The sequence below is a fragment of the Macaca mulatta genome, chromosome 1 (assembly GCF_049350105.2).
Source record: "Macaca mulatta isolate MMU2019108-1 chromosome 1, T2T-MMU8v2.0, whole genome shotgun sequence".
NCBI lineage: Eukaryota > Metazoa > Chordata > Mammalia > Primates > Cercopithecidae > Macaca > Macaca mulatta.
Window position 1 is genome coordinate 175385524 of NC_133406.1, and position 140509 is coordinate 175526032.

The following is a 140509-nucleotide window of genomic DNA, read 5'->3' on the forward strand; positions in this document are numbered from 1 at the left end:
AGAACATGTTTCTCGGCCGGGCGCGGTGGCTCAAGCCTGTAATCCCAGCACTTTGGGAGGCCGAGACGGGCGGATCACGAGGTCAGGAGATCGAGACCATCCTGGCTAACACCGTGAAACCCCGTCTCTACTAAAAATACAAAAAACTAGCCGGGTGAGGTGGCGGGCGCTTGTAGTCCCAGCTACTCCGGAGGCTGAGGCAGGAGAATGGCCTAAACCCAGGAGGCGGAGCTTGCAGTGAGCTGAGATCCGGCCACTGCACTCCAGCCCGGGCTACAGAGCAAGACTCCGTCTCAAAAAAAAAAAAAAAAAAAAAAAAAAGAACATGTTTCTCAGCCTCCTATGTCAGCTGGCTTCTGGCTGGGTTCAGCTAAGGGAAGCTGCCCCACAGACAGAAGAGTGTGAGGCTGGGAAATGCCAGAGTATTTTTCCCCATCCCTCACTATCTCAGGGAGTTTCGCCTACAGCAGCTCTATTTTCTTCATGGTTCTAGCTCCCATGTGATAGACCTGCTATAGTTTCTGCTTCTGCTGAGTAATCCCAGATGCTACAATCTTAGAGTCGCATAATCCGATCGAATTTCCTAATGTGTAAAACAGGGAGAGAATCTGCTCACATTATCTAATTGTTTCAAGAAAAAAAAAAAAGATCCCTGGTTGTCTAGAGGTTAGGGGAAAAAAAACAACAAAGGATGTACATTAAAATTGTAAACAATAAAGTGCTGGACAAACAGGAATTTAAGGGTATATGAATAAGGCAATATGGTGTAGCAGAAAAGAAAACAGGACTGGGGATAATAATTCTTGGTTCAGGATCTTGCTTTTCTGCAAATTGGAGACAACATTGTTGGTAATGTAGTAGTTGCAGAGTGGCATCAATGAAAGTATTTGTGAAATTTTATATTATCAAGTATAAAAAGCTATACAAACATTAAATGAATTCACTAGTTATAAGCAGAAAAAAACTTTATTTCTATCAAATTCAAAAGTATGAACCTTCAAGCAAGATAATCAAAATAATCAATACAATTAACAGGATAGCATATACAGATCAGACTGGAGGTTTAGATACTTTGAAGCACATACACCAAAATTAAGAGAGCCAGCAACTGTCCCACCGAGGAAAAGCACTCTGACTCATCATAAACACACAACTTCTGGGAAACTTGAGCTGACATTTCACAGGACAGTAAACCGAACAGACAGGTCGTCATTGGGTTACAGAACTGATGTGAGCTTGAGAGGGATCACAGTGAAATGCCATTGTAACTCAACAATTTCCCCAGAGATCTGTTCATCTCAAAAACAAGAATATATAAAAATCAGTAGTACAAATTCTCATAAAACTAGAAAAGCCCTCTAAGCCCTAATATCCTTGGAGCTTACATAAAGACTGAGTTTCCTTCCCTTTACTCTTCTCTAAATTAAATACAAAACAGTTTGTTATTTAGGACATTTCTGACTATAGCCAAAGCTTTAAAATGAAGACAAGAAGGATTTTATAAAATGAATTAGATACATATCAACGCTAGGGGAAATCTTCAAGATGGTCTGCTCCTTTGAAAAGCTTTAAACAGGAAAGCTTTTATTTAAAGAATGACACTGTGCTTCCGGGAATAACCTAATTATTACCAGAGGAAGGTATCTATGCCATACAAGAGCTTTCACCCTTTAGAAGTGTTTTACTGCAGCTCTCTCTCTCTCACACACACACATGCGCGCGCGCACACACACACACACACACACAGATCAAATTGGGAAATTCCCTGAAGCATACAGATAATGGCATTTATTCTGGCAAAAACTGTGCATATTGTTACAAGAAAGATAAGGGATGGCAAGTATGAACAATTATATTTCAACAGATGCAGGAAGCAGATTTTTTTCACAGTTGAAATACGGCGTCTCAACATCTGGGGCTTGCACACTTCTCATTTGGAAACCAGACTGGGTCAGTTACATGTGGAAAGGAGTAACTTACTACCAGACCACATTTCCATATTAAAAGAAGTCTCCATTACCAGGTTATTTTTTTTTTAAAGACACCAAATAGACCAGGGAGTTACTAAAAATTGAAGGGGATAGTGAGAAAGCAAGTCTACCATGAACAGGACTTCACCTTATGAATTGCCTCTCTAGCAAAACCAACTGCAGAAAGGAAGACACTGTTAAATGAAAGGCAATAAACGGAATTTTCAGGTGGACACAAATACCTCCTGAAATCCTGTAACCCAGCAGAGTACAGATGAGACACGCCCTCTGTAGATACAGTGTGCAACTACCAGTGTGACTCTGAGTGCCCATTTCCTGTCTCTGCACCAAAGCACCAAAAACAAAGAATCCAGGCTGAAGCAAATATGTTGTTTTATCCGTTAAAGAGAACAGGGAGCTCAAACTAGGAAAAGGGATAAAAAAGGCCCTTTGAATTTCCTGACTAATCCCTATAGGTACATGAAAACCCATTTAAAATAAACAGGATTATTTCCATTTATAATACCAGGAGGCAAATTGAGATTATTACATAGGTAATTGATGAGGATTTGATTAGCCAATGCATGTAATGTACCTAACATGGAGTAAACAGACAGTACCTAGTGCCTATACCTGAACACATTTGGAAATATGCAGTATTTATTATTTGAGCAAAGACCTCCAGCAGGCTTCAATTCTTTGGACAAAAAGCTAATGTCAAATACTGAACTCAGGTTTTATAAAGTTTTATAAACTTTATAAAAGCACTATTTATGGGTTTGTGCAGGCATTTTTCTAAAGTTATCCGGTCTCAACATCTTAAATAGCAGGAAAAACCACAGCGGCCCCTCCCTCCAAGAATCCTTCCTCATTCATGGCTATTCTTACCTTTCTCTTCCCCACCAAAGAGATGGGCACACCTAGAGTAACAATGGAGCTCATCTGAGCTTGGCTGCTAGAGTGCAGCAGGGGAGTGATCCCTGGGGAAGGACAAGACAGGAAGTGAATCTCCCCTGGTTACTGCCTCAACTGTTGCACAACAAGCAGATGGTGGGCAAAGGTTTGGATGTGGCACTCAGAGTCATGTTAATGTGTAATGGAACACAGACACATTGGTACAAAAGTCAGGAGCTAACCTGTGTTCGATGCTTCATCATCGCTTGTTTATCTACCAGCATTTTAAGGATTACTTTATCATCAAGACCTTGTTTGGAGTGGAAGGGGTTGATTTGTTCTAATCTCAGGAAGGAAAAGTGAACAGGGTCTGGATAGCTCCAAGGAGCTCAAAAGCCTATGTGTGGGCACCATGGGCTGGGGATGGCTCAAGGGCAAAGGTCACTTCCGGGGCACAACCCAATGGACACCGAAAGGGTAGTTAAGGGATGTGAGCTTGCTTCCTTCATAGTTTAGCCTGGGCCCAAGCCCAGCCTACTCTGACAGTCGTTTATTCTATTCATAAAGGAGGTCTTATGCAGGAAAACTAAGACTCTCTTCTAGCAGCTTTCTTTGCTTAAGCAAAGGAAAAAAGGAACATCATAAAAAGGTGAACATCACTTTGGTGAGCTCTGCAATTTTTTATTTTTTTAAGAAACAGGGTCTCGCTGTGTTGCCCAGACTTGGGTGCAGAGGTGCAATCATAGCTCACTGCAGCCTCGAACTCCTAGGATCAAGCAATCCTCCTGCCTCAGTCTCCTGAGTAACTAGGACCACAAGTGTACACCACCATGGCTGGCTAATTTTTTATTTTTCTGTAGAGATGGAGTCTTGTGATATTGCCCAGCCTGGTCTTGAACTTTTGGCCTCTGACAATCTTCCTATCAAGGATTCCCAAAGCACTGGGACTACAGGCATGGACCAGCTCCACCATACCTAGACTAGCTCTATTATTCTTGATGTGAGGCCATAAGCAGAACCAAGTAGACTCAAGGCCCTTGGTTGCTTGGACACAAGTAGCTATTAATAACATCGAGGAACAAGCTCAGTCTTCTGAGTCAGGAAAACCTGAGCTGGAGTTCCAGCTACACTGGTCACCAGCAGCAGAAGCCTGGGCAAAATGCTTCACATCCCTGGGACCCCTGTCTTCTTTGTTTATCAACATGAAATCATGGCTGTTTCACAGGATGCTAGAAAGATTAAATGAGATGCTTATAAAGGTCCTAAAACCGCACATTTCACTCAGTAGATTTTCAATAAACAGTATCTATCTTAAGTCTGCGTTAGTGTTGGAGAGTATTAAATATAGCAGCCTTTCCAAGTTCTAAGTCAGTAAGAAGCCTGTTAGGATAATGGAAGCAAACTGAACTAAGAGCTGGGTAGAATGACAGAATGCAAGGTCAGGTTGGCATCTTAGAAACCAGCTGAACCACTCTCTTTGCTTAAAGGTGAAGGAACAGCCATGTGTGGCAACAGAAAAAAAAAAAAAAAAAAAAAAAAAAGATGTCCCTTTAATTTTACTTTTGCCAAAACATTTTCAGGATAACTTTAAATTTTACAAAATCATTTAAGGGAAAACTAGTGAGTTTGTTGAAGAAAACCAGAAATAGATTTTTTAAAAGCCACTGACCACGAAATAAGCATTATGTTTCTAAGACCATGAAAAAGGTATTTGTCTCTTTTTGGTCTCAGCTAGCGAGGGAGGTGAGACCAAACTGCTCAACTGCTGGACAATCTCAGCAAACACACCCACTGCTGAGACTTAAGAGTGACTCAGTGTTGGCTAGAATTGTCCATTTAGCTGGAGGGGAAGGATGGATGGATGGAGGAGTGAAGTATGGAAGCAGGGATCAGGCCACTTCCCATACCTCTCCCAAACTCTAAAAGCAATGATCACATTGGAGGGTCAGCTAAACACAAAGGGAAGTGAAGAAAGAAGTTTGAAGATTTTCCTCTTTCCAAAAAGCAGTCTTTACTCTTTCTAGTATTCTATAGAATAACTCTCTACATTTCCTATTTTGTGGAAATTTTATCTATAGCAGAACTACTCTAAGTTGTGCAATTTTCCTTGTATCAGACTTATTTTTCTCTATACCTGGTTCCCCAGCAAACCTGAGTTTTATCTACATATCTGATATGCACCCCATCTCCACAGCTGGCATTCAATTGCAACTCTACATTCTAAAGTGCTCAGAGTCAATATAATGCACTGACGATTCATAGACCTGACTGGGCATTTTCACTGCATACATCTAAAAAATAAACAATCTCATTATGTTTGAGAGGATGGATGGGGAGAAGACTGGTCTATATTTCCACTAAGGTAGCCAAAAAATAATCACATGAAGGGACAATGGGAGAGGAGCTGGCAAGAGTTTGGGCAGTACTTAGAAGGAAGATGCATTCGTTATCATATAGATGACATACGGCAGCGAACTGACAGAGCATTCACTGGGACATCTTCACAAAGTAAGTAATGTGTTTCAACATCACTAAAGTGTTACAATAGGCTTCTTTTCTTCTCACCAGTATGAAAAGTCAGACAGGAGTCACTCCCAGGAATAGTAAAGGATACTCGCTGGGGACAGTCATGATGCATGAAGAAGGGATACATATTTTTAAGGCAGCAGGAATAAATTTCATCATCCTTCCCAGAGGATAGGAAGAATTATTCAAGGTGGCCACCAAGTCTGGAAACCAGGCAAATCTTTTAACAAATGGTTTATTGATACTATGTTATAACGAATGACAAAATATTAGTATCTAATTCTAGACTTTATGGCCACCCCACAGGATGAATCTTTGGAACAGAAAAAAAAAAAAATAAAGATTTTGTTTTCCCATAATCATAAAGCTGTTATACTTAGTCCAAGCACAGTTAGTACAACATTCTGCTCAACCCCACAGTCTCCACTCCCTTTACCACCTATTTATAATATGTTTGGGTCACTCATAGGAGTGAAACACTGTCAGCATCAATAGTTAGCAGCACTTTCAAAATACATTTTATTGTACTGAATAGAAACCGTAACTATTCAATTAGTCTAGTAATTCCAAACGGTCTTATTACTTCTATACATAAGATATGATCTTACAACATTTATGTAGCTAAATACTTGTATTTCCCATGCTTTTTGAGGATTCCCAAAAGACTTTAGGGGGTCCCCAAGACTTTTAGGGGTTTTTTTTTTTCACAATAAAAGAAAGGAACAGTGTCAATCCATGAGTCAGACCAGCAGTTTAATAAGATCCTCTTCATAGCTCAGTTCCCGGTGCATACAGAAATTCAATACAACCCCATCACTCTCAGCTCTTAGAAGAATTTGAGAGGGGTAAGAGCAATAACTATCAGTTTTGTTTAACGGCCAAAGAGTGAAACAGATGTAAAAAAAAAAAAGCCAAATTCTTTCATCCCAGGATGTCTGAAAAGGAGAGACTCCATGGAGTGCGGATACAGAAAAGGAGTTATTCCTACGGAAGAAAATGATCTGTGGACACAGTCACTCAAGACCAGAGAAACAACCACTGTGAGGAAGCAGCTTCAATTTCACTGTTACCAGGGGGGCACACACCAGAAAGCCTGGGACGAAGTCTGGGCTGGAGCCCTTAGGATTCATTCTCAGGCTTCCTGGTGCTGTAGTTCAACAGCCTTTGTGGGGATGGGGAGAACCAGAAACTATCACCATCATGTGTAAAAAAGAATACCACAGCAACAGCTGTCAAAAACCAGCTGGAGCTGAAGTTACACACCACTTGAAATCCACACTGTACTTGCTTTCTTGTGAAGGGCTTGAGACACGTGCAGAGACACCTTAAACATGTGCAGGTGACCTTCCTTTTCAAAGGCAGAGGAGAGCCTCTTGTGAACTCTTTCTACTCATTTGTTTTCCTATCAGTTCACCATTTCAACTAGAAAAGATGCTGCAAGCTACCTCAGCTAGCTTCTAATTTGGACACAGCACCAATACTACACACACAATTGAATGAATGACCACATCTTCCTGGTTCTTCCATTGGGCAGGGTCAATATGCTTCTTTGGACTGAATAGGTGTGATCTTGTTCGAGAAAAGTGTGTAAACGTAGGGCCAGATTTTGTTCGTCTCCGTCCCGGAAAATTGGTGGAGCACTCCTCGGCTCCTGAAAAACAAAGTCCAACATACAATGGCTTTTTTGGTTTCTTCTCCACATATTAGTGCAGAAGATCCTAGATATAAAACAAGCATGATCTTATGGTCTATATCATATATCACACTAAGTGCTAAACCAGCCCCTTTCAAAGGTATCAACACTTCCACTGGGTGTACCTAAATAAGGTCATAGCTTTTGCAATTCTAGTATGCTTGTCATGATGCCACCTCTTTTCTCCCCTTTAAAACATATCAAAGAATAGCATTATAGGCACCATTCCAAATGTGCCTCAATATACAATTTTCAAAAGCAAACCACTGAAAAGCTTTGGTATATTAAAACCCTTATTGGCCGGGCGCGGTGGCTCAAGCCTGTAATCCCAGCACTTTGGGAGGCCGAGACGGGTGGATCACGAGGTCAGGAGATCAAGACCATCCTGGCTAACACGGTGAAACCCCGTCTCTACTAAAAAATACAAAAAACTAGCCGGGCGAGGTGGCGGGCGCCTATAGTCCCAGCTACTCGGGAGGCTGAGGCAGGAGAATGGCGTGAACCCAGGAGGCGGAGCTTGCAGTGAGCTGAGATCCGGCCACTGCACTCCAGCCTGGGTGACAGAGCAAGACTCCGTCTCAAAAAAAAATAAAAATAAAAAAAAATAAAACCCTTATTACTTAATGAATCATGGAACACATGATTGCTGTATCATAATAATATGATCATAAAACTCTCATCTAAAGGTTTGCTAAATTTCCTGGGGACTACAAAGCCAGAAAGTGATTGTAACAGAGAGTATAAACTGCTGTTTTGAATGCACTCAGCATAGAGATTTGTTTGACTTGCATGTTATTTAAAAAATGTAAATATGTTGCCAATATGAAAACTGAGATTTCCCCCAAAACACACACACAGAAAGCCAGACTTCTGCTCTTCCTGAAAAATGGGAATCTTTGGCCTGTGTGCCCTAGAATGCTAACTGGCTGGAGCAGCCACCCTGTCCAGTTCAACTGTCATTCAGCTGCCTAGCTTGACATATCCCTCACCATGTTTGAGACTCATTTCCAATACCTGCCCTAGCCCCTGCAGCCATTTGAATTTTTAATCTCTGCTTTATGGTTTTAGCCTTTCTTTGTTAAACTCCCTACAGACACTTCAAGAAGGGACACACCAAAAGTCTCTTCTAATCTTCTATCCGAACCAGATATTTGTATGTGGGAGTATCAACATATGTGGGACCACTATCTCAGTCACTTAAAATTTTAAGAAAATGAAAATAAATCTCAATGTTGTTTTACATCCAGAACAGATAGAGATGATCAGGTTTGAGGTCCTTATGTTCTAACAGTTTCAGGATAAAAGTACGGAAATTTATCTTTCATGTACAGCTCCAGCATTTCATCTGACTTCTGGGAAGGTTTTGGGTTGTTAGTGTTTATCTGTCTTAAAGAAACACTACTCTGCCTCAGCCCAGTGTTCTTCCCCGTAGGCTCCACACCTTTCCAGTCTGTCCTTTGTCATGAAAATATCGACGCACACTCACTTGTATAATTCAATGACTGGCTTTGCCACGTCTTTGTACTGTCTTAGCCTGGCAGCAACTGCTTCAGGTTTATCATCCTCCTGCTGGACTAATGGCTCACCAGTGACGTCATCAATACCCTACAAATACCAAAGAAAACAATTAATATAGACAACAGTTGGGCCATTTCACAGGTAAAAACTTTTCTGTGCAAAACCGTGTATTCACCTTTGACTCCTACCACATGAAGAATTAGGCCTTGGTGACAGTGTTAATTGTAAGAGTAGTAGAAAAAGAAATAGCACACTTAACAGTATGTTAACCTTATTTCCTGGGAGCTGACATTAAATCTTTATTAACAGTTCAGATCTTTTCGAACATGTTCCAGTGCTGTTGATAAATGCTACTTTCAATTCGGCCTAAAATTCCATGCAACCTCCCCCAACAACAAACCTTTAGACAATGTCATCTTGGTTCTCTAAATATCCCTAAAACTACCTTGTCTTCTAAAATAAAGCCTGAGTTCTTAATGCAGAAAACAAAATCTCAAAAAACCAACTTGGTTTACTTAGGAAAAATACTAATCTAGGAGAATACAGTTCAGTACCATCTCTGCCAGCTTTCCAATTCTATCCTGGCGCTTCTATGAAATTTCCCTTATTCAGGTTATTTTACTAGATCGAATAATGACATACGCTGTAGGAACGTACAGAAGGAAAAAAAAAAACTGAAGTGACTGTGTCCTCACCTAAATTATATTACTCAAAAGGGAAGCTGGTGTTGATTTGTTAAAACACTTTAGCTTTTCTTATGTGTTGCTGCTTTCTCAATGTAAAATAAACAAAAAATATACCTTAACTGCTAGTTCTGATTAATACAGCTTTTATTTTATTTATTTATTTATTTATTTATTTATTTATTTTATTATTTTTTTTGAGATGGAGTCTCACTCTGTTGTCCAGGCTGGAGTGCAATGGCTCTATCTCGGCTCACTGCAACCTCTGCCTCCTGGGTTCAAGTGATTCTCCTGCCTCAGCCTCCCGAGTAGGTGGGATTACAGGTGCCTGCCACCATGCCCAGTTAATCTTTGTATTTTTAGTAGAGACGGGGTTTCACCACGTTGGTCAGGCTGGTCTTGAACTCCTGACCTGAGGTGATCCACCCGCCTCGGCCTCCCAAAGTGCTGGGATTACAGGCATGAGCCATTGCACCTGGCTGGTCTTATGTATTTGATTTGAAAATGTATATGATTTTCTGCAGTGTGTTTGTCTAATTATTTTGCTAGCCTTCTATTCTCCCCAAAAAAATCTCATGAAGCACATTATAATAAAGTTATAGCTGACATCATACATAGGGTTAAATATTGAACACACTATAAATTTGGGAAAAAAGGCAAGAACTCCCCACTCTCATCATATGTAACAACATTCATCAGTTGGGTGGGGCACAGTGGCTCATGCCTATAATCTCAGCACTTTGGGAGGCCAAGGTGGGCGGATCACTTAAGGTCAGGAGTTCAAGACCAGTCTGGCCAACAAGGCAAAACCCCGTCTCTACTAAAAATACAATTAGCCAGGCGTGGTGGTGGGTGCCTGTAATCCTAGCTACTCAAGAGTCTGAGGCAGGAGAATCGTTTGAACCCAGGAGGCAGAGGCTGCAGTGAAATCATGTCACTGCACTCCAGCCTGGGTGACAGAGCAAGACTCTGTCTCAAAAAAAATTTTTTTAATAATAAAAAATGACATTTATTTTAGTGAAACTCTTAACCACAAAAATTAAGGAAAAGAGAAATAGAAGGCATGAATTAGAATATTTTTTAAAATGACATATTTAAAGGTGTATTAAAATAGGAATTATTAAATGACCCATGACAATCAGGGACGAACGTTCTGAGAATGGTAAATTTATAAAAAAAAAAAAAAAAAAAAAAAAAACCTTGATTTTCAATTTGTTTTAATCTCCCCAGGAATCTAGCTCCTTACAAATTGCAGAATGGACACGTTTTGAATTTTGCCTCCCATGTCCATGACTATTACTCACCAGGGGAGATAGTCACAAGAAATAAATCTGTCAGAAGGTAGGCCAGAACAGAACCGAGAGGCACAGGCAACTCAACTGGATAATCAGGAACTGGCTATAAATGTGAAATGCACTAAAATTCCATTACAGCTCAGGGCCTCGGGTATATGACTTATTCTTATGATTTATGAGTGAGCCATGTAATTATCACATGTGTATTCCATGGTTGTTAACCCAACATGACAGGAGAGATGGGGATGGGAGAAGGCTGTATATTACCTCTACTGCCACGTTCTTTATTTTACTTACAGTCACAAGGCTCAGAAAGTCATTTCCAGAATTTCAGAGCATCAGCAAATACAACCCTGTTTCCAGAAAGCAGAATGATGCTAGAGCAACGGCGCCCCTCCTTCCCAGGGAACCCGGCCACCACTGACATAGGAGTTAAGAAGAAATCACTTAGGTAGCTAGTAAGGGGATGGAAGTCCTCAGTAAAGCTTTTCTCTTTAATGAAAAGCAACCCAAATCATTTTCTAACAAAGAGCAGCCTGTAAAGTCGAGCTGCAGACATAGACAAGCAAGCTGGGAGCTTGCACGGGAGAATGCTGGCAGCAACAACGGACCAGACGTGTTCAAGATGGTGGCTCCATCTTCCCTTCTCTTTGTCAGCCCGTGTACAGTAAGAAGCAGACAAAAGTCGGCAGGCCAGGGAGAGTTCATTTGCATAATAAGATTAGGGTGGGGCCACCAGCCTTCCCTGAGCACTATGTAAACGTCGTGCCTGATCCAACCAATCTGTAAGCCCTATGTAAATCAGACACCATCTCCTCACCCTGGACTATAAAATCCAGGGCATCCACCACCAGCTGGTCTTTTCCACTTGGAGCGCACTCTTCTCCAGAGAGACAGCCGTTTCTTTCTCTTCTCTTCTGCCTATTGTAAACCTCCGCTCCTAAACTCCTCGTGTCCATGTCCTAAATTTTCCTGGCGCCAGATGACGAACCCCAGGGTATATACCCCAGACAACATAGCCACTTCACCACAGCTGGTAGAGTTGATCTAGGTTAGCACTTTCACTAAGGTCTTCAAAAGCAGCATGGTAATTGCAGATGTTCTTTGAGAGAAACCCAGGCTTTGAAAAGCAACTCAGTGGTAAGGCTTTTCAAATTTTATGAGAATCTCTGCATCAGCAGGTCTGGACAAAGCCAAAATGTAAAGCTTCTGTGTTGGACTTCAGTGTTCCCATCTGTATTGTCAGAACTTCTTTTTTACTCCCACCCATTTTTCCCCCATCATAGCTTCTTGAGACAGATATCAGGAAGGGATCTAATAAAATAATTACAGAACTTTTACCTTTTTTGGAGGTGGGAGGGAGGCTAGGTATTACTCTGTCGCCCAGGCTGAAGTGCAGTGGCACAATCATAGCTCACTACAGCCTTGATCCCCCCACCAGGCCAATAGGCCTGGCCCACTTTTACATTTTTAAAAGACTTCAAAAGGAGTGCTTAACTCAAGTGAAAAAGTCTCATTGGGACTTTACTGACACAATGGCACCCAGGAGTTGGGAAGCCATTCTTAGCCCCTTGAAGTAATTTTCTTTTTTTTTTTTTTTTTTTTTTTTTTTTGAGACGGAGTCTTGCTCTGTCACCCAGGCTGGAGTGCAGTGGCCGGATCTCAGCTCACTGCAAGCTCCTCCTCTCGGGTTCACGCCATTCTCCTGCCTCAGCCTCCCGAGTAGCTGGGACTACAGGCACCCGCCACTTCGCCCGGCTAGTTTTTTGTATTTTTTAGTAGAGACGGGGTTTCACCGTATTAGCCAGGATGGTCTCGATCTCCTGACCTCATGATCCGCCTGTCTAGGCCTCCCAAAGTGCTGGGATTACAGGCTTGAGCCACCGCGCCCGGCCAATTTTCTATAGTAATTACTGACTCCATCTATATTCAAGTGTAATAATGTTTCCATAAAGATTAACCTAATAAAGCACAATGCCATGCATTCCACATTTGAATGATAACAAGTAATAGTACCTACCACCCGTTTAAAACTGGAGTTCACTATTGTAAAGACAACTCAATCTGTCTTTATCAGATAAATAGTCTTTATCATAAAGATAAACCAAAAAGTCTTTATCAAAAAGAACAATAATTATTTAAGTAAATTTGTTAAAATATCTGTATACATATACCTTTACACATGTCTAATTTGAGCTAACTGTATCAATATTATACTTTGAACCTTTTAAGGGTAATCTTTTTATTCCTTTAGCCTTCCCTAGTCACTTAACCACCTGCCCACTCTGCACATCAACTATGATTCCTTTCCCTCATCCAGTTCCAGCTCAGGATACAGCCCTCGTGACTTTCTCCCTGATCTTATAAAGCTAGAGATCACACACTCAACACACCAACAGATACACATATAAAGAGGTGTAGTCACTGTTTTACAAAAATGGGATAATTCTGCTGTTTGTACTTCTCATTGAAAAATACTTTCAGGGCCGTGCGCGGTGGCTCATACCTGTTATCCCAGCACTTTGGGAGGCCAAGGCAGGTAGATCACTTGAGGTCAGGGGTTCGAGACCAGTCTGGTCAGCATGGTGAAACCCCGTCTCTACTAAAAATACAAAAACTAGCCAGGCATGGTGGCACATGCCTGTAATCCCAGCTACTCAGGAGGCTGAGGCAGAAGAATCACTTGAACCCAGGAGGCAGAGGCTGCAATGAGCCGAGATCACACCACTGCACTCCAGCCTAGGTGATGGAGCAAGACTCCATCTCAAAAAAGAAGAGAAAAAAACTTTTAGAAGATTTCTCCATGTCAAAAAACTATAATGCTTACCTAGTAGAATGGCTGAAATCTAAAACACTGACTACACTAAATATTGGTGACAATGTGGAGAAACAGAAACATTTACTGCTGGTGGAAATGCAAAATCAAATAACCAGTTTGGAAGACAATTTTTGCCAGTTTCTCACAAAGCTAAATATATACTTACAATCCAGCAATTACACTCCTTGGTTTTTACTCAAAATAGGTGAAAACTTACATTTGCACAAAACTGTGCACATGAATATTTGGAGCAACTTTATTCATAAATGCCAAGACATGGAACCAAGATGTTCTTCAAAATGAATAAACTGTGGTACATCCATACAATGGAACATTATTCACTTACAAAAATAAATCAGCTACCAAGCCTCCAAAAAACACAGAATGTGTAAGTGCATATCACTAACTGAAAGGAGCAAGTCTGACAAGCAGACATACTATATGATTCCAATGATACGACATTCTATAGAAGGCAAAATTATAAGGACAGCAAAAAGATCTGTAGTTTTCAGAAGTTTGGGGAAAATCAGGGAGGAATTAATAGGTAGGGCACAGGAAATATTATAAGACCATGAAGCGATTCTGTATAAGGCAGTAATGATGGACAAATGTCATGTCATTGTGCATTTATCAAAATCCAGACTATAAAAGAGAAAATGAGAACGCCAATGCAAACTATGAATTTTAGTTAATAACTTTTCTATTATTAGTTTATTAACTGTAACAAATGTACCACACTAATGCAAAATGCTAATAATGGAGAAGCGTGAGTGAGGGAGGGGATTTTCCATTTAATTTTTATGTAAACCTAAAGCTTATCTAAAAATAAGGTGTATTAAGTTTTAAGTAGTGCTAATTCATTCTTTTTACTGACTATATTATATTCCAAGATGGTGTAAATATTCTCCAATTCATTTAACCATTTCCCTATAGATGAACATTCATTTGCTTTTTTGAGATTTTTTTGGTTTTGTTTTTTGGCCACTACAGCAACATTGAAACAAACATCAATGTATACATGACCTAATCTACTAATGCTTCCATTTCCACAGCTATTCTCCTAAAAGTAGCCTGAATTAAATATTTACTTAAAATTCATAATATACATTGCTATGTTGCTTTAAAAAGAGGCTACAAATACTTTAGCTAACAAAAATGAGAGTACTATTTTCCCCAGATCCCACCAGCAATAGACTTTGTTTTATTTTTTAAATAAATATAATTATATACATTATATACCTATATTTATCGGTAATAAATATAAAATTAAAATTTTTATATTTTGATTTTGCGAGTCTAATGGATCCAAAGAGATATCCTATTTAAATACCTAAATGTCCCTTCCCTGACTACTACATTTGAACATTCAAAAAATGTTTTTTAGTCATGTAGATTTATTCTTTTTTCAATGGTCTACCTTATATCCTTTTCTCCACTTTTCAATGGAAATTGTTTGTCTTTTTCTTGTCGGGTTGTGAAAGCACTTTGTATATTCTTACATGTACATGAGGTGGATTGAAGTCCAGGTTATATACCCTTCCGCTAGGAGGGTGAATCCAACGGCGGCTGAGACGATCTTTAAGTGTTTCAAATGGAATGTTCAAACTGATCACTAGATCCACTTCACAGATTTTGTCGAGGGCTTCGGCTTGTCCTAATGTCCTAGGAAAACCTAAATGCCAAAAACAATACAAGTCAAATGCGCAAGATATTGCCCAATTCCAATTAGTTCTTGAAACATTTTCAGCGACAGAATTAAATCTGCATATACCATTCTAAAAGGAGCTTTACACTATCTGCGTGATGGGATAATTTGCATCCCAAACCTTAGCACCACATAATAAACCCATACCACAAACCTGCACATGTATCTTCTGAATCTAAAAGTTGAAATTATTTTTTAAAAAAGAGCTTTAACCAAGAACGTCTACCTCCATAAATGTAATATTAAAATAAAATATGCTATTCTATAACCTAGCTTCTGCATTTGGAAGACTCAAAGATTAAGGAATCACATGATAAAAATTTAAAATGTGCTAAACTAAAAATCACTAAGCCAGTCCTGGCTCTAGTCCTTTCTCTGCTCTTAAGTACCTGTGTGACCTCAGGCAAGTTACATCACCTTCATTTCCACTTTCTGTTAAAGAAGTGAAGGGAAAATATCATATCTTATATCCTTTGAACACTAGCTGTTTATGAGTAGGTTCTTAGGTTAGCAAAACTAACTATATACATTTATATTAGAGTCTAAATCAATTAAAGTATGATCCTCCACCCAGACCTTCACCTGACTCTGCACTTTAACCAAAGTAGGCAATCTGATTAATAACATGGTGACTATCATAAATACTGTATTGTATACTTGAAATGTGCTGAGAGCTGATTTTAAGGATTCTCGCCACACACATAAGACATCATACCTGTATGAGGTGATGGATATGTTAATTATTAAACCTGACTGTGGTAATCATGTCACACTGCATGTATCAAAGCATCACATTGTACACCTTAAATATATACACTTATTTGTCAAGTATACTGTGATAAAGCCGGAAAAAAATTTTAAATTAAGTCTATTTAAAAGATTTTAAAGGGAACTAGAGTTTTTAAATCTATTGGGATACTGCAAAACTTATTCTTCCTACTTTTCTAAATGTGTGGAAATAACAAAATTAAAATGTGGGCTCATGGGCATCTCTTCCTTTTCTGATTTAAGTATAAGCTCTGGGTGACCTCAGGAGTTAGGTCATATGAGCCCAAATTACACTTTTCTTCAGAGACTGACCTCTTTAAATGTAACTCCAGGTTTGGCTTGGGTGGGGCTGCATAGTGGTAACTTTTTCCTAAATAAATCACTCCAGTTTATCTGCTCTGACAAAAATCTTGCTGGATCTAATATCACTTTTTAAAAAATGTCTTTATATCCTAGTTAGGTAAAAGAACCAGGTGGATGAAGAGCTGAAAGTATAATAAAAGATGGAATATCCAGAAGAGAAACTTTAAATCCATTCAGATAAGAATACCAGCCCATCTCTACCCTTCCAAATTGGAAGTATCAAGATGACAACTTAAAAATGGGTATTCATGGCCCTGCAGCACTTACAATTCAAAGAACTCCTTTCCTTACTGTAGAAAGTTGGTGGCTCAAACATGAATGTGCAGCACTGCATTGAAACCCCTAAGTCTGTGTGAATGCCAATCTGATTTCTGAGTGCTCACTGAGTTGAATGTGACAAAATCCACCCACACTACTGCTTCAGATACCTATTGCTTGTAAACTCTCCAATATTCCCTCCAAAGCCTGCCTTACTGCCTGTGAGTCATCCACATAAAATCCCCTCTCAATGCCCGTCAGGTTCTGCCTTTCCCTGGACAACCCACTCTTCACTAAAATGTCAAGATGACAACTGGAATAAAAAGTTGCCTGCAAGGGGAGGGGGGAGGGGGGAGGGATTGCATTGGGAGTTATACCTGATGTAAATGACGAGTTGATGGGTGCTGACGAGTCAATGGGTGCAGCACACCAACATGGCACAAGTATACATACGTAACAAACCTGCACGTTATGCACATGTACCTTAGAACTTAAAGTATTAAAAAAAAAAAAAAAAAAAAGTTGCCTGCAAGGCCAGGCACAGTTGCTCACGCCTGTAATCTCAACACTTTAGGAGGCCGAGGCAGTGGGATCACTTAAGGTCAGGAATTCAAGGCCGGCCTGGGCAATGTAGAGAGAACGCATCTCTACCAAAAATAAAAATTAAAAAAGTAGCTGTTACTGGTGATGCACACCTGTAGTCCCAGGTACTTGGGAAGCTGAGGTGGGAGGATCACTTGAGCCCACGGAGTTCAAGGCTGCAGTGAGCTACAATCACACTATTGCACTCCGGCCTGGGTGACAGAGTGAGATAGTAAGCTCCTGTCTCCAAAAAAAAACAAAAGAAAAAAGAAAGAAAAGAAGACAGAGAAACAGAGAGAAAGAGAAAGAGAAAAGGAAAAAAAGGTACCTACAGCCCAAACAACCTCAAAATCATCTATAAACTCTTTCCCCCCAAACCTCTGCTGCACCAATGAAAAGCATTTTCTAAAGCAGTGGCTTCCAAAGTTATCTTCATTGGAGTATAGAAAGAAAATATTTGAACCTTGGGGAAGGGGGAGGTCCGTTCTTTTAAAAGAATGTCGCATTAGTGGACGGGCATGATGGCTCATGCATGTAATCCCAGCACTTTGGGAAGCCCAGGCCGGTGGATCACTTGAGGCCAGCAGTTTGAGACTAGCCTGGTCAACATGGCAAAACTGCATGTCTACTAAAAATACAAAAATTAGCCGGGCGTGGTGGCACATGCCTGTAATCCCAGCCACTAGGGAGGCTGGGGCATGAGAATTGCTTGAACCTGGGAGGCAGAAGTTGCAGTGAGCTGAGTTCACAGCACTGCACTCCAGCCTGGGTGACAGAGTAAGACTGTTGGGGGAAAAAAAAAGGTATCACATTAGTGAAATTGCATGGGTAAATAAATAATTTATACATAATTATCCATATATTGAAGATGTAAATTCAATATTTTCACTGATAAATGTAAACAAAGAATTTTAGAGATCCCTCTTCTAAAGACCTGAAATCTTAGCGACAGTCCCTGCCTTGTGTTCTAGCTTCTGTGACCTTGACAAGAAAACAGTCTTTATATCCTTCAGATAGAGGATGACAGCTTGGGGTGGGGTAGGGGGTGGGGTAGGGGGTGGCGGGGGGTAACCACTAGAAAAGAATAGGAAGCTCTAAAAGATAATGTAACGTTAGTTCCTCCAACAAATAAAAGCTCGAATCTTATTGGCTAGTTTCCTTGTCTAATGAGGGTACAAGCCAGTCTGCTCAGCTGAGCTCTGGAGCCCTCTGGAGGAGTAAAACGCAAAGTGTACAACATAGGTTGAACTCAGCAAGACAAATTTCAAAAACATGTTGGATAGCACCTGCTACCTACTGGACTCTCACATTCAGACCTGCTAATGACCACAGATGATAATGAATTTCCAGTGGTTTAGACTACAAGCAACAGGTACCTGAAGCTGGTTTAGAAGGAACAACTACAGAAATAAATCATTCCACAACTTCAAGCATTCTCCATTTGATGAGACACATCAAAATCATCAAGGAAGACTCAAAAGAAAAAATCAGGGCCGAGTGCGGTGGCTCAGGCCTGTAATCCCAGCACTTTGGGAGGCCGAGGCAGGTGGATGACCTGAGGTCAAGAGATCAAGACCATCCTGGCCAACTTGGTGAAACCCCATCTCTTACTAAAAATACAAAAATTAGCCGGGCATGGGCAGGCACCTGTAATCCCAGCTAATCAGGAGGCTAAGGCAGGAGAATCACTGAAACCCGGGAGGCGGAGGTTGCAGTGAGCCAAGATCGCGCCACTGCACTCCAGCCTGGTGACAGAGCAAGACTCTTCCTCAAAAAGAAAAGAAAAAAATCAGTGATGATGGATGCTCAGATCCTGTCCCAGACTTCCTAGAGTAGAACATCTAGGAGTGAGAGCAGGACTTGGGTATTTCTAATATTTACCCCTGATTCATGACAAACCACCAAACTTCTCAGTGACAGCAACAGTGCAAGTATAATACCAAACACTCATCCGCCCCATTTTTCTGTCAGGCTTAACTCTACTTCTAAGCAGGTAACAAACCACTTTGAAGAACAAGTTGCCTCTATCTCATTTCATCAGAAGACAGCTGGGAAGGAAAGTCCTAAACACATGCAAATCTTTCCAGATTTATGAAGTCCCTAACTTAGTCACCTGTTTGAGCAGTTCTTCTCCAGAGGCGCTCATGTACTTGTCCAGTATCTTACCTCTAAGGGAAGTAGTGGCAGGGGAGCAAGCATGGTATATTAGTAAGAACAATGTACCAGACATAAGTCAAAGATCTGGGTGCCACTCACTATTTCAAAAGTGAGGAGAAACACCCTTAAGGTAGACACTCTCAAGACTCAATATAACACATTAGTTATTAGCACATGCTTTGAAAACAGACACACCTGGATTTAATCCCTGGCCTTTACCTAGCCGTAACTATGAGAACTTTGGCAAGTTTCATATACTCTCAGATCCTTAGTTTCCTCAGATATGAAAAAAGGGGCCAGGCACAGTGGCTCATGCCTGTAATCCTAGCACTCTGGGAAGTCAAGAAGGATGGATCTCTTGAGGTCAGGAGTTCAAGACCAGCCTGGCCAATATGGCGAAACCCCATCTCTACTAAAAATACAAAAATAACCCAGGCATGGTGGCCCACGCCTGTAATCCCAGCTACTCAGGAGGCGGAGGCAAGAGAATCGCTTGAACCCGGGAGGTAGAGGTTGTAGTGAGCTGAGATCGTGCCACTACACTCCAGCCTGGGCGACAGAGAGGGACTCCATCTCAAAACAAACAAACAACCACCACCACCACCACAAAAAAAAAAAAAAAAAAAGGCAAGGGCACATTAGTTTTCTAGGGCTGCCACAGACTGGGTAGCTTAAACAATCCTGGAAGCTATAAGTCCAAGACCAAGGTATCAGCAGGGTTTGTTCCTTCAGAGGCCTCTGATTCATAGATGGCTATCTCTCCTGCTACCTTCACATGGTCTTTACTCTATGTATCCATGTCCAAATGTCCTTTTCTTATAAGGACACCAGTCAGAATGGATTGGGGTCCACTCTAATGACCTCATTTTAACTTAATCACCTCTTTACAGACCTTATCTCTAAATATAGTCACAATCTGAGGTATTGCAGGGGCGGGGGGAGGGGGCATGGTCAGGGCTTCAACACACGAATTCCGGGTCAGAGGACACATCCGCAACTCAGCCCATGACAAAGGGTAATGCCTACTGCACAGGGCAGTTTGAGGATTAAAAGTGACAATCCCTGCCGGGCACGGTGGCTCACGCCTGTAATCCTAGCACTTTGAGAGGCCGAGACGGGCGGATCACGAGGTCAGGAGATCGAGACCATCCTGGCTAACACGGTGGAACCCTGTCTCCACTAAAAATACAAAAATTAGCCAGGCATAGTGGTGGCTGTAGTCCCAGCTACACGGGAGGCTGAGGCGGGAGAATGGCGTGAATCCAGGAGGCGGAGCTTGCAGTGAGTGGAGATCGCGCCACTGCACTCCAGTCTGGGCGACAGAGCGAGACTCCGTCTCAAAAAAAGGTGACAATCCCTGTAAAATGTATAAGATGCAAAGTGCTGGGCACGTGGAGAGCGTGCTGGTTAATAAACAGTCGCCGCTGCTTTTGGTAGAGCTCACCTAGAAGCTCAGCTCATTTCCCAATTCAATACAAAAGCAGCAGCAGCAAAGAAAGGCCCTCATCCACCCACATTTAATTGCCCACATTTAATTCCTTTTCTGGGTTTTTTCTAAGAGTTTGGGAAGTCCCTGGTGCTCTCTGTGGCAGTTACAGCTCGGCACGGGTAGTCATTAGTCACAGGGAGCTCAACCCCAGCACAGCACAGAACCTGGGCACAACACAGCCACTACTTCCATAAGCCTCCTTCCCTTGGTTTCTCAGTTTGCCCCTTTCACCACCTACCTGACTCTTTAATAGTAAAGCTCCTTAATCTACTTTCCTGATCCAGTTCAACACCTTATCATGGTGGGGTTTCATTTGGGTTACAGATGGAGTCAACACAAAGACTCACTCTTAAGCTGTTGATAGTACAAGTGTACCTTGAGGCAGCAACACGGCACAACTTCTAAGGAACCAGTGCACGTGCAGGCTGTTAACTGTAACTAAGGATCCAAATCAAGAAAAGTGGCAAATTTGTGGTATTTTCTGTAGTGAGTGCCCTCTTCTAGAAGCATTCACAAAGACAAGACAACTATGCCTTCGAAGGAGCTGGACTACATGGCTTCCAAGTCTGCAGCTCAGCAAACATAGCCTTTATGCTTCACATATACGAAACTGTTCACAAAGCATTTCTATAAATTTACTTATCTCTTATTCTTCTCATTAACCCTATGAGGTGGACAGAGAAGTTATTACCGTCAGTTTAATTAAGTTTGGATTCAGTGAAAGCCAACAGCACAATGCATATGACATCAGGTCCTTAGATTTCTGCTAAAGTGCTCTCTCTTTCTATTCAATGATGCTGCTGTATCAGGCATATAAAAAGTAATCGTTAAAAAGAATCCTCCAGCCTGGGCAACATAGTGAGACCTCATCTCTACAAAAAGTACAAAAATTAGGTGGGCATGGTGGTGCCCGTTTGTAGTCCCAGCTACTTGGGAGGCTGAGGTAGGAGGAACGCTTAAGCCCAGCAAGTCGAGGCTGCAGTGAGCTGTGATTGTGCCACTGTACTACAGCCTAGGTGAGAGGCCAAGATCCTGTCTCAAAAAAAGAGTTGGGGGGAGGATCCTAGGCTGAGCACAGTGGCTCATCCCAGCACTTTGGGATGCTAAGGTGGGAACATCACTTGAGCCCAGGAGGCAGAGGGTGCAGTGCACTGAGATCATGCCCACAATGTTGCCCCATCTATCTTTCTTCTACCTACCTAAAGAGCAGAGCATCACGGTGGCATCTTTATCATCACAGTTACCACTTGTAGAGCATCCCTGATGTGCCAGATATATTATATGCAGAGGAAAAGCCAAAACTGTACAGGCTTGCAGAGGCCTACCCACCTGGGCCCCTGGCCTGCCACCTCTCTCACCTCATTTCTCTGTCCATGTTTCCATGCCAGCCATACTGGCGTCCTTGCAGCTCTCAAGCAGGCACGCATGTGCCCACCTTGGACATTCACAGTTCATGTCCCCTCCACTTTTGCTCCAGACTCCCATGTATATCCTCAGCTCCTCCAAATCTTGGCTCCAGTGGTGCCTTGTTAAGACTTCTCTAACTGCACTCTACCACATGCCAACAATCCTATTCACCCTTTATTTTCCTTTTGTTTTCCTTCAGAGTATATATCACCATTTGCCATATACGATTTACTTTATAAGTGCTTCTATTCCCACCAGAAGTAAGCTAAATCAGAGTAGAACATTTTAAGTTATTGTTTACTGCTATATCCTTAGTGCTGTAAGAGTGCTTTGCACACAGTAGGTGCTGAATAAAAATATTTGTTGAATGAGCAAATATTATCTCAAAAGTCACAATAATTCTGTCAGGTAGGCCTTATCCCCATTTGAAAACTGTAAAAACCAAGGCTGGGAAAAGTGAAACGACTTGCTCAAGATCACAAGATAAGTGATGAACCTAGATTTAAATGAAGTGCTATTTGTCTCTACAATCACATGCCATGTACCACACCATGCTGTCTTCCTCCTGAACAGAAAACGGCAGACTGTGAGAAGCAAATTCTCAGACAGGGAGAAATGCCTGATCCTGATGTCTGTGACGGGCAGCTTACAAAACGACTTGAGGAATCCAAATCTTGTATGGCTTCAGGAACCGCCTGATCCAGCACTGCACGTACAGATGATTTTCTTCCCACATACACAACAAGAAATGTTCTGCACCTTGCTTTTTCTCTTTGGAGATTTTTTTTCTGCATAATACATATTACTGTCTCATTCTCTTCTGCAGACACAGGGTCTTGGTTTGCTCGCTGGGCTGGTCTTGAACTCCTGGCCTCAAGCAATCCTGTTGCCTCAGCTTCCCAAAGTGCTGGGAATCATGCTCTTTAATAACTGCAGACTACAGCATGGTTTGGATAAAGCATAATTTAACCAATCCCCTAATGATGGACATCCAAGTTGTTTCCAGTCAAACTGCAATGAGCGTCTTTGCACATGACCTGAAACACATGACTAAGGAAAAGTTGATTCACAGTTAGGAATATAGATCCAGAGGCAAGCTGCCTGTGTTTGAGGTCCAGCTAAGCCCCTTACTTGTGACCCTGGTTACTTTACTTCTCTATGCCTATGAAAATAATAATACCTAATTCATAAAGTCATTATGAGAAATAAGTAAATTACTATATGTAAATTCCAGAATAGTGGCTAGCTCAGGATAAACTGCATGGCAGGGGGTGGGCAGTACTTGGAAAAAATGAAGGCAATGTGGGACGGGAGGTAAAAAGACAAACAGCAGGTTTGGGAACAAGAAAGACATGAAGGATAAAGATAGATTTGAGCTTTCAGCAAAGGATGAAAGACACACTAGGAGGCAGAATAATAATACCACCACCACCATCACCATCACCCAACATGAGATTTTCACATAGGATAAAGTCCTCGGTAACAGAAAAGACAAGAAAGAAAGTCGCATCCTAAGGGGAAATCTAGGTTCTCTTTATTACAGAAAGTGGAGACTTCTGCAAATAGCATGGGTCTGTGGCGAGGAGGGTGGGGGAAACTGTCAGGAAAAAGGATTCCAGAGGGTAAGGTGAGGAGGGGAATCAATATTAGAGAAACCGAAGCAGATATAAAAGAAAGGAGAATAAGAGGATGGCTTACCTTCCTCTCAGAAGTGAAAGGCAGAGTTGGAAGTGACTGGCCTCGAAGAGTGCCATTTTCAGGGCAAGTGTGGGGAACTAGATAGACCCAGCAGTGGTCACAAAGGCCCTGGGGATAGGCTAAGGCTGCCTCCAAAGTTTGGGGTGCTATTTCACAGGTGTGGTGTCACAGGTCCTGAAGAGGGGCTTTCTCTCACTCTGGTTAGACATAAGGGCAAGGGCTCTACAAAGTGAGTAGCAGCATTTATTCGTCTACAAGACTTTTAAAATATGGATACTCAGCCGAGAAGAATGGCTAACACCTACAGTCCCAGCATTTTGGGAGGATTTCACTTGAGCCCAGGATTTTGGGACCAGCCTGGGCAACGAAGTGAGATCCTGTCTCTACAAAATAATTTAAAATTAACCAGGCATGGTGGTGTGTGCCTTTAGTCCCAGCTACTCAGGAGGCTGAGGCAGGAGGATCACTTGAGTCCAGGAGGGTGAGACTGCAGTGAGCCATGTTCATGCCACTGCACTCCAGCCTGGGTGACTGAGCAAGACTCTATCTCAAAAAAAAAAAAAAGAAAAGAAAAAGAAAAACATACTTTTCAGCCACAGATCCTAACTTTAAGGCTTCAGGGCATACAATATGAAATGGTGCCTTAAAATGGTGGAGTCTATAAAGTAGCCTGGGAGCTTCAGCATTCTTTAAATTGATCTACATCCGTGTCACAAGTTGGGCTGAACAAATCAAAGCAATTCAGGTGTAATTCTCACACCAATCAGCTGCCAAGAACAGAACGTCAGATAAGGTACAGTCAGACCAGCACATTTTAAAGCATTTTTAGTGAGGGTCATTATCCAGCCAGTAAGATCCCCTGTGGGCGGGGATCACTGACCAAGTGGAGTAGAATGCACACTCAAATTCTGTCAACAGGTGGCAGCATTTATAATTTTTCCATTTAGAGAGAATTACAAGTTGAAGTATGCTTTTACATTTACTAAAAGTAACACTCCAAGAAAGGCTTTCTAAATGACTGACTAGCGTTATTCTAGGTTCCTTAATTAGCCCATTCCAAATGTGAATATATTCCATTAATTGTTGAAGAAGGAGAAATGCCAATAGCTAACGTAAAATAAAGATCATGTTTAAGCATGGACTGCTTGCTTTCCTCCCGTTAGCTCCTCAGAGGGGACTGTTCCACCGCATGTTTCCACACCAGACTATCCCTATTCCTCATCCCCTAACCAAACCTAGAAAAGCTGCTCACTCTTTTCATTCAAACAGCCAATCCAGACTGAAAGCTGAAATTTTATATTTTTAAATTACTTCCAGAATCTGTCTTGTTATATATCACTAATTGTGACATCTACAGGTTGTTTTTTTTAAGACCCCCCAAGATATGTACTAAGTGCAGTGAGATATCATTAAATTCCTGACTGGTATTGCGTTCCCAGCAGTGCTGACCACTGGGCCTTGGCACCTGCTCCTCCCAGCCATGCCAAGAGCCCAAGGAAGGGCAGCTGAAGCAGGAGGTGCCGCAGCAACAAGCTGAGGCAGTGGTGGGGAATAGAAAGTAGGACACTTCTGTTTTTCTAATTTGGAGTGCATTCACTCTGCAGGAAGGGTGCAGAGCCAGAGTCCACCACCACATTCCCAGGCAGCAAAGCAAGCCCTCCGCCTGATGGAAATGAAAGGGCAGTTCGGAAGGGCAACTTCCAACATCCGCCTGGGGTTGGCAGCTTGTGAAAAGGCTGTGCGACATCAGCCCCCTTCCTACCTCCATTAAGATCTGGAGCTAACATAGTTGCTTCAGACCACCGATCTCTTCCCAGTTGTTGAGTAAGTAAGAACCAAGTTACAAATGCAAGCCATTGTTCATGACACTCAATCACTGAATGATTAGCTTAAAGTTGAAAGCAGGTGTTTGGTTATTCTTCCACAGCCTTCCCTAGCCCAGGATTTCAAATCATTCACACCACCAACTGAAAGCCTTAGTAGCAAATTAATCACCACCAAAACCTGCTTCATAAAGGCCTTTTCTCTCTCCTATCTTATACTTTCCTTATCTATTTACACAATGTTTACTTGTACATTTGTATCAAAGACCTCCAGATTCCATGTCATCCAGTTATTATTAAAAGATGGTGAAAAGCAGCAGCAGCTGTCCTACTATTAAAAAGTCAAAAAACAACAAATGCCAGCAAGGTTGCAGAGAAACAGGAACACTTATACACTGCTAGTGGGAATGTAAATTAGTTCAGTCACTGTGGAAAGCAGTGTGGAGATTTCCCAAAGAACTTACAACTACCAGCAAAACCATTATTGGGTATATATCCAAAGAAAAATAAATTGTCCTACCAAAAAGACACATGTATTTGTATGTTCATAATAGTTACTATTCACCATAACAAAAACATGGAATCAACAGAGATGCCCATCAATGGTGGACTGGATAAAGAAAATGTGGTATATATATACCATGGAATACTACACAGCCATAAGAACGAGATCATGTCCTTTGTAGCAACATGGATGCAGCTGAAGGCCATTAGCCTAAGAGCACTAGCACAGGACCAGAAAACCAAATACCATGTGTTCTCACTTACAAGGGGTAGCTAATTGAATACACATGGACACAAAGATGGGCACAACAGACAACAGGGACTGCCTGAACCAGGACCAGGGTGCAGAGGTTGGAAAGCTACCTGTCAGGTACTATGCTACCTTGGTGACAGGATCATCCGTACACGAAATTTACCCATGTAGCCGGGCACGGTGGCTCACGCCTATAATCCCAGCACTTTGGGAGGCTGAGGCGGGCAGATCACGAGGTCAGGAGATCGAGACCAGCCTGGCTAACATGGTGAAACACCATCTCTACCACCAACATAAAAAAATTAGCCGGGCGTGGTGGCGGGGGCCTGTAGTCCGTGTAACAAACCTGCACAAGTTATCCCCTAAACCTAAAATGAAAGTAGAAGTAAAAAAAAAAAAAAAAAGAAAAGAAAAGCAGCAGCTGTGCTCCAGATGTTGGCAACTGAAGTTTATGCTCCCTCCTGTCACTCTGTGAGCCCCATACTCCCCACCGTGCTGAGCGCTCTAGAACCCACTTCCTGCTCATGGAAGCTTCCTGGGACACTAGTTATAGATCCCAGGGTTTGAGAAATTTGAAATAAGTGGGTCCTGCCCTCAGGAAGCTTATAGGTTAATAGAAAAAGACCCCCAAAGCTGAGGTGGGAGGATTCCTTGAGCCCAAGGGACTGAAGATGCAGTGAGCTGTGATCGTGACACTGCACTCCAGCCTGGGTGACAGGGCAAGATAGAGGCAGGAAAGGAGGTAAGGAGGAAGGGAGGAGGAAGGAAAAAGAAAGAAAGAAAAAAAGACTTTAAAAACCTAGATATGCTACAATCACTACTGGGTGATCCACTAACAAGCAGAAGATAAGTACTCCAGAAAATTTGGTTTTAAACCACAAGTGTGCATCTTCAAAGAGGCTTAGGGAAATAAAAGATGAATTCCTTTCAGGTAGGAATTCTTGGGGAAATTCCCAAATGGCTTCACTGAGATCCTCTGGGATCATCGCAATGATTTTTCCTGAATAAAGACACAGATAAAACTGTTACCTTATAACCCTCATTCTTAAATAAGTTACACTAAAATCACTGAGCCCTTTCCCCATAAGGGCAAATGCATATTCCATTGAGGAAGGAGCTGTCATCTGCAAACCCCCTGCTTAAAGGCTCTTCCGTTTAAGAATTCTGCTCGGTTTGTTTGTTGTTTTGTTTTGTTTGAGACAGGGTCTCGCTGTCACCCAGGATGGAGGGCAGTGATGTGATCATAGCTCACTGCAACCTCTAACTCCTGGGCTCAAGGGTTCCTCTTGCCTCAGCCACCCCCCACCCAAGTAGCTGGACTACAAGCAAACATCACCACACCTGGATTTTGTGTGTGTGTGTGCACGTGCGTGCACACAGATGGGGTCTGGCTTTGTTAACCAGGCTGGACTCAAGCAATTCTCCTCTTTGGCCTCCCAAAGTGCTAGGATTATAGGCATGAGCCACCGCGTCTGGCCTGCTTGCTTGTTCTTTGAATATAAGTCCCCATATACAAATTAGGGGAAAACTGGTCCCACTGTATTGCAATTAAGACTAAAGAAATTTGTAAATGATTTCACCATAGGCCTGTATTTCTATCCCCAGAAAAGTAACAGAATCCAAGTATACCTTCTAAAGGCTCAGCTACAGATTGCAGGCATGACCTGTCTACAACTGGACGTATAAGTCTTTACCATATGCCAAGCACTGTTATAGGTACTGGTAATACAGCCATGAACAAAATGGACATAACCTGTGCTTTCTGGGGCCTGCACTGGTGGTAGAGGGATAGGGGAGGAATGGAAAATCAAATATGCTGATAAATACATAATGTCACATTATAATAATGTAAGAAGAGTGACGTGGGTAGACAGAATGGTACAAGACAGACCTTCTGAGGAATGGTTATCTGTGTAGGGATCCGTATCCAGCAATCCACCCAGATATCTGGAGACAGGGCACTGCTGGTAGAGGGAACAGTAAGTGTCAGGGCCCACAGCACAGGTGCACGGCACGTACAGGTTGAAAAATCAAACAGTTACGGAATATAAACAAAGTTTCATTCTCTCCTGCCTCAAAATAAAAGATACGAGTGTGGCTGGGCGGGGTGGCTCAAGCCTGTAATCCCAGCACTTTGGGAGGCGGGCGGATCACGAGGTCAGGAAATCGAGACCATCCTGGCTAACACGGTGAAACCCCGTCTCTACTAAAAAATACAAAAAACTAGCCAGGCGAGGTGGCGGGCGCCTGTAATCCCAGCTACTCGGGAGGCTGAGGCAGGAGAATGGCAGGAACCTGGTAGGCGGAGCTTACAGTGAGCTGAGATCTGGCCACTGCACTCCAGCCTGGGCGACAGAGCGAGACTCCATCTCAAAAAATTAAAAAAAATTAAAAAAAAGATACGAGTGTGCCTGAAAGTAGAAGGAAACACAGAAGCAAGAAAAAATTAAAGTATAAAGACAAAAAATAGTCAATAGAATATCCAATAAAAACAACATCAAGTTATTCTATTGACTTCAAGTATGAAGAAATAACCGGGGTGAAAAAAAATCACCTTGAAACAGGTGGAAAAGGGTTGTGCACAGTGGCTCACACCTGTAAATCCAAGTACTTTGGAGAGCTCAAGCAGGAAGTTTGCTTGAACCTAAGAGTTCGAGACCAGCCTGGGCAACATAGCAAGACCCTGTCTAAACAAAAAATAAAAAACTAGCTGGGCATGGCAGCATATGCCTGTAGTCCTAGCTACATGGGAGGCTGAGGCGGGAGGATCCAGGAGTTTGAGAGTGCAGTGAGTTATTAATACGATTGCACCATTGTACTCTTGCCTGAGTGCCAGAGTAAGACCCTGTCTCTATTTAACAAATAAAAATAAAATAAAATGGGGAACAAGGCCAGAAGACAATGAAACAATGGTTGCAATGTTTTGAAAGACAAAAGAACAACTCAAAAATATCACAGTTAGCTAACTATAGAAAAATTAGACATTCCCAAACATATTATGAGCTGTTCTGCAGAGAGGGGAGAAGAGGGAGGGACGAAAAAAAATATCCAACAAAATCCAGTCAACCCAGTGTTGAATGAAAAAGCTGTGTTAAACAGCAGTGCACTTTTACTCAGATATAATTCACATACCATACAATTAATTCATTTAAAGTGTACATTTCAATGATTTCTAGTATATTCACAGATATAACCAAGAGATTAATCAAAATAAAATGAGTAGAGGTGGGTAAAAGAACCAGTGCACAGAATTCATCTAAATTTTTTTAATGTAAGAAAAAAACTGAGGCATTACATTCGCAGAAGAAAACTGTAATAAATTTTTAATGACAAAAGCCAAAAAAATTGAGAGAGACGAAGGGTGAGAGGAGGTTAAAGGAAGTATAAATTCCCTCATGGTTCACTGTAGAGAGACAATGCCTCCTGTCTAAATTTGAAATGTGAGTTTAAAACAAAACAAAACAAATGTCAGTCTAGTGGCTTTTATAATGTTGAAGAGCTCTCATAGGAATTAATATCCTTGGTGATGAAAAAAGATTTATCTGAAGCTCAGTAATAATTCCTTCAGGTTCACGTTAGTTTTGTTATTGTTAAATTTGAATAAAATTAAGGATGAGCACAGTGGCTCACACCTGTAATTCCAGCACTTTGGGAGGCCAAGGCGGGTGGGTTACTTGAGGTCAGAAGTTTGAGACCAGCCTACCCAACATGGTGATAGCCTGTCTCTATCAAAAATATAAAAAATTAGCCAGTCATGGTGGTGCATGCCTGTAATCCCAACTACTTGGGAGGTTGAGGTAGGAGAATCGCTTGAACCTGGGAGGTGGAGATTGCAGTTAGCCGAGATTGTGCCACTGCACTCCAGCCTCGGTGACAGGGTGAGACTCCATCTTAAAAAAAAAAAAAAAAAAAAAAAATTCAGTAAAATTAAATACTTTTTTAAAGCACAGAAAGTCTGATGCCTTCTTACACATTTCTATCTACATATGTGCACAGGGAGGTATCTAGAATGATGGTTTTCAACTGTTCACCCTGGTTGTTTGTGGCTGGTGGAATTTCAGGTGATTTGTTGTTTTCTGTTGCAATTCTCCATATGGCCTGGATGTTTTATAGTGATCATGTATTACAGAAAAAGATAAAATTAAATTCTCTGCAGTTTTCCACACCTCATTCTCCCTTTATCCCTAATCAACCTGTCCATCTCTCCAAAATCTGGGTTCTCTTATTGGTGACAGGACAATCAAGAGTTTTATATTGTTTTGTTTTACATTACTACACAAGGTTTAACGGACGAGGGGTGATTTTTTTTTCGAGACAGAATTTCGCTCTTCGCCCAGGCTGGAGTGCAGTGGCACGACCTTGGCTCACTGCAAGCTCCGTCTCCCGGGTTTACGCCATTCTCCTGCCTCAGCCTCCCGAGTAGCTGGGACTATAGGCGCTTGCAACCGCGCCCAGCTAATTTTTTGTATTTTAAGTAGAGACGGGGTTTCACCGTGTTAGCCAGGACGGTCTCGATCTCCTGACCTCGTGATCCGCCCACCTCGGCCTCCCAAAGGGCTGGGATTACAGGCGTGAGCCACCGTGCCCGGTCAATCCAGTTAACTTTTAAATGTTGGAAATAAAGTTAAAAAATATGTTGTTCACACTTTTAAACTCAAAGTTTTAAATTTTACTTTTAACTCCCCCAACTCATTTTTAATATTAACTTTGACGCTTATTCAACTCCCTGATTCTAAATTTCATGAAAGGTTTAACCTTTGCCCCTGTCCACTTGTCCAGCCTCATCTGCTCATATTTTCAGCTCCAGGGTTACCCAACTACTTGTGGTTTCCAGAACACACCACATTGTTTCATAACTCTAGAGCTTTTCCACGTGATCTTCCCTCCCTCTAAAATGTGCTTCATTCCCACCTTGCAAATATGATTCTGGGTGTCCGCTTCTCCAGGAAGCCTTCCTAATACCTGCCTCCCTCACCTTCAAAAGAGGGTCTTCCCTCTCTGCACCAGCCGTCACCTTTCACTCCCTCTTCACTGGTGCTCCTAAGACCCTACCTATTCTGCAACCATTTGTGCAGCACTCCTGGACTATGAGGTCAGGAAGCATGCTACTCCCTCTTGGGAATGACGGATGCCTAGCTTATCAAGACACAAAAAATGTCTATTCAATTTGTTTATTGATCCATGAACCAAGCTTTTCTAAGGTCTAGTCAAATATGTGTATACATATGTTTTTCACATTGTCCCCTTAATGTTCTTTAATGTTAAAATCTAGTCAATCTCTGAGACACACATAAAATAAACCACCATTGTCTACTATACTATGGTACAATTGTTCCTCACCCCAAAGCAGCAGTCAGATCAATCAGAAGAAAAACACTGGAAATGGACATGGAGGACAGGAACGCAGGACAGAATCTATATCAAATGAGAAAGAGAAAAGATCCAAGGCTTTATCATGTTTTTCAGTCAGCTACTCTGAGCTCATATTGACATCAAGGGTGCAGAACGTAGGAAAAGTCACTAAGAGAAAAAGTGAGTTACCAGGGTTTTTTGATTTAAATTAAAGAAATTAAAGATAACCCTCACTGCCTAGGGTAGCAGAAAAGCTAAAAACTGGCTGGGCGTGGCGGCTCACACCTGCAATCCCGGCACTTTGGGAGGCCCAGGCAGGCAGATCACCAGGTCAAGACATGGAGACTATCCTGGCCAACATGGCGAAACCCCATTTCTACTAAACATACAAAAATTGGCTGGGTGTGGTGGCACTGCCCGTAGTCCCAGCTACTTGGGAGGCTGAGGCAGAAGAATCGCTTGAACCTGGGAGGCGGAGGTTGCAGTGAGCCGAGATCGCGCCACTGCACTGAGCCTGGCGACGGAGCAAGACTCTGTCAAAAAAAAAAACAAAAAACAGCTGAAAACACTACTGGAGTATCAGGAGAACCAGGCCCCACGTAGTCTCTTTGTTGCTCTACTGTGGTGTCTGGCACACAGCTGCTGATCAATAAGTACTTTTCGAAAATTATGAATGCTTAGCACCAGAAGAAATTCATGCAATCACCTAGGAGCATTAACAAAGGAGTAGCAATAGCTTCAGTGGAATCAGCAGCTAGATACAAAGTCTGATCACGCTGTGTACTTTGGATAAAGTGTGTAAGAAGATGGCAGTGTGCTAAAATTTCAGGTCACATGTCACCCAAATGTCTCTTCATAACCCCACTGAATAGTGGTATTTCCTGTGTAACTCAACCAGTATTACTCTGTTTAGAAAACTGTTACCTAGACCAGGCACGGTGGCTCACACCCGTAATCACAGCACTTTGGGAGGCGGAGGTGGGCAGATCACCTGAGGTCAGGAGTTTGAGACCAGCCTGGCCAACACAGTGAAACCCCATCTCTACTAAAAATACAAAAAATTAGCCAGGCACAGTGGCAGACGCCTGTAATCCCAGCTACTCAGGAGGCTGAGGCAGGAGCCAAGATTGCACCATCGCACTCCAGCCTGGGCAGCAAGAGCAAAATTCCATCAAAAAAAAAAAACAAAAAACCTGTTACCTAGTCTTTCTTAAGTGAAGCAGATACACTCTTTCTTCTTATTGCCTATCTTTTTCCAGCAAAGTCATTTGATCTTAGTGCACTATTTAACTTGAAATTAATTATATGTCTACAAATTATTTTATTTGAGAATATCCAAATACTTATGTTAGAAAGTACGAGTATCCCTAATAGGAAAATCTGAACTCTGAAATGCCCCAAAATCAAAAATTTTGAGTGCCAACATGATCCTCAAGGAAAATGCCTATTGAAGAATCTCAGATTTTGCTTTTTTTTTTTTTTTTTGGATTAGAGATACCCAACCAGTAAGTATAAGGCAGATACTCTAAAATCCAAAAAATCTGAAATCCAAAATACTTCTGGTTCCAAGCATTTTGGATAAGAGATAGTCAAGCTTTATAATCAAACACAGGTCTTGGGTTTTACAATTCCTTCTTCTAACATGATAAAAATTGTCAAACCTGCTTTACAACACAAACTTAATGACACAGCATTCTAGGGAACACTGTTACAGTTATCTGGTTACTTTTTTTTTTTTTTTTTTCCCTGAGATGGAGTCGCCTAGGCTACTGCACTGTCGCCTGGGCTAAAGTGCAGTAGCATGATCTCGACTCACTGCAACCTCTGCCTCCCTGGTTCAAGCGATTCTCCTGCCTTAGCCTCCCGCGTAGCTGGGATTACAGGCACCCACCACCACGCACAGCTAATTTTTTGTATTTTTAGTAAAGACGGGGTTTCACCATGTTGGCCAGCCTGGTCTCGAGCTCCTGACCTCGTGATTCGCCCACCTCAGCCTCCCAAAGTGCTGGGATTACAGGCGTGAGTCACCGCACCCAGCCCAAAAATAATTGTTTATGCAAACCAAACTCCAAATAACTGCTGATCCTTCATGTAAACCAAACACACAATAAAGAAATGCCTTGATCAAACTCTATGTTCAAAGTCCAGGGGAAAAACGCCCACAAAGAAAATAACATTCATCTAAGGGTCACTGTCCAAATTCTTTTCATTTTTATTCTTTTTGAGGTGGAATCTCGCTCTGTGGCCCAGGCTGGAGTGCAGTGGCGTGATCTCAGCTCACTGCAGCCTTGACCTCCCCAGGCTGGGGTGATCCTCCCACCTCAGCCTCTGACTAGCTGTGAGTATAGACAGGCGTGCACCACCATGCCCAGGTAATTTTTCTATATTTTTGTTGAGAGGGGCTTTCATCGTGTTGCCCAGGCTGGTCTCAAACTCCTGGGCTCAAGTGATCCTCCTGCCTCTGTCTCCCAAACTGCTGGGATTACAAGCATGAGCCACCACACCCAACTGTCTCCTCAAATCAGAATTTTGGATGATGGGAAAAAAAAAAAAAAACTGTCAGGCATATTTACATTGTCTTGGGTCATGGATAGAGTTTCCAGAAATGTAGCACTAAGACTAGTCTAAACACCCATCTTTTTTCATGCAATCATTTTGACCAAAAATGCCACTCCTTACTTGCAAAACTCATTCCACTTACCTCTTGGAACACCTCACCTGTACCACGTGTGACTGAATATATGTCTCTGAACCCTCCTACATCAGGAGCTCCTTGACAAGCTTAGTCTACCTCTATTCCCTCTTTTCCACACATTCTTCTTTACTGTCACCAGCCCAGTGCAAAGTTAGTTATACTTGTACTTTATTCACTTTAGAAATATCCAGGACCTATTAGATATTATAATGCTTACTGAATGAACAGAGCTACAATGGTGAGGAACCAAATATTTTAATTGTGCAATCCACGTTTGACAGGCATAGATGGTCACGGCACCCTAGTAGAGTTCCACAAATTTTACAACTGTTCTTCGTTCTTTAGAAACCACCAGAATTGCTTTAAGCTTTCCATTCAAGATACCAGAATACACATCACTGCCTTAGTAACAACCTGAGATAGAAGGGTTATGTGGCAATGATTTTTCAGGGCTAAATACTTAAAGATAAATGACTAAGATAAACTACTGCCCTCCTAGACGTGAACACACACACGCAGGAAGAAAAAGTTGATTTTTTTTATTATTAAAGCAGAATTCTTCAGTGACCTTCTAAACAAATCTATTATACATTTTATTCTTGAAACATACCCTAGATTCACAAGGACAACAGAAAAAAAACTACCCTTGGCATTTCCTAAAAGATGTGATTCAGAAGATACTGTTGGCTTTTTTCTACAGACATATGTTGCCCAGTGGGATGTGACACTCCTCAGAGGTCTGAATCAGAAGGAAAAATGTGGAGAGGATAAGGTCAAAGCTGTTATGTACTAGCCTCGTATGGTAAAACATTCGCAAAATCAGGGCAAAATACTCTGGCTCTAGCATCTACAGTCTAGTTTCTGAACATACACCTACACCAAGGGCTCTGAGTGACTGCATAGCCAGGAACATCTCAAGTCTGAAATCATTTAGCTCTAAGGGAAAACAGACACACACAAAAACACCGCACACATTCAAACTACTCTGACTTATGTTAAAAACAGAATTACCTTCAGAAAACACTTGTTAGTGTTCAGCATTGCTCAGAATGAAACAAACAAACCAGGGTTCAAATATAACCATGGACCAAATGATGACTCTTGCGCTAAAGGTTATCATTATTACCAATGAAAAGGATTAAATTACATTTCATTTACAATTCCAAAATTTAAGGCTGTTTTTCTACAAAACCAAACTTTGAAATACCGATTTAAAATATTTTGATAGCTACCCCTAAAATAATATGGCAGATAATTCTACTACATCTTGGTACATAAAGATAAATTAGAACTGATTTGGGGAAACTTCTGGATTGCTATTTTAAGGCACAGGTAAGCAGGCAAGTTTAGAAATGGAAAAAAAAAAACAAAAAAAAACAAAACAAAAAAAACCAGTTACTAATACATCTCTCTCTATGGCTATACCTCACTGCTGGCCTGATGTGGTTTGGCTGTGTCTTCACCCAAGTCTCATCTTGAGCTGTAGCTCCCACAATTCCCACGTGTCATGGGATCAACCAGGTAGAAGGCAACTTAATTATGGGGGCAGGTCTTTTCCATGCTGTTTCATGATAGTGAGTAAGTTTCATGAGATCTGTTTTAAAAACAGGAGTTTCCCTGCCAAGCTCACTGTCTTTGCCTGCTGCCATCCATGTATGATGTGATTTGCTCCTCCTTGCCTTCTGCCATGATTGTGAGGCCTCCCAAGCCACATGGAACTGTAAGTCCATTAAACCCTTTTTCTTGTATAAATTACCCAGTCTGGGGTATGTCTTTATCAGCAATGTGAAAACGGACTAATAGACGACCCTTTTTTTAAAAAGTGAAAAATTAGCCGTGTGCGGTGCCTCACACCTGTAATCCCAGCACTTTGGGAAGCCGAGGCGGGCGGATCACTTGAGGCCAGTAGTTCAAGACAAGCCTGGCCAACATGGTGCAACCCCATCTCTACTAAAAATACAAAAAATTAGCCAGGCATGGTGGTGTGCACCTGTAATCCCAGCTACTGAGGAGGCTGAGGAAGGAGAATCGCTTGAACCCAGGAGGCAGAGATTGCAGTGAACCAAGATACGCCACTGCACTCCAGCCTGGATGACAGAAAGAGACTCCATCTCAAAAAAACAAAACAAAACAAGAATATTTCTTACCCAACTGGAAAGCACAGTGAAGGGAAGGTAGTGCTGAACGTTTTTTTTTAGCAAGAGCAAAGCTGACCAAACCACAGAGCACTCACCCTCCCTCCCCTCCCCACATCCCCACTTGGGGTTCCCCTGGCTTGGATCCACTCTACTCATTTCCACCCACCATTTGCAGGATGCCTCTCTAGAGCCATATGGACCAAGATGATGAGTCATCTGTCATCAGAATGCCTTTCTCGACCTTTCCACATTCAATCACCTTTAGCACGCTCAACAGGCACATCCTCCGCAGAGCATGTGCCTGTGTAACATAAGGAGTCTAAAGCTGAACATAGGAACCAGGCATCCCTCGCACTCCACACCTTGCCAAATGGATTTATTCCAGAGCTTTAAAGAAAAGTCGCAACTGAAAAAGTGACCAGATGGGTTTTCAAGGAGAGAAATACTAACCAAATCACTTGGGAGGCTGACGTACTTTACTAAAACAGGCCTATGATGTCAAAGAACTTCAGTTATTCAACCCTGAGAGGAAGTCATGGCAAAAACAAGCACTGAAAAGATACAGAAAACATTCCATAACTGAAACTGACTTTTATTCTGCCTGGCTAAATACTTTTAGAGCTATTTTTGAAGTGGATACTTCAAAAAGTCACCCCCACCCAAAAAACTTCAGGACCTGTACACTAGTCACAACAAATAATGACAAACACTCATATAGTACTTATACAGGGCAAGCACTCTTCTAAGCACTTTACATATATTTGCTCACTTTGCCACTCTTTGCTAATTTGTGTTCCATGAGCAACCAGAGGCCCAAGGTCACACAGGCTGCCAGAAAGTGGCAGAGCGGGGATTCAAGTCAGGCAGTCTGACAGCACCGGGGTCCATGCTCTCAATTATTACACTAACCCTCTTTCCAGGGGAGTTTAACACAGACGATCCTTTTTAAACACAGATTTTTAAGTTCCCTAAAACTACACAAATTCATTTTGCAAGGTGAGAAGACTTACAATTTAAAAATTTAAACTAGAGAAATTACTGTTAGGTGGTGGCAAAGTCAAAGTTTATCAGTCATGATAAATATCTACACAAAAAGCATTGGGGGGGTGCTACAGTTTGAATGTTCACTCCAAAACTCATGTTCAAATTTAATTGCCAATTTAAAGGTATTGGGAGGTGGGGCCTTTAAGAGATTATCAGGTCATGAGAGCTCTACCCTCATGAATGAATTAATGGGTTGGTTATCGCAGGAGTGGGCTCCTGATAAAAGCATAAGTTTAACCCCTTATTCCCTCTCTTATGTGAGCCTTCTTATCATGTGTTGCCTTCCAACAACACAGCAAGAAGACTCTCAACAGTTGTGAGCATCATGGTCTTAGTCTTCCCTGCCTCCAGAACTGTGAGAAATAAATTTCTTTTCTTTATATTACCCAACCTGAGGTATTCTGTTATAGCAGCACAAAACAGACTAAGACAAAAAATAGATACCAAGGAGTGGGGTTGCTTCCATAACAAATATCTAAAAATGTGGCCATAGCTTTGGAACTAGGTAATGGGTAGAGGCTGGAAGAATTTGAAGGAAGCGGCTAGTAACACCCTAGATTGCCATGAATGATGCATCAAGGGCAATTCTGGCAAGGGCTCAAAAGAAGAGGGGAGCTGTAGGGAAGGTCTGAATCTTCTCAGAAATTACTCAATGGGCCAGGCACAGTGGCTCACACCTGTGATCCCAGCACTTTGAGAGGCTGAGGCAGGCAGATCACCTGAGGTCAGGAGTTCAAGACCAGCCTGGCCAACATGGCAAAACCCTGTCTCTATTAAAAATACAAAAATTAGTTGGGCGTGGTGGCACATGCCTATAGTCCCAGCTACTTGGGAGGCTGAGGCAAGAGAATTGCTTGAACCTGGGAGGTGGAGGTTGCAGTGAGCTGAGATCATGCCATGGCACACCAGCCTGGGCGACAGTCTTCATCTCTCAAAAAAAAAAAAAATTTCTAAGTGGTCATGACCAGAATATTGGCAGCAATTAGACAGTAAAGGCCATTCTGATGAGGTCTTAGACAGAAACAGAAAAGAAGGTATTAGAAACTGGAGTAAAAGTTATTCTTGTTATACAGTTGCAAAGACCTTGGCAAATTTTGTCCGTGCCCTAGGGATTTATGGAGTGCAAAACTTAAGAGCAATGAACTAGGATATGTGGTAGAAGAAATATCAAAGCAGTAAAGCTTTCAAGCTGCTGTGTGGTTACTTTAATTGCATAAAATGAGATGTGAGAGCAAAGAGACGATCAAATACAGTTGACCACTGAACCATACGGGTTTGAACTCTGAGGGCACACTTTATACGAACATTTTTTCTTTTCTTTTGAAACAGGGTCTCACTCTGTCATCCAGGCTGGAGTGCAGTGGTGTGACCATGCCTCACTGCTGCCTCAACCTCTCAGGCTAAAGTGATCCTCCTACCTCAGCTCCCAGGTAGCTGGGATTATAGGCACATGCCACCACACATGGCTAATTTTTGTAGAGATGAGGTTTTGCAATGTTGCCCAGGCTGGTCTCCTGGGCTCAAGTGATCTGCCTGCCTCAGCTTCCCACAGTGTTGGAATTCCAAACACTTTGTAATTTCCAACACAAAGTGTTGGAATTCCCAAAGTGTTGGAATTACAGGTGTGAGCCACAACATCTGGCCAAATACAGTATATGCAGTACGCAAAACCCTTGCACATGGAGGACTGACTTTTCGTACCCATGGGTTCCACAGGGCCGACCATGGAGCTTCAGTATGCGTGGATTTTGGTATGAGGGAGTGGTCCTGGAACCAATCCCTTCCCACACCCCTTACCCTCAGCAGATACGGAGAGATAACCATATAGTTAAAAGAGAAGCAAAACAGAAGAATTTGGAAAATTCTTGGCATGGCCATGTTCAGAGTGGAAAAGCATGTTCAAGAGGGAATATTAAGTGTGTGGTCAAACAACCTATTGCTAAACAGATTGGCATGGCTAGAAGAAAGCCAGGTGCCATCAATCAGGACAATGGAAGAAAGACCTAAAAGGCATTTCAGAGATCTTCCAGACTGCTCCTCCCATCACAGACCCAGAGTTCTAGGAGGGTAGAATGTTTCAGGAGATGGATAGCATTCCTTGGCCTCCTCAGCCATAATTCAAACAGCTTCAGGTATGGCTCGACCTGCTCGGAAAGGGATAAGCCTTGGTGGCATCTCACAAAATGCAAGACCTACAGGTCATGGCTTCCTCCACCTAGATTTCAAAGAATGCCAGGCACTCTTTGAATGCAGAGCCACTGCAGACAACCCCCATTAGGACAAAGCCCAGTGGAACTGTGAGGTCAAGGCTTCCACAGAGTCCTCACTAGGGCAATGTCTAGTGGAGCCATGGGAGTGGGCCACTGTCAACACCCCCCAGAACTGTAAATCCACCAGTATACAACTCCAACCCATGAGAGCTGCTGAGTGGATTGAGCCCAGCAAAGCCATAGCGGGTGGGGTTTCTGAGGCCCTGGGAGCCCAACTCCCATCCCAGTGTGCCCAGGAGGCAGAATATGGAGTCAACAGAAATTATTCTCCATCTTTAAGACTTAATGTCTCCCCTGCTGGATTTTGGACTTATTGGGGACCACCTGTCCCTTCTTGCCTATTTCTTCCTTTGGAATGGGAATGTCCATCATACACCTTCCTACCATAGCAAGTAAATGACTTGCTCTGATTGCACAGGCTCACAGCTGAAGGAAATTTGTCTCAGGATTAATTGTACTTTATAAGTCTCACCTATGTCTGATTCAGCTTGGACTTTTGAGTTGATGCTAGACCAAGTTAAGACTTTGGGGACTAATGGGATAGAATGAATGTATTTTGTATGTGAGCAGGACATGAGTTGTTTTTGGTGGGGAGGTGGGTAGAGGCAGAATGCTAAGGTTTGAATGCCCCCTCCAAAATTCACGTTGAAATTTAATTGGCAATGTAATAGGCCGGGCGTGGTGGCTCACGCCTGTAATCCCAGCACTTTGGGAGGCCGAGGCAGGCGGATCACAAGGTCAGGAGATCGAGACCACGGTGAAACCCCGTCTCTACTAAAAATACAAAAAAAATTAGCCAGGCTCAGTGGCGGGTGCCTGTAGTCCCAGCTACTCAGGAGGCTGAGGCAAGAGAATGGTGCGAACCCAGGAAGTGGAGCCAAGATCGCACCACTGCACTCCAGCCTAGGGGATAGAGCGAGACTCTGTCTCAAAAAAAAAAAAAAAAAAATTTAATTGGCAATGTAATGTTATGGGAAATGGAGCCTTTAAGACGTAATTAGGTCATAATGGCTCTGCCCTCATGAATGAGTTAATGCGCTTATCACACAAGTGGGTTCTAGATAAAACAATGGGCTCCTAATACAAGGATAAGTTCAGCTCCCATTCCCTCTCAGAGGTATGCACTTCTTCCCCATTTGATGCCTTCTGACATGGGATGATGCAGCAAGAAGGCCCTCATCAGATGCTGACACCATGCTCTTGGACTTTCCAGCCTCTAGAACCATGAGAAATAAATTTCTTTTCTTTATAAATTGCCCAGCCCAAAGTACTTTGTTGTAGCAGCAGAAAACAGACTAAGAAAAGGGCTAACTTTTGTGAGTTAAAAGTAGAGTCTAGAGAAATTAACATGCCTAGGTAAGTGTAGAGAGGGTCTTTCTTAGATGAAAGCTAAGAAACTCAAAAAGCCTGGAAGGCAATAAAAGAAAACCCTGGGGCTGTAGTACCTAACATCAGCCACAGCTCCTATCAATTCTTTCTCCTCAACCCACTCTCTTATGAACGGTGCCTCCCTTCCATCCCACTGCTATTATTGCTTAAATTCAGGCCTTTGACATCCCTTAGTCCAGTTATTCCAATGATCTTTTAAGTTTGTAGTCACAACTCTCCTCCATGCCCCAGCACCTAACCTCTCCTGTGCTGCTAACAGAATAGTCTTTCTGAGACAAATATGATCATATTACACCCCTACTTAACAACTCTTCAGTGCTCCCTAAAGCCAACAAAATCCAGTTCCATCACCTTTATGCAAAATCAAAGGCTATCTACCCCAGGATTTCCTCTGCCAATCTCTGCTTGCTGGCTCGGAAAAAATACTAAGACAACTCATTCCCCTTTCACCCTGTTCACATTGTCCCTCTGCTGAAAAAAAAAAAAAAAAAAAAAAAAGACCTCCCTATCCCCACTCATCTATGTGAGGACCATCTATCTATTCATCACTTTCCATACAGTTGTTCCAACCCCTCCTCCCACCAACAGAATAATTTTTTTCTTTGTGTCCTCAGAATACCACATATATAATGATTATTTTATAGTGTCAGTAACAGTGTCTTCCTATTTACCAATAATGCTAAAATAAACCTCCTTGCATCTTTAGGCAGAAATCCAGAATGGAACTGCTGGATCAGAAAGTATATATAACGCTCATTGCTCTACAAAGGTTGCTCATTTTATACTTTCAACAACATTTGTTTCCTATACACTCAATAAAGGATTTTCCAATGTTTTATCTCTGTTAATCTGACAGGTGAAAAACAATAACTCATAATTGTATTTTGTGTGTCTTATGGGGAATGAAAGAACCTCTGTTTGAAGAGGAGTTATACTCAGGATGACTTATGGAAACAAAAGGGCTGAAGCAATAACAGAAATTTAGTGAAGGTTTGCTTCAAGTCAGTGGTTCTCATGATGGTGATCTGGAGACAGAAGAAATAAAAGGCTTCACCACAATGGGTTCCTATCATGTTGCCAAACTGCAATATTAAATAACGGACAGAAAGTTTAGAAAATAAGGCATTTTCCATTCAGTAAGAAATTAAGAGAGTGTGCAAGACCTTAACTGACTATTCCCAGAAATTCGGTTTACCCACAGTTTCAACTCACCATCAAGGAGCCAGTGCTGGCCACGCCTATTCTCCAACTCAGACATCATTAGGCGTGTGATCACATGGTCTGGAACCAAAAGACTTCTCTCTATATACTGCTTTGCCATCTCACCAACTTCTATTAAAAAGACAAGAAAAAAAAGATTTTCAAAAAAACTTCCCAAACACAAAGCTTACCAACTCTTTTCTGACAGTTTTGCCTTCTCTCCATCCTTCCTGATATGCGAGGAAATTTCTAGGTAGTTGTAGGTATGTTTTAAGTTTTTAAAACATTCACATCAATAAGGTGGGACTGCTGCTTATTTAACACATTTATCTCCCAAAAAAGTATAAAAGCAGCTCTTTGAGATACCATAGCCCGCCCCCCACCCCCCAGAAGAAAAGGAAGAAAGAGTGACCAGGTGTGGTGGCTCACGCCTGTAATTCCAATACTCTGGGAGGATGAGGTGGGAGGATCACTTGAGCCCAGGAGTTTGCACTTGCAGTGAGCTCAAACTCACTGACTGCATCACTGACTGCACTACTGCATGCCAGCCTGGGCAACAGGAAAAAAAACAAAACAAAAAAGAAAGAAAGAAAAATATACAAATTGGGCAAAAAAAAAATAAGAGTAGAAAATAAAGTCAAGAAGCAGGATGGTACATAAAAAGGCTGATAGAGAGGATACTTCCTAGAGGCAGGCCACAAATTGGGCACTGAGCCTCTCAACAGTTTGTGGTAACAAGGAACGTGATCAACCACACAATGTACAGAAGACTAAAGGAAGGTGAGAAGCACAACCATTCCTTACAGAGACCAAAGGAAAAAAGTTCCAGTGGTCTAGCAAGAATGCCACGTAATACAAACAGCAGCAGCTTTACTTCTTTTCATCAACCTCAATATCAATCAGCACATGGCACCTTGCCGACACAGTTGTAAAAGCAACTCAGTGTTATTAGTGGAATGCCAAGTTCATAAAAGGATGTGAAGTTTTAAGAAAATGATATAAATACTTTCAGGGGAAAACTGTTTCTATCTTCATTTAAAATATTAATTTCCTACATGTAGAAATTGTGGTTAGGTTCAGCAGAACAAACTATCAGTTTAAATCTGTACATTTCTAAGAACTAAATTTGTGTTTTATTGTTTTTTGTTGTTTGATTTTTTTAACCACAAATGAAATCCTCTGCTCTCTGGGGAACTGATAATGAATGCTTAAGAATCACATTCTCGGCTGGGCGCAGTGGCTCACGCCTGTAATCCCAACACTGTGGGAGGCCAAAGCAGGCAGATCACCTGAGGTCGGGAGTTTGAGACCAGTCTGACCAACATGGAGAATCCCTGTCTCTACTAAAAATACAAAATTAGCCGGGTGTGGTGGTACATGCCTGTAATCCCAGCTACTCGGGAGGCTGAGGCAGGAGAATCACTTGAACCCGGGAGGTGGAGGTTGCGGTAAGCCGAGATCGCGCCATTACACTCCAGCCTGGGCAACAACTCTATCTCAAAAAAAAAAAAAAAAAAGAGAGAAAGAGAGAGAGAGAGAGAATCACATTCTCAACAGACCAATTCAGTTTTTTTAAAAAACACAAAGAGCCAGGTGTGGTGGCTCATGCCTGTAATCCCAGCATTTTGGGAGGTCAAGGCAGGCGGATCACCTGAGGTCAGGAGTTCGAGACCAGCCTGGCCAACATGGTGAAACCCCATCTCTACTAAAAACACAAAAATTAGCCGAGTGTGGTAGTGGGTGCCTGTAATCCCAGCTACTTGGCAGGCTGACACAGGAGAATCGCTTGATCCAGTAGGCAGAGGTTGCAATGAGCCAAGATTGCACCACTGCACTGGGTAACAGAGCAAGACTCCATCTCAAAAAAAAAATTAGTTGGGTGTGGTGGCGGACACCTGTAATCCCAGCTACTAGGGAGGCTAAGGCAGGAGAATCACTTGAACCTGGGAGACAGAGGCTGCAGTGAGCTGAGGTCATGCCACTGCACTTCAGCCCGGGTGACAGCGAGACTCCGTCTCAAAAAAAATAAATAAGTAGGCCAGGCATGGTGGCTCACGCCTGTAATCCCAGCACTTTGGGAGGCCAAGGCGGGCGGATCATGAGGTCAGGAGATCAAGACCATCCTGGCTAACACAGTGAAACCCCATTTCTACTAAAAACACAAAGAATTAGCCATGCGTGGTGGCGAGCGCCTGTAGTCCCAGCTACTCGGGAGGCTGAGGCAGGAGAATGGCATGAACCCAGGAGGCAGAGCTTGCAGTGAGCTGAGATTGCACCACTGCACTCCAACCTGGGCGACAGAGCAAGACTCCATCTCAAAAAAATAAAATAAAATAAGCAGAATTATATTACTAGAAAAAGGCTCAAGAATCATTTGACCCCCATTTTTTTTTTTTTTATTTTTGCTATGGAGTCTCACCCAGGCTGGAGTGCAGTGGCACAATCTCTGCTCACCGCAACCTCTGCCTCCTGGGTTCAAGCGATTCTCCTGCCCCAGCCTCCCAAGTAGCTGGGATTATAGGTGTGCACCACCATGCCCCACTAATTTCTGTATTTTTAGTAGAGACAGGGTTTCACCATGTTGGCCAGGCTGGTCACCAATTCCTGACCTCAAGTGATCCGCCCACCTCTGCCTCCCAGAGTGCTGGGATTACAGACGTGAGTCACCATGCCTGGCCTCCCCACTTTCACCTTTAATTCAGGTAGAGCCCTTGCCTCCCCAGACTGCGTCTATACCCCCCCAACCCCAACTTAAGCACTGAAAGATGGGCTGTGAAGAGCTCCATACCTCTTGAGTACTACCAGCAGACAAGAAGCTCAAAACACAGGCCCACTTGATGCAGTCTCCCTAACATACTGCAAGAGGCGGAACAAGAAAGACAGTCCCATTGGTGAATGTGACTAAACATGAATGTGAGCAAGCCACATTCATTCGACAAGTATTATATTTATTGACTGCACACCCCATAACAGGTCATATTCTGGAGATGTAGCAGTGAATAAATAAAAGTTCCAGTTTAGAGATATTTAAACAGTATTACTTTAGGAGCGACAACAACCACCATTAGTTGAGTGCACACTATGTCCCAGGCACTGGGCTTTAAGTGCTTTATGTTATTTCATTTCATTTAATCTTCATAAGATCCTCACCTTCAAATAGAAGGTAATCCCAAGTATTTTTTATGACAGCTTTATTGTGATAATTCACACACTATAACATCTGCCATTTTTATATCTAGGACTCAGCAGCTTTCAGTATATTCTCAGTGCTGGGCAACCATCACCACTCCCTAATTTCAGAACACTTTCATTACTTCAGAAAGAAACCCTGCCCCATTAGCAGTCACTCCTTCTTCTCATCTCCCTCCAGCCCCCGGCAACTACTAATCTTTCTGGTCTCTGTAGATTTGCCTACCCTGGACACTTCTTATAAATGGAATCATAGTTTTCTGTGACTGTTTTCTTTCACTTAGCATAATGTTTTCCATGTACCACATATCCATATTTCACTCCTTTTTATAGCTAAATAACATTTCATTGTATGGTTATACCACATTTTATTCATACATATAATGGATATTTGGGTTGTTTCTACTTTTTGGCTATTATGAATAACAATGCAGTGAATGTTCATATACATCGTGTGAGTGTATGTTTTCAGTTCTCTTGGGTAATACCTGGGTGGTATCTATGTTCTATGTCTAAACAATCACTATCAGAAAAGATGCATGGAGTAACTGGCAACTTGGGTGCTGTCCCACTCTGCAATAGTCACGCTAGGCCGAGAGCCCCATTCTTAGTCTCATCCACCAAACTTTAAGGTAGATAAACAATATACATCTTCCAAGGTGAAAGACCAAAATGTGTATTCTGCATTGTTTTCTAGAACTCCAGATCTAATTACATATTGAGGTATTTTTTCATTCACTTTCTGCCCCCTCTACTAGAAATTATGAGCTCAATGAAGGAAAAGTTAAAATAGTTTGTTCAATGCCACATCCTCAGTGCTTAAAATATAGTCTGGCATATATTAGATGCCCCATAAAAATGTGTTGCATGGGCCAGGATGATGGCTCATGCCTGTAAACCCAGCGCTTTGGGAGGCCAAGGGGGCGCGGATCACTTGCGGCCAGGAGTTTGAGACCAGCCTGGGCAACACAGTCGCCCAACTAAAAATACAAAAAAGTAGCTGCATGGTGATGCATGCCTGTAATCTCAGCTACTTGGGAGGCTAAGGCACAAGAATAGTTTGAACCCAAGAGGCAGAGGTTGCAGTGAGCTGAGACTGCACCACTGTACTACAGCCTGGGCGACAGAGTGAGACTCTGTCTCAAACAATTAAATCAAAATTTAAAAAATTTAAAAAATAAGTTGCATGAATGAACACCTGAAGATAAGAGAATTTTCTTTTACCTTGCAAAAATCAATCTGATCATCTTGGAGAGTTACCATAGAATCATTATCCCAAAATCAAATATGGCCCAACCTCACCAGATAGCAACCTTTAGAAAAGAGGTATAATACAAGCAAAGTGTGATCATGACTAGTTAAGATGGTCATATTAGGCCAGGCACAGTAGCTCATACCTGTAATCCCAGCACTTTGGGAGGCCGAGGTGGGCGGATTACCTGAGGTCAGGAGTTTGAGACTAGCCTGACCAACATGGAGAAACCCTGTCTCTACTAAAAATATAAAAATTCACCGGCCACAGTGGCGTATGCCTGTCTGTAATCCCAGCTACTCGGGAGGCTGAGGCAGAAAAGCTTGAGTCCAAGAGGCGAAGGTTACAGTGAGCCAAGATCACACCAGCCTGGGTGACAGAGCAAGACTCCATCTCAAAAAAAAAAAAAGAAGGTCATATTAGGTTTCACAACCCAGTCTCATTTCTTCAGCATTTCAAAACATGAATAGGAATAGAAGTGAACTAGTTGGGGTAGGGGAAATGAGAAGAAGGAAACAGCAACAGCAAATGTTACACAGGTGTGGGGCCATTTGGTACACCTGGAAGAACGTCTTCAAGCACTAACAGTCAAAGAAAAGTGCACCACTAAGAGATGGTGCTGGATGGGCAGGATACGGAGCGTGAACTTTGAGGAATTTTAAGTAGGTAGTTTTAGAAATGCTATTCGTAGAGCCAAGACCAGCTACTGAAATTGTAGGGCCTAGTACAAATTGAAAATGTTCCTCTTGTTGGAAAATGAAGAATTTCAAGGTGACAACAGCATAGCACTAAACTAAGCACAGGGCCTTACATGTCTACACAGGTCGCAGGCCCATGGCAATGTGACATTTGGATGTAGGTGGCATGGTAGAAGAAAAGGGGCTGCAATAATAATCCAAGCACAAGATGAAGGCCTGAACTAAATAAAGCAGAAGCAGTGGAGGAAAATCTTTATGTGCCCCTTGAGAGAGAACCTTGAGTTAATCCAACACAAGCAGTATGACCCCAAGTTTAAAATAACTCTGTGGAAGACTTCCAAAGGCATCTTACTCCAATTTACTAATTGAATGATCTAAGTGCAGCATACTTTTGCAGCCATTCCTGCCAGCTTTGGCTCTTCTCTGAAGCAGGGCAAGCAACATGTCCTCTAACCTGAGAGAAGATCAAACTTGTCCCACATATCTCAATCTCCACCATGAAAACCCAGAAAGATCCCCAGACAAAGCAAAATGACCTTAACATATCCGCATCTGAATGAAGACCTCATGACAACAGCAAACTGCAGTAAAACATCCTGTCAGAAGACTGAGGCCCATTTCGGAAAACTGGACCTTCATCTGCCCTTGTCAGTTTGCTTGGAAGAGAAAGCAGCATCATTAAATACGGATGATAGCATGCATGGACATACCTGCTCTAATTTCTGAAGCAGTATTCCAAAGAAGGGCTGTGGACACACATACGTGGTCCCACGCAGCTTCTGAATCCTGAGTGTGTTCACAAACACACACATCACACACACAAATAATTCAGAAAGCACTAGAAAGGTTTCAAATAAGTGTAATAAATACAAGGTGTCCCAAATAGGCCACTATCTTTGCCTTTTTCTTAAGTTTCACAACAAAACCAACAAATAAATCCATCATGTGTTTATGAGATTAAACAAAACACCATTGATTAAGGTGACAAATAAAAGAATTTTTTCAGAAAGGGAAAGATGAAGTGTCAGATTATAAACATTACATATAACAAAATTATGTGTTCATATAGAGAGAAAGATAGATGGATGGTATCATCCACAATGTGAAGTATAGTAGAAGAAAATCAATGTTCCACCTATCTTACAACAATATGAATTTTGTGGCAATTCATCTTAACAATCTATTTCATTCAATCACTGCTAAATTCAAATAGATACAATCTTGGTAACCTTGGGAAATATACATTTTCAATTTCTAACTAGATCAGATAATATACAAATTTTCAGAATTTAAGACTATCTATTAAACTGTGCATTTTAAGATAATACTGCATTTAAAATTATACGATAACACAAAACTTAAGACTATCTATTAAGTTGGTCATCTCTCCAAAATTCATGCTTCCAGGATATGGAAAGACATTTTGTTAGCCTCAATTCCTACACATTAAAACGGTCCACATTTACATCAACAGACTGAAATAAATCACTGTATTCAGGGCAGCACATATGCCAAAACACTGTCAACTGCTGAAGGAGTAGGATGTTGGACTTACATTCTGCATCATCTTAAGGCTGGTTAAAAAGAAAATACCTCTAAGTTGAAGAGCCAATAAGCAGATGACATTTCTTTAGAAAAACCATGAGAACACACACACACACACACACACGGATATTTATATAGCACAAAATCACACACACACACACACACACACACACACACACACGGATATTTATATAGCACAAAATCCACTCTACAGCAACCCTAAATACTCAGGACAGTCAGCACAAACACTGCATGGACTGAATGACTCTCAAAAAGAAATAAATATTGGCGGGGCACGGTGGCTCACGCCTGTAATCCCAGCACCTTGGGAGGCCAAGGTTGGGTGGGTTGCCTGAGCTCAGGAGTTCATGACCAGACTGGCCAACATGGCAAAACCTCCAAAAATACAAAAAATTAGCTGGACGTGATGGTGTGCACCTGCAGTCCCAGCTACTCTGGAGGCTGAGGCATGAGAATCGCTGGAAGCCAGGACGTGAAGGTTGCAATGAGCCGAGATAACGCCACTTCACTCTAGCTTGGGCAACAAAGCAAGACTCTGACTCAAAACAAAACAAAACAAAACAAAGGAAAGAAAAAATAAATAAAGATCCAAAATAGAAAAGGTTGATTTTGGTCCTGAAATAGGAAGGAAAAAAAAAAAAGGTACACTGTTCCCTCTGATAATATAGGGTATGGTTAGTTTTGTGGTTTGAATACTCTTTAAATCCACTAAATACTCATTCAGCTGATATTTATTAAGCATCTATGTGCCAGGCCCTATATCAATCTAGCATGAGGTCTGTTCCAGAGCTTAGAATCCCAATCACTGGGATTGGGTGCTAATCCACCAAAAGCTTTCAATAGCAAAAGTTTATGGAATTTTACTCTGTGTCAGGCAGAAAAATTAAACAGCCAGTAGTTACCACAATTAAGGTACAGAGGCTCTTACACTGCCAATACAGTTCTACATAAATACATTATGAAATAGGAATAGGCTGTAGGTCAGAAGCTAAATGAAAGCATTTAGTCAAACATTGAATCTGCCAGCCAATTCACCTTTCACTACTGAAGAGATTATCTCTAAAATACTAGTCCAGGGTTACAGAAAGTCAACTAGGTTACCTTAGTTTCTTGATACTGGAGACAAAAAGATTTGTTTTAATAAAAGTGGTGATTAACACCTCAAAATAATTGACTTTAGTTAGGTAAAATCCATCAACTGGAATGAAAGCATCTCAGGATCAAATCTCAACTACTAATGCTTTAAGCAAAGGCAAATGAGGTCTTTTTTTTTCTTTTTTTTTTTTATCTGAATGTCTTATTTCTCTCTTTGTCATATACTTTTTTCAATAAGTAATGCAGGCAAGGCCAGCAAAAGGACAATGACAAGTGTGTTTTGTGACTCAGGAAAGGAAAAGTCAGCCATGCAATGACCTATGAGAGAGCTACTCCTGTTTCACCCCAGATCATCACCTCGATTCCAAAGCCACTCCAATTACTCAGAACCACAGCTGAAAACTCTCTGAACACACCACTTCTCCAACAAAAATTTTCTGCAAATCTATGCACCAGGTACCACACAAGGCACTCAAGATACAAACATCGTACCCTTGAACTGAGTGTGGTAGCTCACACCAGTAATCCCAACACTTTGAGAGGCCAAGACGGGAAGATCCATTGAGGCCAGGAATTCGAGACCAACCGGGGCAACATATTAATAGCAAGACCCCATTTCAATAAAAAATGTAAAATTAGCCAGGCATGGTGGCACACACCTGTAGTCCCAGCGACTCCGGAGACTCATGTGGGAGGATCACTTGAGCCCAGGAGTTCCAGGGTGCAGCAAGCTATGGCTGCGCCACCGCACTCCAGCCTGGGCAACAGAGAGAGGCACTCCTGCCTCTAAAAAATAAAAAATTTACTGAGCAACTACTCTGTGCCAGGCTGTGGCACATTTTCCTAAGTGTCAGAGAAACCACAAAGGGAGGGGGCATCAGAAGTTATCTGTGATTGTCTTCAGATTGCTTGGCCAGGTGACATCAAACAGATGACAACTTGGCCTATCAAAATAAGGTCAAGTTATAACAATGGCTTCCTATCATTTACTGGCACAACCCCAAAATAAAAATAATAAAGGCTTAATTCTGGCCGGTCACAGTGGCTCACACCTGTAATCCCAGCGCTTTGGGAGGACGAGGCAGGCGGATCACTTGAGGTCAGGAGTTTGACACCAGCCTGGCCAACAATGGCGAATCCCTGTCTCTGCTAAAAATACAAAACTTAGCTGGGCACGGTGGCACACGCTTGTAGTCCCAGCTACTTGGGAGGCTGAGGCAGGAGAATCATTTGAACTCAGGAGGCGGAGGTAGCAGTGAGCTGAGATCGCGCCATTGCACTGCAGTCTGGGCGACACAGCAAGACTGTGTCTCAAAAAAAAGGCTTAATTCTATAGTTTTTTGCCTTACGAGCCTGCCAGTTTATGTAAAAGTCTAACACAGAATTATACAATATAATGTTGAGGGCTACATGCATATACAAAAGTATATGGTAAAGCAAGAGAATAATTACAAGATGCAGGATAGTGCTGGAGGAGAGAGATGGAGAAAGGAGCTACGGGGGCTTCAAGGGTACTGATACCATTCTGTTTCTTGGGCTGGGTGGGAGATACAAAATTGTTATCCTTTGTAGCACACATATACCCACACATCTGTATTACCTTTTTGTTCTGACCGTCTGTAAAGTGAAGGCAAACTAGATACACAAGACAGAGCTGAAGGAATGTTCACGAAACAGCAAATTTCCAAGATGCCTGGCTAAGTCACCAGAAAGAGATAATTACTCAATGTTCTTTTCATTGTTCTACAGAAAATGCTGAGAGTGAAAGACCCCTGTAAACGAGCTCAAGTCCCTTGTAAGACTGCTCTACCGTGAAGTATCAGACTGTGTGTATGGGACAGAACTAGGAGAAGGCTTGCTCACCCTGGTATCATCCCTTCACCAAAATACCACTAATAACAGCAGTGCACATGTGTGCGCGCACATGCACACACACATACATGCATCAAGGGGCCTGGTCAAAGATGAACTGTATAGCTTTGTGATTCTTCAAACTGCAAGTTCTTTAACTCCCCACTTGTAAGAGTATTTTGGCACTAAAGTAGTCATTTGGGGGGAAAAAAAATACAGTGAAGAAAAACTTCATTCTATAAATTATCCCTAATATCACTTTGATGAATCTCTTCCAATAAGAAAACAAGCTTTAAAAAATAAAAAACCTTGGTTAAAAAAATAGATGTCAAAGTCCTTTAGAGGCAGAAATTACGGCAGAAACTCTTAAATTTAAGGCATTTTGGCACTTAAGTGACTCATTTCAGACATCCAGTATCCACCCTTCAATTGGTTTTTGTTCAAAGCTTGACCTTCTTTTCCTTCACACCAAAAATACAGTTTTAAATCACTCCCTGGCACTTGCTATGGGTAACTATGAAGAAAACACCTCAGCCTCCTGAGTAGCTGGGACCACAGGTGCGCGCCACCACGCCCAGCTAATTTCTGTATTTTTAGTAGACATGGGGTTTCACCGTGTTGCCCAGGCTGGTCTCGAACTCCTGACTTCAAGTGACCCTCCTACCTCAGCCTCCCAAAGTGGTGGGATTACAGACATGAGCCCCAGTTTTTGTATTTTTAGTAGACATGGGGTTTCACCTTGTTGCCCAGGCTGGTCTCGAACTCCTGACTTCAAGTGATCCTCCTGCCTCAGCCTCCCAAAGTGGTGGGATTACAGACATGAGCCCCAGTGCCAGGCCCAAAGAAAATTCTGAATCCAGTATAATTGGTCAAGTACATACTCTTCAGAGCCAGACTGACTGAGTTCAAATCCTGGCACCAGTACTTAAAGGCTATAAGACTTCTGTCATGTATATTTTTGCCTCAGTCAAGTTTGTGCCTCAGTTTCTTCATCAATAAAACGGGAATAATATCACTCAGGGTTGTTTTGAAAGTTGTATGTGATTAACATAATATGTATAAAGGACTTGGAATGATGCTGCTTTGCAAATTTCATTCAAGAACATGGAGATCTAAGTATTTGTTTCTATGTGCCAAGGGTTGTTCTAGACCATTTCTTTTTTGTTCTTGTTTTGGAGACAGGGTCTCACTCTGTCACTGAGGCTGAAGTGCAGTGGTGTGATCACAGCTCACTGCAGCCTTCACCTCCCAGACTCAAGCAATTCTCCCGCCTCAGCCTCCAGAGTAGCTGAGACTACAGGCACATGCCACCATGCCTGGCTAATTTTTTTTTTTGTAGAGATGGGGTCTCATCATGTTGCCCAGGTTGGTCTCAAACTCTTGAGTTCAAGGGCTCTTCCTGCCTGGGCCTCCTAAAGTGCTGGGATTACAGGCATGAGCCACCGCACCTGGCCAATTCTAAAAGTTTGTATACATGAACTCATCAAATGCTCACAAATATCTATGAAGTCTAGGGTATAATATTCCTTATTTCTTAGATGAGGAAACTGAAACAGAGAGATTAAGTAACTTACCCAAAGTAACTGAGTTAATGTTATACAGCCTAGACTCAACTTCAAGCAAGTTGGCCCCAGTTCATTTTCTTAATCACTACATGCTGCTTCTTAATGTTTGTGAGCATTTCCTTGAACAGAAATATTTTGCATGTTAGCGTACACCCTGCTGAAACATGATGCTAGCACCTGTATAAAAGGGATAGGTTCTTACTAAAGAACTGAGCTGATGACTGTAAGGAAATACCTGGTTCTGCTCTGTATAACCACCACTTCCTTTAGGTACTGTATCTCTAACTAACTAAAAACTTAGTTTCTATGTGGCTGCTTCCTACCAAACTATAAGCATCCTTTAATTCCATACCTTCTCACCAGTCAGCTTCCTTTCCTCTCTCCCAGACCTTCTCCCTCCCCCAATCCATCCTAGACACAACTCCAAGAGAGACCTTCTGAAAACACAAGGTGGCACAAGTCACTATCTTGCTGACACCACAGTGTGTTCCTTGGTTTGTCGGATGGCATGGATGAATACTCCTTAGGATAGCATTCAAAGTCTCTCTGATCTAGCCAGAAACTACTTCTCAACCTTACCTCCCACCCTCATTTCCTTATCGTTCATCCTTCGACCCCGTGTCTGTGCCAGGCACAGAGTCAAGTGCAACTGTGGTTCCTACCCTACCACAATCTACAGACTCGTGGAGGAAAGACAGTACAGAACACAGAGGTGGACACTCCAATCTGACCTCAGGTCCGAAAGAAGCTTACCACACTGAAGTTGGGCTTCTGAAGGGCTAGGAAAAGTTGGCTGGAAGAAACACCCTTCAGTTTGTGTGTTCCTCCAAGAAGCTTTCCTGGATCATTTTTCTCCTATCTTACCTTGAGAGTTAATCCCCACTTCTGTAATCCACCAGCACATGGGCTAAAGCTAGTCCATTCAGTGTCTGTACTACAGAGGTGTTCCCTGTGGGCAGAGGCAGCCCTGTGGGCCCCCAGCTGAGTAAACACACTGTGACTACGCACACATTTCAAGATGCTCATTTCTCCAGGCAGACTCAGCCGTGTGCCTGGGAACACTTGGTGGGCAGAACCAGGGTTGGACTGCAGGCCCCGCACACCCCTTAGCCAGGTTCCCCCCGACAGGTCACGATTTGTACAATCATATGCAGTGGCCTTGTACCTTTACCTGACATTTCACTCCTCCAGTGGAGCAGACATTGTTTACAAATCCTCCAGAGCAGATTATCATCCCCTTGAGGCCAGAGGCTATCTTAACAGTCAAGCGAGAGCCACTCTACTTGAGATGAAGAAGTATCATACCTCTAAACTCTTCCACCTTCCCATCCATAGGACCCTACAAATTATTAGATAAACTTCTCACTACACCCTTTACCATATCTTACGTATTGTATCGTTCACCCCTGACAGTCACGGTCATGACTTTCAGGCAATTAAGACTCAGAAAAGCCTTCTCAACAAATGAAACATCATGTGCAGCAATGGTTTCTTTAAATGCTATCTTATAGTCTGATTCTTTGGCAAGCCTTGAACAACTGAGGAAAATTACTGAATTAAGCATTCTTTTACCTGATTAGACTACATAAGTGGACATTTGGTGCATATTGCCCTTGGTGCTCACAACTATTGCTTCAGTCTACACAAGTTGGTGCAGAAAGATCATTACCACAGGTTGTGTTTGGATCCCAAGCCTAATTTCTTAACAAGGAAGGATCTGTTCCCACAAGTGGATGCTTGCTCCTCCTGAAGCTATCTGACATTCTTAAACACCCACAAAACGCATGAGTCAACTCTGAAAGATTTCTGAGATTAGGATTCCAAAGTATTCTCTGACAGAAGCAGCAGAAAGGTTAGCATTAAGGAAATGATTTACCGTTTTTAACATATAGGTACACGGAAGTCACCTCAAGGGAGGTTGTACAAGGCTTCACCAACAAAGCCCAACTGCTTCTCTTTGAGCCATCTTTTCTGGGTGTCTGTGTGACACAGATAAACTTTACCCTGAAAGTGTCCTAATAAACCCCAAGCCAGTAGAGATTTGTAAGCTATTTCTAAAGAAGGTAACAAAGACAGGTTTACAACTTATTTAATATAATTTTTAAAACTTTGAAATCATAAAGACTATAATCCTACTCATTTTTGTTCCTTTGGACATTAGACTAGTATGCTCGTGGCATCAAGTCACCGATCACTGGTCTCTGAGGGAAAAGAGACCTCACATGGAATACATCTGTCTTCAATACCTTTCCTTTGCCATTTAGTCTGCAATATTTAGCTCACGATAGGGGCAATTATTGTTGGTCTTCAACCAAAGGAAGTTGTAGCCAACATTACTCAAATCTGTGATATGCACAATCGATTATTACCTAAGTCAAAAGCAGATTAATAGTAAAATGAAAAATTATTTAACCTAGATTTGAGCTCAAAAGTACAAATGCACATCTCTTAATCACTAATTGTGAGATTAAAAATAAAAGAATTTGTAATGTGATTTATTTCCTGACATCTGCATTTTATCAAGGGACAATCCCTTTTTAAAAACACTGACACACTGGAACGGCTTCACACCGAGGCAATGGCATATATGATACCAGGAACTACTACTGCCAGGCTGGGAATCAGGAATCCCAGCTCTTTGTTCTGCTTTCAACTCACTGCCCACAGGACTCTGAACACAGCAACGTATTTCACTTACCATGGCCTCAAGTTTCCTCATCTGCAAGAAAGAGGTAGACCGTTGGACCTCTGCAGTCTCTGCGGTGGCACTTCAATTCCCTGCATTTGGGGCCTTGTGTGAAGGGTAGAGGACTAGCCTCCCCACACTAGCTTCCCTTAAACCACAAAGGTTCCATCTCTGTGGTGAGGAGGGGACTTTAAAGACTAAGAGTCTCCCGGCATTTACGGGCAGCGAAAGCAACCGATCATCATGACCATTCTAAACGTGAGGGTGGGAGTCAGGACGGGAACTCAGGCCTGAATCATCAGTTAGTGTTCTTTTTACCATTCCTTCCCTAGAACACTTCCTGAGAATAAGGGCCAATGCTTTGTGAGGCCTCTTCACTCTTTTCTCTCTAGCCAGACTGGATATTTATATTCACTTAGTCTAATTTTGTATCCAGGGTCCAGAAATGTGTTGGCAGTGGGTATGTTTCTATAATAGCCAAGATAAAAAGATGCATGGACAACAGCCATGACTTTGGGTAGAGGAGGGGCTGGCATTACTGAAAAAGAAGGTGATCCAATCTCTAAGCACAAAGGATATCCAGCCAATTCTTTCTCCTTAGGTTTTCTCATTCCGCCAGCAAATCAATTATTATTTGATCCTTCATATTTATTCAAAGAATAAAACAGTACAGTAACCTTCTTTTAAAACTAAATAAGTCATGAAAGTAAAAGATACTGGAGCTTCATAAGCCAAAAAATTTTGGACGTCCTACGTCAAGAGTATTTTCTTGGCCCAGGATAGGAACACATGCATTCATAAACACACCATGAACATCTGGTGTAACACCACATGCGGCTTTATATAAGCAGCAGAGGAGAAAAGCAGATTGGGATGAATGCAACAGAAGTTGGGCAAGGGAGCAAATAGGAAAACGGCAAGTAATCTGAAAGATTTGCCAAAATCACAGAAGAGTTTTAAACCCAGAATGTTTAACCGTCTCCTCAAGCTCATGTTCTGCAAATCTGCCTTGGTATCCACTCTAGCAGGCACTTTCAGCCCTACAGAGTAGGATTACACTGGAAATCTCAGGGGACCTCTGGATTTTCTTACTCTGTAAAAACCACAGAACAGCCTCCCTGTAACCTGAGCATAGCCCAAGTACTAGCTGCATTCAGAGGATAAGGACGAATGTCACTTTTAAAGCAACACAAATAGTAATTCCTTGCCATTGCACAAGGCCCGGAGTGTGAATCTATCCGGCTGTGCCGTGCACCTTGTTGGCTGCCTCCCTGAGCAGGATCTTGGCTGCAGCTCAGCAGAAGCAAGGCTGCTATTCTCCAGTGCCATCTGCTCACACAGGATGGATTGCTACTGCTGCCCATGAGAGTCTTCCCTCTCTCTCTCTGTAGTAACTCTGGCAATGCCCTGTTAGAGAACTACAGCAAGGGCTCCAAAAATGTGTGCTGCTCAGCAACCTCCTGAAGGGAAACGGGAACAGGGAGGGAGCTGATGCGGACACTCTTCTGACAGGACCTCCTCAGCTCTCGGCAAGGTCAAGCGGTCCACTGAGCGGGCCAACACGCAATCATCCTTCAACAGCTAGCAAGAACAACGATACCAGTGGCAACAGTAATGAAACACTTAGGAAGTACTGGACCGTGGGTTGTCAAATTAAGGTCATGACCACTATTTTGGTTGTTTAAAATAAAAAGTGTTTGGCACACAAAAAGAGAAAATATTATAAATTATTAAAATGTGTTTCACGTAACTGCAGGGTTAAGCTCATTCCTACTGTGAAGCACATTAAAAATAAATATCCATAAAAATTTTAAAAGAAAAAATAAATAAGCAAATATTGGGCCAAGTCTTTTTATAATCCCTTGTACGTATTATCTCAATTAATTCTTTCAACAACCGTATGAAGTAGTACCATTATTATTCTTGGTTTGTGGTTGAAGAAATAGAAAGTGTTTGAGTAACTTGCCTGGCTGGCTTCCCAGGCAATGTGGTTCCAAAGCCTGAACTCTTAACACGTGTCCTACAGCAAGTGGCTCCCTAGACCCTGGATCCAAAGCCTTCCCTCACTTCCTCAAGCAATTTCTCTCACACCGTAATTCTTTGTTCAACCATCTGTCCCTGTCCCCTTGTGAACGAGAACATCTCAAGGACAGGTCTTGTTGTGCTGAGTGACTTAAACAAAGGATCAGGGAGCAAAGGATCCCATAAGTACAAAATTTTAAATTAAGTGAGTAAATGAAGAATGGAAAAAGAAAAAAGAAGGCAAATTGTAGCCAAGAAAAAAAAAATAATAATCCCTGACACTCGAGGGTCTGTCTTTGCCAAAGGGAAATTCAGTCTCTGAATTTAGGAAAGAAAATTAAGAAAACTCAGTCTCTGAATTAAGGAAACAAGTTCCTTGCATTCTTAGAGAGACTTGGGGGAAAATAAACTTCACCTAAAAATTTAATCAGGTTGGAAAAAAACCAACTAGAGTGTCAAAACATCTGCCTATGCTTTGTTCTGGGCCCTTCATTCAGGAAAAACAATTTAATGAGTTTTTGGATGAATAAAGTTAAGGCTAGGGTTTATTTGGGGGATTGAGGGTGAAGAGGGAAACCTTCTGGATTAGAAAGCCAAATCCTTCTGGTATTGGAGGATTGAAAGCTGAGAGACAGAAAAAGAACAGAATCTCCAGAAGGGGAAAGAGCAAGAAATCAATGAGCTGAACCTAAGCCAGGGGAGGGGCAGGCAGTGGCTGAAGGGGTGTGTGGGGAATGGCTGATAGGTTTTTAGGACACTGGTGTCTAACCCGCCATGTCAAGTTCCTTGCACCAGACTTTAATCCCCATCACCCCAAACCTTAATACAACCAACTTACCTAAGTAGTCTTTTTTTTTTTTTTATTTTGAGACGGGCTCTCACTTTGTTACCCAGACTGGAGGGTAGTGGCGCGATTATGCCTCACTGCATCCTCGACTTCCCGGGTTCAGGGGATCCTGCCACCCTCAGTCTCCTAAGTAGCTGGGACTGTAGGCGTGTGTCACCACGCCTGGCTAATTTTTTTGTATTGTGTAGAGACGAGGTTCCACCATGCTGCCCAGGCTGATCTCGAACTCCTGAGCACAAGCGATCTGCCCACCTTGGCCTCCCACAGTACTGGGATTACAGGTATGAGTAGTGCTTTGGGAGAAGGAAAGAAGAAGGGTTGGGTCCAACATGGGATGAAGTCATACAGAAAGGGCAGCCTTTCCAAGGAAAGACTGAAAGGCAGAAGTGAAAAATTACAGAAGCATGCAATCTGAGGAAGAGGTGACCAAGGAGAATACCCAGTACTAGAGATGTGGTGTGGAGTGCTGTGAAGCCACTGAGTAAAGGATGAGGGCCCGAGTCTTTCTAATTTGGCAGATAAAACAGGAGACAGGGACAGCTGATCTCCTGTTAAGTGAGAAAGTTTTATGTTAACTCTGTGGTGCAAGCCAGGTGCCACAGACTGTCACCCAGGGTCACTAATAACCTCCACCATGAGAACACATCTACTCCCATATGGTGTAGCCACTACCATGCCACACACCATAATGATTCAGTACTGACAACCAAGATTTGTGGTTCAAAAATCTCTTGCTAGGCCGGGCGTGGTGGCTCACGCCTGTAATCCCAGCACTTTGGGAGGCCAAGACAGGTGGCTCACTTGAGGTCAGGCGTTCGAGACCAGCCTGGCCAACAATGTGAAACCCCGTCTCTATTAAAAATGCAAAAAATTAGCCAGGCATGGTGGTACATGCCTGCAATCCCAACTACCCGAGAGGCTGAGACAGGAGAATCGCTGAAACTAAGAAGGCGGAGGTTGCAGTGAGCACAGATCATGCCATTGCACCCCAGCCTGGGCAACAGAGTGAGAGTTCAAATAAATAAATAAATAAATAAATAAATAAATAAATAAATAAATAGAAAAGCTCTTGCTGGCCAAGATGGCCCAGAAGTAGAAATAGTAACGAGGAAGAGAAGAAAGCATTGGGTTTCATCTTGCAACTCTGGAAGTCTTACTCTACTAATTAATCTAAAAACGAGCTAATAAAATTACCCAATAGGAAACCTCAAACTCTGCCAGATTTTGCTTTCTGGGTAGGACAATCTATTCCCACAGTTGTCTCTATTCCAATATGAGTTCCTGGATATCTGAGGGTGTTTCCATCATAAATCAAACTGCCTGCAGTGCATCAGGCCCTTGATTTCCATCAGTAAGTTTATTCTATACCCAAGTCTCTGCATCTTATTTGATTCCATATTGCTATTCCAAATAACACATGCATGAAATTGAATGCTCCACCAGATATACTAATTTTAGAGTCACTTTAAAATTGTCACACTTTCTCCACCACCAAATAAAAGGAGGAAAACAAAGCAGGCATATATAATTCAGCAGTTGCCACAGCTGCTCTCTAAAAACTGGTACAAAGAAGGTGACATATTTGAGACAAGAATATCCCCTCCCTTTTTTCTTTTCATTTAACACTAAACCAGAAGATACCTGCAGTCTTTAAAGATGATCAATTGGTGCAGTAGAGCTACTTCACCAAGGAATCAGTCAAAAAACAAAAGTTACGTTTTAAAAAGCGTAAAGTTTACGTTTTAAACACATTCCACTTCCCAAATATATATATACACACACACACATTATATAACATTATATATAACATATATATTTGGGAAGTGGAATGAGTTTAAATATATATATATTACATATTATACAACTATATATAAAATATTATATATTACATAATATATAATAATATATTTTTTATATATATAGAGAGAGAGTTGACATAGAGTCTCTCTCTGTTGCTCAGGCTGGAGTGCAGTGGCACGATCTTGGCTCACTTTAACCTCTGCACCTGGGTTCAAGCAATTCTTATGTCTCAGTCTCCCGAGTAGCTGGGATTATAGGCATGTGCTAATTTTTTATTTTTAGTAGAGACAGGATTTCACCACGTTGGCCAGGCTGGTCTCAAACTCCTGACCTCAAGTGATCCACCCACTTCAGCCTCCCAAAGTGCTGGGATTACAGGCACGAGCCACCATGCCCGGCCCTAAGTATATAATTAGATTCCACTTCTTTGCGACTTAAAGACATGACAATCTTCAGATAAATTTAAACCTAATAAAATCCAATGATAGCTGCTATGGTGATTATCAGTCTATTCAGCCCTATATATTTTAGGCAAAGCATCAACAACATTCGTTTTACCTGACCTTTTAAGAGCAACTATTGGCTGGGTGTGTTGACTCACGCCTGTAATCCCATCACTTTGGGAGGCAGAGGCAGGCAGATCAGGAGGTCAGGAGTTTGAGACCAGCCTGGCCATTTAGTGAAACCCTGTCTCTACTGAAAAAACAAAATTAGCCGGGTGTGATGGCGGGCGCCTGTAGTCCCAGCTACCAGGGAGGCTGAAGCGGGAGAATCACTTGACCAGGGAGGTGGAGGCTGCAGTGCGGAGATTGTACCACTGCACTCCAGCCTAGGCAACAGAGGGAGACTCCGTCTCAAAAAATAATAATAATAATTTAAAAATAAATAAAATAAAAATAAATAAATAAAAAAGCAACTATTTTTGAAACACGGAATAAGTCTATATCCAAAAAAAAGGCCTATATTTACACCTGTAATCCCAGCACTTTGGGAGGTTGAGGCAAGCAGACTGCTTGAGTCCAGGACTTCCAGACCAGCCTGGGCAATACAGTGAGACCCTATCTGTACAAAACATAAACAAAAACAAAAACAAACCAAGCATGGTAGCATGTGCCTGTAGTCCCAGCTACTCAAGAGGCTGAAGCTGGAGGATCTCTTGAGCAAAAGGTGGAGGCAGCACTAAGCTATGATCATGCCACGCACTCCAGCCTGGATGGTAAAGCAAGACCTTGTCTCAAAAAAAAAAAAAAAAAAAAAAAGGAAGAAGAAGAAAAGACAGACCAGTAATTAGAACAGGAATGACACCCTAACAAGGAAGATGCCTAGCCTGAAACCCTTAACAGAGGGCTGCTCTGCCTTGCATAACACTTGAACTATCAAGAACGAAGCTTTAAATAGTTGATTCTGCAAACTTTTTTGGCCTTTCACCAGTCACTAACGATGTGACAGATTTCCAAGATATAACTAAAGGCAAGAAACAGAACCAGTATTACAGGAAGATCCTATCATCATAATTTAACTTCTAGAAACACCACAGTGAGTTCCTGGCTCCCGTCACTTAGAACATCTCGCGCCGACTAACAGCAGTTCCAGCTAGAGCTCAGCCACCATCTGTGGCTGTCTTTCACAATCTCAGCCATAAAGGAAAAGCAATGTTTCAAACGTGCTGTTTGGTTTGGCTAGGCTCCTCTACGCATAAGCTAAGTGCACCTATTTTTCATTTTCTGGGATCTGAGCTCCAGCAGTGTTTGAAACATGACATTCAAAGCACCATTTAACAGAAGACAAGAAAGAATGACATCCTCTAATACCTTAAAACTGATCTTAATTATGAGATTTGGATTGGGACTCTGAGACAACCTAACAGAAAATGTCCTGGGGCTGGGGGGTGGGGGGATGGCAGGACTTTCCATGAGGCACTAAAATTCATGTCCTCTACAAAACTAACCCTAGGGTAATCACTACTAACAACAAATACCAATACACTGGCCTCACACCACCCTAGGGTGAGGAAGTGAGGGACTGTGAGCAAAGAATTGAAGAGGGGCCACACGCACACACAAAACCGGCCAACCAATGACCAAGAAAAAATAATACTTTAATGTAATACTTTTTTTTTTTTTTTTTTTTTTTTTTTTTTTTTTGAGACGGAGTCTCGCTCTGTCGCCCAGGCTGGAGTGCAGTGGCCGGATCTCAGCTCACTGCAAGCTCCGCCTCCCGGGTTCACGCCATTCTCCTGCCTCAGCCTCCCAAGTAACTGGGACAGGCGCCCGCCACCTCGCCCGGCTAGTTTTTTGTATTTTTTAGTAGAGACGGGGTTTCACCGGGTTAGCCACGATGGTCTCGATCTCCTGACCTCGTGATCCGCCCGTCTCGGCCTCCCAAAGTGCTAGGATTACAGGCTTGAGCCACCGCGCCCGGCCCTAATGTAATACTTTTAAACTCGCCCAAAAAATCCATGATTAAAAAAACTATGGAAAGTTTAAATGCAAATAGGATCCGACCCTACATATGTCTGACAGTCTTACTTCACCCTCATCCTGACCAGGCCAGATCTGGAATTTATTTGAAATTTTGGTATGTTGTTCATTTTATCACATTAAACTATTATTTATCTTGATTGCTGAGTGTTTTTGGTGCCCCCTTAAACTCTTCACTGGAGGAGAGTGCCTCAGCTTCACTCCCCTTGCCCTGCCCAGGCCGTCAGTATGCATGAATCTGTGTAATACTAGAAAACCCTGTGCGCTAGCTCCACCATTACTCTCATTTACACATGAGTAAACCCAAAACACCGACTACTGTGCCGAAGGTCACAGAGCTAGCGTGGTCAAATCAGGATCTAAATCCAGAGCCTACACTCTTAAACACAACCACACTACCTCTCTGAGCTTTGCATCACCACGTCATTTGGTATAAATCAATACAGTTCTGGATTTTAGAAAATCCAGATATGTGGAAACAATCCAAATTAACTATAATTAAAGATAATTTGGGGAAATTCAGTCATGAGTTGTTCACTGCTGAACAGTATCTTGCAATATTTAGGCTAAGTTTTTCTTTTCTCTTTTTTTTTTTTTTTTTGAGACAAGTTCTCACTCTGCCAACCAGGCTGGGGTACAGTGGCGCAATCATAGCTCACTGTATCCTTGAACTCCTGGGTTCAGGCAATCCTCCCATCTCATCCACCCTAGTAGCTGGGACTGCAGGAGTACACCACCACAGCTGGCTGTTTTTATTTTTGTAGACACAGGGTCTTGCTACATTGCCCAGGCTGGTCTCAGAAGTCCTGGCCTCAAGTGGTCCTCCCACCTCAGCCTGCCAAAGAGCTGGGATTACAGCCGTGGGCCACTATACCTGGCCTAAGCTAAGTGTTATTTCCACCATGCTCCCAGCATTTTTGTCCTGCCATTGATTTTAGATAGCCATCTTATTCTTCAGCATAAGCCAAGGGAGAAAATCTCTGGCCAGACTCAAAGGGACAGAACTACAGATTTGAGTCCTGGAGTAGCTGGTAGGTTCTGAGACAGCCCTGGTATGCACCCTCAAATACGGTAGGTAGGCTTTTGAGACTAACTGAGCTAGAGTGTGGCCTGCAGGACAATGTTCAGAAGTACTTTCCAAATAATGTGTTTATTTAGAAAGAGAATAGAATATGGAGAGCAGGCTGGGTGTGGTGGCTGGGTGTGGTGAGTATGGTGGCTGGTACCTATAATCTCAGCACTTTGGGAGCCTAAGGGGGAGGGATCACCTGAGGCCAGGAGTTCAAGACCCACCTAGATAACACAACAGAGACCCTCATCTTTACAAAAACAAACAAAAAGAATATGCAGGGCCAGGCATAGTGACTCACACCTGTAATCCCAGCACTTTGGGAGGCCGAGGCGGGTGAATCACCTGAAGTCAGGAGTTCAAGACCAGATTGATCAACATGGTAAAACCTCATCTCTACTAAAAACACAAAACTAGCTGGGCATGGTGGCACATGCTTGCAAGCCCAGCTACTTGGGAGGCTGAGGCAGGAGAATAGCTTGAACCTGGGAGGCGGAGGCTGCAGTAAGCTTGCAAGCCCAGCTACTTGGGAGGCTGAGGCAGGAGAATAGCTTGAACCTGGGAGGCGGAGGCTGCAGTAAGCTGAGATCACACCATTGCACTCCAGCCTGGGCAACAAGAGTAAAACTCTGTCTCAAAAAAAAAAAAAAAAAAAATGCAGAGTAACCTGCTAAAGCTACTACAGTGGTTCTACCACACTTAACCAGTTGTTAGTGGTGGCCACTGCAATTTAAAAGGGTCATGGTGAAAGGCTGAAAAAGAATTAGAAATGATGTGGGAAGAATGGTAGAGAGAACTGGGGCCATTTTCCTTGGTGGAAAAAAAGACAACTTAAGTCAGAGAAGTGCTGCCTAGCAACTATTTTCAATTATCTGAAGAGCTAGTGGATTTAATTTATGTGACAACAAAAGACTGAAGTTGGACAAATGGATGACAGTTTATGGATGACAGTTTCAAGGAGCTGGCTTTCATCTCAGTATAAGGGGAAAAAAATCTTCCAACAATTAGACCTGTCCAGCAATGAAAGAGCCTGTTTCCAGAGAAGGCGAGTTAGCTGTCAGCTGCTATAGAAGGGATCCAGCACAGAATGGCCACTTGGACAGAATGACTTAAAATCCCTTCCAATTCTAAGACATTAAGAAATGGAACAAATCATTAAAATTAACACATTCATTGTTATGCATAGTGTTTAGTCTCTAAGAACCCTAGAAAACCAAAACAGAACTCTGAGCTCCACGGAAAGGAGATCTTGCATTTTTTTCGTGCTCCAAGCTAGATCCTTGATTTTGTTTTCTAAACTAAGCCACTAAAGTAACACAAGTAAAAAAAACAAACAAAAAAAAAAAAAAAAAACTATTTCCCTTTTGGAAAAACAAAATTATATCCTGAGACAGTATTTATAGTTACCATTTAAGAAAACTGGGAAACTGTACTCATACATGCAATCAATATTTTATAGCTCTCTTGTAAACTACATTGGCTGTTCTACCACAGTCATGCAGAAGAAAAAAAACAGAAGCAGCTGAGTTCAAAAAACAAAGCAGACCAGGCAGACCAGGAGTTGAATCAGATATATCAGCAGCCCAGCACATTAAAAGGCCCTGAAAAAAAATCCATCCGATTAGACCAACAGGAAAACTTAGAAAACTGCCCCTCTTAACGATGACATAATTTGTTTCTGTTTTTGTTTTTTGAGACAGAGTCTTGCTCTGTCACCCAGGCTGGAGTGCAGTGGTCTGATCTTGGCTCCCTACAACTTCCGGTTTCAGGTTCAAGTGATTTTCCTGCCTCAGCCCCCTGAGTAGCTGAGACTAAAAGCGCAAGCCACCACACCTAATTTTTGTATTTTTAGTAGAGACAGGGTTTCGCCATGTTGGCCGGGTTGGTCTCGAGCTCCTGACCTCAAGTGATCCACCCACCTGGGCCTCCCAAAGTGCTAGGATTACAGGAGCGAGCCACCACACTGGCCAAGATGACACAATTTGTAAAAAGGAAGTATGGCCAGCCCCAGTGGCTCACACCTGTAATCCCAACACTGTGAGAGGCCAAGGTAGGAGAACTGCTTGAGTCCAGGAGTTCAAGACCAGTTTGGGCAACACAGTGAGACCCCGTCTTCAAAAGAACTTTAAAATTGGTGGTGTGGTGTTGAGCACCTGTAGTTTCGGCTACACGGGAGGCTGGGGTGGGAGGATTGCTGGAGTCTGGGAGGTTGAAGCTGCAGTGAGCCTTGATCACACCACTGTATTCCTTCAGCCTGGGAGATAAAGCAAGACTGTTTCAAAAAAATTTTTAAAAGCAATTATGGATTCAAGGAGTCTTCCAAAAGAGGAATACACATAACTTTAATGCAAATATTTTTGTTTGGACAAGACTGAACACAAGAGAAGTACAAGGGAAAACAGAAGGACAGCACAACTAATAGGGGGTTTATAAACAGTGAGCAAGTGTAGCCTCTGCTGGGTGGTACACACACACACACGCACGCGCACACACACGCGCACACACACGCGCACACAGCTTAAATCTCACTGGATTGTGCTAGTGCTTCCATTCAAAGCTCCACATTCACTAAGGAAGATTATAAATGAAATCAAAGCATTAGGATTCCAGAAAAGAAGGGAACAAACAATAGAGAAAAGTCCCCTACTTGCCAGGCATTTCACACAGACGACCCCATCTGACCCTCAGGAATCAAGTTTAATTAACTTCCCCCCAGGAAAAGGTAGAGCCAGAGTTATGCCTGCCTCTAAAGTCCACCTATATTTTCTCTACAGCATATAGCTAACTCCCTGTGCCTACCATTTGCTGTGCCAAAGGCCACCAGATACCTCCACCTGAAACTTCTCACAGGTATGTTAAGCTCATTATCCTCTTCACGCCTGGACTGCCGTCCTTGTGTTAAATGGGACCACTTTCCCAGCACAGTCATTCAAGTTCACCCCTTCAAAAGGCAGCACTTGGCTCTGCCCCACCCACCATTCTCCTACAGTCCTATCAGACACTGCCATCACTACCCCCACTCCTCTCACATCCGCTTTTATCCATTACTGTTACAGTTTAGACCCCATCTAAACTGTTGTGGCACCATCTTAGCTGTGCTTCAGTTTCCCCCCACTACAATCCACTTCACACTCTGCTACAAAAAACAGCCACCAAAAGGAGTTTGAGGAAGGCATTCATCACCCACGAGCGACTATGAACTCAATCTGGAATTACATGTAAGCCCCAAGGGGCATTTCCAGCTTCTTGTCTATAATTCCTCCAACTCTAGGTTTCAATGAAGGTTCCTTTTTTTTTTCCCCCAGACATGGGATCTCCCTGTGTTGCCTAGACTGGAATGCAGTGGCTATTCACAGGCAGGATCATCATGCACTACAGCCTTGAACTCCTGAGCTCAAGTGATCCTGCTGCCTCAGCCTCCCAAGTAGCTGGGACTACAGGTGTGGTGTGTGTCATCTCACCTCACAAAGTTGCCTTAATTTTAATTGTCTACTCACAGACATGATCCCTACATTAAAAAATACCCTGCTTTCACATGTTTCCACCTACTACTACCTGGCCCATCCTTCAAGGCTCAGTTCTAACGCCATCTTTCCCAAAGCCCTCTAATTCTTCTGTCCAGAGGTGTAACAAACAACTATTAAGCACTGTATGTTAGACACTAGAGGTTTTTTAAATGAACTTAATAAAAGTTCATACAAGTAACTCTTCCCTCTACTGTTCTTAAAAAAGTGTTTTCATTCCTATTTTTATAGCACTCAATATAATTTGCTTTATAAAATAATTAATTAGGTGTATTTTTATCTTGCAAATTGTTGAAGGCAGAGACCATTTCTTACTCTGATTAACAAAATGCTTTTGGAACAGACTGATTTTACAAGTGCTTAATAAGTTTAAAGTCTACCCATTTGTCTGCCAATACTGACAGCCTCTTAACTGTTCTCCCTAGTTTCACAGTAGAACTTTCAACCCCAGTTTCCAAATAGCCTGAGTGATCTATTCAAAATGTGAGTCAGATGTCAGTCCCATGTTTAAAAACAATGGCTACACTGTGGATTAGGCAATGGTGTCTTAGCTATGACACCAAAAGCATAAGCAACAAAAGAAAAAACAGATCAACTGGACTTCATCAAAATCAAAAACTTGTGCCCTCAAGGGAGCCATCAAGAAAGTGAAACAGGATAAGAGAAAATATTTGTAAATCATGTATCTGATAAGTGACTTGTATCCAGAATATATAAAGAATTCAATAAGGAGACAAATGAGCCAATTAAAATGGGCAAAGGATTTGAATGGAACTTCTCCAAAGAAGATATGCAAATGGTCAGTAAGCATATGAAAAGAAGTTCAGCATTGTTAGTCCTCAGACAAATACAAATCAAAGCCACAATGAAATACCACTTTATACTCAACAGGGTAGTTAAAATCGAAAGAGAGAGAAAGGGAGGGAGGGAGTGAGGGGTGGTTAAAGCAAGCAAAATATGACCTGAGAAGGACTCCATACTTCTGTATTTGAGTCCTTGTGAAACCGCCTTTGCAAAATTATAACTGAGGAAATTATGACAGGGAAAGAAATCAGACCTAACCGACTCCATCTTGCTTCTAACCTTTAAGCTGCCCTTGTTCATTCCTGGGTGTAGGCCAAACTAACTTTGGAAAGGAATTCAGTACATGGGTTTGACTCTGAAACAAAATTGATAACAGCCCTTTCCCGAAAAGACCCCCTTCTTGCCTGGGGACCAGTCTGCCTTTGCAAGACTAACAAATTAGCTACAAGATTAGAAATTACAGTTTAGGGGTCATGCAGCCTCTGGCTCCAAGAGTCCAAACCTCCCCAAATTGCTCCTGGGGATAACATCATTCTGTAAAATCTAAGATCAGTTCTTGAGATATTTTGGAGATCCTGTACTCAGTGGATCAGCTGACACCACCCAGACCCATAATCTGGCTCAACAAGTTCTGCCATCCCACCCAGGAACAGAAGACAGCAAGAAAACCTCACTTTGACCCCCTATGATTCCATCTCCAACTGACTAATCAGCACTTCCCACTTCCCAAGCCCCACCCACCAAATTATCTTTAAAAACTCTGATCCTTGAATGCTCAGGGAGACTGATTTGAGTAATAATAAAACTCCAGTCTCCCATACAGCCAGGTCTGCGTGAATTACTCTTTCTCCACTGCAATTCCTGTCTTGATAAATCAGCTCTGTCTAGGCAGCAGGCAAGGTGAGCCCATTGGGAGGTTACACTTGCGGACAAACTGCAACATGGCTTAGGTAGATAAGACTAAAAACCTAATTTAGGAGTATGCACCTGTAACAATAGCTGAGTCTTGGCCAATCCCAGTGACCATACTCCAACCACTCATACACTGCTGAGTGTTCTAACTGTGTTCAAATAAGGCAAACACCGAGCTGTAACCAATCCAGCCATTCTGTATCTCACTTCCGATTTCTGTAGTCATTTCTCTTTTTTTGTCTGTAAATCTTCTTCCACCATGTGGCTGTGCTGGAGTCTCTATGAATCTGCTGTGATTCTGAGGGCTGCCCGATTCGTGACTCATTCATTGCTCAATTAAACTTGGCTGAAGTTTTTGTTTTATCAGAAGGTAAAAGTTGACAATGATGAGAAAAAACTGGAACCTTCATTCATTGCTGGTGAGAAGGTAAAATGATGCAGCTGCTTTGGATAACAGTTTGGCACTTCCACAAACTATTAAACATAGAGTTACCAGATGAACCTGTATTCTATTCTTAGGTATATACCCAAGAGAAATGAACATTTACATCCACACAAAAACTTACATACAAACGTCCCATAGCAGGAAACAACCCAAGTGTCCATTAACGAATGAATGGATAAACAAAATGTGGTATACCCATTCAATAAATTATTTGACAATAAAAGTGAATAAAGTACTGATACATACTACAATATAGATGCACCTTGAAAACATGCTAAGCAGCCAGACACAAAAAGTCACATATATTAACATACAACTATCCAGAATAGGCAAATCCATACAAACAAACAGAACTAGAGTAGTAATTGCCTGGGGCTGGGGCAAGAGGGAAATGGGGAGTGACTGCTAATGGGTACACAGTTTCTTTCTGGGGAAATAAAAATGTTACGAAATTAGATAGTGGTGATGGTTTTACAACTCTGTAAAATACAGAAAAACCTCTGATTTGTACACTTTTTTTTTTTTTAAGTAGAGTCAGGGTTTCACCATGTTGGCCAGGATGGTCTCAATCTCCTGATCTCATGATCCGCCCACCTCGGCCTCCCAAAGTGCTGGGATTATAGGAGTGAGCCACCACACCCGGCCCTGATTTGTACACTTTTAAAGAATAAATTTTACTGTATGCAAATGTTACATTCAGTATAGCTGTTACATATAAAAAATAAATAAAAGTAACAACCTAAAAACCTTCCATGGATTCTCACCCAGTTACAATGAAGCCCAAACTCCTGGCCATGCCTCAAGGCCCTACATACAGTCTCCACTTCTACCATCTCCTCCCCACTTAAAATGCTCGAGACACCAGCCTCCTCCCCGCTCCTCTCCACTTACTGAGTTCACTCCTATATTAGGCTCTTTCCACATACTGTTTCCGCCGCCTCAAATCTTTTTGTTTAAGACAGTTCTCACTCTATCGCCCAGGCTAGAGTGCGGTGGTGTGACCATAGCTCACTGCAGCCTCCACCTCCTGGGCACAAGTGATCCACCTCAGCCTCCCAGTAGCTGGGACTACAGGCCTGCACCACCACGTCCAGCTAACTTTATTTTTATTTTCCATAGAGACGGGGTCTCACTGTTACCCAGGCTGGTCTCAAACTCCTAGCCCCAAGTGATCCTTCTGCCTCAGCCTCTCAAAGTGCTGGGATTACAGGCGTGAACCACTGTGCCCCACCTGCTACCAAATCTTCACATGCCTGACTCCTACCCTTATTCAGAGCTCAGCTTAAATACTACCTCCTCAAAGGGGTCTCTAACTTCACAATCACAAGTAGTCTTCCCACTCTTTATTTTCTTTATTTTCTTTATCTTATTTTCTTTAGAGTACTTCCAGAAGATATCAGGTACAAGACATAAGGTATATGAGGTGTCTTATTTTTTCTGTCTCCTCTCCTCTCATTACAGCCTATTAAAACATTAGTTGAACTGAACCGTCATGAAAAAAATTTTCTATTCAAATGGCAACAGACAATAACTGAAATTATGAAATAGAACATCTTATAAAAGATAATGAATAACAAATTAAAGGTACCAATGGGTATAAGAATTTTAGAGAAGAAAATGACCTGTAGCTACAACAGGTGTGGAAAGGCTTCATGGAAGCAATGAGAGGAGAGATTAAAGAAGTGTGAAAGGCATTACAGGCAAAAGGTACATGTGAACAAAGCACTCCTTGCTGCCTTGTCTATGACGCCCATGCTCTACCTGCATGCATGCGCGCGCACCGCCATGCCTTCTGGGAACATAATGTAGAACTTAGAGCTCAAACCCTAGACTGTCAGTACCTCAAGGACAGAGAACAAGTTTTACTTTTTTGCCAGCCTCCCCATACCTAACGCTGGGACATGTGACAAATGGGACAAATGAATAATAAAATAACACCAAGTTCAGGCATTATTCCTGAACTCTTACCATTATGATGAAAAGCAATTTCTACCTCCTCACAACACAAATGGCTTCTATTTTTGACCTCCTTTGGTCCTTTTTATTATGGCAGGAAGTCAGTGCTTCCTTTTTCAGGTTTTTTTTTTTTAATGTTTTAGGGACAGAACAACAATAACAAAAAGTACATCCTTCTACCCTACCCTTAAAGGGCCTTCTGAGCCTCAGCATACTTGTTCCCTGCTATCCATGGTGCTATGGTCTGAACGTGCCCCCCAGATTCACATGCTAAAACTTAATAACCGATGTGATAGTATTAAGAGGTGAGGCCTTTAAGTGGTCATGAGGGCTCCTCCCCTGTAGTGTAGTGGCTCACGCCTGTGATTCCAGCATTCTGAGAAGCTGGTGCAGGCAGATCACTTGAGGCCAGAAATTCAAGACCAGCCTGGGCAATATAGGGAGATCTCATCTCTACCAAAAATTTAAAAATTAGCCAGGTATGGTGGCACGCGCCTGTAGTCCCTGCAACTCTGGAGGCTAAGACAAGAGTACTGCTTGAGCCCAGGAGTTCCAGGCTGCAGTGAGCCAATATTGCACCACTCCACTCTAGCCTGGGCAACAGAGCAAGACCTCATCTCCAAAAAAAACCACACAAAAACAATAAATTAAGCCTTGTGTCTTATAAAGAGGCTTCATCACCTTGGGAGTCTGAGGCAGGAGAACTGCTTGAGTATAGGAGCTCAAAAGCAGCCTGGCCAACAAAGTGAGAACCTGTCTCTAGTTGAAAATTTTAAAAATTAGAAAAATTAAAAACAAAATCAAAGAAGCTTAATGTGGCCTTTGGCCCTTTTCCCCTTCCATCCTTTCTGCCATGTGAGAATACAAAGTTCAAGGTGCAACCTCGGAAGCAGTCAACAGGCCTTACTAGACACCAAGCCTGCCAGCACCTTCATCTTGGAAATCCCAGCCTCCAGAACTGTGGGAGTTGCTTATAAATTACTCGATCTCAGGTATTTTGTTATAGCCGCACAAACAGACAAAGACATACTGTCTCTACATGGTATTTATAAGACAAGTATTTCACTAGTTTCTAGAGTACTCAGATGTCAGCACAACATAATGGGAAGAAGTTTAATCCTAACTATGGAGCCCCAGGTTTGAATGCTAGTTTCTCTTTAACTAGCTGTTCGACCTAGGACAAGTTACTCAACCTTTCTGAGCCACATACCTGTTTGTAAGTAAATGATCTAACAACTTCTCTGGAGGTTTGTGTGTGGAAAGCTGTTTGACTTAGGGTAAGTCACTCAACTCTTTTTTTTTTTTTTTTTTTGAGACAGTCTCGCTCTGTTGCCCAGGCTGGAGTGCAATGGCATGATCTTGGCTCATTGCAACCTCCGCCTCCTGGGTTCAAGCGATTCTTGTGCCTCAGCCTCTCGAGTAGCTGGGACTACAGGTGCACACCACCATGCCCAGCTAATTTTTGTATTTTTAGTAGAGATGGGGTTTCACCCTATTGGCTAGGCTGGTCTCAAATTCCTGACCTCGTGATCCGCCCGTCTCGGCCTCCCAAAGTGCTGAGATTACAGGTGTGAGCCACCACGCTCGGTCAACTTTTTTTTTCTTTTTGAGACAGGGTTTCGCTCCGTTGCCCAGATTGGGGTGCAGTGGCTCAAACACAGTTCACTGTAGCCTCACTATAGACTCACTGTAGCCTTCTGGGCTCAGGCAATCCTCCCACCTCAGTCTCCCAAGTAGGTGGGACTACAGGCATGTGCCACCACACACACTGGCTAACTCTGGTTATTTTTTGTAGAGACAGGCTTTTGCCGTGTTGCCCAGGCTGGTCTCGAACTCCTGGGCTCAAGTGATCCATCCGCCTCGGCCTCCCAAAGTGCTGGGATTACAGGCATGAGCCACTGCACCTGACCAAGTTAGTTACTCAACCTTTCTGAGGCCATTTACTTATTTGTAAAGCAAATGATATAACAACAACTGCTCTGGAGAACTGTGTGGGAATTAGAGATAATATATATTCATTAGTCAGTCCAGGGCCTGGCAGTTGCTTCGCCCACTGCAAATGTTGGTTATGACCAAGTCACAAGAATTATAAAATGCCAGGGTCACAGGTTACTGCTGCCCAGACAAAAGGTGCTGAAGATCAGAAAATAGTTGATTTCTAGCTTCTTGGAAGCTAGATGATAAACAAGAATGACTCTGCATTATTTCAGTATTATCCGTCTGGCTAAGTAAGGGATGCTTGCTGCTGGATCTGTTGTTTAACTAGTACAAAAACTCTCAGAACTTAGAGACTGTTAAAATATAACATCAACCATTTAAATTCAACTACATGAAGCTGTACAAACAAGACCTTTTGTACTATGTCTCAAAGGTCAACCTGAGAGCTTAAACATCAAATGGAGGGAGTAAAATACACAGAGTAATCCAAAAGCCTCTATTATCTACTCAAGCTTTTTGAAAAAAAATTGGTTTGGGCCGGGTACGGTGGCTTACACCTGTAATCCCAGCACTTTGGGAGGCCGAGGCAGGCAGATCACCTGAGGTCAGGAGTTCAAGACCAGCCTGGCGAACATGGTGAAACCCCGTCTCTACTAAAAATGAAAAAAAAAAAAAAACTTAGCAGGTCATGGTGGCAGGACCCTGTAGTCCCAACTACTCAGAAGGCTGAGGCACAATAATCACTCGAACCCAGGAGGCAGAGATTGCAGTGAGCCAAGATCACACCACTGTACTTCAGCCTGGGCAACAGAGTGAAGCTCCGTCTCAAAGAAAAAAGAAAAAATCTAGTTTGCTAAAGAAAAATACACGGTTGAGATGTCTGATCCATTGTCCATTGTGAAAGTACATCATCCAAAAAATTTACAAAATTTCCAAATCCTTAAACCTCACAATATGTACCAATACAGATTGTTAAACAGCCAACTCTCATAATCTAATACGATTTAACAATTTACTTGGTAGATTTTGAAGGGAACAGGTAATTCAACATGCCCTTCAGAATGGGTGAATTTACAGTTAACAGTTTGAAGCCCAATTTACTAGTTTCAGGATTGTTTGCCATCCTTCCAGTTCCAGAAGTTAAAAGCCGAAATTTAAATGCATATACTATAACGCCACTATGTTTATGTATATCTTAAAGGCAAACACAAGTAATGAGGGCTGGAAAGGTGATATGGGGCAGGCATGATAACCCTTTCCTTTGACAACATCATTAGAGATGGATGCGGACTAACATGATAATAGAAAAAGTAAGGCCAAGCCATAAAAGCAAGGACGTCTTGTGGACCATAAACTCCTCCAGAAGAGGAGTTTCAGGTATGCTATGACAATGACCACGCCATCTTTTTGTAGCTGTACTCATTTGTCAAAACTCAACTCGGGAATCGCCTCCCCTAAAAAGCCTTCCCAAATCTCATCTCCTCCTAAATGCTGGGTTAGCTGCCTCTTCTGTAAGCATGCACATCTTGCAGCCTCAATTAATTTTTTTTTTCTCCGAGACAGGGTCTTGCTCTGTTGCACAGGCTGGAGTGCACTGGCATGATCACAGATCACTTCAACCTCAGCCTCTTGGGCTCAAGTGATCCTCCTGCCTCAACGTCCTGAGTTGCTGAGACTACGGATGCGCACAACCACACCCAGCTAATTTTCTTACACTATTTTTTAGTAAAGATGAGGTCTCGCTATGTTATCCAAGCTGGTCTTGGACACTTGCTTGGTCTTTAGTAATCCTGCAGCCTCAGCCTCCCAAAGCACTGGGATTACAGACATGAACCACCACACCCGGCCCTACTGGGTTATTTTCTTCTTGTTTGCCTGCCTGTCTGACTGCCTGTCTCCACCAAAAAACAGCAGCTCCTTCAGGGAACAGACCTTGTTTCACCTCTTTGCATCCCACAAGCCAAGATTGCCTGGCACTCAAACATTTGTTGAAAGACACATTTACCAGGACATTCAGTGCAGCACACTCTGTATATCGAATGACTATAAATAACCTAAATTCCAATCAACAGCGGACTGATGAAATTGTGGTTCCAGGACTCCTGTGAGTCCATGAGACCTTTTCAGGGATCCATGAGTTCCCCTTTAATTACATGTGTATAAAACCGGATATTCTTCAAATACTTTAACCAAAACAGCATAGCACCAAAGACCGAATGAAGAACTAGATATCAGAATAAAGTTTTATTCTATTAGGCCAGAAAGATTTGCAAATGTAGGCCAGGCGCAGTGGCTCAAGCCTGTAATCCCAGCACTTTGGGAGGCAGAGACGGGCGGATCACGAGGTCAGGAGATCGAGACCATCCTGGCTAACACAGTGAAACCACGTCCGGGCGAGGTGGCGGGTGCCTGTAGTTCCAGCTACTCAGGAGGCTGAGGCAGGAGAATGGCGTAAACCCAGGAGGCAGAGCTTGCAGTGAGCTGAGATCTGGCCACTGCACTCCAGCCTGGGCGACAGAGCGAGACTCCATCTCAAAAAAAAAAAAAAAAAAAAAAAAAAAAAAAAAAATTGCAAATGTGCAAAAACAACAGCACTTTTCTCATTAGATTTCATTTTGGAAAATAGTTAATTTTCACAGAAATCTGTTAACATACAGTGGATTTATTATTGTTTTTGATGAATTAATATTTTTAAATTTTCTCAATTTTCTTTTTTTTTTTTTTTTGAGACACAGTCTCGCCCTGTGGTCCAGGCTGGAATGCAGTGGTGCTATCTTGACTCACTGCAACCTCTGCCTCTTGGGTTCAGGTAATTCTCCCTCCTCAGCCTCCAGAGCAGCTGAGATTACAGGTGCGTGCCACCACACCCGGCTAATTTTTGTATTTTTAGTAGAGATGGGGTTTCACCATGTTGGTCAGGCTGGTCTCAAACTCCTGACTTCGTGATCCACCCGCCTCAGCCTCCCAAAGTGCTGGGATTACAGGCATGAGCCCCCACAGCCAGCAAATTTTCTCAATTTTAATTTCAAATACATTTAACATCTATATGTATAACCCACATAAACAAAGCTTCTTTGGTTCTCAATATTTAAATGTGTGATTTCAAACTATGATATATCTGTACAATAAAAGAGAATGCAGATATCTTTTTAAAAGAATAAACTGATACATGCTGATGGAAACCAATATCTAATCTTAAGTGTAATAGAAAGAATGAATGTGTACATTAAAAAAAAAGAGGCACTACTATAATATGCTATAGATATGACACATGAATGCTATAGATATATAACAAAATCTTTGGATAAACATCCAAAAAAAGTTAAAAGCAGATGCCCCTGTGGAGAGAAACTGGGGAACCAAGAGTCAGGGACGGGTATGAAACTTTCCATTCTATTCCGAGCATACTATTTGAAAATTTTACCATCTGCATGTACCTGTATTACATTTTCAAAATTAAAAATGGAATAACAAATTATATATGAATATTGGAATTGTACATAAGTATCTAACTCACATTAAAAAACAGTATTTAACAGAATTGGAAAATATTAGATGATACATTGTTAAAGCAAGCAATTTTCAAAACAGTAATACTATAATACAATGCAATAATAATGTAACTCAAAATGTATGTGTATGTGTGTATTCCTGAAAAAGTCTAGAAGGATACACTGTATATAAAAGTATTAGCACCATGGATGGTGGCTCAACCGCCTGTAATGCCAGCACTTTGGGAAGCCGAGGTGGGCAGATGACTTGAGGTCAGGAGTTCGAGACCAGCCTGGCCAATATGGTGAAACTCTGTCTCTACTAAAAATACAAAAAATTAAGCCAGGCGTGGTGGCACGTGCCCGTAATCCCAGCTACTTGGGAGGCTGAGGCAAGAGAATCACTTGAACCCAGGAGGTGGAGGTTGCACTGAGCCAAGAGCCAAGATCGTGCCACTGTACTCTAGCCTGGGCAACAGAGCGAGACTCCATCTAAAAAAAAAAAAAAAGTATTAGCAATAACTTTTCCTTCCAGTTGGCAAATTACAAGTGATTGTTTTCATCTTTCTAAACTTTTGCTAACTTATACATACTATTTCTATAATCAGAAAATCAGTTTATATATGTATGAAGAATATCTATACCTAAATAAAATATTTTTCATTTTATTTTTTTATCTACTTTTTGAGACAGAGCTTGCTCTGCTGCCTAGGCTGGAGTACAGTGGTGCAATCTCAGCTCACTGCAACCTCTGCCTCCTGGATACAAGCGATTCTCCTGCCTCAGCCTCCCAAGTAGCTGGGACTATAGGCGCGCGCCACCAAGCCCAGCTAATTTTTGTATTTTAGTAGAGACAGAGTTTCGCCATGTTGGCCAGGCTGGTCTCGAACTCCTGGCCTAACTGAAACACTTACTAAGCCAAAAAGTACACAAATAAAGTAGCACCTATAAACTACCAAGAACTTGAGTGAATATTTGTAAGCTACGTTTAAAACTCTCCCTATGTCGGCCAGGTGTGGTGGCTCAGCCTGTAATCCTAGCACTGTGGGAGGCCAAGGCAGGCGGATCACCTAGGTCAGGAGTTTGAGACCAGCCTGGCCAACATGGTGAAACCCCGTCTCTACTAAAAATACAAAAATTAGCCAGGCATGGTGGTGGGCGCCTGTAATCCCAGCTATTTGGGAGGCTGAGTCAGGAGAATTGCTTGAACCCGAGAGGCAGAGGTTGTAGTGAGCCAAAAATCGCGCCATTGCACTCCAGCCTGGGCAACAAGAGCAAGACTACGTCTTTAAAAAAAAAAAAAAAATTATCACTATGATTTAAGTTCTATTTTGGCCAGTAGTTTTATTCCCAGAAACCTATCCCAAAGAAAGTGTATTTGTCCAGTGATTTGTACACAATGACATTTGTAAGAGCATTATTTGTTTAAATGTTGATGTACAAAGAACCATCATGGTTTTTTATTGGGTAGATGCCTTGGATAATCCTTTGAAGGAAGACTATTTAGTCCAACTTAATAAAGCTGATATCCTTCGCGTACTGACAGAAACACTGGCAGCACGTATTAAGGCCATATTTCTGGATCAGACCGTGCCGGTTTGAACAGACGTGACAAGAGTGAGAACCCTGGCTGAATTTTCAGGGGTGGCTCCAGTACAGCTGCTGGTGACCCATCTTGCTCTCAGGAGTGCAACGAGGTAAAAGGAAGGCGCTAGCCCACGCATGTGCTGTTCCAAAAAGATTGGTTAGCCACATTCTAGTTCATTCAACCCTATAGCACATTCACCCAGGCAGGCGCTCAGGGCAAAATCCTAGGATTCACTGCAGACTTCTTTCTCTCCATCACCTCTCACAACCAATTCATTATTCCAGTCAGCTCTGCCTTCGTGCATATCTCAAACCCCTTTATTTCTCTCTTCCTTTGCCACCAACAAGTTCCAAACACAGGCCACTCTCCTCATCCATACTGGTCTCCCTTTTCCTCACCTCTCCACACAGCAGGCAAAAGATCAACTTTTAGAAAGTAAATCTTTTCACGTCATTGTCCTATGTAAAACCCTTCCTTGTCTTTCCAGTGCCCTTGGAATAAAATCCAATCTTTACCAGGATCCTCCAGGTTCTACCTGATCTGGCACCTGCTCGTCTCTCTGACCTGAGCTGACCTACTTCCACATCCCTTCTGCCCGCTACGCTCCAAACATACTGCCACTTCTTTCCGTTCCTCAAACACGCTATGCTAATTCCCACCTTAGGGCCTTTGCACTTGCTGTTCCTTCTTCCTGAAACACTCTGTTCCTAATCATCACAAGCTCATTCTCTATAGTATGAATAAGGACATTCACCTCCTGGAGACGCCTTCCCTAAACACACAACCTAAGACAGGCACCTTTAATTTATTAGCTTCAATTACCCTTAAGGAATTAAGGGTAATTTTTTACTTACTGCTTCCATTTCTTCTACCGTTTTAAAACAATTTTCTAAATTTTATACAAGGCATGACTTTGATCAGAAGAAAACTACTTCTAACAAATGATCCTGGCCAAGCATGGTGTCTCACAACCTGGAATCTCAGCACTTTGGGAGGCCGAGGCGGGCAGACTGCTTGAACTAAGGGGTTCAAGACCAGCCTGGGCAACAAGTAGAAACCCTATCTCTACAAAAAAAAATACAAAATTATCTGGGCATGGTGGCGCATGCCTGTAGCCCCAGCTACTTAAGGGGCTGAGGTAAGACAATCGCTTGAGCCCGGGAAGTCAAGGCCGCAGTGAGCCCTGTTCATGCCACTGCACTCTAGCCTAGGTCACAGAGTGAAACTATGCCTCAAAACAAAAGAAAAAAAATCCCACTGGAAGGATGTGCAAAGATTCACCGTGCATGTGGCTAAGGCAGACTTACTGTCACAGAATGCCTTACTCAAGTCACAAATAGTGTTCTTCAAATACGTGTGAAAATCCTCAAACAAACCAAAAAAGCAATAATAATGTGTATATGAAGTGGTCTCAAAACCAGTCAGATCCTTGCTTGACCTGTGCTACTTCCTGAGTCTCACCAAGCTATGAGGGGAAATGGAATAGAATATACTCTAGAAACCCTGTAATAAGCCAAGACTCTGTATGATCTATAAAAAGGATAACTATTGAAACCTGTTTTAGATACATTGTTAGACTCTGGCTCTCAAGTCTCTCTAATAAAATGTTTCTATCTTCCAGTTCTCAGAAGTTTTCCCTCTTACATAAGACACACATTTATACTTAATGAGCACCAAAAAAACCCTGAGCCCTCTGAACTAGGCCATCTTTTTCAAAAAGAGGCTCTCAGCCCATAGACTAACTTGAAATGCTAGTCCCATCAGCAAAACTCCAGCAAGAGCTGCAGTTAATATTGAGAGCAGAGGCCGGATGCGGTGGCTCACGCCTGTAATCCCAGCACTTTGGGAGGCTGACGCAGGCAGATCACAAGGTCAGGAGTTCAAGCCCAGCCTGGCCAATATGGTGAAACCCCATCTCCACTAAAAATACAAAAATAGCCATGCGTGGTGGTGCGTGCCTGTAGTTCCCAGCTACTCAGGAGGCTGAGGCAGAAGAATTGCTTGAACCTGGGAGGCGGAGGTTGCAGTGAGCCGAGATTGTGCCACTGCACTCCAGCCTGGGTGACAGAGCGAGACTCCGTCTCAAAAAATATACATATGGAGAGATAGAGAGAGCGCGCGTGCGCAGAAACAGGTTTGTTCCTTAACATCTTTTATCTCAATGAAGTCCAAGATGCTTCCAAACGGAGATGTGCCAGTTTTCCTGCACTTGAGATAGTGGATCCAGTATAACGTGGTTTTAAAAAATATCACTATTTCTCCAACCTTTAAAACAAGATTTGCATATCCTTTAGATACGACCCAATAAAAGAATCTATCATTAAATATCAGAATTTGATCAGAATTTATAATGGGACTCACTCAATAAAGTGCCAGTCCGTGTGTGTGTGTGTGTGTACTCATACATACATGTGCATACACATACACAGAGAAAAGCTAATATTCCTTATGACAGAGTGTAAGACCCAACTCCTGACAATCTAAGAGAACTTTCCCTTCTATTTACTCTTGCAGTGTGCTAAAGAAAATCTGAGCCAAAGATATGGGGGTGACTCTTCAAATGAGGTATCTGATAAGCCTCAGCCTATACCACTTTAGGCAGTGCAGGAAGGGCCAATGGGTGACAGCTATCATGAAGCTAATCTCAGATCCATATTAAGTACAAACTTTTACCATAAATCAGAGCTAATTAAACAAAATGGACTCCATGCTATAGGTGGCTTGACTTCTGGATTAAGATGTACTGTCTAGAATTTGTGACCCAGGCCTTTCACACAAACTTGGTAAGCTCCTTTTATGCATTAGGTACTTTGCCTGATCCCTGTCCTCCAAGTTTCAGAGTGGGAAGTGTGCAATGGTAGAGACAGAAAGAACAAAAGGCCCAAGAATGGGCCAGGTGCAGTGGCTCATACCTGTAATCCCAACATTTTGGGAGACTGAGCCAAGAGTTTGAGACCAGCTAGGGCACCAAAGCAAAACCCCGTATCTCTAAATAATAATAATAAAATAAAAGAGGCACAAAATTATCTTAAACAATGCTATTGTCCCCAGCACCTAGAACACTGACACGCAAGAGTCACTCAGCAGATATCTTACTGGGTGAGAGACAGGCATTTTTACACTGCATGATATGTGACTGCAACATTAGAATCAATAAGGTATGTGCAGAGAAGGCCAGGTGCAGTGGCTCACATCTGTAATCCCAGCACTTTGGGAGGCCAAGACGGGTGGATTATCTAAGGTCCCGAGTTCGTGACCAGCCTGGCCTCAAACCTTCGTAGAGATGGTGAAACCCTATCTCTACGAAAAATACAAAAATTAGCTGGGCGTGGCGGCAGACGCCTGTAATCCCAGCTACTTGGGAGGCTGAAGCAAAAGAATCACTTCAACCCGGGAGGTGGAGGTTGCAGTGAGCCGAGATAGCGCCACTGCACTCCGGCCTGGGTGAGAGAACGAGATTCGTCTCAAAAAAAAAAAAAAAAAAAAAAAAAAATGTGCAGAGGAAAGAGATTAATTCTGCCAGAGGAGGTGAGGGAAGACTTCCAAGAAGCAATGACATCAGAATGGCCCTTTCCTGAAAGAGCAGCTTTTTACCAGGCTGCAGGAGGAGGAAAGCCATGTAGACAAGAGTGTGCCCAAATCCAGGCTGGAGCTACTTTCCAATTCAAATTCCTACACGGTTTTATTTCCTGGGTTTTTATTTCCTGGGTTTTTATTTCCTGGGTTTTGTTGTGCTTCATCGTCTCCTCCAAACCTTCCATTATAAAGGGTACATACAGAAGGGTGGTTGTGCTTCCCACCAGGAAATTAGCTAAAAGCAAACAGCAGGTAACAGACAGAAAAATACCGTGGAATGGAATGTTTTATTTACCAGGCAGTAAGCCTATAAGATTCTCAGACCTTCTGAGAGAGAAAAATAATCCGATAACCCGAAAGTCCACTAGAAACAAGCCATTTTCAAAACAAATTGCTGTCCTTTATTTTTCTTCTTTCTTTGATAAAGTTTTTTTTCTTAATTGGCTCATGCAAAAAACTGCTTGATTCCCAACAGAAAAAAGAAAATCTAAACATTTCATAGTCACTTCTCACTCCAGGGATGAACACTGGGGAGGAAATGAAGGCATTTGAAAGAGAATGGAAACTAAAATTTAGAACAGAGGAAAGTTGAAGAGAGAGAGAGAGAGAGAACAAGGGAAAAGAGCAAATGGAAAATTTTCAAAGCCCCTAAGAAAGTGCAGAAATAAGCCACTTCCCACCACACTCTTTAAAAATGGAAAGCGCTTTGAGTCCAGCCCCAGGATGGACAGTGTGAAGCCCTTCATTCCAGAAGGAAACAAGTCACGAAGTAAGGTACAGAGAACTATAGAATGGGCTCATAGAAGGAAACAAGTCACCTAGTCAGATGCAGAGAATTATGGAATGGGCTCATCTCTCCTCGCTGTCTTCCTTCACTGACTCCATGCTATCATGAAGAAGCCCAACCTAAACACAAAACCCTTAGGATGAGAGCCAGCTTTCCCTCTCAGGCCATTCTCCCCTCAACCGCGTTCCAAATGCAGCATTCCAAGAATAAAATGCATTTGAATGTATCAAAATCAAAATAGGCGCACTTGAGGTAACAATACCCACAAAAGAAAACTCAAGTGCAATCTGGTACACATAATTCTTCCTTTTGAGACATGGGGGTGGGGGAAGAGTTTTCCTGCAAAAGCCCGCTTTTTCAACCTGCTTAAGAGGTCGGGAATAAAACTCGGCAGATACTTAATTCCTTGCTTTTAAGCTTTCATTTTGTTTTCCGGTACTGTCCTCCCCCTTCCTTTTCAAACCACTCTGTGCTTCTGAAATGTAGATCCCCGGATAATTAGTCCATGATGGGCAATAACCAACCTGGACACCCTTGAGAACTGCAGCGACAGTAAAGGACCCCCGCTGGGAAGAACAACTTTTCATAAAGGAGTTGCTAATTACCAGTATCTCCATCCCAAAAGGGTTAAGAGCCTCGCAGCAGCACAACCGCTACCTCTCGCCCTTTAACGCCAATTCTTTTGGAACTGGTGTGAACGTGGAGTGGGAGGAGAGGGGGAAAGGGACGCACTCAAACACCGTCAGACTAAGAAATCAGGCGATCTATATCCCCAAGTTCACCACGCCGGCCAAAGGAGGCATCTCAAGCCAAGGGAGGCAGCTCAAGAAGCCATTTCCAGGAAAGCTGCATTCAAAATGTAATTTATCAGAACGAGTCTCCTCCGAGTCTCCTGACGTCCAGGCCCGGCGGCTTCGGGAGGAGGGGGAGTTGCTGGGAAGAGTTTACCTTAGAAGGCGACAGCGAACAGACAGGCCTTTCAAAGCCACCCAGGGCTCTGCCCCGAGCCCCGAGGCTGCGTGGAGGGGCTGGAGAGGCGCAAGGTTGCTAGCCCGCCGGTGCCACAGGTTCCCCGGCGCGCAGCCCCGCCCGACTGCCACAGGTGGGCGGCGCTCCGCCTCTGGGCTGCCGCGGGAGGGGGCGCGCGGCTCTCTAGGGACTCGCGGGAGGGGGCCAGGGCTAAGGGGTAGCGGGGCGGCTCTGCTTTAAGGACGGCAGCGTGAGAGGGAAGCTCCGGGTTTTCCCTGCCTAGTTTTCGTTCCCTCGCCCGGGTGGTTCGGGCTTTTCCTCGCGGCAGGAGGAGCGGTGGAGACAAGAGCCGCGGGCACCTCCCACCGGCCGCCCCTGGAGTCTCGGCCTCCTCCCGGGCGCGGTTAAGCCGCGCGGCCGCCAGCTGCATGCGCCCCGGCACGTACGAGCCTGCACGACCACACGCGGGCGGGGGAAGGGCGCCGCGATCCGGGAGCCCCAGTCCCTCCAGGGCCTCACCCCAGCCCAACGCGGCTCGCCCCCAGCCCTCGTCCCCGCAGCCCCTCACCGGTGTTGGCCTTGATGTTCTCCCGCAAGAAGTGGCCGCTGGAGAGATGCTGGAGGCCAAAGTTCTGGGCGATCCTCTGGCACACGGTGCCCTTTCCCGAGCCGGGCGGCCCGAGGATGACCGCGCGCAGGAGTTTGGAAGCCATTGCCTTCGCGAGGAGGGGGGCGGCCAAACGCGCAGCCCCGACCGCGGCCCCGGAGGGAGCCCCGGGAACTTTGTTTCTCGGCCCCCTACCTCTGGCACCCTCAGCTCGCACTGGGACTCGCCGACCGCCCCTACAGGGGGAAGGAGAGACTTTTTAAGACAACCCCTCCCCTCAGCCCAGCGCCGGGACCAACTCGCAGGCGGAGTGAGCGCCACGCTACACCTCCCCGCCCTCCTCCACCTCCTCGCCCTCCTCCACCTCCTCGCCCCCACGCAGAGCTGCTGGAGCGCGCCGTGCCCCGCCCTGCCGACTCGGCCTCCAGGGGTCAGAGGTCGGCGCGACCAGTCCCACTTCCATCCTTTCCTGCAGCTCGCTCCCCACGCCGCGTCCGAGAAGGGGGCCGGGCGGCCGGGCATCCCCAAGCCAGTCTCCGCCAAGCCGGGGAAGCTGGCACAAGGGGGTGACTCAAAGCCAGCCCCCGCCGCCCCACGCACCGAGCGGCCTAGGGGCTGAGCCCCTGCCGGGTCCTCGCACGTGGGAAACGTGTGGTCGGCGTCTCGCCCCCTCCTCGGCGGCTGTCACATCCCCCGGCGTCTCAGCTGCCGCCGCTGCCCACCGCCCGCGAGCGCTCGGAGGGGCCCACCTCCGCCCGGGGTTAGCGGATGCGCTCCCCGGCCGTGGGGCGCGCGACGAGCCCGAGCCCCGCGCCTCGCCACCAAAAGCAATCAAATAAACACACACCTTGGCTGGAGGCAGCACTCCGAAAGGCTTCCAGCCCGGTTCCTGCAGGGCGGCGCCGTCTCCGCCCGCCCAGTCGCGGAGCCCGGGCCGGCCGCACGGGACTCGCGCCTTACGTAAGCCCGGGAGACCGGCTCCGCGCGAGCCGCTAGCCACCGCCCCCTCCCCTCCCCTCCCCTCCCCTCCCCTCCCCTCCCCTCCCCTCCCCTCCCCTCCCCTCCCCTCCCCTCCCCTCCCCTCCCCTCCCCTCCCCTCCCCTCCCCTCCCCTCCCCTCCCCTCCCCTCCCCTCCCCTCCCCTCCCCTCCCCTCCCCTCCCCTCCCCTCCCCTCCACTCCCACCCAGCCTGCCTGGCCCACGTGCTCCCCGCGACCCAGCGAGGGCTGCGGGGGCGAAGCGAAGTGCAGACCACGCGCGGTAGAGAAACCCCTTTTCCTCTTTCGCGGTCGCCTGGGTACCGCGGTCTACTGCAAGGGAAGGGAAAAATACAACTTGATGAGCGCCTACTGTGCGCCAAGTTTGCGGCTAGGTGATTTCATTGTGTTTACAGCCGAGGAATGGAATGTGACCATCCATTCATTGATTCATTCCGCAAATGTTTGTTGAGTGCCTACTGTGTGCCAGAAACTATTCTAGGCGCTTGGGATCTAGCCGTGAACAACAGGAATCCTGCGGTCAAGAAATTGCGTCCTAGCGGGAGGCTGAAACCCAAGACTGACCGACTCCAAAGTCTAGGCGCCTTGGGGAACAGGGAAGATGGGGATGTCACTCACCTGTGCTCAGGACCTTCTTGGTAAATGATTCCAGGACTTCCATGCGCATTATGTTGGTGCTGCACCTATAACTCACCAAGTCCAAATGGAGTCTGTCTTCCCCCACCCACCTTCCCCTGCATATCCCAATTCCCGTTCTGTTAGATCTGTGCCCACCTTACACACAACCTTTAATTTCCCAACTAGTGGGATAACTGCCCATAAGACTCCAGTTTCTGTGCCATTCCATTTTCCGTGCAGTTGCCAGGAATATTGCTAAAGTGAAAATCAATTTTTATTATTTCCTGGCCTCAGATACTGTCTTCCCTTCAGGATAAAGTGAAAAATCTTCAGCAGGGGCGCAGAGATACCTTCCGTACACCTTTGCCTTCTGCAGGCCCCCTCCTCTGCCTGCCTTCCACAGGCCACCTGCCTTTCAGGAAATCCATTGCAGAGTTCCCAGCGCCAATACCCAGGGCTCAGAGAAGGTGAGGGACACAAGTAGTAGGATGGTGTGGAGAAGAACCACCTCTCAGTTTCTGACTGCTCTTTGGGGTTGGTGGAGGGCAGGGCCTGGCATAGTTTCCTGACACCCAGCGCCTCTCCCCACTGCTTACTCCACGCACAAAATTGGCCAGACAGCACACCCAGGCCACCAACCCCAGACCCGCGTTTGTTCCATAGACTGATCTCCCGCTAAAATGTCTCAGTGTGGCCGGGCGCGGTGGCTCACACTGTAATCCCAGCACTTTGGGAGGCCGAGGCAGACAATCACTTGAGGCCAGGAGTATGAGACCAGCCTAACATGGTGAAACCCCATATATACTAAAAACACAATGATTAGCCAGGTGTGGTGGTGCATGCCTGTAATCCCAGCTACTCCAGAGGCTGAGGCAAGAGAAACGCTTGAACCTGGGAGGTGGAGGTTGCAGTGAGCTGAGATCGCGCCACTGCACTCCAGCCTGGGCGACAGGGCGAGAGTCTGTCCCATATAAATGATCAATAAATAAATCTCAGTATGCTGTAAACCTGATACTGAGCCCCTTCAAACTTTCATCTGGGAACAAAGTGGGAGAAGAACTTGGGGGTTTGGGGGTAGGGGCATATGATGTATAATATGTAGCAGATACTTCTTTGGAGTGGCTCTCAGAAGTGAGCATGCATCAGAATCACCTGGAAAGCATGTTGAAACATGTTGCTGAGCTCCACCTGCACAGTGCCACGCACATCCGTGTGAAGAGACCACCAAACGGGCTTTGTGTGAGCAACAAGGCTGTTTATTTCACCTGGGTGCAGGCAGGCTGACTCTGAAAAGAGAGTCAGCAAAGGATGGTGGATTATCGTTAGTTCTTACAGGTTTTGGGATACGCGGTGGAGTTAGGAGCAATGTTTTGCGGGCAGGGGTGGATCTCACAAAGTACATTCTCAAGGGTGGGGAGAATTAAAGTACATTGATCAGTTAGGGTGGGGCAGAAACAAATCACAATGGTGGAATGTCATCAGTTAAGGCTATTTTCACTTCTTTTGTGGATCTTCAGTTGCTTCAGGCCATCTGGATGTATACGTGCAGGTCACAGGGGATATGATGGCTTAGCTTGGGCTAGAGGCCTGACACAGAATCTGATTCAGTGGACTGAAGGTGGGCATTTCCATCAAGTTCCCAGGTGATGCTGAGGTTCCTGATCTGGAGACCACACCTTGAAAACCACTGCCATAGTGAACAAAGCATTGAGACACAAGATGTGTGGTGTCCTGATTCCTCTGCCAATATATGACCTTTGACCCTTAACCTCTTTACTTTGTAAAATGAGGAGGTTGGATTTAGTACATCCTGAAGATCCCTTCCTATCTATCAATAATTGACTGTAACTTTCCACAGGAAATATGACTTTTAGCGCACACAGACTAGCTATACTATAGCCCTACCTTACCCTACCACCTAGATCTTTTGTCTACTTTTGAAATGTCTTTACCAACATCACCTACAGTGTCATGGAACAGTGCTAGCCACTCACATGATTCTAGGACTTTATGCTTTTAGGAATATAAATTATGAAACAAAGAGTTGTGACACACATTAGAGAAACCAAGTCAAGATTGGAACCTTGCATTTCACAAAAGAGCCTTCAACAGACCATCTCAGTGCAAGGCCATCTCAAGGTCCCTCAGCTCAGCTGCTGCTGACTTGGAAGTGAAGCAGAAGATAAAGAAACAGACTTTGGAGTCCAACACACCTGAGATCAAATTGCAACAGCACCATTCACTAGCTGCAAATTTCATGATCTCTGTGAGCCTTAGTTTATCTGTAAAAGGAAAATAATACCTCAAAGTCTTGTGATGAAACTTAAATGAGATCATGTATATAAAGGACTCAGCACAGGGCTGGGCACACATTAAGTATTCAGTCGTAAACATCATCACCACCAGTATTAATCATGGGTCAATTATTTAGCCTTTCTAAACCCAGTTACTGAATTGTGAGAAATGAACGAGATAATGCAACAAAGCACCTAGTCAGTTCCCTGGTGCTTGAAAGATACTCAGTAAGTGATAGCCATTCTTTTTTTTTTTTTTTTTTTGAGACGGAGTCTGGCTCTGTCACCCAGGCTGGAGTGCAGTGGCGCGATCTCGGCTCACTGCAAGCTCCGCCTCCCGGGTTTACGCCATTCTCCTGCCTCAGCCTCCCGAGTAGCTGGGACTACAGGCGCCCGCCACCTCGCCCGGCTAGTTTTTTGTATTTTTTAGTAGAGACGGGGTTTCACCGTGTTAGCCAGGATGGTCTCGATCTCCTGACCTCGTGATCCGCCCGTCTTGGCCTCCCAAAGTGCTGGGATTACAGGCTTGAGCCACCGCCCCCGGCCAATAGCCATTCTTATCATATACATACACTCAGGTAATTAACTTCTTCGTATTTCCTTTGTCTAGAGTTTTTAACCCATTTGTAATACTTACCACAGTCTTTGAATTATTACACAACTATTTATGTTTTTGTCTCCCCTCTCACACTTTAAAGTCTGAGGTTTCTATACTCAAACATATACACTTTGTAATAATCCGTTCATGTTGGCAAGTCTCTATCCCTCAGAGCACACTCAACATCATGCAGCATTGCCTGCCTGGGACGATAGTACAAAGTTTACATTTGATGACACTTTTAAATATTCCTTCATCAGATTCTTACAAGCTGCAAAGAGGTGGCACAGAGATTCTTATTCCTGTTTTTACAGATGAGAAAATGAAGGATTTGAGAGCTTAGGCAATCTGCCTAAGGTAACAGAGCTAGCTGGTGAGGCAGCCGGGCCTCAAATCAGATTTCCTCATTCTGAGCACAGTGCTCTTGTTCTTCTAAACTTCAGTCATTTCCACCTATTTTTACAGTTTTGCCATAACCTTGTACCACCTTGGCTGTTATCTGCTTATCATGTTTTTTTTTTCTGTTTTTTGTTTTTTGTTTTTTTTTTTATTGACTCAGTATGTTTAAATAATTGATTTCAGGCTGAGTGCAGTGGCTGACCCCGGCACTTTGAGAGGCCAAGGTGGACGGAGGTCCAGAGTTTAAAACCAGCCTGGCCAACATAGTGAAACCCCGTCTCTCCTAAAAATACAAAAATTAGCTGGGTGTGGTGGTGCATGACTGTAATCCCAGCTACTCAGGAGGCTGAGGCAAGAGAATCCCTTGAACCCAAGAGATGGAGGTTGCAGTGAGCCAAGATCTCACCACTGCACTCTAGCCTGGAACAAAGTGAGACTCTGTCTCAAAAATAAATAAATAAATAAATAAATAAATAAATTTATTTGAAAAAGAAATTGTATATAATAATAACTTACTAACCATAGGTAAAAGGATACACTGAAATAAATACAAGAAAAACCAAATAAGGTACCAAATACCAGCTGGAATCTACCACCTGTTGATTTTCTGAGCTTAATCTTTGTCTTAAAAAAAAACAACAAAAACAAAAAACAAAAAAAATAACAGAGTCAAGCAGGGTGGGATGAAGGTTGGACAGTTTGTTTACCAAGTGTTAAAAGCTGTTTAAGACATACAGCATCTAAATGAGACTCTCTGCTTAACTGAAATCACATGGCTCAAAATAAGACAGGGACTACTTTCTAACATTCAGTTTAATTTTTTTTTTTTTTATACGGAGTCTTGCTCTGTCACTCAGGCTGGAGTGCAGTGGGTTGATTTTGGCTCACTGCAGTGTCTGCCCCCCAGGCTCAAGCAGTCCTCCCACCTCAACCTCCCAAGTACCTGGGACTACAGGCATGCACCACCACACCCATGAATTTTTTTTTTTTTTTTTTTTTTTTTGTATTTTTAGGAGAGATGGGGGTCTTGCCATGTTGCCCAGGCTGGCCTGGAACTCCTAATTGCAAGGTACTCCACCAGCCTCGGACTCCCAAAGTGCTGGGATTAGAGGTATGAGCCACCATGCTGGGCCTCAGACCACGTACCACTTTGAATCATTTATAGTACCACATCAAATTATCTCCTCCACTATTGGTAATACATTGCACATAATCTAATGTACCTCAAAGTATATCTTTGAAACTTTTTTTTTTTTTTTTGAGGCGGAGTCTGGCTGTCTTGCCCAGGCTAGAGTGCAGTGGCCGGATCTCAGCTCACTGCAAGCTCCGCCTCCTGGGTTCACGCCATTCTCCTGCTTCAGCCTCCCGAGTAGCTGGGACTACAGGCACCCGCCACCTCGCCCGGCTAGTTTTTTGTAGTTTTTAGTAGAGACGGGGTTTCACCGTGTTAGTCAGGATGGTCTCCATCTCCTGACCTCGTGATCCGCCCGTCTCGGCCTCCCAAAGTGCTGGGATTACAGGCGTGAGCCACCGCGCCCGGCTATATCTTTGAAGCTTAATATGGGCTGGGCGCGGTGGCTCACGCCTGTAATCCCAGCACTTTGAGAGGCCGAGGTGGGCGGATCACGAGGTCAGGAGATGGAGAACATCCTGGCTAACACAGGTGAAACCCTGTCTCTACTAAAAATACAAAAAAAAAAAATTAGTCGGGCGTGGTGGCGAGCGCCTGTAGTCCCAGCTACTCAGGAAGGCTGAGGCAGGAGAATGGCGTGAACCCCAGAGGCGGAGCTTGCAGTGAGCCGAGACGGAGCCACTGCACTCCAGCCTGGGCGACAGAGCGAGACTCCGTCTCAAAAAAAAAAAAAAAAAAACTTAATATGACTCACCAGATTTTTGTAATGCTATGATTAAGAATATCACCCAAACAACAGTTCACAGGCACGACACTGACCTCACCTCTAAATTCAAACCCCCATTGTTCCAGCTACCACATCTCTCCATCATTGTCATGTATCATAATTTCATGTTTATTTCTGTTGCATTTGATGAAGACTGTATGCTCCTTTAACATAGTGGCTTTATCTTTTTTTTTTTTTTTTTTCCAGACGGAGTCTGGCTCTGTCCCCCTGGCTGGAATGCAGTGGCGCGATCTCAGCTCACTGCAAGCTCCGCCTCCCCGGTTCCTGCCATTCTCCTGCCTCAGCCTCCCAAGTAGCTGGGACTACAGGCACCTGCCACCGCGCCCGGCTAATTTTTTGTATTTTTAGTAAAGACGGGGTTTCACCGTGGTCTGGATCTCCTGACCTTGTGATCCGCCCGCCTCGGCCTCCCAAAGTGCTGGGATTACAGGCGTGAGCCACCGCGCCCGGCCTCAGCTTTATCTTTTTTACCATGGTTTCCACACAGCTTAGTAAAAATGCAGCACATGGAGACTATCAAGCAAACACTGTTAAAAGACGGACTGCTGCATGAATGAGTGGATAGAGTTGTCTCTCTTTGCCTTCTGTGAAGCTTCTCTGGAAAGACAACAGAAAGGCTAATGGCTCATACGTGCAGAGATTCAGAAAAGAAAATAATGGAAAATAATGGGAAGGAGTAGTAAGATATCTGTCCCAGCATGTGCTGTTCCTTTCTCTCTGTAGGCACTCAATAAATACTCAAAAAGCCAAAAGATTGTGTTGAAAGAAGAATACATGGTGTACAAGGGACTAACATGGTATTATTTGTGACCTAATACATTCTTTTTTTTTTTTTTTTTTTTTTTTTTTTGAGGCAGAGTCTTGCTCTGTCGCCCAGGCTAGAGTGCAGTGGCATGATCTCGGCTCACTGCAAACTCCACCTCCTGGGTTCAAGCAATTCTCCTGCCTCAGCCTCCCGAGTAACTGGGATTACAGGTGCCTGCAACCGCGCCCAGCTAAGTTTTGTATTTTGTAGTAGAGACGGGGTTTCACCATCTTGGCCAGGTTGGTCTTGAACTCCTGACCTCATGATCCACCTGCCTTGGCCTCCCAAAGTGCTGGGATTACAGGCATGAGCCACTGTGCCCGGCCAACCTAATACATTCTTACAAGTGAAATAATCATCTTAGCCCCAATTTTACCAGCCCACGTGGTTATTAATGTGGGGAAAAGAAAGATCAGACTGCTATTGTGTCTATATAGAAAGAAGTAGACACAAGAGACTCCATTTTATTCTGTATTTGAGATGCTGTTAATCTGTGACCCTACCCCCAACCTTGTCCTTGCAAGAGACATGTGCTGTGGTGACTCAAGGTTTAAAGGATTTTGGGCTGTGCAGGGTGTGCTTTGTTAAACAAGTGCCTGAAGGCAGTATACTTTTGAAAAGTCATCACCATTCTCTTCATCTCAAGTACCCAGGGACACATACACTGCCAAAGGTTGCAGGGACCTCTGCCTAGGAAAGCTAGGTATTGTCCAAGGTTTCTCCCCATGTGATAGTCTGAAATATGGCCTCATGGGAAGGGAAAGACCTGATTGTCCCCCAGCCTGACACCCGTGAAGGGTCTGTGCTGAGGAGGACTAGTGTAAGAGGAAAGAAGGCCTCTTGGCAGTTGAGACAGAGAAAAGCATCTGTCTCCTGCCCGTCCCTGGGCAATGGAACATCTCGGTGTAAAACCCGATTGTATGTCCTGTTCACTGAGAAAGGAGAAAACCGCCTTAGGGCTGAAGGTGGGACATGCTAGCGGCAATGCTGCTCTTTATGCACTAAAAAGGTTTATGGAGATGTTTGCATATGCATATCAAGGCACAGCACTTTTCCTTAAACTTATTCATGTCACAGAGATCTTTATTCATATGTCTTACTGCTGATCTCCCTATGATGATCCTATGATCCTGCCACTTCCCTTTTTCTAAGATGGTAAAGATAATGATCAATAAATACTGAGGGAACTCAGAGACCAGTGCCAGCATGGGTCCTCTGTATGCTGAGCGCCGGTCCCCTGGGCCCACGTTTTCTTTCCCTATACTTTGTCTCTGTGTCTCATTTCTTTTCTCAAGTCTCTCGTTCCACCTAACGAGAAACGCCCACAGGTGTGGAGGGGCAGGCCACCCCTTCAATTAACCTGTAACATCTTAACAGGGTTTGAAAAGGCAGCAGCACTTATTTTACAACCCTGCCCTCTCAGATAAAAAGAAAAGAAAAAAGCTCCCAAGCTGTTACAAAAAGAAAACTAGAAGGAAAGAAATCAACATTCTTACCTGGGATGGCCCACTATTCTCCATGAGCAACAGAGTTTACAAATCATTCCTAGAATAACAGTATATGATAGAGGCAGGCTCTCAGGGAGATGTGGAACTCCCACCCTTGGTCTCTTCACCTTGAAACACTAGAAAGCAGTTTAACAATCTCTTATTCTCTTCCCCCAAACATAATGATACAATGATGATGTCTTGCTCAAAACTTTGCTCCGATTTGTACATCTGGTAATGGGGATGGACAGGACTGTGTCATTCACATTCTTCACTCCCATCTTCCCAACCACAATCAATAGCAGAATTCCTTCTAGAAGCTGCCTTGGGATTTGTAGGCATGCCTGGAGATCAGATGTGTTTGGGCGTGTCTTTCCTCTGTGCAAAGTTAACTGCCAGAGGAAGTACAGCTTTCTTCCTGCTCCAGCTGGATGAAGGGGCTGAAACTGAATACTGAGTTTATTCTGTCCAAGCCTAGCTCCTCAAGGCTGGGTAAGGAAAGGGGATCCCACTTAGGAGAGACTTCTAAGTTTGGGCTTCTGTTAAGAGCAGAAGATGATAATTAGCATGTATTGAGTAATTACTGTGTGCCAGGGAAATTGTAAGATATAGGTAGATAAATAGAGATATAATAATTTAAAAAAAAATTTTTTTTTTGAGATGGAGTCTCCCTGTGTTACCCAGGCTGAAGTGCAGTGGCGTGATCTCGGCTTACTGCAACCTCCGCTTCCCACGTTCAAGCAATTCTCCTGTCTCAGCCTCCCAAGTAGCAGGGAATACAGGCACCTGCCACCACACCCGGCCAATTTTTGTATTTTTATTTTATTTATTTACTTATATTTGAGACAGAGCCTTGCTCTGTCGCCCTGTCTGGAGTGCAGTGGCGTGATCTCGGCTCACTGCAACCTCCACCTCCTGGGTTTAAGCAATTCTCCTCTCTCAGCCTCCCAAGTAGCTGGGATTACAGGCTTCTGCCATCATGCCTGGCTAATTTTTTGTATTGGTTGCACCATGTTGGCCAGACTGGTCTCGAATTCCTGACCTCAAATGATCCACCTGCCTCTGCATTCCAAAGCGCAGGGATTACAGGCGTAAGTCACCGAGCCAGGCCTAATTTTTGTATTTTTGGTAGAGATGGGGTTTCACCATATTTGTCAGGCTGGTCTCGAATTCCTGACCTCAGGTGATCCACCCACCTTGACCTCCCAAAGTGTTGGGATTACAGGCGTGAGCCACTGCACCCCGCTTAATTATGAAAATATTTAGAGATTATTTTTATTGTATTATTTTTGTTATTTTATTTTATTTTATTTTATTTTATTTTATTTTATTTTATTTTATTTTATTTTGAGATGGAGTCTCGCTCTGTCACCCAGGCTGGAGTGCAGTGGTGAGATCTCAGCTCACTGCAAGCTCCGCCTCCCGGGTTTACGCCATTCTCCTGCCTCAGCCTCCCTGAGTAGCTGGGACTACAGGCGCCCGCCACCTCGCCTGGCTAGTTTTTTGTATTTTTTAGTAGAGACGGGGTTTCACCGTGTTAGCCAGGATGGTCTTGATCTCCTGACCTCGTGATCCACCCGTGTCGGCCTCCCAAAGTGCTGGGACTGCAGGCTTGAGCCACCGCGCCCAGCCTAGAGATTATTTTTAAATGTTACTCTAGGAGCCAAGGGAAATACTTCTTTGCTCTCCTAAGGTTCCCTGAAATATCAATTCACAAAAGACAAATTAATTGGAGAAAAAGCATACACATTTTATTAACGTGTAATCACACAGTGATTACCTACTCTCCCAGTAGGGTTCAGAAAGTTATATATCATCTTAGCAAAACAGATTATGGTGGAAAAATAGATTTTTGGAGGGGAGAAGAGGAAAAATGAATAGATCAGCGAATGGGAACAGAGATTAACTTGTAAATCATTCTCTTTGGAATTTGAATGAAAGAGGCAGAAACGTTGCTTCGTGAAAGGGTCTATTCAGCTGTGGTTACATTTTTGGTCTTAAAAGGAGGAGAATTAAAAACAATTGCTCTTGGTAGGTCTGGATCTTAGGCAGATAAAGGAACTTCAACTTCATCCTGTGCTTTGGGAGAGACGGTGGAGGTGGGAGGTCAGAGAGATCTTGAGGCTTCTTCAATTCAGCAAGTCAAAGCCCCATATTTTGGGGTATTAATTTCTGAGCTCCAGCGATCACTTACAAGCTGGGTGATTTAGACCTATTGTTTAACCTTAATTCTCCTATATCCAAAGAGGAATAATTACCACTAATAGTACTAATATCTATTTTCATAAGGTTTTTGAGGATTAAATTATCTCTGAAAAATGACATCAAACACATCGTAAGCCCTCAATAAATATTAGCTATTGCTACTATTCATTCAACACTATATTTCAAACACTGTTCTAGATGTTGGCAACACATCAATGAATAAAACACAAATATCTCTGTCCTTATGCAGCTTACATTACTATTGATATTTCCATGCAATATGGTAAAGTATGAATGCTCACCATTTTGAGGCAGGAGAATAGGGCCTGGAGGCAGGGAACCTAAGGACTTCCTAGAAGTAATTCAAATGGAAACACTTCAGCTATGACAGGTAACATCCCCTCCACTTACATAGGGCATACACCAAGTAAATGACTTTGTAATTTTACATCCTCCTCTTCGTTTACATAAGGCGTACACCAAGTAACCAGTGGAAACCTCTAGAGGGTATTTAAACCAAAAAAATTCTGTAATGGGGCTCTTGAGCCCCTATGCTCTGGCGCGCTCCTACCCTGTGGAGCATACTTTCATTTTCAATAAATCTCTGCTTTTGTTGCTTCATTCTTTCCTTACTTTTCTTGTGAGTGTTGTCCAATTCTTTGTTCAAGATGCCAAGAACCTGGGCACCCTCCACCGGTAACAATTTTATCCCCAGAGTCTAGTTGTCTGGGCTTGGGATTGCCCCAGTCCCTGAGAAAATGAATTGGATCAAGTCACTTCTTTGAGAGGTGGTCCTAGATAGCACAGTAAAGGACAGAAAAAGTCAAACAGGAAAGGGAGAAAGGCCAACACAATATACTGAATTAGTGAGTTACCTCTATGAGCAAGTGGAACTCAACCTCACAGAGACCCTCTGAATGGCTGTGTAGAACACACTTCAGAATTGTCCTGGGATATCTGTCCACCAACTTGTTTTTCATTGGTAGAAGGTTGTTCCTGAGGCATCCCTCAAGCAGAAAGACCCAGAAAGCCATTGCTATGCACAAGAATTTTCTGCAGAAGATCTGATGAGAGGGCTGAGGGGAATATGGGTAAGGAACCAACAGCTCTGCTGTGCTCGCTGAGTGCCAGGCATGTGATAGGCTCTGAATAAATACGTAAAATAAAGAACAAGGCGGGGCATGGTGGCTCACACCTGTAATCCCAGCACTTTGGGAGGTTAAGTGGGCAGATCATGAGGTCAGGAGTTCGAGACCAGCCTGGCCAACATGGTGAAACCCCGTTTTTACTAAAAATACAAAACTTAGCCGGGCGTGGTTGTGGGGGGAACCTGTAATCCCAGCTACTGGGAAAACTGAGGCTGGAGAATCGCTTGAACCTAGAAGGCGGAGGTTGTAGTGAGCCAAGATCATGCCATTGTACTCCAGCCTGGACGACAGAGTGAGACTTTGTCTCAAATAAATAAATAAATAAAAACAAAAGAAAAAGAAAGGGGAAAGCACTCAAGTCTGTCTGAGGACACAAGAAGCCTTTCTAGCAAAACTGGTAATTATTGAATTGTGTTGTTTTGTTTCATTTGTAAGAGATGGAGGTCTCATTCTGTTGCCTAGGCTGGCGTGCAGCCATGTGATCAGGGCTCACTGCACCCTCAAACTCCTGGGATCAAGTGACCACCCCCACCGCCGCCACCCCCACCCTCTGGAGTAGTTGGAACTGCAGGCACACATCACCATGCCCAACTTTTTTTTTTTTTTTTAGGTGGAGTCTTGTTCTGTAGCCCAGCCTGGAATGCAGTCTCGACTCACTCTGGGGTTCAAGTGATTCTCATGCCTTGGCCTCCTGAGTAGCTGGGATTACAGGTGTGCACCACCACGCCTGGCTAATTTTTGTATTTTTTGATAGAAACGGGGTTTCACCATGTTGGCCAGGATGGTCTCAAACTCCTGACCTCAAGTGGTCCAACTGCCTTGGCCTCTCAAAGTGCTGGGAGTACAGGCATGTGTCACCATGCCCAGCCCATCCTAACCATTTAGATTTTATTTTAAAGGAATGGAGAATCATCAAGTTATACAAGTACAAGAGTGATGTGACTGACTTGATATTTTAGAAAGATAAATCTGGAGCTGGCCCACTGGGGCACTCCCATATTCCCAGCTACTTGGGAGGCTGGGACGTGAGGATAGCTTGAGGCCATGAATTTGAGACCACCCATGACAATGTAGCAAGATGCCATCTCCAAAAAAAAAAAAAAGCAAAAACAGAAAAAGAAAGATAAATTTCTTTTCCTCACAGATAACTCAGTAGAAGGAGTTGAATCTGATGTCAGACAAACTAATTAAGAAGATGTTAACAATATTCTAGGAGCGGGAGGCTGAGGCAGGAGAATGGCATAAACCCGGGAGGCGGAGCTTGCAGTGAGCTGAGAGCCGGCCACTGCACTTCAGCCCGGGCGACAGAGCGAGACTCCGCCTCAAAAAACAAAAACAAAAACAATATTCTAGGAGAAAGATCTTAGGATCTTCAAATAAGACAATAGCAGGGGAAATGGAAAAGAAGAGATGAACACACGCTTTGCCTAGATATAGCATAAATTGGTTAGATGTAGAGGAATAGAGAGAAGCATGGATGGTGCTCAGGATTCTGGCTTTTAAGGGAAAACGGCCCCTCACACCTAGCTGGAATACGCAGGAAGGAGAGAAATAGGTGAGGGGATGATTTTTTCACATATACTGTATCAGGAGCCTTTGAACTTTTGTATCCTAATACTTCCCAAAATTATTTTGAAACATGTAACCCAGACACATTTTGACGTTGACTGTTAAAATTGTACGTCATAAATGTGAAATGTTTTAAGGGGTGAAATTTCCAATCATCCTATAAATACCCACATTTTAAAATAAAACTTACATCACTCCTTTTAAAAATATTTATTTATTTGTTTTTATTTGACAGACAGGGTCTCACTCTGTCATCCAGGCTGGAGTTTAGTGACACAGTTTCAGCTCACTGAAGACTCAACCTCCCAGGTTCAAGCCATTCTCCCACCTAGGCCTCCTGAATCACTGAGACTATAGGCACGCGCCACCACACCTGGCTAATTTTCTTTACTTTTTGTAGAAACCAGGTCTCACTCTGTTGTCCAGGCTAGTCTTAACTCCTGAGCTCAAGCAATCCTCCTGCCTTGGCCTCCCAAAGTATTGGGATTACAGGTCTAAACCACTGCGCCTGGCCACATCACTCCTTTAATGTGTGTAATGAAATCTAAATACCATATCAAATTGATAGCCATTAGCATCCTCTTGAAAATTACAAAGCCAGGCATGGTGGCTTGTGCCTGGAATCCCAGCACTTTGGTAGACCAAGGCAGGAGGATTGCTTGAGGCCAGGAGTTTGAGACCAGCCAGGGCAACATAACAAGGCTCTATCTCTACAAAAATCAATTAAAACAATTAGCCAAGCATAGTGGCATGTGCCTGTAGTTCCAGCTACCTGGGAGGCCAAGGTGGGAGGATGGCTTGATCCCAGGAGTTCAATGCTGCAGTGACCTATGATTGTACCACTGCCACTGCTCTTCAGCCTGGTAGACAGAGTGAGACTGTCTCTAAAAAGAAAAACAGGAAATTACATGAACAAGCTCTTTTATGACAGCCAAATTTTTACATGAATTCTTTTTCACCTTGAACCAAAATTTCCACTCCACTTTCCCTCCATTTTACTGTGATATAACATATATTTATTCTTAGAAGACTTTTCTTGATCACCCTAATATACTCAGCAAGAAAAATATGCATATAGATGGAAATTAATTTTGCTAATCTCCTGTGATCATAAGCTCTTCTTTTTTAGAACCCAAGTCTTCAGAATTAAGTTATCATTATAATTATTAGTAGTACACTAATGAGCAAAATGACCAATGCATTACTAATTTTGATCAAAATCATTAAATAAAAATTAATACTTTATAATAAATGCCTCTAAGATAAATTATAATTTTAAGAAATTCATTCATATGCATATTACATGTGAATATAATTGCTCAGCTGAGATAGTATTCAACATTAATTCCACTCTATGTTCCATTTTCTTTTTTTTTTTTTTTTTTTTTTTTTTTTTGAGACGGAGTCTTGCTCCGTCACCCAGGCTGGAGTGCGGTGGCCGGATCTCAGCTCACTGCAAGCTCCGCCTCCTGGGTTCACGCCATTCTCCTGCCTCAGCCTCCCGAGTAGCTGGGACTACAGGCGCCCGCCACCTCGCCCGGCTAGTTTTTTGTATTTTTTAGTAGAGACGGGGTTTCACCGTGTTAGCCAGGATGGTCTCGATCTCCTGACCTCGTGACCCGCCCGTCTCGGCCTCCCAAAGTGCTGGGATTACAGGCGTGAGCCACCGCGCCCGGCCTGTTCCATTTTCATAGATAAAAGTATTGAGAAATCTCATTTATGTAAGACAGCGGATGTGAATAGAAGATTTTTTACAGTAACGTCATTAAACTCTTTTAAGTCCTTCCAAATTGTATTCCAAAAATCGCAGAGTGATCTATCATTAAAATGCATTGTTTAGGCCGGCTGCAGTGGTTCACACCTGTAATCCCAGCACTTTGGGAGGCCGAGGTGGGCGTATCACCTGAGGCTGGGAGTTCGAGATCAGCCTGACCAACATGGAGAAACCCCTCTTCACTAAAAATACAAAATTAGCCAGGCATGGTGGAGCATGCCTGTAATCCCAGCTATTCGGGAGACTGAGGCAGGAGAATTGCTTGAACCAGGGAGGCAGAGGTTGTGGGCAGCTGAGATCGTGCCATTGCACTCCAGCCTGGGCAACAAGAGTCAAACTCCATCTCTAAATAAATAAATAAACAAATGCATTGTTTAGTGATCTATTGGCTAAAACTTGATTCTTCCCAAAATTCTGTGGCAAGCAAAGAATTAGAAAGCACCTGACTTAGAAAAGGGTTCACTGTCCAGTCATAAGAGTCATTCACTTTCTCAGTTTCTGAAACATTTGCCAAAAAGACTCTCTCCAGAATTATCAAATGATTATTAAATTACACCTGTTTTTTTCTACCTAGAAACATTTTGACTAACCTGATATATTCAGAAAGGTTTAGGAAATGAAAATATTAATTTCTCTCTTTTTTTTTTTTTTTTGGAGACCAAGTTTCACTCATGTTGCCCAGGCTGGAGTGCAGTGGCGCAATCTTGGCTCACTGCAACCTCTACCTCCCAGATACAAGCGATTCTTCTGCCTCAGCCCTCCTGAGTAGCTGGGATTATAGGCATGCGCCACCATGCCTGGCTAATTTTTTGTATTTTTAGTAGAGACAGGGTTTCTCCACGTTGGTCAGGCTGGTCTCGAACTCCCGACCTCAGATGATCCGCCTGCCTCGGCCTCCCAAAGTTCTGGGATTACAGGCATGAGCCACCGCACCCGGCCAAAAATATTAATTTCAAAATACCTTGGGTAATAAAAATTTTGACAAAGCGTTTCTCTCTCATCATGTGATTTAAATACATTTTATTCAAAATCTCAGGGCTATATTTTTAGCTCATTTGATTTATGAAAAATGTCTACCTATTAACTAACTAGCAAAGTCAGCCTTCACTGTCAAACCAAGGGGCCAAGTAAAACTTTTTGGTCAGTAAAGATCTGACTACATTTTTCTATTCAAATAAACAGATTAAGACACACCTCCGCCAAGCACAGTGACTCACACCTGTAATCCTAGTACTTTGGGAGGCTGAGGCAGGCAGATCATGTGAGATCAGGGTTCGAGACCAACCTGGCCAACATGGTGAAGTCCTGTCGCTACGAAAAATACACAAATTAGCTGGAAATCGCTTGAACCCAGCAGGTGGAGGTTGCAGTAAGCTGAAATTGCACCACAGCACTCCAGCCTGAGTGACAGAGCGAGACTCTGTGTCAAAAAAAAAAAAAAAAAAAGACACATCCCCATGACAACCATTCCACTTCTGAATTCAGAGAGAAAGAGAGAGGGAGAGAGGAGAGAGAGAGAGCCCCGCTAAGAATTTGCTCCTAAATAAAATTGTTATTCTCTTCAATATTTTTTACCTATCTTTCCCACTCCCCACACCCTTTTTGTTTTGTTTTGTTTTGCTTTGTTTTTGGCTATCAAAAAGCCCCCTATCAGAAGTGATAGATTCTTCGACAACCGTCAGGGGATAGAAAGGCTGAGTTTGTTAAACAAAAATTGTCATCTTATCCCTAGCCCACTCTACAGTGTAACTGAATTTAGAACATTCCAACAGGGGCCAAAATAGGCCATTCCAGAGGCCATACTTCTTCCTTCCCAGGGCATGTGTTAAATCAGAAAAAAAAAAAATGCCAGCCCTGCTTTGAATGCATGTTGCCTGCATTCAAAGAGCTTTCACCTCTTCTAGTATCTTCAATAATCTTTTTGGAGCCCTGGAAGTTTTTGTTTGTTTGTTTGAGATGGAGTTTCACTGTTGCTGCCCAGGCTGGAGTGCAACGGCGCGATCTCAGCTCACTGCGACCTCTGCCTCCCGGGTTCAAGCGGTTCTCCTGCCTCAGCCTCCTGAGTACCTGGGATTACAGGCATGTGCCACCATGCCTGGCTAATTTTGTATTTTTAGTAGAGACGAGGTTTCTCCATGTTGGAAAGGCCGGTCTCAAACTCCCAACCTCATGTGATCCGCCCTCCTCAGCCTCCCAAATTGCTGGGATTACAGGTGTGAGCCACTGCGCCCAGCCTGGAAGTTTTTACCCCTAATGCAAGGTATCATAACAAGATAGGGACAAGCATGCCTTTTTATTTTACCAAATGGAGTATGAGTGATTAGGAAAAGTGAGCAGAAAAGGACAACTGGCATAACACCTCAACACTCAGCATTTTCTCAGATTAATTCTTTCTAGCAGAATTACATATGGAAATGGAAATCCAGACACTGACTCCCTTCAAATCATCTGTGCCATCATATCTCTTGGAAAGTCCCTCTATCTGTCTTTGAAAACTGTTTGATATATCATTTGATCCTCACAACAGCTCTTTGAGTTTGGTACTTACAATGACGTTAATGTGACTCCTATTTAAGAGATGAAGAAACTAAGGTGCAGAGACATCAGTCCAATTATCCAAGGTCACTTGCACCCAGCTGAATCAGTATCTTGGCCTCTGTCAGCAGAGTCCTCCATTTCTGCTCTAGCTAAGCAGACCAACATAGAGCTCCCAGCACCACTGGCCTTTCTACCTGGTCTTTGCTTTAAGTTTTGAAGCTATGCCACGCTCCAGACACTTTCCTAAGTGATGAGGTTATCAGGTCAAATACAACAGTCTCTGCCTCTTTACAGTTAGTGCGGAGTTCCACACAGGAGACAAGAAACCTCAGCGTAATCCTAGACAGTGACAAGATGAGAAACCAGCAGGAGGAATCCTGAGAAGGAAGTGATTAACTTAGCTCCTTCTCTCTGCCTCCTTGTAGAATGCTGGTCTAAATGACACTCAGGTTTCTACAATTTCTCATTTAGACTCAGTTAGTGTGTTTTATCCTTGGCTCAAGCTAATTTTTTCCCCCATTTTATTAAGAAAAATTTCTGCCAGGCATGATAGTTGATACCTACAATTCCAATGCTTTGGGAGGCAGACGTGGGAGGATTACTTGAGGGCAGGATTTCAAGACCAGCAAGACCCCATTTCTACAAAAAAATTTTAAAAATTAGCCAAGAGTGGTGGCAGACTCCCATAGTCCCAGCTACTTGGGAGGCTGAGGTAGTAGGAGGGCTTGAGCCTGGGTACCATTGCACTCCAGCCTGGGCTACAGAGCGAGACCCTGTTTCAAAAATGAAAAGAAAAAGAAAAAATTTAAAAATATATCTCAGTTGAAAAATATTTATATACTCAACTGTATACGCATTAGCTAGATTCTACCATTAATATTTTACTATACTTACCAGATTTTTTTTTTTGAGACGGGATCTTGCTCTGTTGCCCAGACTGGAGGGCAGTAGCATGATCATTGTTTACTGCAGCCTCATCCTCCCAGGTTCAAGCAGATCCTCCCACCTCAGCCTCCCAAATAGCTGGGACCACAGGCATGCACTGCTATACCTGGCTAATATTTTTTGGTAGAGATGGGGGTGTCTTCATGTTGCCCAGGCTGGTCTCAAACTGCTTGTCTCAGGTGAGCCTCCTGCCTTGTCCTCCCAAAACGCTGGGATAAAAGACAAGAGCGAACAAATCCTTGGCAGTTTACATTCCCACCCCTAAGCTCCATAAAATAGGAAAATACCACATACCATCATCTGAGGTCTTTTCAAGGAGTAGGGCTTCTGATCCACAGAAAACTATAAAGAAAATTTCTCGGCCAGGCATGGTGGCTCTCACCTGTAATCACAGCACTTTGGGAGGCTAAGTCAGGCAGATCGCTTGAGCCCAGGCGTTTGAGACCATCCTGGGCAACATGGTGAAACCCCATCTCTACAAAAAAGAAATACAAAAATTAGCCAAATGTGGTGGCACACGCCTGTTATCTCAGCTATACAGGAGGCTAAGACAGGAGAATCACTTGAGACCTGAGGCCAAGGTTGCAGTGAGCTGAGATCGTACCACTGCACTCAGCCTGGGTGACACAGCAAAACCCTGTCTCAAAAAAAATTTTTTTTTCTCAAATCCATGGGTTCAGGTGGTTCATTTAGTTCAGTGGTACCAAACCTGGAAGTACATCAGAATAACCCGGAGAGCTTTTAAAATATACCAGTACCACAGCCCTATCCCAGACCAACTGAGACAGAATCTCTGGGGGAAGAGGTAGGATTTTACCAATTAGCCAACAAGTAATTACTAAGTGTTAGCCGGGCGCCATTTTAGGCATCCGGGTGAGTAAGGATCCCTGCCTTCATGGAGCTTCACCCTCTTGCCTCACCACAGTGTTCCCTCCCACCCAGAGTATCTCAGACCCTCCTGCCTAGCTCTTTCCTTTTCAGACCTCCAGATATTTGTTCAGGCTCAGGATCCTCTTCTTCCTCTTCTCTGGTGATATGGTTTGGTTGTGTTCCTATCCAAATCTCATCCTTCTTTTTTTTTTTTTTTTTTTGAGACGGAGTTTTGCTCTTTTGCCCAGGGTGGACTGAAGTGGCGTGTTCTCGGCTCTCCGCAACCTCCACCCCCCGGGATCAAGCAATTCTGCCTCAGCCTCCCGAGTAGCTGGGATTACAGGCATCTGCCATCATACCCGGCTAATTTTTGTATTTTTAGTAGAGATGGGATTTCACAATGTTGGCCAGGCTGGTCTTGAACTCCTGACCTCAGGTGATCCACCCGCCTTGGCCTCCCAAAGTGCTAGGATTACAGGCGTGAGTCACCACGCCCAGCCCCAGATCTCATCTTGATTGGAGTTCCCATAATCCCCAAGTGTCACAGAAGGGACCCATGGGAGGTAATTGAATCATGGGGGTAGTTACCCCCATGTTGCTGCTGTTGTGATAGTGAATGTGTTCTCACAAGATCTGATGGTTTTAGAAGGGGCTTTCCCGTGACTTCGCTCTGCACTTCTACTTGCTGCCGCCATGTGAAGAAGGAGGTGTTTGCTTCTCCTTCTGCCATGATTGTAAGTTTCCTGAGGCCTCCCTTGCCATGCTGAACTGTGAGTCAATTAAATCTCTTTCCTTTATAAATTACCCAGTCTCTGGTATGTGTTTTTGTTTGTTTGTTTGTTTGTTTAAGACGGAGTCTCGCTCTGTCACCCAGGCTGGAGTGCAGTGGCCGGATCTCAGCTCACTGCAAGCTCCGTCTCCTGGGTTCACGCCATTCTCCTGCCTCAGCCTCCCGAGTAGCTGGGACTATAGGCGCCCGCCACCTCGCCCGGCTAGTTTTTTGTATTTTTTAGTAGAGACGGGGTTTCACCGTGTTAGCCAGGATGGTCTTGATCTCCTGACCTCGTGATCCGCCCGTCTCGGCCTCCCAAAGTGCTGGGATTACAGGCGTGAGCCACCGCGCCCGGCCTCTGGTATGTGTTTATTAGCAGCATAAGAATGGACTAAAGAGGGCCTGCTCATCCCTCACGGTCCAGCTTACAGGCCACTCCTCTGAGGTCCCACCTGGCTTACAGCTAAGTTAATCACTTCCTTCTCAGGATTCCTCCTGCTGGTTTCTCATCTTGTCACTGTCTAGGATTACACTGAGGTTTCTTGTCTCCTGTGTGGAACTCGGCACTAACTGTAAAGAGGCAGAGACTGTTGTATTTGACCTGATAACCTCATCACTTAGGAAAGTGTCTGGAGCATGGCATAGCCTCAAAACTTAAAGCAAAGACCAGTTTATATTATATTGAATGTAAGGCAGTTTATATTATATTGAATGTAAGGCAATCACCACCTCCATGCATTACATGTTTCCTGGGTCTAATTCTGAATTCTTCCAGATGACTTGTGACAATCTGACAGATGCTGTTTTACCCAAAAGGAAAGAAACTAGACTTTTCAGTGTACAGATCTGAGATCATGAAGAGCTCTGGGGGCTTATAAATTGTGTTTTTGGATTTTTCTAAGTCCTCCATTGAAAACTTTTTTTAAAAAAACTCCTTCTCCCACCAATAGAATGTTGCAATGGGAAATGTCCTCGAGAATAACTGTCGGCCGGGCGCGGTGGCTCACACATGTAATCCCAGCACTTTGGGAGGCCAAGGCAGGTGGATGACCTGAGATCAGGAGTTCAAGAACAGCTGGCTAGTGTGGTAAAACCCCGTCTCTACTAAAAGTACAAAAAAATTAGCCAGGTGTGGTGGCGGGCGCCTGTAATCCCAGTTATTCAGGAGGCTGAGTCGCAAGAATTGTCTGAACCCAAGCGGCAGAGGTTGCAGGGAGCCAAGATCATGCCACTGCACACCAACCTGGGCAATAGAGCGAGACTCCATCTCAATTTGAAAAAAAAGAGAGAGAAGAACTGTCATGAAATAGCCGACTCAGCATGGTAGAAATAGTGCAGGCCGTGAAGTCTGATGGGACAGAGGACAAAGTGTCACCTCCACCCTTCCTATTTATTTGACTTAGGAGGCAGTTTACTTAACCTCTCTGAACTTCAGTTCCTTTACAGGTAAGATGCAGACAAATATTCTCACCTCCTTCTCCCCACATCAGATGGAAGCTTCATGAAGAATAACGTGAATAGCTCACATGTATCGGGTGCATACCATGTGCCAGGCACGGTGCTGACTCCTTAACAACTCAACACATAAACTCTTCAAGGTGCTATTATTATCCCTGTCATACAGACCACAAAATTGAGACATGTTAAGTGAGTTGTCAATGATTATCCAGCTAGTAAAGAGGGGATTCCAGCCAGGAATCTGGTTCCTTGTGCTCACTCTTTTTTTTTTTTTTTGAGATGGAGTCTTGCTCTGTCACCCAGGCTGGAGTACAGTGGCACTATCTTGGCTCACTGCAACCTCTGCCTCCCGAGTTCAAGCAATTCTCTGCCTCAGCCTCCCAAGCAGCTGGGATTACAGGCGACCACCACCATGCCCAGCTAATTTTTGTATTTTTAGTAGAAATGGGGTTTCACCATCTTGGCCAGGCTGGTCTTGAACTCCTGACCTTGTGATCCACCCACCTCAGCCTCCCAAAGTGCTGGGATTACAGACGTGAGCCACCTTGCCCAGCCCCATGTGCCCACTCTTATCCATCTTCCAGGGACCCTGCTTGCTTCATTCACCTTGAATCCCTCGCTCCTAGAATAGTGACTGACACATGGGTGCTAAAAATTACTGTTGGGTGGATGAATCAATACCTTCTTACTGTATTGTAAGGAGAGAGGAAGAAATATTTATTATCTACCATATTTCAGCCTCTTTTATGTGTATTATTTGGCTTAATCCTCCCCACTATTAAATCCATTTTAATAATAGCACAGAGGCTGCAACTGAAGAGGCAGAGTGACTTGCCCTAGGACACACAGCTAGGAAACAGCCTCTAAGCCTCCAAACTCCAAAGCCTGTGTTCTTTCCTCTATGACTGTGGTCTTCATGTGTTTTTATTCACATACCCCTAAAATAATTGTTGTATAACATACACCTCCTTGCACCTTTTTATGTTGATATCTTGAATTTAAATCATTAAGTAATTACAAAGGCTGTAGTTTCCAGAGTATTATAAATGTTGACCTTTTAAAACTATTGCATCAATTTTTTTTTTAAGCTTTAAATTCCTTGCTCTTTTTAGAGACAGGGTCTTGCTGCCCAGGATAAAGTGCAGTGGCTACTCACAGGTGTGACTCACTACTAATCAGCATGAGAATTTTGACCTGCTCTGTTTCCAACCTGGGCCAGTTTACCCCTCCTCAGTCAACTTGGCAGTCCTCTGCTTCCAATAAAATTATTTAATATTTTATTCCTGGTATCACTACCACAATTTACAGGGCAATATGCCTGATGCAATCAAAAGGGGAAAAAAATCTGCAATAGATAAAATACCTCAGCAATGTACATCTAATTGACACTAGACTGAATTTTTTTTTTTTTTTTTTTTTTAAACAGAGTCTCGTTCTGTCCCCCGGGCTGAAGTGCAGTGGCACGATCTCAGCTCACCGCAACCTCTGCCTCCTGGGTTCAAGCGATTCTCCTGCCTCAGCCTCCTGAGTAGCTGGGACTACAGGCATGCGCCACCACACCCTGCTAATTTTTGTGTTTTTAGTAGCAACAGGGTTTCACCATGTTGTCCAGGCTGGTCTTGAACTCCCGACCTCAAGTGATCTCCCTGCCTAGGCCTCCCAAAGTGCTGGGATTACAGGCGTGAACCACTGTGCCCAGCTGTATTATTAACTGTACTTTTTGCAAACTGTGGCTATAACAGTCTTGAACAAGAAGGGTTTACTGTTTAAGCTGCAGAAACTTTTCTAGCTATGGATGATCATTGTTCCTTTGTGGCAGATTTTTATAATTCTTCTATTACATTTAGGACAACTCTCTCAAAATAATCTGCAGCTTTTCTGACAATTCCTCTTTTCTCTCCTGCTAAGAACCTTCTACTACCACGTCTATCACTTATACCATCAGATCCATAGCCACACACTAGGGACTGCCCAAGCTTCTCCCACCAAAACAGTCCCCACTTCATGGTTCTATAATTTGATTGCTGTTGTCCACTATAATTTTCAAAATTACTATAATTCCCACTGCCACTACTGTTAACAAGATTTTGTTAACTGTATTTAATTATATTTAATTTTTGAACATTTTAAATAAATGTTGTGCCAAAATTTTCTCCCTTGTTGTAACTATCATATCTTCCAACACTACAACCATATCCTCTACCTTGGTTTCTTTTTTTTTTTTTTTTTTTTTGATGGAGGCTCTCTCCATCACTCAGTCTCCAGGCTGGAGTACAACGGTGTGATTTTGGCTCACTGCTACCTCCGCCTCCAGGGATCTAGCAATTCTGCCTCAGCCTACCCAGTAGCTGGGATTACAGGTGCCCACCACCATACCCAGCTAATTTTTGTATTTTTAGTAGAGATGGGGTTTCACCATGTTGGCCAGGCTGGTCTTGAACTCCTGACCTCAGATGATCCTCCCACCTCGGCCTCCCAAAGTGCTGGGATTACAGGCATAAGCCACCGCACCTGGCCTCTGCCTTGGTTTCTATATCCCAGTTCACCATACCCTCTAATTCTATAACCAGGACCATATCTGCCACCATTGTTACCACCATCTTCAAATCTATTATATCTACCATCATGTCCTTCATAATTACCTGTGCTGCCACCACCTCCACTACCATGGCCTCTTCTTTCACTGAATTTTCCACTGCAAGCAGAGTTCCCTCCACCACCTCCAGAGTTTCCCCCATGACCCATGAAGTTGTCAGATCCACTGTGAAGATCTCTTTGTGATCCAGCAGACTCTACCACTTGTTTTAAAATAGCCTTTTTCACTTCACAATTATGTCCAGTAAGAGTTTGTTATTTCTAGCTGGACGTGGTGACTCATGCCTGTAATCCCAGCAGTTTGAGAGATCGAGATAGGTGGATCAATTGAGGTCAGGAGTTCGAGACCAACCTGGCCAACATGGTGCGACCCCATCTCTACAAAAAATACAAAAACATTAGCCAGGCATGGTGACATGCACCTGTAGTCCCAGCTACTTGAGAGGCTGAGATGGGAGGATTGCTTGAGCTCCAAAAGGTCAAGGCTGCAGTAAGCCATTATTGCACCACTGCACCACTGTAGCCTGGGTGACAGAGCAAGACCCTGTTAAAAAAAAAAAAGAAGAAGAAAAAGAAAAGAAAGAGAGAAAGAAACAAAAAGAAAGAAAAAAGAAAGAAAGAGAGAGAGAGAGAGAGAGAGGCAGGGAGGGAGGGAGGGAAAGGAAAGAAAGAGAAGAAAAAAAGAGTTTATTGTTTCTTTATTTTATTTTATTTATTTATTTTTTTTGAGACTGAATCTTGCTCTGTCATCCAGGCTGGAGTGCAGTGGTGCCATCTAGGCTCACTGCAACCTCTCCCTCCTGGGTTCAAGCGATTTTCCTGCCTCAGGCTCCTGAGTAGCTGGGATTACAGGCACACACCACCACACCCAGCTAATTTTTGTATTATCACTAGAGACAGGGTTTCAGGATGTTGGCCAGGCTGGTCTTGAAGTCTTGGGCTCAAGCAATCCTCACGCCTCGGCCTCCCAAAGTGTTGGGATTACAGGCCTCAGTCACAGCGCCCAGCCGAGTTAAGAATTTCTGAGCACGGCCAGGCGCAGTGGCTCACGCCTGTAATCCCAGCACTTTGGGAGGCCGAGGCAGGCGGATCACGAGGTCAGGAGATCGAGACCATCCTGGCTACCACGGTAAAACCGCATCTCTACTAAAAATACAAAAAATCATCCAGGCGTGGTGGCGGGTGCCTGTAGTCCCAGCTACTCAGGAGGCTGAGGCAGGAGAATGTCGTGAACCCGGGAGGCAGAGCTTGCAGTGAGCCGAGATCGTACCACTGTACTCCAGCCTGGATGACAGAGCGAGACTCCGTCTAAAAAAAAAAAAAAGAATTTCTGAGCAATAGTTTTACCAACTGTACCAATATTCTGAACAATAGTTTTACCAACCATATCATAATAATCAAAATTACAAAATCAAATCCTCTCTTCTATTCTTCCTGTCTTCTATAACTTTTATAATTTCAGTCTTCCCATATTTTCAAAATAGTCTTTCAAATTATATTCTTAATACCACCATCCAAAATTTTTTTCTTTTTTTCTTTTTCTTTGAGACAGGGTCTCCCTCTGTTGCCCAGGCTGGGGTGCAGTGACACGATCTCCGCTCACTGCAACCTCCCCCTCCTAGGCTCAAGTGATCCTCCCACTTCAGCCTCCTGAGAAGCTGGGACTATAGGTGCACACCACCATGCCCAGCTAATTTTTGTATTTTTTGTAGAGACAGGGTCTTACTCTGTTGCCCAGGCTGGTCTCCAACTACTGAACTCAAGTGATTCCCCTGCCTTGGCCTCCCAAAGTGCTAGGATTATAGGTGTGAGCCACCATGCACAGTCCCCCAGATTTTTTCACTGTGAGATAAGCACCAGGCTTTAAGGAATCTCCTCTAGAAACAATTCTCTTTGGATCTATCTACTACACACCCGTCAACTTTGTGTGGTGATCACGTGTTGCCGCATCTTCAACACGAGAGTAAGTCAGAAAATCAAAGTCCCTGGAACATTTTGTTTGGGAAAGCGCATCACCTTGCAATGTATGAGTATGCCCTATTTCTCCAAATGTTCACTTAAACTATCATCTGCAGTTTTATTTTATTTTATTTTTTTGGAGACAGGGTCTCACTCTATAGTCTAGGCTGGAGTGCAGTGGCTCAGTCATGGTCACTGTAACCTTGAACTCCTGGGGTCAAGTGATCCTCCTACCTCAGCTGCCCTAGTAGCTGGAACTATAGGCATACACTACCATGCCCTGCTAATTTTTAAACAATTTTTGTAGGGACAGGGCCTCACCGTGTTGCCCAGGCTGGTCTCAAACTCCTGGGCTCAAACAATCATCCCACCTTGGCCTCCCAAAGTAGTGGGATTATAGGCATGAGCCACTGCACCTGGCCCCACCTGCAATTTGAAACCTCAAGCTACCAATAAACATTTTTCTCAACTGCTTTGATTCCTTTGGGTCCTGGTCCTCTGGCAGTAGCTGGTGTCAGGCTGGGAGTAACCAGGTAGTGGTTTTTACCTCCATTTTGAGACCACAGTCACCTCTTCCAACTTAGGTTCAATAAGAGACAGAAAGAAAGGGCCACATCACTTTTAAAGATATATTCAAAGAAGTTTAAAACTTAAAGTGAACTGGGCATAGTTGCTCACACCTGTAATCCCAGCGTTTTGGGAAGCTGGGATGGGAGGATTTAGCTGGGCATGGTTGTGATGGTTAATACTGAGTGTCAACTTGATTGGATTGAAGGATGCAAAGTATTAATCCTGGGTGTATCTGTGAGGGTGTTGCCAAAGGAGATTAACATCTGAGTCAGTGGACTGGGGAAGGCAGACCCACCCTTAATCTGGATGTGCACCATCTAATCAGCTGCCATCGAATATAAAGCAGGCAGAAAGACATGAAAAGGCTAGACTGGCCTAGCCTCCCACCTACATCTTTCTCCCATTCTGGATGCTGCCTGCCCTCAAATATCGAACTCCAAGTTCTTCAGTTTTGCAGTTCGGACTGACTCTCCTTGCTCCTTAGCCTGCAGATGGCCTACTGTGGGACCTTGTGATTATGTCAGTTAATACTTAGTAATCTCCTGTGTGTGTGTGTGTGTGTGTGTGTGTGTGTGTAAATATATATATTCCTTTATATATATATATATATCTCTTGTATTAATTCTGTCCTTCTAGAGAACCCCTGACTAATACAATGGTAGTGCATGTATTCCTAGCCACTCAGGAGGCTGAGGCAGGAGGATTGCTTGAGCCCAGGAGGTCGAGGCTGCAATGAGCTATGGTTGTGCCACTGCATTTCAGCCTGGGTGACAAAGTGTGACCCTGCCTCAGAAACAAACAAAAAAAAGATACAAAACAGCAAACAAAAAGTAAGTTTATATGCATATCATTTGTTAAAAAAAAAAAAAAAAATACATGAACAGGTCTATAGTCCCCGAACTTTTTCTTTTAATTTTTTGAGACATAGTCTCACTCTGGCGCCCAGGCTGCAGTGCAGTGGTGCAGTCTCGGCTCACTGCAACCTCCACCTTCTGGGTTCAAGAGATTCTCATGCCTCAGTCTTCTGGGATGACAGGTGTGCACCACCATGCCCAGTTGATTTTTATATTTTTAGAAGAGATGAGATTTCACCATGTTGGCCGGGCTGGTCTCAAACTCCTGGCCGTAGATGATCTGCCTGCCTCACCCTCCCAAAGTACTGGGATTACAGGCGTGAGCCACGGGCCCCACCTGAACATTTTATATCATTCCCTTTTCTTCTTGGACTCATATTTCTCTATCACTTCTCCTTCAAAATTGTATTCTACCATGATTTATTTTATCCATGAGGTCATTCTTACATAACAGCTCTTTTAAATATATATATACGTATATATATGTGTGTGTGTATATATATGTTAATAACTTGTTTTCACATATTAAAACAAATTTTGGGGCTGGACTTGGTGTCTCATGCCTGTAATCCCAGCACTTTGGGAGGCTGAGACCAGGATCACTTGAGCTCAGGAGTTTGAGACCAGCCTGGGCAGTAACAAAACCTCATCTCTACAAGAAAATTTTAAAAATTAGCCAGGTGCAGTGGCACACTTCTATGGTTTCATCTACTCAGGGGGCTGAAGCAGAAGGATTGCTTGAGCCCTGGAGTTTGAGGTTACTGTGAGCTAAGATTGTACCACTGCACTCCAGCCTGGGAGACAGAGCAAGACCCTGTCTCAAAAAAAAAAGCAAATTTTGTAGAAAATGCATCTTTCAATGAGCTGGTTTTTATTGTTGTTGTTTTCAACATATTCATGAATCTATGAGTTAATGTTAACTATTACTGGAATAGATTATATTTCAATTCTATTTCTATGTTTTGTTTCTATGGATATTAACAGTCAAGAAAACTGTTCATATAAATAAGAAGATAGGAATAAAAGGAGTTTTATTATAGCAACATCACTCAGTTTTCTGAACTCCTGAGTTGTATGTCAAGAATCACATAGTTGGTTTAAAATATGGGGTCCGTTCCAAGATGGTCAAATAGGAACAGCTCTGGTCTGCAGCTCCCAGCGTGATTGATGCAGAAGACAGGTGATTTCTGCATTTCCAACTGAGGTACCAGGTTCATTTCATTGGGACTGGTTGGACAGTGAGTGCAGCCCATGGAGGGTGAGCCAAAGCAGGGCAGGGCATCACCTCAGCTGGGAAGCACAAGGGGCCCAGGGATTTTCTAGCCAAGGGAAGCCGGGACAGACTGTAACAGGAAAATTGGGATACTGCCACCTAAATATTGTGCTTTTCCAATGGTCTTAGCAAACATCACACCAGAACATTATAACCTGCACCTGGCTCAGCGGGTCCCATGCCCACGAAGCCTTGCTCACTGCTAGTGCAGTAGTCCAAGATCGAACTGCTAGGCAGCAGCTGGGCTCAGGGAGGGATGTCCAGCATTGCTGAGGCTTGAGTAGGTAAACAAAGCAGCCTGGAAGCTCGAACTGGGTGGAGCCCACTGCAGCTCAGTGAGGCCCTCCTGCCTCTATAGACTCTACCTCTGGGGGCACGGCATAGCTGAACAAAAAGGAGCAAAAACTTCTGCAGACTTAAACATCCCTGTCTGACAGCTCTGAAGAGAGCAGTGGTTCTCCCAGCATGGTGTTTGAGCTCGGAGAATGGACAGACTGCCTAAAGTGGGTCCCTGGCCCCCATGTAGCCTAACTGGGAGACATCTCCCAGTAGGGGCTGACTGACACCTCATACAACCGGGTGCCACTCCGAGACGAAGTTTCCAGAGGAAGGATCAGGCAGCAATATTTGCTGTTCTGCAATATTTGCTGCTCTGCAGCCTCCGCTGGTGATACCCCAGCAAACAGGATCTGTAGTGGACCTCCAGCAAACCCCAACAGATCTGCACCTGAGGGACCTGACTGTTAGGAGGAAAACTAACAAACAAAAAGGAATAGCATCAACCTCAACAAAAAGGACATCCACACCAAAACCCCATCTGTAGGTCACCATCATCAAAGACCTAAGGTAGATAAACCACAAAGATGGGGAGAAATCAGAGCAAAAAAGCTGAAAATTCTAAAAATCAGAGCACCTCTTCTCCTCCAAAGGATCGCAGCTCCTCACCAGCAATGGAACAAAGCTGGACAGAGAATGACTTTGATGAGTTGGCAGAAGTAGGCTTCAGAAGGTCAGTAATAACAAACTTCTCTGAGCTAAAGGAGGATGTTCGAATCCATTGCAAGTAAGCTAAAAACCTTGAAAAAAGATTAGACAAATGACTAATCAGAATAAACAGCATAGAGAAGACGTTAAATGAGCTGATGGAGCTGAAAACCAAAGCACGAGAACTACGTGATGCATGCACAAGCTTCAGTAGCCAATTTGATCAAGTGGAAGAAAGGGTGTCAGTGACTGAAGATCAAATGAATGAAATGAAGCAAGAAGAGAAATTTAGAGGAAAAAGAGTAAAAAGAAACAAACAAAGCCTCCAAGAAATATGGGACTATGTGTAAAGACCAAATCTACATTTGATTGGTGTACCTGAAAGTGACGGGGAGAATGGAACCAAGCTGGAAAACACTCTGCAGGATATTATCCAGGAAAACTTCCCCAACCTAGCAAGGCAGATCACCATTCAAATTCAGGAAATACAGAGAACACCACAAAGATACTCCTTGAGAAGAGCAACTCCAAGACACGTAATTGTCAGATTCACCACGGTTGAAATGAAGGAAAAAATGTTAAGGGCAGCCAGAGAGAAAGGTCGGGTTACCCACAAAGGGAAGCCCATCAGACTAACAGCAGATCTCTCGGCAGAAACTCTACAAGCCAGAAGAGTGGGGGCCAATATTCAACATTCTTAAAGAAAATAATTTTCAGTCCAGAATTTCATATCCAGCCAAACTAAGCTTCATAAATGAAGGAGAAATAAAATCTTTTACAGACAAGCAAATGCTGAGAGATTTTGTCACCACCAGGCCTCCCTTACAAGAGCTCCTGAAGAAAGCACTAAACATGGAAAGGAACAACTGGTACCAGCCACTGCAAAAACATGCCAAATTGTAATGACCATTGATGCTAGGAAGAAACTGCATCAACTAACGGGCAAAATAACTAGCTAACATCAAAATGACAGGATCAAATTCACACGTACCAATATTAACCTTAAATGTAAATGGGCTAAATGCCCAATTAAAAGACACAGACTGGCAAATTGGATAAACAGTCAAAACCCATCTGTGTGCTGTATTCAGGAGACCCATCTCATGTGCAGAGACAAACATAGGCTCAAAATAAAGGGATGGAGGAAGATCTACCAAGCAAATGGAAAGCAAAAAAAGCAAGGCGTGCAATTCTAGTCTCTGATAAAACAGACTTTAAACCAACAAAGATCAAAAGAGACAAAGAAGGCCATTACACAATGGTTAAGGGATCAATTCAACAAGAAGATCTAACTATCCTAAATATATATGCACCCAATACAGGAGCACCCAGATTCATAATTATTAGACAGATCAATGATAATCAATGTCAATATTAGACAGATCAAAGATACAGAAGGTTAACAAGGACATCCAGAATTCAGCTCTGCACCAAGTAGACCTAATAGACATCTACAGAACTCTCCATCCCAAATCAACAGAATATATATTCTTCTCAGCACCACAGCACACTTATTCCAAAACTGACCACATAGGAAGTAAAGCACTCCTCAGCAAATGTAAAAGAACAGAAATCACAACAAACTGTCTCTCAGACCATAGTGCAATCAAATCAGAACTCAGGATTAAGAAACTCACTCAAAACCGGACAACTACATGGAAACCAAACAACCTGTTCCTGAATGACAACTGGATAAATAACGAAATGGAGACAGAAATAAAGATGTTCTTTGAAACCAATGAGAACAAAGACACAACATATCAGAATCTCTGGGATACATTTAAAGCAGTGTGTAGAGGGAAATTTATAGCACTAAACGCCCACAAGAGAAAGCAGGAAAGATCTAAAATCAACACCCTAACACCACAATTAAAATAACTAGAGAAACAAGAGCAAACAAATTCAAAAGCTAGCAGAAGACAAGAAATAACTAAGATCAGAAATGAAGGAGATAGAGACACAAAAATACCTTCAAAAAAATCAATGAATCCAGGAGCTGGTTTTTTGAAAAGATCAACAAAATTGGTAGACCGCTAGTAAGACTAATAAAGAAGAAAAGAGAGAAGAATCAAATAGATGCAATAAAAAAATGATAAAGGGGATATCACCACCGATCCCACAGAAATACAAACTACCATCAGAGAATACTGTAAACACCTCTACACAAATAAACTAGAAAATCTAGAAGAAATGGATAAATTCCTGGATACATATACCCTCCCAAGACTAAACTAGGAAGAAGTTGAATTGCTGAATGGACCAATAACAGGCTCTGAAATTGAGGTAATAATTAATAGCCTACTAACCAAAAAAAGTCCAAGACCAGAGAGATTCACAGACAAATTCTACCAAAGGTACAAAGAGGAGCTGGTACCATTCCTTCTGAAACTATTCCAATCAATAGGAAAAAGAGGGAATCCTTCCTAACTCATTTTATGAGGCCAGTATCATCCTGATACCAAAGCCTGGCAGAGACACCACAAAAAAAGACAATTTTAGACCAATATCCCTGATGAACATTGATGCAAAAATCCTCAATAAAATACTGGCAAACTGAATCCAACAGCACATCAAAAAGCTTATCCACCAAAATCAAGTTGGCTTCATCCCTGGGATGCAAAGCTGGTTCAACATATGCAAATCAATAAATGTAATCCATCACATAAACAGAACCAAAGACAAAAACCACATGATTATCTCAATAGATGCAGAAAAGTCCTTAGACAAAATTCAACAGTCCTTCATATTAAAAACTCTCAATAAACTAGGTATTGATGGAATGTATCTCAAAATAATAAGAGCTATTTATGACAAACCCACAGCCAATATCATACTGAATGGACAAAAGCTGGAAGCATTCCCTTTGAAAACTGGCACAAGACAGGGATGCTCTCTCTCACCACTCCTATTCAACATAGTGTTGGAAGTTGTGACCAGGGCAATCTGGCAAGAGAAAGAAATAAAGAGTGTTCAATTACGAAAAGAGGAAGTCAAATTGTCCCTGTTTGCAGATGACATGGTTGTATTTTTAGAAAACCCCATTGTCTCAGCTCAAAATCTCCTTAAGCTGATAAGCAACTTCAGCAAAATCTCAGGATACAAAATCAATGTGCAAAAATCACAAGCATTCCTATATACCAATAACAGACAAACAGAGAGCCAAATGATGAGTGAACACCCATTCACAATTGCTACAAAGAGAATAAAATACCTAGGAATCCAACTTATAAGGAATGCAAAGGACCTCTTCAAGGAGAACTACAAACCGCTGCTCAGTGAAATAAAAGAGGATACAAACAAATGGAAGAACATTCTATGTTCATGGGTAGGAAGAATCAATATCGTGAAAATGGCCATACTGCCCAAGGTAATTTATAGATTCAATGCCATCCCCATCAAGCTACCAACGACTTTCTTCACAGAATTGGAAAAAAAACTACTTTAAAGTTCATATGGAACCAAAAAAGAGCCCACACAGCCAAGACAATCCTAAGTAAAAAGAACAAAGCTGGAGACATCACACTACCTGACTTCAAACTATACTGTAAGGCTACAGTAACTAAAACAGCATGGTACTGGTACCAAAACAGAGATATAGACCAGTGGAACAGAGCAGAAGCCTCAGAAATAACACCACACATCTACAACCATCTGATCTTTGACAAACCTGACAAAAACAATAAATAGGGAAAGGATTCCCTATTTAATAAATGGTGCTGGGAAAACTGGCTAGCCATATGTAGAAAGCTGAATCTGGATCCCTTCCTCATGCCTTATATAAAAATTAATTCCAGATGGATTAAAGTCTTAAATGTTAGACCTAAATCCATAAAAACCCTAGAAGAAAACCTAGGCAATACCAGGACATACGCATGGGCAAGGACTTCATGACTAAAACACCAAAAGCAATGGCAACAAAAGCCAAAATTGACAAATGGGATCTAATTAAACGTAAGACTTTCTGCACAGCAAAAGAAACTACCATCAGAATGGACAGGCAACATACAGAATGGGAGAAAATTTTTGCAATCTACCCATCTGACAAAGGGCTAATATCCAGAATCTACAAAGAATTTAAACAAATTTACAAGAAAAAATCAAACAACCCCATCAAAAAGTGGGCAAAGGATAAGGACAGATACTTCTCAAAAGAAGACATATGCAGCCAACAGACACCTAAAAAAAATGCTCATCATCACTGGCCATCAGAGAAATGCAAATCAAAACCACAATTATATACCATCTCACACCAGTTAGAATGGCGATCATTAAAAAGGAAACAACAAGCACTTTGGGAGGCCGAGACAGGCGGATCACGAGGTCAGGAGATCGAGACCATCCTGGCTAACACAGTGAAACCCCATCTCTACTAAAAAATACAAAAAACTAGCTGGGCGAGGTGGTGGGAACCTGTAGTCCCAGCTACTCAGGAGGCTGAGGCAGGAGAATGGCGTAAACCCAGGAGGCGGAGCTTGCAGTGAGCTGAGATCCGGCCACTGCACTCCAGCCTGGGCGACAGAGTGAGACTCCGTCTCAAAAAAAAAATAAAAAATAAAAAATAAATAAAAAGGAAACAACAGATGCTGGAGAGGATGTGGAGAAATGGAAACACTTTTACACTGTTGGTGGGATTGTAAACTAGTTCAACCACTGTGGAAGACAGCGTGGCGATTCCTAAAGGATCTAGAACTAGAATTATGATTTGACCCAATGATCCCATTACTGCGTATATCCCCAAAGGATTATAAATCATGCCCCTATAAAGACACATGCACACATTTATTGTGGCAGTATTCACAATAGCAAAGACTTGGAACCAACCCAAATGTCCATCACTGATAGACTGGATTAAGAAAATGTGACACATATACACCATGGAATACTATGCAGCCATAAAAACAATGAGTTCATGTCCTTTGTAGGGACATAGATGAAGCTGGAAACCATCATTCTGAGCAAACTATCGCAAGCACAGAAAACCAAACACTACATGTTCTCACTCATAGGTGGGAACTGAACAATGAGAACACTCGGACACAGGGTGGGGAACATCACACATGGGGGCCTGTCATGGAGTGGGGGATTGGAGGAGGGACAGCATTAGGAGAAATATCTAATGTAAATATCAAGTTAATGGGTACAGCAAACCAACATGTATATATACGTAACAAACCTGAACGTTGTGCACATATACCCTGGAACTTAAAGTATAATAAATAAATAAATAAAAGAATGACAGAGTTGGCCGCACACAGTGGCTCAAACCTATAATCCCAGCACTTTGGGAGGCCCAGGTGGGGCGGATCACGAGGTCAAGAGATTGAGACCATCCTGGCCAACATGGTGAAACCCCATCTCTACTAAAAATACAAAAATTAGCTGGGCGTGGTGGTGGGCACCTGTAATCCCAGCCACTCAGGAGACTGAGGCAAGAGAATTGCTTGAACCCAGGAGGCGGAGGTTGCAGTGAGCCGAGATCGTGCCACTGCACTCCAGCCTGGGTGACAGAGTGAGACTCGTCTCCAAAAAAAAAAAAAAAAAAAAAGAATCACATAGTTATATGTCATCGAAAATGATTTTTCGATGATCTATCTACTGTCAACCTTAATTAGGATCTCCTTCAGTTTTGTTGAAAACAAAATATTAGAAACCATCTGACTTACAAAAAGGGATCGATACCCAGTTATTAGGGTTACTCAGTTCTCAACACCATCATCAATATTTCTAATTGCCTCTTTGTTTGGATATTTTTACCCCAGAGCAATGCACCAAAGTAAGCTTAAGATGGATGGAGTGCACATCTCTCTTTGTGTGAAGTAGTAGGTGGGTAGGAAGGTAGGAACAAAGGACCTGCATCTCCCTCAGTCCACTTCTCAGGAAGATCAATTTAGGACCAGCACATATGGAAGCTCAGGATCTGAAAACTGATTTCTTTAAACCTATTTGTCTTAGTCCATTAGGGCTCCTATAACAAAATACCATAGACTGGGTGGCTTATAAATAACGGAAATGTATTTCTCATAGTTCTGAAGTCTTGGAAGTCCAAGGTCACAGCCCGGCAGAATTGCTGTCTGTGAATGCCAGTTTCCTGGTTCATAGATAGCACCTTCTAAGTGTGTATTCCTATGGTGGAAGATGTAAACAAGCTTCCTCAGGCATCTTTTGTAAGGGCACTAATCCCACTCAAAAGGGCTCTGCCCTCATAACCTAATCGCCTCCCAAAAGCCCCATCTCTTAATACCATCACTAGGAAGTTAAGATTTCAATATATATACTTGAAGGGGGCATGAACATTCAGACCATAGTATTATCCATACCTGTATCCCTCTTGGAAGTCTTCCTGACTCAGAGGAGGGTGTACACATATCCCAATTTGAAGGCCATTGTCTCTTTATATCTTATCTGGAGTTGTCAGGATTAGAAATAATAGGTGTTGGCCAGGCACGGTAGCTCACTCCTGTAATCCCAGCACTCGGGCAGATCATAAGGTCAAGAGTTCAAGACCAGCCTGGCCAACATGGTGAAACTCTGTCTCTACTAAAAATACAAAAATTAGCCAGGCATGGTGGCAGATGCCTGTAATCCCAGCTACTCAGGAGACTGAGGCAGGAGAATCGCTTGAACCCAGGAGGCAGAGGTTGCAGTGAGCCAAGATCGCACCATTACACTCCAGCCCGGGCGACAGAGCAAGACTCCATCCACACCACCCCCCAAAAAAAGAAAAAAAGAGAAATAATAGATGTTTAGTGCATAAAGCATATACATTATAATGTCTAGTTATCATGACTTTTAATTTTCTACTAACCTAGTTACTTAGAGTAGTATGAAATCAGAAGCTGGGACTAGAGCCATCCAGCAGGGATGACCAAGCCTTGTGGAATGACATAAATGGACATTCAGATAGAAGAAACTGGGTCTGGTCATCAAAACAGTGTCCCCAAGGACTAAAAAAAAAGGAATGAGACAAGATAGGATCAGGCAAAATATCTCAGGACTGAGGCAGACATCCTACCAACCAGGTAAGAAGATAATAAAGAACAGAACTCAAGAGTCGTGGTAACCAACTATGGAGAGGTCTACCAAAAGGCACAGGGAAATACATAACTTCCGAATCAGAAGACTGCAGTTTGAGCTTCACCTCTGCAACCTACTTGTTGACTGCATGAATTGTTTAATTGTCTCCTCAGCCCAGGTTTTTTTTTTTTTTTTTTTCCGCTTTGTTTGTTTGTTTGTTTGTTTTGAGACGGAGTCCTCCTCTGTCACCCAGGCTGGAGTACAGTGGTGCGATCTCGGATCACTGCAAACTCCGCCTCCTGGGTTCAAGTGTTTCTTCTGCCTCAGGCTCCTGAGTAGCTGGGATTACATGTGCCCGCCACCATGCCCAGCTAATTTTTGTATTTTTAGTAGAGACAAGGTTTCACCATGTTGGCCAGGCTGGTCTTGAACTCCTGGCCTTAGGTGATCCTCCCGCCTTGGCATCCCAAAGTGCTGGGATTACAGGAGTGAGCCACCGTGCCTGGCCAGCCCAGTTTTCTCAAAGGTCAAATGGTAGTCTTGCATGGTTGTAGTTTGGATTACATATGATGGTGACATAGTGCCTGGCATGTAATGAGTACTCAGTAAGCGGTAGCCACTTAAATAGGAAACTACTGAACTACCCACGTCTCCCAAACTTACCTACATCACAGTCCCTTTTATGCCATTCTTTCTCTTCTTGCTGGAAGAGAAGTCCCTGGTGGAAGACAAGAATGGGTCCACCACGCTTTGAATCCTCGCCTCTCAATTATGTCCTCTTATGTTTCTTCCACTTTTTCCTCTTTACTGCTTTCCCATTCTGATATACATGCCAGCTTGATTCTCTCACGTCTTGAGCTCTCTTGTCTTCTCTAGCTCTTTCTCCTTCCATTCCAGAAAGAATTTTGTTCACTCTGCGTCTCCTCTCCCTTATTTGTCGTTCATGCCTTGGCCTTGTGCATACGACTTCTGTCCTAACCATTCCATTGAAATTATTGTTACCAAGATGACCACTCCGTCACTATTCTTTCAACCATATTTATTGAAGGCCTACTCTGTGTCAGGCTCTGGGAATACAGTCATAAGCAAAACAAATCCCTGCTCTTATGTGCTTTCCCTTCTAGTAGGGGTTACAAACAATTATCTAATAAATAATAATTATAATGTCAAGTAGAGATAGGTACCATGATAAAAAGTTCGTCTGGATAAGGGGCTGGCAAGAAAATAATGTTATTTTATATAAAATAGTCAAAGAAGGCCTCTTTCCAAAGGTGACATTTAAGCAGAGATCTCACCAAAGTTATGGTGTAAGACACGCAGATATCTGGAGAGTTGGGATGAAGAGGAGTTTATAAAGGGAGAACAGAAAGCACAAGGATCTTGAGGCAAAGAGTCACATGAGAAGGGAGAATGGCCTTCTGTTTCTTGTTTCTTAAATCCAATAACAAGACCTTTGTCAATATAAACCTTGTTAGACTCTGCAACATTTACCAACTCTTGACTTCTCTCCCTCCACCTTGAAAGTCCTTTCTCTGTTGGCTTCTGCCATATCATTCTCTAGTTTTCCTGCTTTTCTCTGTCCATCCCATCTCCCTTTTTTTTTTTTTTTTTTTTTTTTTGGAGACAGTCTCGCACTGTCACCGAGGCTGGAGTCGCAGTTCGGCTCACTGCAACCTCCGCCTCCTGGGTTCAAGCGATTCTTCTGTCTCAGCCTCTCAAGTAGCTGGGATTATAGGCGTGTACTACCGTGCCCAGCTAATTTTTTGTATTTTTTTAATAGACATGGAGTTTCACTATGTTGACAAGGCTAGTCTTGAACTCCTGACCTCATGATCTGCCTGCCTCGGCCTCCCAAAGTGCTGGGATTACAGGCGTGAGCCACTGTGCTAAGACTCTTTTGTGTGTGTGTGTGAGATGGAGTTTCGCTCTTGTTGCCCAGGCTGGAGTGTAATGGTGCAATCTCAGCTCACTGCAACCTCTGCCTCCCAGATTCATGCGATTCTCCTGCCTCAACCTCCCGAGTAGCTGGGATTACAGGTGGCTACCACCACATCTGGCTAATTTTTGTATTTTTAGTAGAGACAAGGTTTCACTATGTTGGCTAGGCTGGTCTCGAACTCCTGACCTCAGATGATTCTCCCGCTTTGGCCTTCCAAAGCACTGAGATTACAGGTGTGAGCCACCACACCTGAACTGTTTTTTGTTTGTTTGTTTGTTTGTTTTTGCTTTTTTTTTGAGACAACATCTTGCTTTGTCACTCAGGCTGGAGGGCAGTGCTGTAACCATGGCTCATTGCAGCCTTGCGCTCTTGGGCTTGAACAATCCTCCCACCTCAGCCTCCTGAGTAGCTCTGACTACAGGCATGTGCCACCATGTCCAGCTAATTTTGTTTATTTTTTATAAAGATTGGGTCTCATTATGTTGCCCAGGCTGGAGTACAGTGGCCCAATCACAGCTCACTGCAATCTCAACCTCCTGGGCTCAAGCAATTTTCCCACCTCAGCCTCCCAGGTAGCTAGGACCATAGGCATGCACCACCACACCCAGCTAATTTTTGTATATATTGTAGAGACAGTGTTTCACCATGTTGCCCAGGCTGGTCTTGAACTCCTGAGTTCAAGCAATCCACCTGCCTTAGCCTCCCAAAGTGCTGGGATTACAGGCATGTGCCACCATGCCCGGGCTTCTGATCTGCTTTTCCATCACTCTGTCTTCTCTTACGGAGTGATCTCAGCAGTGGTTTTGGCTTCGACTACCAATCACATGTTGATGAAGCCAAAGTTTATATTTCTAACCCGCAGTTCTCTTCTGAACTCCACACTCACATATTTAATCATTTTGCACACCTCTACTTGGATATATCCTGGAAACTTCAAACTCAATATGTCTGAAGATAAGCTCATCATCTTTCCTGCTAAATCAACTTCTTGTATAATAGTCCATATTTAAATTGGTGGGACCACCTAGCTGACTAAGCCAGAAACCTAAATGTCCGTAAGATTCTTCCCACTTTCTTTTCCTCCATGTTGGAAGAGTCACAGGACCAGTTTATTTTATCTAGTATCTCAGTCTCTGTCCATTGCCACTGCCTCATGCAGATCCTTTCCTACCATTTCTTGCTATTTCTTGCCAGCTTGCCAGCTTCCCAACTGGTTTTCCAGCTTCCAGTCTCTTACCCCTGACCTTACCTTCTGCACTAACCCTAGAATGACTTTTATGAAATGTATTTCTGATCGTGTCACTTCTCTTTCTTTCTCTTTCTTTCTTTCTTTCTTTCTTTCTTTCTTTCTTTCTTTCTTTCTTCCTTCCTTCCTCTTTCTTTCTTTCTCTTTCTTTCTTTTTCTTTCTTTCTTTTCTTTCTTTCTCTCTCTCTCTCTTTCTCTCTCTCTCTCTTTCTCTCTCTGTCTCCCTTCCTTCCTTCTTTCCTTCTTTCTTTCTTTTTTTTTTCAGATGGGGTCTCACTATGTTGCCCAGGCTAGTCTCAAACTCCTGGCTTCAAGCAATCCTCCTGCCTCAGTCTCCCAGAGTGTTGGGATTACAGGCGTGAGCTGCCACAACTGGCCATCACTTTATACTTAAAATTATCTCAATTTCTGCCCAGGTGCAGTGGCTCATGCCTGTAATCCCAGCACTTTGGGAGGCTGAGGCAGGTGAATTGTTTGAGCCCAGGAGTTCAAGACCAGCCTGGGCATCATGGTGAAAAACTGTCTCTACTAAAAAATTAAGTGGACATGTTGGCACATGCTTGTAATACCAGTTACTCAGGGGGTTGAGGCATGAGAATCACTTGAACCAGGGAGGCGAAGGTTGGGGTGAGCCAAGATCGTGCCACTGCACTCCAGCCTGGGAGACAGAGTAAGACTCCATCTCAAAAAAACAAAACAAAACAAAAAAACCCCTCAATTTCCATTAGGATAAAACGCAAACTTCTTAGCAAGGAACAGGTGGTGTTTTAAGATCTGGCCACTGCTGACTTCTCCAGCCTCATATTTCACTACTCCACACAGGCACCCTATATTTCTGCTACTCCAAATACATCTAAAAAATTTTTAAATTTATTTTTAATTTTTTGTAGAGATGGGGTCTTGCTAATGTTGCCCAGGCTAGTCTCAAACTCTTGGGGTCAAGTGATGCTCCAGCCTTGACCTCCTAAGGTGCTGGGATTACAGGCTTCCAAATTAATTTCAATGAAAACTTTAATATGTCATGTCCTTACTGATGTCCGTGCCTCTGTTTGTGCTGTACCTTCTGAACATTCAGGGCTGGCAAAATTTTCTTCAATCTTAAAGTCACAACTTAATCTTTCTATCCCTGTCTCAGTACCCGTACACCTAGGCTGTGTCTCTGTTAGGGGCATCTCCTCTGTGGTCTGTTGCCTTAGGAGCAGTACATGCTCCTGTCATTTCCTTATAAATGTTAAGTCTAGTTTTTTTCCTTCCTCTATATATATATATATATATATATATATATATATATATATATATATTTTTTTTTTTTTTTTTTTTTTTTTTTTTTCCTGAGACGGAGTCTCACTCTGTTACCCAGGCTGGAGTGCAATGGTGCAGTATCGGCTTACTGCAACCTCCGCCTCCCGGGTTCAAGCGATTCTCCTGTCTCAGCCTCTCAAGTATCTGGAACTACAGGCATGTGTCACCACACCCGGCTAATTTTTGTATTTTTAGTAGAGAGGGGATTTCACTATGTTGGCCAGGATGGTCTTGAACTCATGACCTCATGATCCACCCTCCTCAGCCTCCCAAAGTGCTGGGATTACAGGCATGAGCCACCGCACCCAGCCTATTTATAAATTGTTTAAAGCCAGGGTCTGCTTCTTTCCTCCTTGTCCCAGGGCCTAGCTTAGTATATAGCATGTAGGAAGCACTCAGTAAATGTTTTTTTGAAGGATGGAAGGAAATAAAGAAATAATCCAACACAACTGTGTTAAGGAGGTATGTAGAATCCAGGAGTAAGACAAGAGCAGACATAATGGGGAAACAGTCCAGATGACATCTGACCCCTTCCAACCTTCAGCTTCGATGAGTCCCTGGGGCAGGAAAACTCGAAATGAATAATGAAGGTGGACGTTTATTGTAATCTCATCTCTCATTTATCTGACTTCCTCTCTTCTCTGGTCTGCAAAGAAAGATATATTCGTACCCTAAATGTGAGATAAGCTGATGATTTTGCAGATGCCATCATTTAATTATTTGCCTATTAAAGCCCAGCAATGTGCAACCCATCCTTTTTGCCTCCTCTTTCTTATTTTCTAGCTTTTCATGAAGGAAAAAAATACAGCAACAAAAAACTTACTGGAGGAATATGTGGTTGTTTAATGTGGACTTCTCTTGTATCCTCTAACAATCAAGCAAACTGGTAATTCTTATTCTTTGCTGAATTACAAAGGATATATTATCCCTGCCCATTCTACTGCAGGAGAATAATGGTGTGTGGAAGGAAGAGAAAGGGACATTATAGAAAGGGACATTATTTTTCCAGGCCTCCTTCCCAAAAAAGAGGAAAAAGCTGTCGCCAAAGGCCTATGTGTTTTGCTAAGGCACTGAATCTTTCCCTCTGGTAAAATCTAAAATCCTCAGGTGAACCCAGAAGTTCTAGTTTTGGAAATCTCATCTACTAAACTAAAAGTATGAATAAATAACATAGATACATGAATATTTTATGCAATATTATTTCAAGCGGCAAAAGACAACATCAGAAACCACTTGAATATTTATTATAGAGGAATATAAAAATAAAATATGGGGGGACGGGCGCGGTGGTTCAAGCCTGTAATCCCAGCACTTTGGGAGGCCGAAACGGGTGGATCATGAGGTCAGGAGATCGAGACCATCCTGGCTAACATGGTGAAACCCCATCTCTACTTAAAAAACACAAAAAAATAGCCGGGCGAGGTGGCGGGCGCCTGTAGTCCCAGCTACTCGGGAGGCTGAGGCAGGAGAATGGCGTGAACCCGGGAGGTGGAGTTTGCAGTGAGCTGAGATCTGGCCACTGTACTCCAGCCTGGGCCACAGAGCAAGACTCCATCTCAAAAAAATAAAATAAAATAAAAAAAATAAAATAAAATATGGGATATCCAAACTATAGATATTATGAAATTGTTAAAAATAATAAGACCCAGTGAGGTGGCTTACACCTGTAATCTCAGTGCTTTGGGAGGTTGATGGGGGAGGATTGCTTGAGGCCTGGAGCTCAAGACCAGCCTGGGGAACGTAGCAAGACCCTGTCTCTATAGATAATTTAAAAATGAAGTAAAAATTAGCCGGGTGTGATGGTGCACGCCAGTAGTCCTAACCAATCAGGAGGCTGAGGCGGGAGGATCCCTTGAGCCCAGGAGTTGGAGGGTGCAGTGAGTTAAGATCGCACTACTGCATTCTAGCCAGGGCAACAGAACAATGACCCTTTCTCTAACAAAAGAAATAATAATAATAATAACAAGTTAGATCTATGTGTATTAACCTGGAGGAATTTGAATGAAATATAGATGAAAAAAGCAAATTATTTTTAGAGGTTTATATAGTCCCATTTTTAAAAGATTACGTCAAAAATCTCTAGACATGTGAATGTATATATATAGATGTGTGTGTGTGTATATATATACACACACAGACATACATAGGTATGAAAAGATACATATCAAAAGTTCACATTGGTTGTGGGGAGGAGGGAATTCAGCAGAAAGGGATATTGTTGACTGTTTTACACAATAGTATTGTTTGACTTGTTCCCTCAAGCTGGCATTGCTTTTGCACTTGGAAAGGAAAACCCAAATTTTAAAAAAATCCCCCCAACACACACTTTTTGAAGATAAAAGACCTCAACCAGTGCTTTAAGTCTAAAAATCATTCTAACAAGCAGGATTCCTTTGACTCCTTCTAAAGGATCCCCTGCTTAGCTTGCTATAATAGTACATCTGGAGAAAAATGGGCGTGGGGGGCGGGGGGTGGGAAAGGAAGCGAAAACTCTCTGGCTGGGCTGCAGAAATCTTTCTGAAACTGACTAGCCTGCTGAGTGATAGCAGTGAGGCCATGGAAGCCCATGCTCTGGAATGGCCCATTGGACCTCTGTGTTCTCAGGAAGGAGAAAAGTAGAAAAAGGCAGCCTGATTGCCTCTTGGCTCTTAGCCAAAGTTGCTGCGCATGGTGGGAGTGGAATTTTTCCATGGCAGAGGAAGAGGAAAAATCAGATCACATTTCCCACTGCCAGGGCCTATTCAGGATGATCTAGGGGCCCTTGCTGTTCATAACAGAAGTGTGTTTTACTGGGTCGTGCCTTAATTTTCACCATTAGAAATCTCTTTCTTTTCTTTTTTTTTGAGACAGAGTCCTCGCTTTGTTGCCCAGGCTGGTGTATAGTAGTGTGATCTCAGCTCACTGCAACCTTCACTTGCTGGGCTCAAGCAATCCTTCCCACCTCAGCCTCTTGTGTAGCTGGGACTACAGGTGTGTGCCACCACATTTGGCGAATTTTTTTTTTTCTTTTTGAGATGGAGTCTCGCTCTGTCACCCAGTCTGGAGTGCAGTGGCACGATCTTGGCTCACTGCAACCTCCGCCTCCCGGGTTCAAGTGATTCTCCCGCCTCAGCCTCCTGAGTAGCTGGGATTACAGGCACCCGCCACCATGCCCAGCTAATTTTTGTATTTTTAGTAGAGAGGGGGTTTCACCATGTTGGTCAGGCTGGTCTCGAACTCCTGACCTCATGATCCACCCACCTCGGCCTCCTAAAGTGTTGAGATTACAGGCGTGAGCCACTCCACCTGGCCTCACTTGGCAAATGTTTAAAACTTTTTGTAGAGACAAGGTCTCACTTTGTTACCCTGGCTGGTCTTGAACTCCTGGGCTCAAGCAATCCTTTTGTCTTAATCTACCGAAGTGCTGAAATTACAGGTGTTAGTCACCACACGTGGCCCCCTTTTTTTTTGTCTTTTTTCCTTCTTTTTTGCCTTCATATTTGGATGTGTTTCTCCCTAAAATACAAACACCCTAAAGAAGTGCCATGCATGGCCATTATTAGATTAACTGCAAAAGGAAGTCAGGGCAAAACAAACGTGAACAACTATTGGTTCGGCAAGGAAAATCACATTTTCCAGAAGAACCAGACATTTCTCTCTTTTACCTTACAAAAACAATGACATCAGCAACTTTTGGGAAGACTTGAGAGCCCACAAGAGGAATCTTCTCTTCTTTACCCCTTTTTCTGCCCTCCCCCAACCAGGGTACTTAGATAGTAGTCATGGATATTCAGAAAGCATTTTTGTAAAAATTTCACTTGGGAGTGAAGAGGTTAAGTACAGAACTACCGAATCATGTACTTGGAAGAGACTTAATGGCCATCTGCTCCCACCTCTACCTATATACTAATAATACTAGACCCTGTTTTCTGAAGGCTGACTATGGGCTTTGCCATTGTGTACCAAAGTCACACAGATAATATTTATAGTGTCGAGTCAATTAATCCACAGATTCCATGATTTTTGCCTCAGGTACACTGCCTTTCTTTATGACGTCACTGAAAAGTTACCAGTCTCTGTTTGGACACTTCCAGTAATGGGGAGCTTACTATTTTTAGAGGCAATCTTTTCGTTACTTATGAGGAAATTCTTTTTTGACGCTGGCTGTGCAGAAAACAGCCAGCATAACCATTTGTCGTGTTTAGACCTTTAAGTGCCAAAGATCTCTCATCCCTCGGTCACCACTGTTGTCTGTTCTTAGTTCTTTCAACTGTTCCTTCCTCTGTTTTCACCATCCTGGTCCTACTTCTCAATACAGTCTTCAGTTTGTCCAGTAACATCCAAACTTAATTGTCACATCCAGGACTGAAAACAACAATGACACAAATGTAAACTCCACAATGGCAGAGAATGTATCTGTCTTCTTTATCTAGTTCTTAGCAGTTGCCCTGGCATAAAGTAGGCACTCAATATATTTGCTGAATGAATGAATAACTCTTCTAGATGTGGAAGCTTCAGTACAGAATAGAGCAGGACTCTTCCCTCCTCATTCTGGATGTTTTCTGGGTTGGTGAAGGTAGTCTAGCTCACTGCTTGCCTAATTGGCAGCCCACCCTCACCCTGGCCAACACTGACAACTTACCCAGCTTATTATCACTCAAATTGCTAAGACTTTGTAAAAACTACCAGCACATAGCCAGGCAGGACTTTCCCTTCCTATTTTATGGTTGTTGTTGTTGTTGTTGTTATTTTAACTTTGGGCCATACTTTATAGTGAGTGTGCTCTAGTGGAAAGAGCATACTCTTTGGCCATTTATATGGTTTGGATGTTTGTCCCCTGAGGTGGGGCCCGGTAGGAGGTGATTGGATCTTGGGGACAGATCCCTCATGAATGATTTAACACCACCCCCTTGGTAATGAGTGAGTTCTCACTCAGTTAATTCACATGATATCTGGTTGTTTAAGAGTCTGAGACCTCCCCCACCCCCTTGTTCCTGCTCTCACCATGTGACACACCTGCTCTTCCTTCACCTTCTGCCATGATTGGAAGCTTCCTGAGGTCCTCACCAGGAGCAGATGCTGGAGCCATGCTTGTACAGCCTGCAGAACCATAAGTCAATTACACCTCTTTTCTTTATAAATTACCCAGCCTCAGGTATGACTTTAGACCACTGAAAGGATGAACCAGCACAGAAAACTGGGACTGAGAAGTGGGGCATTGCTTTAAAGATAACCAAAGATGTGGAAGCAGCTTTGGAACTGGGTAAGGGGCAGAGGTTGGAAGAGTTTGGAGAGTTCAGAAGAAAACAGGAAGATGAGGGAAAGTTTGGAATTTCTTAGAGACTGGTTAATGGTTAAATGGTTGTGTAGCCCTGCTCAGCCTCAGGACACTGCTCCCCACATCCTGGCTGCTCCAGCTACAGCCAAGGCTCAATGGGCCCCAGGTACAGCTTGGGCCATGACTCTGGAGGGCACAAGCCATAAGACTTGGTGGCTTCCATGTGGTGTTAAGTTTGCAGGTGCACAGAATGCAAGAATGAAGGAGGCTTGGTAGCCTCTACCTAGATGTCAGAAGATGTATGGAAAATCTGGGTGCCCAGGCAGAAGTCTGCTGCAGTGGTGGAGTCCCCACAGAAATACTGTACTAGAGTAATGCCAAGGGGAAATGTGGAGTTGGAGCCCTCACACAGTTCTCACTGGGGCACTGCTTAGTGGAGCTATGGGAAGGGGGCCACTGCCCTCTAGACCCCTAAATGGTAGAACCACTGACAGCTTGCATCCTGAGCCTGGAAAAGCCACAAGCACTCAACTCCAAACCGTGAGAGCAGACAGGTAAGTCACGGAGATGGGGCTGCCCAGAGCCTTGGGAGCCCACCTTTCACACCAGTGCGCCCAGGATGTGGGACACAGAGTCAAGGCTTGGGTTGGAGCTTTAAGATTTAATGCCTGCCCTGCTGGATTTCAGATTTGCATAGGGTCTATTTCTCCTTTCTTTTGGCCAGTTTCTCTTTTTTGGAACAAGAATGTTACCTAACACCTAAACCACCATTGTATCTTGGAAGTAAATTATTTTTTATCTTATAGGCTCATTGGTGGAAGGAACTCATTTCCAAATGAGACATGGGACTTGGGACTTTTGAGTTAGTGTAGGAATGAGTTAAGACTCTGGGGGACTATTGCAAAGGCATGATTATATTTTGAAATGTGAGAAGGACATGAGATTCGGGGGCCAAGGGCAGAATTATATGGTTTGGATGTTTGTCCCCTCCAAATCTCATGTTGAAATATGATTCTCAGTGTTGGAGGTAGGGCCTGGTGGGAGGTGACTGGATCATAGGGGCAGATTCCTTAGCCCCATCTCCTGGGTGATAAGTGAGTTCTTGGTCAGTTAGTTCACATGAGATCTGGTTGTTTAAAGTCTGGGACCTTCCCCCACCATCACCTTCTTGCTTCTCCTCTCACCATGTGACATGCCTGCTCCCCCTTCACCTTTCACCACGATTGGAAGCATTCTGAGCCCTTCATCAGGAGTAGATGCTGGATCCATGCTTGCATAGCCTGCAGACCCTGAGCCAATTAAGCCTCTTTTCTTTTATTTTCTTTTTTGTTTGTTTGTTTCCTTCTGATTCAGTCCTCATAAACTGCTTTTCTTTATAAATTAGTCAACCTCAGGTATTTCTTTATAGCAACACAAAAGTGGCCTAACACAGCCACATATATACCTGGGTGAGAATCTTGGCTTTGCGTTCCATGGCTGCATAACCTTGGATCAATCATTTAGCCTCTCTGAGCCTCCATTTTCAGCATCTATAAAATGGCGTACTGGGCCGGGTATGGTGGCTCATGCCTGTAATCCCAGCACTTTGGGAGGCCCAGGCGGGCAGATCACAAGGTCAGGAGATTGAGACCATCCTGGCTAACACTGTGAAACCCCATCTCTACTAAAAATACAAAAAATTAGCCCAGAGTGGTGGCATGTACCTGTAGTCCCAGCTACTCAGAAGGCTGAGGCAGGAGAGTCGTTTGAACCCAGGAATTGGAGGTTGCAGTGGGCTCAGATTGCGTCACTGCACTCCAGCCTCGGCGACAGAGCAAGACTCCTTCTAAAAAAGAAAAAGGGCTGTCGGGGCGGGGGTGGGGGAGTACTATACAAAATATCTCACAGAGATATTCTGAGGATTAAAAGAGATAATGAATGTAAGGTACCTAACACATAAGAAGTGCTGAACAAATTGTTAATTTACCTAAATAAAAAGTTACTATTATCCTAAGTTCTTAGATGACACGTACAGCTTAAGCACTGAAGGACACTGTAGACAGTCTGACAAGCAGAGAGAAAGAAGAATGTATGAAACTCCCTGGTGCGTATATGAAGAAAACAAAATCTACAAGAACTAAAACAACTGGAAAAATAGAAGATCAAGGCTACTTTGCAAAAGACCACTCAGTCAGACATCTCCCTGGCATAGTGCCAAGCTCAGAACAAGCAATTGTTCTGCAGTTATGAAACACTCATGGCACAGAGCCATCGGGTAACCCAGGTACCATCCTATTCCTTGAGGCCAGGCTTCGCTGGCATCAGAAGTCAGGAAAGAATCAAGAGTTGAATCCATTCAATTATTCAATAAACGGCTGGGCTCAGTGGCTCACGCCTGTAATCCCAGCTCTTTGGGAGGCCAAGACAGGTGGATTGCTTGAGTCCAGGAGTTCAAGACCAGCCTGGGCAACATGGCAAAACCCTGTCTCTACAAAAATTACAAAAAATTAGCCTAGCATATTGGCACGTTCTTGTAGTCCCAGCTACTCAGGGGGCTGAGGTGAGAAGATTACATGAGCCCAGGAGGTTGAGGCTACAGTGAGCTGTGATCGCACCACTGTGTTCCAGCCTGGATGATAGAGTGAGACGCTGTCTCAAAACAAAACAAAAACAAAAACAAACAAACAAACAAAAACCACCCAAACTTCAATAAGCATATGGAGCACCTAGTATATTCCAGGTACTGTGCTTAGCTGCTGCCCATACAGAAAAGAAAAAGACACACAGTCGCTGCCCTCAAGCAGCTCACAGTCTAGTAGGGAAGAAAAGAATACAACTATTCACAAGGCAGTGGTATAAGTACACAAATGGTATGTGCGGAGTATAGCGAAGGCACAAAGGACTGGAGAATATATCAAAGAAATGATGCCCTAGTTTCTAAAATCTTACATTTTAACTTAAAAAGCAAGACTTGAGACTCTGGAGATGGGAATCCTCATCCCTTCCTGCTTCTTTCTGGTTTTACACAAATATTTTAACCTATTTGAACATTGGTGTCCCCACTGAGCTATGTGTTTCTTAAGGTTTGGTCAGTGACTTCAGCTCTCTGTGCCTGAGAGGCCTTCTCTGTATAATGAGAGTAGTAATAAAACCTACCTCACAGGATTAAGTGGCATCATGTTTGTAAAAGTATTCAGAATGATGCATGAATAATAATAATAACAATCCGCCTGCTAAATAAGATAAATGTAACTATCCTATTGTTTCTGTCACCAGGCTCCCATCATAAAACCTGTGATTTGTTTATCCACATAGGGGATTCTTCCAGTATCCTGCTTTCTTTATTGTTCTCTGCCATAGGGAAATGCATGTACATGGATCATACTCTAAACCGTGTCATTTTCACCTTTTCTTTTTAGAGACAGTCTGTCACCCAGGCTGGAGTGCAGTAGCACAATCATAGCTCGCTTCAGCCTAGAAGCCACCTTCCAGCCTCAGTCTTCTGAGTAGCTGGGACTACAGACATGTGCCACCATACACAGCTGACATTTTGACTTTTAACAGAAGGCAATTTATTTTTATGTTTACTTAGGGAGTACCCCCCAATTCCTAGTTTGTACAAAGCTATTTGTAAAATATAAACTTGTAAATATGTCTTCAGTTTTTCTGATAAATGAAATAAATGAGTCATAAAGTAGTGGGTTGGAATAACATGGCTAATTAGAAATTAAGTGAACTGATTTCATTCCTAAAACAAACATATTTTATTCAGATGTTTCTTAGTTAAAGTAGCAGTCCTTGGATATTAAACAGGTAGTCTCTATTTAACATTAAATAAATGGGTGGAGGTAGGGAAAGCCTTTGCATTGAGTAGCTTAAGAAAGAATCTGTGGCCGGGCGCGGTGGCTCACGCCTGTAATCCCAGCGCTTTGGGAGGCCGAGGCGGGCGGATCACAAGGTCAGGAGATCGAGACCACGGTGAAACCCCGTCTCTACTAAAAATACAAAAAATTAGCCGGGCGCGGTTGTGGGCGCCTGTAGTCCCAGCTACTCGGGAGGCTGAGACAGGAGAATGGCGTGAACCCGGGAGGCGGAGCTTGCAGTGAGCCGAGATCGCGCCACTGCACTCCAGCCTGCGCGACAGAGCGAGACTCCGTCTCAAAAAAAAAAAAAAAAAGGAATCTGTGAGGCCGGGCACAGTGACTCATCCTGCAGTCTCAGTTCGGGAGGCTGAGGTGGGAGGATCCCTTGAGCCCAGGAGTTGGAGACCAGCCTGGGCAACATAACAATACCCCATCTCTACAAAAAAATTTAAAATTAGCCAGGCATGGTGGTACCTGCCTGTAGTCCCAGCTACTCAGGAGGCCTAGGCAGGAGCATTGCTTGAGCCCAGGAGGTCAAGGCTGCAGTGAGCCATGATTGCACCACTGCACCCCAGCCTCAGCAACAGAATGAGACCCTGTCTCTAAATAAATAAATAAGACTATATGTTTCAAGAAGGTTATAATTATATTATGGCAGGAGAGAAAATCTCTTAAAATGTAAATAAGGCTTTGTCTTCATTTCTAGATTTTCCCATCCTCGTGTTTACCCAGTCAATAAAATATTGCTCTGCACTCTCTTCCTGTCTTCAATAGCCCTTCCATTTACTGTCATGGAATTCTTCTCCGGGGTTTCACCATGGAGTCCTTCAGCCATCTTGACAGTGACAGCCCCTCCATCTTCAGCCTGAGTTTCGCTGGAGTATGGGAGTCTGGGATTGGGCTGCTCCCTGAATCTGTCAGGAGCCCTAGTCCCTTGCCATAGCCACCCTCAGATTCCAGCCTTCCAAAATCCTGATCTACCGACCCAGGCTCTGCAACTCTACGAGGGCTCCAAGTTTCCATTTATATTTGAATTGCCCACTGGACTAAAAGCTCTTCTCTGAATCTCCATCTACTTATTTGAGTCCTGACACCCTACTTAGTTCTTTTGTTCTTTTTTTTTTTTTTTTTTTTTTGTAAGTAACGGGGTCTCGCTCTGCCTCCCAGGCTGGAGTGCAGTAGCATGAGCACTGCTTACTTTAACTTTGAACTCCCAGGCTTAAGCAATTCTCCCACCTTAGCCTCTGGAGTAGCTGAGACTACAGGCACACACCATCATGCTTGATTAATTTAAAAACAATTTTTTTTTTTTTTTTTGAGATAGGTTTCCTTCTGTTGCCAAGGCTGATCTTGAACTCCTGGCCTAAGGAAATCCTCTCTTCTTAACCTCCCAAAGTGCTGGGATTATAGTCCCGTTGAGCCCAGCTCCCACTTAGCTCTTGCTGGAATCCACCTCTTCCTAGTTGTGTGACTTGCAGCAACTAACCTAATCTTTCTGAATCTCCATTTTCTACTTCTTAGGCTGTTGCAAGGACAAATGAAGTGCCAAAGACAGACAGACATTGGTGTAGATACAGATAAGGATACGGATAGAGGTATGCAGATGTTCAAGAAACATTAGTTTTTCATCCCTATATTTACAAATCTCAGCTTCTGGTGCTATGTCCATTACTTCAGGCCTCCTTCACTTGCCATGAAGGCCTGAGTCTGCCATTTCTTCACAGATATTCTCCTATGTGTCCACCATTCCCATGCCATTCTTTCTCTTTTTCATTCGTAGCCTGTACCGCTGAGGTCCCTGAAAGCACTATGACTGAGCCAGCACAGCTCACAGCAGACCCATCTGCTTGGATCATCTTTCTTTCTCCCGTTCTTCATCCCTATCCCCACAGCACCCATACTTCCCAGCCATCCTTGATACTCAAAGTTTGGTCTGAGGGCCAGCAGCAGTATCACCTGGGTGCATTAGAAATGCAGTATGTGATGCCCCACTCCAGACCTGGAATTCTGCATTTTGACAGGGTTAACATTCCTCCTTCAGGAATCTTTCTCTGATGTCCCTGTAGTAAGTTAGAGGCTCCTATGCCATGCTCCATCCCATAGGAATCAGCCTGCCGTAGAACCAAAGAAACTCATTCCTGGCCTTGGGACCCACATGTGCAAAAGACTACAGGCTAAAAATATCCTAGAGCATGTGGTATATGGATTAATCTATCCCCCCCACTGCAATGAATTTTTTTTTTTTTTTTTGAGACAGAGTCTCACTCTGTCACTCAGGCTGGAGTGCAGTGGCGTGACCTCAGCTCACTGCAACCTCTACCTCCCTGGTTCAAGTGATTCTCCTGCCTCAGCCTCCTGAGTAGCTGGGATTACAGGCATGCACCAGCTGTGTTTGGCTAATTTTTGTATTTTTAGTAGAGATGGAGTTTTACCATGTTGGCCAGGCTAGTCTCAAACTCTTGACCTAAGGTGATCCGCCTGCCTCAGCCTCCCAAAGTGCTGGGGTTACTGGTGTGAGGCACCACACCCAGCCTCCACTGCAATGATTTATGTACATATCTGTCTCCCTACTCATCCATGAGTTCCTTAAAAGCAGGAACTGAGTCCTGTTGATCTTTGTATTTCCAATACCTGGCATAGTGTCCGGCATAGAGTAGGTGTCCAACAAGTATACAGATAGGACAGCAACAAGAAGATAGGCTTGGAGAGAGATTTCTTCTGGGCTTAGTTCATTGTCCATCAAACTGGTATCTTGAGCTTTCTTCTAGAGCAGTAGGATAAGACCACTAAGAAAAAAAAGGTTTTTCAATTAAAGGAAGAAATTACAAATGATGGGTAGGTTTCTGGGTGCTCTGTAAGCTATCCTTTTTAAAAATCCTTCAGAAATATATTTCACTGGTAACAGTAAAAAAGATGAGGAGGAAGAAGTTCAGAGGTGGCTGAATAGTGAAGAGTGAGCATATGTTTTTGGTTTTACTGCCGCTCCAGTTTCAACTCCAAAGGCATGCATGTATTTCCCTGGAGACACATGTGACTTAGTTACAGCCCTTGTGCTACATTTCTTTTGTCTATAGCACAAGGGTGAATGCCTCTTATGCTCATTTCTGAGAAAGGAGCCCAAGTTCAGCTGGTTTGTCCTTGTTACATTAGCTGAAGTTGAGAGAGCCTTAACTCCCACCTCCTTTACAAAAATTCTATAGAAATTATGAAATTTAGAATCAAACAGAGATTAAAAGTCCTCTAGTCTGCCAGTCTCCAACTTGTACCCCTTGGCTCTATTAGCATTATTGCAAAAAGTCCACAAATCTATGTAGGCATTTAGCATTGGGTTCAGGCTGAATAAAGGTTATGTCTTGCACAAACAGGTTCTATTTTTCAAGTCATAAGTGGCTTAAAACACTGACTCTAGATCCATAAAGCCTGAGTTGAATCTCAGCTCCACCAGTACTAGTTGTGTGCCTTGAAGCAAGGCACTTTCTGTGCCTGTTTTCTCATCGGTAAAACAGGGATAACTAACTTATTTCACAGAGTTAACATAGGGAGCTGCCTAAAGACTGCACAGAGGCCGGGCGTGGTGGCTCATGCATGAGCCTCCTAGCAATTTGGCAGGTCGAGGTGGGTGGATCACCTGAGGTCAGGAGTTCAAGACCAGCCTGGCCAACACGGTAAAACCCCATCTCTACTAAAAATACAAAACTTAGCCAGGCACGGTGGTGGATGCCTGTAATCCCAGCTACTCGGGAGGCTGAGACAGGAGAATTGCTTGAACCCAGGAGGCAGAGGTTGCAGTGAGCTGAGATTATGCCACTGCATTCCAGCCTGGGCAAAAGAGCAAAACTCAGTCTCAAAAAAAAAAAAAAAAAAAAGCACAGAAGCATTGCTCCAGAGAGGAAACACACACAAAGTCCCACAGGCATCCATGTCCTAAACAGCTGCAGCTTGGTGCTATTCTGAGAATCAAGCTCCCAGAGGTCTGCATCCTGCACTGGGGTCTGGGCTGCTGCTGCCATCACTGGGCTAAGGTGGGAGAGGGGAGGCTGGGCAGTCCCATGCACCCCAAGGAAAATTC

At 43.4% G+C, this 140509-nt stretch overlaps 1 protein-coding gene and 1 pseudogene across 10 annotated transcripts; both read right to left on the reverse strand.

The window, feature by feature from the left end:
• Positions 1-947: 947 nt before the first annotated feature.
• On the reverse strand, positions 948-86182 carry AK4 (adenylate kinase 4). 10 transcript variants are annotated; one of them, XM_077954645.1, is made up of 7 exons: positions 86057-86182; positions 85171-85445; positions 43874-43984; positions 42505-42624; positions 14897-15069; positions 8570-8688; positions 948-7041 (listed from the first exon to the last, which is right to left on the reverse strand). In XM_077954645.1, the coding sequence occupies exons 2-7, from the start codon at positions 85313-85315 to the stop codon at positions 6927-6929; spliced, it is 783 nt and encodes a 260-aa protein (XP_077810771.1). In that variant the 5' UTR covers positions 85316-85445; positions 86057-86182; the 3' UTR covers positions 948-6926. The 10 variants fall into 10 exon arrangements, with proteins under 10 accessions (XP_077810771.1, XP_077810784.1, XP_077810777.1 ...); XM_077954658.1 differs by having other exon boundaries at positions 85959-86110; XM_077954651.1 differs by having other exon boundaries at positions 85810-86110.
• On the reverse strand, positions 79055-79387 carry LOC144332941 (small ribosomal subunit protein uS14 pseudogene; annotated as a pseudogene).
• Positions 86183-140509: the final 54327 nt, after the last annotated feature.

Coding starts and splice junctions, on each gene's coding strand:
- AK4 (XM_077954645.1), bottom strand. CDS start 85,315: ATGGCTTCCAAACTCCTGCGCGCGGTCATCCTCGGGCCGCCCGGCTCG. Junction 43,985..85,170: donor GAACATCAAGGCCAACACCG/GTGAGGGGCTGC, acceptor TTTTTGAGATAG/AGTTGTTGCCCAGGCTGGAG. Junction 15,070..42,504: donor CCAGCACTGGCTCCTTGATG/GTGAGTTGAAAC, acceptor TTTGGCATTTAG/GTTTTCCTAGGACATTAGGA.